Genomic DNA, 144179 nt, shown 5'->3' on the forward strand with positions numbered 1-144179 from the left:
AAAAACTTTCAGCCTTTCCACTCTGGTGAAGAGGCAGGCATGTAGCCAGGATTTCGTTTCGGGGGGGCCTGCCCATGACAAAACGCTGTATGAGGGGCAGGGGGGAGAGGAGGTCCTAGCAAAATGGAAGATTTTGGGGCGGGCCCAGGCCCATGGGCTCCCCCCCTTCCCCCCCCCCCCTGGCTACGTGCCTGTGAAGAGAGAAGAGCAGCGGAGCTGTAGCTTCTGTTCTGGGCGGTGGCTTTACAGACGAGCGATCTGCTCTTCTTTTGCAAGGGAATCTGAAGCGCTCAACACAGTGGAACTTTAGGTGATAGCGGCCTCGCAGCGGTTGTGGAACCATTCGAGCTGTTGCGCACATCGCCTTCATTCCGTTCCCGCTCTTCCTCCAAAGAAATGTTGCCGCCATCTATGAGCGACGGCGACAAATTGACAACCCGCAAACACAACAGCAATGGTGGCAACCAGACAACCGGCAAACGCAGCAGTGAACAGCTACTGCCATCTATGAGCGACGGCGGGAACCTGAGTGTTGTGTCGACATTTGTTTGGTACCAGACACGATCCTGGAAAAACAATCCCTTAACAGTTACTCCGTAAAAAAACTTGCATTAAAAGTATAAATCCTCAACCCTTTTTGGTCCCAGAGCCGAATCTCCTCGAGAATTCTTGTGCTTTTCGTTTATAGGCGTGGAAGGGATCTCCCTTTCTCTCTAACCAGCACACACTCGGACCTCGAGATCCGAATCTACCTCGAGACCCAAATCTACAGCACTGAGCACTCGCGGCCTTCGTGACCGGACACAGCACATCCTGAGTGCGGACGTGAGCAAGCTCGGGTGCTTCACGGCGAGGTAGGCTCACGTGTCCTATACCATGGTAGAATACATGCCCAGACCCAGTTGCATTCAGAGGTCAGCATTTTAGGTGGCCTCACTCACCCTCACTCTCACAGCCACACTCACCCTCATCCTCACAGCTACACTCACCTTCAGCCCCTCACTCACCTCATCCTCACAGTCACACTCGCCTTCAGCCCTTCACTCACCCTCACTGAACCTCACAGCTCTCACGCACTCATGGCCCTCACGCACTCACCGCCCTCATGGCCCTCGCACCCCTTACGCCCTCATGGCCCTCGCACCCCTTACGCCCTCATGGCCCTCACGCCCCTCACTCACTCGTGGCCCTCACGCCCCTGACGCACTCACCGCCCTCACGCCCCTTAAGCGCGATCCAAACCAACGCTTCTTTTTGCGCCTGTAGGTCGTGCGGCTGCGGATGTGACGTATTTTCGTGACGTCGCGCCGCTTCTTCGCTCCTTCCGGGCGCGCACAAGAAAGTTGGTTGATTTCAACTTCTTTCTCAACGCGCACAAAAACGCGCGGTGACGTGTAGGGCGCTCCTGTGTCCCGGCCAATCGGTGGAGGGCAAGCTAGTTCCGGCTCCACGTTTCTCGCCGTCTGGCTGCCCTCTCCTCCCCCCCCCCCCTCTCTTCCAACATGACAACGCGATCTCTCTCTCTCTCTTCCTCTAGCCGTCTGGCCGGCCAGTCTGTCGCAGTTGCACCTTGCTTGTGCGCTCGTGCCTGCGTGCGCGCGTGCCTGCTCGCCCGAAGTTTCGCCCGTCCAAACCAAAGCGCACGGTTCTGACTCAGAAAGCGCGCCCGGAAACAGCAAAAACGCCACGAAATGCGTCACATCCGCAGCCGCACGACCTACAGGCGCAAAAAGAAGCGTTGGTTTGGATCGCGCTTTACGCACTCACCGCCCTCACAGCCCTCACCGTACTCATACCCCTCGCGCCTTTCACGCACTCACGGCACTCGGGCCTGCTTCAGATGGGGCAATTTCGCCCAGAAACTTGACGTCGCAACACCAGCAACAGGGGCCACCCGCATTCACACCACGGTGTAGGAAGGCTCTTCCGTGGTTCACATGCAGCAACCAAATTCTGCAATTCGCCATCATCATCATGAATTTTTATTTTTCTTGCACTATTTAGACACAATTACGCGCTATAAACGTGTTTTTTATGCATTTAAGTCTCGTTGAGAATACTAATGCATCTTTCTGAAACAGTTTATTTCCAAAAACGATCAATTTCAAACCAGAACCAAGTCTTTTGTTGTCATCATCACCGGCACGAGGTATCACGTGAAAACATCGCGTCCCTGATTGGATGCGGCCGCTTCAAACGTCTTCGAATTGCTCCGAGTTGCTCGCTTGTTTCGAGCCGGACCCGATCTCAGCGATTCGTGTCGATCTGGGGAAAGCTAGGGAACAAACCGCCAGCAATACCGAAATTGCTGAGAAAGTCGCTCCATATGAAGGGGGCCTCACGCACTCACCGCCCTCACGCACTCATGGCCCTCACACCCCTCACGCACTCGCCGCCCTCACGGCCCTCACACCCCTCACGCCACTCATGGCCCTCACGCACTCACAGCCCTCACGGCCCTCATACCCCTCACGCCACTCACCACCCTCACGCCCCTCACGCACTCATGGCCCTCACGCCCCTCACGCACTCACCGCCCTCACGGCCCTCACAGCCCTCACTCACCCTCACACATAAATTTTCCTGATTCCAGAAACTCACTCACCCTCACCTCACCTGTGAAGATGAGGGTGAGTGAGGGCCCTAATGAGTGAAGTTTGCCGAGGTATGGGTGCATTACGAGTGCCTTCGTGAGGGGACACCTGTGCCTGATGGCGAGCTGCTTTCAAATATATGATTCCATGTTTTGCGTACCGAAGGTACAAAGAAAAGAAACAGCCAACTGCACTGCTTGTAATACATTACTATGCGAGAGACGTAACATGACACCCCGGGAGAAACTTCCTCGTCCAGATATCCGTAGAGGAGGAGGAGGAAAAACGAGAGCTCGTTCACTTCAAAGGGAAGCTGCCACGAATAAATTAGTACTCTGCGCCCTTCGGCAGAGTAGAAGAAATCACCCATAAAGCGTGCGCAAAGAGCACACAAAAAAAAAAAAAAAATCCTCGAACTTAACAGCATGGAAACATGAATGGTGCCATGTCAGTCGCAGCCAAGGGGTCGGTGTAGAGGGGTACATAGTATTTAAAATAATGAATGCTTTAAAACTAGTTTTACATAACTAAATTTTGATGCAAAAATACTCCAAAAGCAGAGAGATCATAATTAAAATAAGAGCACCGACTTGACAACAGAAAAAAATTCATATCATTGATTTGTAAAAATAAACATATATCAGGAAACTTGCTGAGCTTTATTGAAAACCACTACATCCTAAGCTTTAGAAAAACTTGAAACACCTGAGAAGGGCTGTGGTGTGCAAAAGTTGTCTCCTGCTACAGGCATAATGTGGATGCTTGGGCTAGTTCAGAACGGCTCTGGGCTAGTTTGTAATTCAAGCTTGGGTGAAACAGCGCAGATATAGAGTCGCACTCACAGGCACACAAGAAAGAAAGACTCGCAGCGCTGACTAACAACTCGGTGATATGTTTCTTCATCCTCAAATCATCCTCTTCTCCTTCGCCGTTAAAGAGATTAAATTTTTAAACACCAATTACCAATAAAAAATGATAAAAAAAAATGTAAATGACAACTAAGAATTAAATTAAAAAAGTATATATTTTTAATATTATTAGAAACTAAATAAAAATAAATAAATTAAAAAATAAAACAAAAAATAAATACAAATAATAAAAAAAAATTCCATCACTATTGGTGCTTTGATGTTATCTCGAGATAATCCAATTCCTTCTTTGATAAAGCTAAGGATGGGACATTGACGCATTCCTTGTCCAACCTGGCTTTTTTTCACCTTCGATAAGTTCTCGTGTCAGCTGGTTTCCACTTCTGGCAATAACGGCGCAGTTACTCAAGTCCGGTGAGCACCCGCGGTCCCGGCAATGGATGCCTAGATTCCCTCAGATTACTCTGTTTATGTTATAGTGACGTTGTCGTAACCGGTCATTCAGACACCTCCCGGTTTGCGCATGGAGTTGGTCGAAAATTAGTGATCACTAGGGAGCTGAAGGAACACCGTTCCCATGATTCCCTGACTGTGGGCATGGGGGCTTGGGAATATAGCAAATGGTCTATTAGAGCGCAGCTCTTGAGGAGGAGAAGGGGAGGGTACTGAGGGGAGGGTATCCCCCTCCTCATCCTCTTCTCCCTCCTCATCTCCTCCTCCCTTCCTCCTCCTCTTCCCCTCTTCCTCCCGAGTGGACGTTTCCCATAATGCAACGCGCGGGTCACGAGTGAGAGCCGCACGTTGCATCAAGGGACGTTTCCCATAATTCAACGCGCGGGACCCTCGTGACGTCGCTATGGGAAACGCCCCATAATGCAACGCGCGGGTCACGAGTGAGGCTTGCGCGTTGCATTCTAGGACGTTTCCCATAACGGACCGCGCGGTTACGCCGAAGGCGACACCGACGCCACTCAAGCCGGAAACGGGCGCCTAAGAGCTGCTCTCTAAAAATAAATACTGATAATAAAAATAAAAATTCCCCATCGCTATTGGTGCTTTGATGTTATCTCGAGATAATCCAATTCTTTCTTTGATAAAGCTAAGGATCGGACACTGACGCATTGCTTGTCCAACCTGGCTATTTCTTCACCTTCGATAAGTTCTTGTGTCAGCTGATTACCACTTCTGGCAATGATAGCGCAGTTACTCAAGTCCGCTTAGCACCCGCGGTCCCGGCAATGGATGCCTAGATTCCCTGAGATTACTCTGTTTATGTTATAGTGATGTAACCGGTCATTCAGACACCTCCCGGTTTGCCCAACATATTTACCGCATGAAAGGGGAATTGCATAAACCACCCCTTCAGAGCACGGAACAAAACGGGTGTGATGTTTTTTATACAACCTTATAAGGCTCTGTCGGAGGATGAATTGACTTGTTTACATAAACTAGAGAGCTTGTATGGAGCAAGGAATGCTACGTTGACATTGACGTGGTCGCCTGTCTTTTTAAGACCATGAGAAATATGGTGAATATAAGGCACAACCGCTGGCTTTTGGTTTCGGTTCCTTTTTTTTACATTCGGTAAAATCGGGCTTTTTAATTTTGCCTTCAGATACACAACGTTCACTTTCTGCTTTTGGAGCACGCCTTGACACCTGCCTTACCAAAGGGAGGAGTCCTACCGTCCTACCGGCAGACAAAGGAGGAGGTTTCGTGAATATGCATGAGGCTACGTTTGAAGAAAGAGCCTTAGCTGCGATTGACTCTTTATTCACAAGCCACATTGACGTTTCGTTAGTTATAGTAAAAAGTGAGGCCAAGAAAATATGAAAGGAGCTCGAGAGAATATGAAAGGAGGTCGATCTCAACCATCGACGGAAACAAAAATTTAAGTCTACAAATTATGTTTAGTGCGAAAACGTATAAAATTAATTGTCCCTTAAGAGTAATAGTGTCGGAGATGGGGACCTGGCTGAAGTCTGTCGCCTTATTTTTACAAGAGAAGCTCAATTGGTTAACAGTTGACGACCCTTTCTCGTTAAACAACTCACATGAAGTCGTAAGGTTCTTAAATGAACACAACAACAATTACTTTGAGACCTTCTCCATTGACATTAGGTACTTGTATTAGGCTATACCCCAAGAGCGACTTTTAATGTGCATTGAAACCCGCATTAACTCTTTCGGCATTATCGCTCTCCAAAATGCTTCAGGAATGTCCCAGGGTGGTTTTCTTGAATTGCTTACAGTGTACCTAAAATCTACTTTCACCACGTGAGATGGAAACATCTACCGGCAAACTAAAGGTGTTTGCATTGGATCCTGTATTGCGCCTCGTCTTAGTGACCTGTACTTAACACATCAAGATAAAATCCTACAAACGTTTTGACACTTCAAAAGTTGTAAAAGTGTTCCGCTATGTAAGTGATTTTTTTTTTCTCTGCTCTTGATGGAAACGTCATTTCAGGCGCTGTATCCAATATCCTCTCGATATTTAAGAACTGTTTGGATGCTTTGGACTTAGCCCATGAACTTCCGGTTGAAGAGTCTCTGAGGTTTTTAGAACTCAAGACTGTTTTTTCTTTCTCATCGAACTTGTTGGTCCTACGCTCCGAGGGTGAAAAAGCCACTCATCCACTATTAACCGGCCCATTCCAAATTAGTTGACAAATTAACAAGGGGCACTGAAGTCGATTCTGAGATCCTTCTTTTGTGGTGACAACTCAATCTAGACGCTCTAAGCATCCTAACAAACCCGAAATCACAATCGTGCGTAGCTTTTATTTCCTTGTTAAATGCGTGTTCAAAGATCGCAACACGCCCTTTTTGGGAAAATTTTTCTTCCGAGTGAAGTGGTCGACAAAGGGCGCTTGTCGGCCAGTTGCAAGAGATGGCTTCACCCGCGGAGAAAAACAGGAGCCTTATCCGAATGTGTACATATCAGACTCTCTTTGAAACGAGTTGTAATAAAATCATTCGGAATCTGCGCGTGTTGCAGGGCTTTCATTGGCCCACACAATGTAGTCCGCGAGATGAAAGAGTCCACATGTTTTCTTTCTATTGCCCTGAGATGAATATGCGATTTTGTAATATAGGACGTGGTATGTGTGGGAACTCACATATTTTAAACATTATAAGATCAAAAATGATATTTTTTCAAAAATAACTTCAGTACCCATTTAAGAGTGGCGTAGTGAACCTATGCCTAACAAATTCCATGAAAAAGTCATGTCCGCATACTGTAAAAACTAGCTTTGACGCGGAGATAGCTAGGCTACTATCAGGGGGGTATATCATCTCGCAGAAAAACTCCTTCAGAAAATTAAAAATCCCGAATTAACCCAATGCAAGAAAAGGAACCGAAACCCAAGGCCAGCGGTTGTGCCTTATATTCACCATATTTCTCGTGGTCTTAAAAAGATAGGCAACCGCGTAAATGTCAACCTAGTATTCTCTGTTGCATACCAGCTCTCTAGCTTATGTAAGAAAGTCAATTCATCCTCCGATTGAGCCTTATAAGGTTTTATAAAAAAGCATCACACCCGTTTTGTTCCGCGCTCTGAAGGGGTGGTTCATGCAATTCCCCTATCATGCGGTAAGCAGTATGTCGGGCAAACCGGAAGGGTGTCTGAATGACCGGTTACGAGAACATCACTATAACATAAACAGAGAAATCTCAGACAACCTAGGCAACCATTGCCGGGACTGCGGGTGCTAAGCGGACTTGAGTTACTGCATTGTTATTGCCAGAAGTGGTAATCAGCTGACACGAAAACTTATCCAAGCTGAAAAAATAGCCAGCTTGGACAACCAATGCGTCGGTGTTTCATCCTTAGCTTTATCAAAGAAAAAATTGGATTACCTAGAGATAACACTGGAAAAATTTTATTTTTATTATTTATATTTATTTTTTATTTCATTTTTCTTTAGTTTATTTTTTAATTTATTTTCTCAAAAATTAAAAAAAAATATTTTAGTTGTCATCTTTTATTTATTATTTATTTATTTATGTTTATTGGCTATTTGGTTTCTGGTGTTTAAAAATACAAAAATGTTCTCTTTTCTGTTCCTTTCTTGTGTGCCTGTGAGTGTGACTATATCCGCGCTGTTCTATCCTTACAGGCATACGGCTGGCGGAGCAAAAATGTAGATAACAAGCAAAGGCTGTAAGTGCCTGCTAAATTCCGGTGCATTTTTAGAGACCAGAAAATCAAAGCATACTCTGTAATTTTCCTAAAATTGCTTTTTCATCATCCCCAATAATTTTTCAATTGGGGCTTATATCTCTGTCTTACAAATAAAAAGTTATTCAAAACCAATTAAAAGGCTTAATTATTCTAAGGTAGTCCTCCTTGTAAGGTAATCACTTGACTGTGATTATTAAGCTACCAATCTTTCTATCGGATGCAAACTTTTACTCTTAATATTTCGGCTGATATTCGGTGAAATATTCGGTGAAATATTCGTCAAAATTATGTCCTATAGGCCTTTTATATTTTTGACCAATTTTGCATGATGCAAATCTTTTTTTTTCTTCTCATAAACAGCTTTCTCTTAGTCTATCTTATGAAGTCTTCATGATCTTAGGGGCAACACTTGGCTTTTGCTATTCACTCATTGCATTGGTTTTAATGGCACTAACCTATGAAGGCGATGGAGTGCCAAGAACTCAACATAAGTAAACCTGAGAAACAAGGAGAAACAAGGCGTGTAAAATGGACACACAGGTTTAGAAGTAAAAGCCGCTCACCTGCGCGCTCATTCTTCTGGCCTATACTGTTATTTCTTTTTTTGCAAGTATATACTACAAAGAAAACAAGTGGTTTAACAAAAATTTATTAAAAGGGGCTTGTTGCATGATGGAGTACACTGGGATTGAAAGTCTGAGGGCAAACAAAACACTGGAACCAAAAGTAAAGCATGCCACTCTGGTCTATGAATACTACAGCGACCACAGACTGGCATGTCACGAAGTAAAATTCAACATGGTAAAATGCTTTTTCTTAAACACAGTCTTGTTTTTTACTCTTAAAAGATTTTGGGTAGGGCATAAGTGAGACAGCAAAGTTATGTTATTTTTGTTGTCACTGAAATTTTTACATTTAAGTGTTGTTGAGAAGGAAAATATTAATGTTAATAAAGATACATTCTCACTGGGATCAATATTGTAATATATTCTACCATTCTAGCAAGTATGGAGCAATGGTATAACTCAAAGCCATGACATGCTGAGAGGCATGATGTACGTGTTCTGACTCTAATCGTTCTGAGGGTGCCAGCCCTCCAGGCCTCAACTTCTTTCTAAGTTTTTTTTTTTTTTTTTGAAGTGGGGACAACACTTTAAAAGTACAAATGTGTTGCACAAGACCAACAATTTATTACAAACAAACGCAAGAGTACTCTGAAAAAATTGAACTCAAAAAGTTAATAAAAAAGACATCAGTGAGCATCTTAGTACATTGAAGGGACATAAAACAGTGCTCGATGATTTTCTGGCCAAGATGTGCTGAATAGAGAATGGCGATGTTCGTAAATTTCTCAGTATGTTCCCTTGCAAAGCGATGCTGCCAAAACGTTACATTTCGGCCATGCGATGAAATGGTTTTGCTATACAGAATGCCTCGCACACTGTGCGCTCTGTCTTGCAACTGTTCTTTCCAGACTGCACGTTCCTTGAAGAACCGTGGTTGTGTTGTGAGAGTGCTCGTGCAACCGACGCCACTTGCCGCTGGTTTCACTATTTTGCACCACATTTACTTCTATGGCTACTCCTTGACTATTATCGGTTTGTGACATTATAATATGTATATAAGAAGAAGGAACCTTAGTAGGACTTCCGTCCGCCTATTCATCTTTTGTTTGGGTAGTCAGACACAACCCTCAAAGCCTGCTTCATTGTCCCTTATGTACTCTCCATCCCAACTTTCTCGACGGCTGTCGGCAGTTGACAGACATTTCTTGAAGAAGCAACGGCCGGTACACATTCGACGAACACCTCGGGGGCTTAAGGGGAACCGAACAGTGCGTGGCGCAGCTTCAGCGTCCAGTTTGGGGGCTCAGTACACTTCTAACCGCGTGATGCTGTTCCATAGCCGCATGAGTCCGTAGCCTTGCTTCTTGTCCTTCTTGACCCGCTTGCTCTCGTCGACACCCATGAGGTCGTGGGACATCAGCAGGTCCCGCAACTCCTCCAGCTTCTTGATCCAGGCATCTGTCAACCAGTCGGCCAGTCAGAACATTTACAACGCGACACTCCTCTCCCCATTTCCAAGGGCAGACCGCGTGTGAAGTGATATACGCTGAAGAGAAATTAAGTGCGTAAACGGGCTGTTTTAATTGGAAAATAATTATGAAAAAGCGCTAAGACTGAAGTAAATAAGGGACAGGACATACATAGTCTCAAGACTTCGTGTTTGTCCTGTCTTTTAGTTTACTTTAGTAGTCGCGGGGTTTTACATTATTATGTCTCTTGAACCCGCGCGACACTGGATAGAGCCGATAGGGTATTCGCGACTCCAACTAACTATAGGTGGATAAATCTTCAACTTTGAATCTCTAACCAAGCTTTATTAAAAAGCAAAAATCCCGACGTTTCGGAACCAACTCGGTCCCTTGATCACGGGTGACTGTTTTTGTCCCGCGGAACGGCCTGCCTTCGAGAGAGCACTCTCGAAGGCAGATTCTTCACGAACTTCACTGTCTTCGAGAGTGCTCTCTGAGACCGAGACGCGTGTTCTGGCAAAGGGAAAGAAGTTCAACCTAACCACAACAACGCCGCCTATTGCTTCGATGGCAGCTGCTGTCGAATATGGCCTGCGTGAGTTAGACCCCTGCATCCGTAAAGAAGCTCGCCTCATGGCCATCGGCGTGCTGTCCAAGGCGCACCGACGGGAGCAGTTAAATTACACGCCGGAAGAGAAAGCAGCCATTCAGAACTTGAGAGAGGACAAGAGCATCGTCGTCCTCCCTGCCGACAAGGGGAACGCAACCGTGCTACTCGACCGCGCGGACTACGATGAGAAGGCGCTTCAGCTTCTCAACACCGACGCATACATGATTCTGCCAAAGGACCCGACTGCCAAGATTCAGGCAAGTCTAAACAAAATGCTCTCTACGATTTTTGATGGGTATCCCGAGTCCCGAGGCCTTTACTTGGGTCTCATTTGCCGGAACGGTTCAGCGCCGGCCTTTTATGGCCTGCCGAAGGTGCACAAGCCAGATGTCCCCCTCCGACCCATAGTGGATTTCACCACGTCTCCGTTACGTGCATTGTCCAACCATCTCCACCGACTGCTGTCGCCTTTAACCGGGAAGACCGACACGTGCGTCCAAAATTCTGGACACTTCATCGAGCTCACATCGGGCCTCGAACTGCGGGACGACGAGAGCCTTGTCTCCTTCGACGTCGTGTCGCTTTTCACAAGTGTGCCTGTGCCTCTCGCAGTGTCTGTGACGCGGGAGGCCCTCTCGTCTGACACGAGACTCTCCGAAAGAACGTGCCTTGAGGTGGACGAGATTTGCCGTCTACTGGAATTCTGCCTATCCAGCACTTATTTTTCGTTTGCTGGCCGCTTATACAGACAAACCATGCAGTGGTACGGCTATGGGTGCTGCGGTCTCCGTCACTATGGCAAACCTCGTAATGGAGGCGATCGAGAGAAAAGCCCTGGACACTTTCTCCCCAGGACCCGTGTGTTTCCTGCGGTATGTCGATGACTGCTTTTGTGTTGTGAAGACCAGTGAGATCGACCGTCTCCACACACATCTAAACTCCATCGAGCCAGCGATTCAATTCACGATTGAGCACGAATCAGATGGTTGTCTTTCTTTCCTAGACGTCTGTGCAGTGAGAAAGTCCGGCCTCCTGGACTTCCGTGTGTATAGGAAGCCGACACACACAGGCCGATACCTGGACTTTTCCTCAAGCCACCCTAGGACACATAAGTCTTCCGTGGCTTCGGCACTCGTCAGACGGGCGATCACGGTCTGCACATCAGAGGAGACCCTTCGAAAAGAGATCGAAACGATCAAACAAGACCTGCGGAAGAATGGCTACCCAGCTAGATTTGTAAAAAGCACGATCAAAAAAATTCGACGCACCCCCTCAACCCAAGACGCCCCCCCCCCCCCCCCCCCCTCCCTCCACCCGCGTGTGTGTACCCTACATCAAGGGCACAAGCGAGGTTCTCGCCCGAGTACTGCGAAAGTACGGCATAGCGGTATCACACAAGCCAGTCTCGACCATCGGCGGCCTTCTCCCCCTGCCAAAGGATCGCCCCCCGAGGGAGAGGGCGCAGGACTGGTTTATAAAATTCCCTGCGGTGACTGCCCCGCGTTGTACGTTGGGGAAACGAAAAACTATCCAGAGCGCCTGCGGCGCCACCGCTACGACATCGCGAAGAAAAATGTGGAGGGAAGCGCGCTGGCCGAACACGTCGAGAAGACGAACCACTCCATCGACCTTGACAACAGCTCCATCCTCGGAACGGAGAAAAACTGGCGGAGGCGCCTTCTGTTGGAGTCGTGGCATATTCAATGCACACGTGGCAACATAAACCGGTCGACGGGGACCCTTCCCAGCAGCTACGTTTCGGGGTTAAGAGGTCGCGGTACCTCTATTTATTCGTCCGTTTCAGCCACCAGATGGCGCGCGGCTCGAAACGTGGTTGAACGCGCAACTTCTAGATGGCGCCAGTATCGAGGTGTGAAAAGGCCCGCGTTATCCGCTGCGTGAAATAGATCCCGAAATGTGCCGTGTTCTCCCGGCGGAGGAAGTTTCTCCCTCCCTCGCGCGCGCTTGGTATGTACGCGCGGTGGCCGAGTCCGGCCTCTGCGCTGTGTGATGCAGTGGGTGGCGCTCGTTTCTGTTCGAAGGTAGGAATAAAAATGCCGGTCCCCTTTTTTACGACGCTCGTTTCTATAGCTTGTTTTTCTTTTTTCTTTTTTATCTCAAGTGACGTACAGTACCGCCTGTTCGAAATCGTCCTTTGCAGTGAGCGATTGAGAGTCAGGTTAGCATTTTATTTGGGTCAGCACTACACGTTCAATGGAGACCTCGGGCGGCGATGTAAATATGCATTGCTCCCCAAAGTGTGTCCAAGGCGCGCAATGACAATTGGAAAGGGTATTGAAGGCGCGCGACCGTCGGTTGGTAAAATACGTGCGTTAGATTCACTTATTCAGTCTAATCATTTTTGCCAAGGTCTTTTATCTGTTTCGACAAATGACATGGTCGAGTCTATTGATAACCTTAGCTAGATTGGACGTACGGAGTGTCCGGGCTTTGAATAAATTTGCTTCGTTTATGTGAATGAATAACTGTTTTCTCTTTTCCGTGCTCGGTGCTACGCAAAAATCGCTGAAATGTTATGGTAGCTCAGTGTGGCGGCGTTTTGCACGCTGACTCGCTATTGCATTCGCTGTGCACAATATGTGTTCAGATGGAATGTGCCAAATCGTGTTTCCGATCGATATGATAGATTTACTTTGCTACAGTGTTAATTATATTTTCCTTATTTAAACTGGTTCGTCCCTGATCTGAGCCTAAGTTCAAATTCGAAGGGCAGACAGACTTAGCGTCGTAACAGCCGTAATGCGCAGAAAGAAATTAGTACCATGAAAGAAAAACAAAAGGATACGAAGTGGCTCAGTGTTATAGAAGTAATGAGTGTGCAAAGGATGCCATCGTACGTGTTTTTTTGTTTTGTTTTGTTTTAACTCTCCGCATCGTTGGGAAACGCTCACGGTACCAGCAAAGACAGCGAGCTGGCGTGAAATTTCCATCGAGCGGAAAACGAGTGTCATTTTTATTTCATCATGCGCTTTCATTTTGATATGGCTCAAAATGGGCGCGAAATAGTAACAGGTAAGGCAACAAAATTTAGATGTTAGGCCTGGAGAACCGCCGTACTCAGCCGTGTTGGGGGCATCTCTCGCGAGTCAATACGGCAAAAGTATTGCGCGTCGAACTGTACGTGAGAGTTATCCATTTCAGCGAAACCTTGATTTCGCAAAACTATTGTGGCTCGAGTATTGGCTTCCAGTACTTGGAAGCCACGAGCGAGAAATAAATGACAGTTGATTTTGAAGGACAATCGCGACGTGGAAACCCATAAAAGAGAGTTCCAATAAGACGAAAGCTTCCCCTTCTCTTCAAGTGCGTGGGTTACGCTCTGAATCCTGCACCTGTGGTAACACTGCAGGCTCCTAAAATCGCCTTGAAAACGTTCCTGCTCGCAACAACTTTTTTTTTTTTTTTTTTTTTTTGTCGAGGCGCTATTTTATTTTTTTTTCTTTTTGTCTACCTTGATACCCCATCAGCGCAAAAACTACCATAAACCAAAAAAAAAAAAAAAATAGTGGCATACAACGACAGCGCACCAACTGGGACCCGAGTCAAGGCAAGAACGACCAACTACTACAAGGGGAAAAAAATCATGTTCGCATACACAGACAGAACGCCTCCATCGAAAGAAATGAATCATGCGCTTGTCCTGCCAGTCTCGTTGTGCGTCTGTCAAAAGCCACAAAGGAGGAAGACAATCAGCGCCTACACCACTCCCCTCCCCTCCCCCCCCCCCCCCCCCCCCCCCCCACCACCACCCCTAAAGAGAAGAAAAAAAAGGTTTCTTGGGCGCGCGCGCGGTCGCCCAAGCGATGACCTTGGAAGGGTATGCGATTGTAGCACGTTTGTCCCCCGGTTGTGCCCCTGTCTCAAATGCCACGGTCCGTTTCTCCCAAGTGCCCGTCTTATCTTCCCGAGTATCAACTCCGCAGTGATTCTGAATCATTCCGATGCTTTCCAACGTTGCAAAACTGTTAGACGAATATTTGCACAGAAGTATACACTGTTCGCAGAACTATCTCCGGCGCTAAAATTCAAAAGCGCCGTGTTGGATTCGGGAACTCGTGTAGGTTTAGCTCATTGTTGGAACATTCTTATTCGCTCGATGAACTCCACAAAACGTGTAAATATTAGAATGAACTTTCCAGAGAACGATAGTTGTTGTCGGGGTTCCAGGCGACCGGACAGGTCGCAAGTATTGGCTGATTAAAAATTTTATTTCATAATCACAATCGTATCATCAAGGGCACGCCATTTCCTCATCACTTCTTCTACGAAAAGAGTTGCTGTATTCGTAGCACACACAGACGGAAACGGTTGAGACTGTGCCCAAATAATATCATCTTTTGGCAGGTACTGCGCAGCGATTACACACAATGCCTCTAACATAAACATGCTGCTCCAAATGTCTATTCACAAGATGCAATACATTGTTCTCCCAACTTTGTTGAAATGGGCATGAAAGCGCGTAACCGTCACTTTTTTAAAGTTCTACTTAGAGGTGAAGTGTTTACCGTAAAAAGCGGTTAATTATTTTTTTTTTTTCCGTTCCACTACAAAGCTCGATTCACTTAAATTTTTGTTTTTATATCGTCTCTACAGCGCTTTTACGTCGGTACTTTCGTGTTAAAGGACATCACATAATGTGCGAAAAAAAAAACAAAAAAAAAAAAAAAAACGGTAGGATTGCCCTACCGAAAAATCCGGTTAACTTTTTCCTATCCGGATTATGGAACCGGAAATTTGTTTCTGGAAACCCGAAATCCAGATTGCAGACAAAGGAATAATTTTTGAAAACCTAAATTCCAGATAAAATCCAGATAAAATCCAGATAAATTTCCGGTTCCATAATCCGGATAGCAAAAAGTTATACCGGATTTTTCGGTAGGGTGATGCTGCATAGCCTTTTTTTTGTGGACATCAAGAAAAAAAAAAGATAGTAGTTGTCTTCACTTCGCACTGCATGTTTTAGCACGGAAGTTCCTATTTGGTTATGATGTCTTTATTTTCTTAAAAATTGTATACAGTAATTTAAATTACCGAATTACAAAAACGTCGTGTTGGGACGCCATGACGACAGCGACACTCGTGTTCTCTCGTGGTTTTCGACAGCATTTCTACGATGAATTGACAGGATCGCGAGATGCAACAGCGTGACACTCTGTCTTCTGTGACGTCATTTGTTGCACTTCGGGACCACTTTTGATGTATGGCCAGCATAAGACGCTAAACACACCGGTCGGAGACGCGCTGCAGGTGCCATAGTACTGGTCCTAAAAGTATGGGACCGGACATTTCATCGAACGCCGTTTTGTCGAACGCCGTTTCATCGAAGCCGTTTTATCGAATGCCGTGTCATCGAACGCCGTTTCATCGAACACCGCTTCATCGAAGCCGTTTTATCGAACGCCGTCTTATCAAACGCCAGGGTGGCATTCCCGCTTCTTGAAGCTGGTCGGAGGTGCCCATCCCGGGTTATGGAAGTTTTTTACTTGCATCGCCGCAGAACATCAACTGATGGAAGACAAGCTGGAGGCGATGCTGAGTTCCCAAGAGCCTCCTCGCCAGAAGGTCATAGCGGCAAGAAAAGGGAAGGTCCGCCTTTTTTAAAAGAACCGACGGAGCATGGCTGTGGGGGACTTTTTGAGACCAATTTTGAAACGGTGAATGGCTGTCACACGAACATATGAGCCCCCGAAAGTTTTCAAATAACATTTGAAGTGACGTACTTACTTTTGACTTCATTGAGTCTTAGAACTAAAAAAAAAAAAAATGCTTCGTTGTAGTTTCATAAATAGCACCTCAGCTTTAGCTGCTGCAAGCTTCGGGCAGTAAAAAAGTATCAATATAAAGACATGAGAGGCTAGGAGGCTCACATAACTAAAGTTGTTGCGCCTGCGCAAAACCTAAGTCGCTTCCGGCCTCCATGAGTTGGAGTGCGCTCTTACCGAGAGTGCGACTTTTTATTTATTTGTTACAATACCCTCAAGGCTCATCGGGTAGTACAGAGGGGGTGAACAGATAAGCACAATATGCGAAACAACCATAAAAATCGGTAAAAATGTCCCCATGGGTTACTTGCATGAAAATAAATTGTAACAGCTACGAGTTTGGACAATAAAAAAACCTGACGATGAAATGGGTGAATGGCACAAAAAATGCACTCGATCCGTGCATAAAAGAGTATCTTTCACACTTTTTATATAAAAAAACATTCGATGAAACGGCCGTCAGCGATTCGACGAAACGGCGTTCGATGAAACGGCATTCGATGAAACGTTCATTTTTTCGATGAAACGGCGTTCGACGAAACGGCGTTCGATGAAATGTCCGGGAACCCTAAAAGTAGCTGTCACGTGCTTTGCTCCGCGACTGTGATTCCCTCACAGCAGCTCTGACTGAGGGTTGCCAAATTATGGTGAAACGGAGTATAGACAAAACCGACCGGAAACGAGCTGCCAGCATACGATAGTCGAACTCCAACAAAAAGGATTAGTTTCTTCCCAAGCTGGACGACATTTACCGGGCATCTTTAGAGCTGCGAAGCTCAAAATCACGCGTACTCATAAGATTTTTTTTTCTCGCGTGTTTGTGATTTTTATGATGTCCTGCAAGCAAGAAAAAAATATATATGGTGAAGTCACTCCGAGGGGGTACTGATAACTGCGAGCCACGAACATGAAGGATTCGCTAACATCCGTCAGGGGTGTGAACGGTAAATCGTCACGCAAACATATTCTCACAAGCTGCAAATATTTATTTGGCTTAGCAAGTAGAATATACTAACGACATGTGATTATTGTATACAAGATACCATTTCTCGGTTCTTCAAAACCATTTCCCTAGTCTGAACGGTCGCGCTACGGGCCGCGGCTAGCCGTGCCCTCGATAGACTACGGAGCTGCGTTGTGTCGTCTGCTACTGTACCGCCAACAGGAGAGCGATAGCTCTGTGTGCTCCACAGATGCGTGTTGCGGTATAACTCTGTACGTCTGTCCTAGAGGAAGACAAAAAGATAGGCTCTGTGACCCCCTCCTAAGCTAACAAAAACAAACAAAAGTATACTCGTTTGGACTGAAAGGTTTACAAAATAGTGACCAGACATTGGAAAAGCATATGTCACAGAACTTGGTTTATGAAATGGCATCATTGTTTCGAGCAAGAAATCACCTGCTCATCACTGGGACGATGAAATCGTCACTATTTATTGCGTCAGGTATATTTGCGCTCATGAAGAAAAATCTGAACACATCCTTCTCCCAAAGTGCTATGTCGAATAATAAACACTTTTTTAAACATCTATGCACATATAACTCATGTTTTTCTACACTTGTATATACACGTTAATTAAACGACGTCAAACCGCATTTTTGATTAGATCTTGATGTCTACACCAACTACATTCATATTTTTAGGGCTTTATTGAATGATAACTTCAACTATAGTTAATGGAACACGATGGCTCGATCTCACCAAAAACCTCAACGTGCGAAGCTTCCACAGACGGTCGCTTGCGAGTATTCTCAATGTGAGACTTCAGAAGCTTTCGCTTGCCATAGGGAGCTTGATTTCGACTACAGCACTGCACGGGCCCGGAAAGCGCTGCTGTGGGGAGAGGTTGACTTACAAGATGACGTGATACGTGGTCACGTAAGATGGCGTCATTTCGTGCAGCGTGATCACGTAAGATGACGTCATTTCGTGTAACGAGATCATGTAAGATGACGTGTTTGTGTCACGTGATCACGCAAGATGACGTCAGTTCGTATGAACTGACGTCATCTTACGACAACGCCAACTACATTAGTGCCGTCCGGAACCATTGACCTTAGAAACGCGCCTCTTCGCTTGAAGAGCTGATATGCGTTGATTGTTATTTGTTTCTTTTGCCTACTACAGACCATTCAAAAACTCGCCTTCTGGGTGACACCAACTTCGTCTACTGGGCTGTGAAGCGCGTTCGAGCGTGCGCAATACCTCTCTAGGCCGAAAGATTGTACACTGAGTATGCGTTCACAGCTCAATGACTTAGGCATTTTTCGTCAGGATGGATGCTCCCACGAGAAGAGCGTAATGGATATGTGAATAGAATTGGAAATTTGAAATGTTCTTGTCCAATCGCATTTTTCTTTGGTTATCAACGCTTTTTAGCGTCATCACAAGACGTTCAACCCATAATACACTGGTGATTAAAAAATAAGCACCGAAAAACATGCACCGATTTTCGCTCAAAAATAAACACCGGAAAAAACATACCGTAATCATTACCCATGTTACCTTTTTGGGTGATATGTGAATTTCCAGAAGAACAGCCCCTAGGAATACCCTGACTACAGAGCAGGCGACCCGTTTTTCCACGCGTTAGATTGCGGTGACCACGAATCGTACGGAGGTCACAGGACGTCCGTGAAAAATAAAAAGGACGCAAACAACGATCTACTCTGTGCACGCTTCATCCCCGATTTCCACGACCCCAAGTCCTAAGGACGTTTGTGTGAAGGATAACGATAAAATAAAACTTTGCGTCAAAAAAAAAAAAAAAAGAGCCCGTTTTTAAAAGAAAAAAAAAAGTAGAAACAAGCACAACGCGTTGACGGACCGCGAGGTTGTGGAACACCTCGCGGTCCGCTTGCCACAGGACGGTTGTCTTCGACCCATAGCTCCAAGGTGAATTTGCCACTTGCGAAAACACGGAGACCTACCCAGCGAGAACCACGAAAGCAAGACACGCACACTGATGCCTCGGCGTGCAGAATGAAACAGGATACGGGCGCGGAATACGGCCGCGGAAGAACACCTCGCACAGTGCCGATCCGGCCGATCTCCGAACGGACGATTTCGCATTTCGTGGACAGCGAGCGCCACCGCACGGGAGAGAGAGGTACCTTAAAAACGACGAAAACAAGCACCGACACCTTAGTTCTTTATATTTGCTGTAGTTACGGAACAAATCGACTTACATGAATATTTTGAATATTATTCGATTCCGTAATAAATTTAGAAGACATTAAACGCAATACTTCTTATGTTTGAATTTAGATAATTTTGTAAATTCGCTCCGAACGCAAGAGTGCCAAATTAGCCGATTTTGACCATTTTCATGATTTTTTAAAGAATATAATTAAATTTATGATGAAACATTTGTTGCGTTTAGTGACTCGATAATGACTCAATGTCTTTAAAGCCGAAATTTTCAAGAAGATCCGCGCAGCCGTTATTATCTGAGAATTTTTTTAATTTGGTGAAAAACCTCATGTATTCTCTATGGGGCTCTGAGGTGCGCCCCCTCTTAAGAGGGATAATCCGGAAAACACCCGGGGGTAGGGTGCCTACATGTTTCGCCGCTCCGCTGCGGAAACATGTAGGCACCCTACCCGGGGGTGTTCGGGTTCGCGGGCAGGCCGTTCCGCGGGACAAAAACAGTCACCCGTGATCAAGGGACCGAGTTGGTTACGAAACGTCGGGATTTTTGCTTTTTAATAAAGCTTGGTTAGAGTTTCAAAGTTGAAGATTTATTAATCATTCCTAACCAGACGGATGTCCGTCGAAAATGTTTACTTTTAACTATAGGTGGCGCCACTCATTTTTCAAAATGGCGGTTTTAGTGAGGGTCGGAGATGCGTGCCGCTGTTGAGCCTGTCTAGTGTGCTGGCTTCACTGAGCGACACACATTTTTTCTGGTAATACGAGGAAGCTAGGGTGTTATGAGCGTCGGTCAACTTTTTAGCCTGAAAACAAGAACGGTATTTAGTGTAATATTTGCGCAAGGATGCGCGTTTTAATTATAGAGTGAAACCGAAACAAACCTCTATTTTGGATTCAATTTCTCGATACAGGTTTTAATTTCGGATTCTTTCATAACTCAAGATATGTCTCACATCCTAATTATTTAGCTAGAGAAGTTGTTCGCGGACACTTTAATATGTGACATACATATTCGATCTAGGCTGATATTTGTAGTTGCTGAAAAAATCAGTGCTGATATTTGTGTGTTCACGCTGCCTTTTCGTGCTCAGACAATTGTCATGGGAAATAATAAACTGCCGGTCTTTTATTGGGCTTTTGGGTATTTAGATGTTTAATTGGTTTAACATTATTCCCAGCACAAGAATAAGACAATAATTTAAATTTTTACAATATTTTCACAAAACGTATAAATTAATAAACGCTGTTCTCACTGCAACAATCCAAAGACGGAATCCGAGTCACATAGCTGAAGTGAGTGCGCGTTTTTTATCGCAACGCTTGACGCATAGGACTTTATACTGCATCCAGTGTTTGGCTGTTTGTCTATCTTGATAACGATGTCAGAGTTTTTCCCCCATATCCTAAAAGGAAACAAAATTAACCTCTCTGGAAAGACTGTTATGGTTAAATGGCATATTTTCGTGATCTTGGCGTAAATTGGGGGCATACATTACCGCGATTTGTGTTAGTAATAATAATATTAAAATTAAGATATTTTAATACGTAATTTTTCAAGCTCTAATATACTTCGTTGCTTATGATCCAATTTTAAACGCGCGAACAAATATGACATTCAAAAGTGTGCTAATTGTCATCACTGGTGCCAATTGCAGCATTTTTAATTACCAAATAATAAAATATAAACAAATAGTCTAAAATCAATGAGAACATTATAGCTAATGTGAGAAATCCATGTAAAATTACATTTATTGTGGGTAAAGTATAATTTGCTATCAAAGTCACGATTTTTGACAATCGGCAAAACGTCCGAAATCGCCGCCAATATATCCTTCTCACCAGACCAAATCCCCAAAAGTAAAAAAAATGAATAATATTTTTTATTATTACGTAATATTTTTTATAACATATAGTTACTTCCATTTTTACGCTCCGTCGTTCTGCCAATCTCAGCCTTTCCAGTTCGAAGGAACGCCAACCTGCTTGCACGTCAGCTCACTGCAGCACGTTTCGTTGGCGTTGGAAGACGGTGTAAAATAGTGAGTTTTAGTATTGTGTATACGAGCGAATGCAAGCGCTGTGTGTTTGCGTTAGCTTTGCGTGTTCCACACTGCGCGTCCGCGGAGCCCAAAATTGCGGCCTTGGATGGCGCATGGCGATGAGGCGCACGCACAACGTAGGGCACACAACTCTAACACAAACGCACAGCGCTTGCGTTTGTTTCTATGCGCAATACTAAAACTCTCCAGTAAGGTGCAATCCATACGGCTGCAGCCCTACGTCAAGACAGTGAAGAGTGTTGTGTGCATTCGGAAATGACATTTTGCGAGCCATGATCGCGAGCAGTTTCGCCGTGCCCGCTGAGCTGGAGAATCGGGGGACCCTCACTAGAGCGCTTCCGTTTCCGCCACGGGAGGGCGAGCGTCGAGCTGGAGACGCGGTCGCTCGCTCGCCTCTGACCGCTCGACGTCACCACCAAGGTCGCCTCTTATCTGCTACAACCGGTTGTACCTTAATTCCGGTTACTCCTCTCGGCGCCACGGATGGCGCTGCACGCTCTACAAAAGGTATATTGCTGCAGTGAGCAAACCTGCCCCTCCTCCGTTACTTCGGTCATCTTAGAAATATGACTCGCCGAGTGATAGAGCTCAATACGGTGAAATGCATGACACTGGAAGAGTTGCATGTATTCCTCCATTGCTGACGGTGAAGGGAGCAAAAATGACTGGACTACTCCTGTCACCACCCGCAGAAAAAAAAAAAGTTATTGATGTGATAATTAAATTTGATCCCCTCCAGCGTTTGCTCTGTTAAAGTAGAAAAAGGTGGGAGGAGCTTCCACTTCAAACTTAACCTGTCCCTGGCAGTTTCCATGTCGAAATATGGCGTAGTTGTGTTGGGCTACAAAAAATAATGGGGAGAGTTTCAGCAAAACTACAATGAAAAATATAACCAATAAAGAAGGTAGAACTAACAGCACGGATGCCTTGAATTCTAGCGCCTTCCAATCCAACGTCAGAATTCAACATGGCAGCCGCAACGAAAATCGTTCTCTAGGTCAGTTCGTTTGTGCGGTGTATTTCGGCTCCCACTTTATCGGAAATATTAATTTAAAAATAAAACGAGGGAACATTAAAAGAAAAAAAAAAACCTTTCTGATTTGAGAAATCGGTGGCAAAAATTACAGATGATGAACCTAAAAAAATTGCCGTGACATTTAATTTTAAAGTTTTCGTACATGGAATGTAATATTTAGTTAAGGAGCGATTGATTACATTTGTTGCGAGGAAATAAAAAAACTAATTTATAATTTTATTATTTCCCCCCTAAATTTAGTAAGGAAATAAACGTCACGTGACATCGTATCTACTGTCACCAGGACGTGACACCGTGACGTCACTTTGCTCGCTAAATTTGGTGAGGAAATGCACGGATGGACAACGTTCTTGGGATGAGGAGTTTTTCTTAAAACGTTCCATGCTTTAAAATGCCCGATGGCTAATTGCTCCTACCTGCCATCACTGCGACGGGGATGGTTCCCCCAAACTCCTTGGGCAGGATTTCTGGAGCTATGTGTTCGTGCAGGCTGGACACTTCGAAGTGGACGAACATCTGCAAGAGAGCGGAGGTGTGAGTGTGATACGCCCCCCAGGTGGCGCTCCCCTGAGTTCCCGCGTCTTGGGCTCACCCTGCTCTGCAGCTTGCGGCTGAACATGCTCAAGGCCAGGTCGTAGATGGCGGATATGTACCTGGGCACGTTGACCCAGTGGATGTTCTTGTGGCGCATGGGCCATCCCTTCTGCTCAGATCGTGGGGGAAAAGAAAAGCATCAAAGCATTCTGGTAATCTATTTGCACCAATTCAAATACTGAGAAAATTCTATCATCCCGAACTAGTGTTGGGAAGTACCCACGGTGTTTTCTTTATGGTACCCGATTTATCTGAACATTTCCTAAACACACCGTCACACATAGCTGAAATAGTATATCCCAAATATTAGTCAAAAATAAGTTTTTCTCGTAAAGTTACCAAATTACTTAACGATTTTTGTCATCATATCTTTTTTTAACAGAATGTTTTTATTTAGAACAACAAAAAAGGGACGTTAGCGGTACGCAGGGGTTGACCCTTTGAACAGTTTCATGGTGGTGTGGTGTCAAATGAACGTTAATAAAGCTTGGACTTGGGTTTGGGCTAGTTGGTTGAACATTGATAGACGTGCTGCGCTGCGAAGTTCTACAGAACAAACGCGTGACTAAAAATTGAAAGGAAAAGTATGAGTTTACATTGAGATGAGGAGAAACACAACGAACACGAATGGGCGCAGACTAACAACTGTTTATTCTTTTCTTTTTTTTCCTTTTCAATGCATGAGTTTCCCAATGCGTGAGTTTGGAAAGGAGCGAACGCTATGAAATACTGATAAATCTCTTCATGAAGATGTGTGGATGCTCTGATGCCGGCATAGCTGCCGGCATCAGAGCAGTTTCCAGCAAATTAAAAACAGCCAGGCAACCAGGCGTGAATACCAACCACACGGTACGTTCGATTAGAAGAAACAACTGCAGCCTCCTGCTAGCTGACAAGACAGGAGAGTTCGTCATCTTAGAACAGGAAATGTACAAAAACAAAGCCAAAGAATCCACGCTAAAAAACTTCGAGGAACGAAAAGTCATCAGCGAAAGGTGTATGAAAAACACCAGAGCACAAATGGCCAGACAGTGTGAAGAACTAGGCATCACCAAGATACCGAAGGAAGTAAAAGGCAGCCGTCAACTATTGCGTTCGTGCATAGCACCATCCATCTGCATTTACACTAATAGCAAAGTCAACTCGTGTTTATAGAAATGTTTTATTTGGGTATTTTTCTGTTTCATCAGCTGTTTTTCCCTAAAAATGTTTTAAGTGTGTGTTTTTTGTTTGTTTTTTTTTTCTTCTGTTTTTGCTGCTTTATATAACAATGTTTTCCAGCATGTAACCCACTTTTTTGTTTGTTCTTTTATATGTTTCTTCAGCAGTTACACCCACCTTGTGTAATGCCAGCAATGGCCTTCAAGGTTTTAATAAATGATGATGATGATGATGATGATGATGATGTCTAAACCCATTCTTTGCAGTCAAAACGCACAAAGAAAACAGTCCATTCCGGATAATAGTAGAAGACAGAGGCACATGGCAGCATGTGATTGCAAGAGAACTAGAGAAATTCTTGTCACTTCTACAAATCGATTATCCGTTCCTGGTATTCAACTCAGATGAGGTGGTGGAATTCCTGAATGGAACACAACCCATCATTGCTTTCTCGGTTGATGTCAAAGACATGTTCTACAACGTGCCACAGCAAGGAGCCTTAGAGGCAGTGGAAGAGTGCATCGACATCTACGGAAGCGTCAAATTCCAAAACCAGAGTGGGATCAGCACATCAGATTTCCTTGATCACCTCCGCACATACTTAAGCTCCCTGCACGTCATGTATGAAGGAAGTGTTTACACGCAAAAAGAGGGCATTTGCATAGGTTCGTGCACAGCACCAGCCTTATGCGACATATACCTTGCAAGAGGAAACAGAAGTCTAGCGCCATTTTTCCAGGAGATCGGAGTTACAAGGAGCTTTAGATAAGCGGACGATTTTCTGGTATGTTTCCCGATGAACAAAATGACAGACCACGTGTGCGAAAAGGTCAAGCAGTGGTTCAAGCAAGTGCACATAGGCCTATAATTCACATTTGAACCACCGGAGAGAAGCAGGCTGCAATTCTTAGACATCGAATTGGCATTTGGAGAAAAGCATACATGCTGGATGCACTACAAGACAAGAGGGGCAAAAGGCATACTGCCGTTCGACTCGGGGCACACCAAGTTGGTGAAGAGGAGCATCGCCTCTGGGTGCGTATGGCAGGCCATAAACAAATCTTGCCACCACAGAATGTCAGAAGGCCTACAAAGGCAAATCACCCGACTACAAGCAAGCGGCTATCCAAAGCCCCTGCTAGTAGCTGTGGCAGAAAAATGCATAGCAACACTCAGAGGCAATCACAAAACCAAAGAAAAGGATCCGGTCAAAAAACCACTGGTAGTGATACCATACATTCATAAATTTTCGCACCAACTGAAAAAGATTGCCGAAACGCACGAGGTCAAAGTGGCCCTATCCGCCCCATTTAAGCTAAAAGGACTGTGCAAAAAGGTTAACGAAGAGGAAGGCGACACAACGGGTCAATCGTCGTGTCGGGTAAAGCAAAAAAACAAGTTCGTCGAATGCGTAGAAGGGGTCGTCTACAAAATAGCATTGACGTGCGGAAACTCAGAGTTGCCAGGCATAAATATGCCTGGCAACTTAGCAGCGCATTGCGCGAGATGCAGCTGCGAACCGCTATTTGGAAATACATCAGTCATGGACAGATCAAAAAATAGAAACAAGCGAGAAATCATAGAAGCCTTCCCCATGGCATCAGGGAAGCACGGCACGTGTGTCAGTGATCCTTCCATTGCACTGAACGAAAAGGAAATTGAACTGCTGAGACACTACATAGCATAACGAGGCGGACACCAGCACCAGCTTCAAGGTCCCATCTCACACCACAAAAACCGAACGTTTATCAGAAAAGGGAAAAACGCCACAAAATTCGAAAGTCCACACATCTTCATGAAGACATTTATCATTTTTTTCATAGCCGTTCGCTCCTTTCCAAACTCACGCATTGGGAAACTCATGCATTGAAAAGGAGAAAAAAGGAAAGAATAAACAGTTGTTAGTCTGCGCCCATTCGTGTTCGTTATGTTTCTCCTCATCTCAATGTAAACTCATCCTTTTCCTTTCAATTTTTTGTCACGGGCTTGTTCTGTAGAACTTCGCAGCGCAGCACGTCTATCAAATGACCGCTTTGGAAGCTCGCCCCAGCACCGTAGCATGAAAGAAATGCTCGCCGTGGCCCATCCTTAAATGCCTGCTCAACTGGCAAGCCTACCTGCCACTGACGTCATGACACTGAAAGGCGCGGGTGTATCTGAATTCCGCTTTTGGCATCATTTTCATTTGCAGATTTCACGATATCGATTCTGAATTCCGCGATACTAAATAGCATACTCGAACGGGTAAAGGATGGGGATTCAGAAAATATAAAATGTTAGTTGAATAGCTAAACAAAATCGCCTTAAAAAACAAACAAAAAACTTTTTGTTTTTTATTAGTTAGGGCAGGCATGTCCCAAAATAATTGTTCGTTGAAAAAAAAAAATTGTACCCTTGTGGGATGATGATGATAGCGTTTGTACCCAACTATACCTGTTTTCACCTCAAGAACCGTAGGAAAAAAAGCCAGACCCTTCGCGGAGCATTACTAATTTCCCCCTTTATGTAGATAACTAAGGTATATGTAAAGGCAATCTAGATTAGATATATGTTGCCGTATGAAGTTGCATTTGAAACATCAAAAGCATCGCTTCTTCCCCTCAGAACCATATCTTGTAGGAGCTATACTTCGCTCGGCGTATGAACGATGCGAAAACCTCCTTTTTTTCTTGAATTTCCTGGACCTCAGAACGCACACTAGTTGGGTACAAATGCTGTCATCATCATCCCATAGGGGTGCAATTTCGGTTTCGCCCGAAAACCGAAAAATTCGTATTGTAGCAGAAATATTGGGCAAAAAAAATATTTCGAGACATGCCTGTCTTAACCAGGCAGAAAAAGAATTTCCTAGGTTCAGTGTGTCTTTAAAGTACTACTGCAAGTAGGTTTAGAAAACGTGTACTTTACTTGAAGTACATTCCCTGAGTACGTACTTCTACTTTAGTTAAAGATTTTTCGACGGTATGTTCCCAGCAAAGTATAACCCTCAAATACAAAGTACATTCCCCAAATTTGATCCTGTTAAATTTGTATCGCAAAACGATGGTTTGTCAGGTCTGAAGCAACACTGGGAGGGATATTCTGATGATGCTTAGATATGGGCTAGTTGGTTAGACATTGTGATGGTTTGCTGCGCTGCGTAGATGCAAGAAAAACGCACTTGATGAAATTAAAACTAGAAGAGAGGATAGAAGAAAAACAACATACAAGAATGACGCAAACTAAACACTGTAAATTTTCTTTCACCCCCCCCCCCCCCCCCCTTCCCGTATTGTGAAAAATTATTGTGTCTTGAAAACCCCCATTGTTTGGTGAACTTTATGATATCAATAAATAAAACAAAATAGAACAAAAACAAATTTTGCAATATTTTCTAAAAAAGCAAACTTTTTTACTTAAAACTTTTTTTACTTTGCGGGAAAAAGATAAAGTGGCCAGAACAAACCCACGACGAAATTGAAGTTTTTAATCGACTCCTAAATATAAAAAGTCATTTATACGCGTAATTCTATTCAAAATAACCCAGCAAGCGAGATTTGTCCACTTAAAACTATCTTTTTTGTTTGAGAACGTAGTGCTACCGGATATTAAACGGATATTAAATGATGTCAATAGGAATGGGGCAAAGGAAAGTTGGAAGTATTTTTTTTATCAACAAACTGGAAACGATTTTGTATTTTGTCTTTTTATTGACGCAGTGCATGGTAACGTTAAAGAGCGTCACGACGGAATGAACTCACCTCTCCGTTGATCATGACTTTCTGGACATCCCTGAGGTTGACGTGTGCCAGGTGACTGATCCGGAATCCGCTCTCGTCCAAGATGTAGGTGACCCCGTTCTTCTGGTTGTCCTCGTCCTCCAGAAGCGCTTCGAAGCTCATCGAGAACGCTCTGTAGATATCTATGGTCTTATGGATCCGTGGATCCAGAGCACCTTGCGCAGGAAACAGAATGGGTTCAGATAAGGCGCATCATGTAGGTGACACTCTTTGTTGACATAACCTGAGACGGGGAGCAAGAAGGAATTCTCACAAAAGGAAGGCACGAAAGACAATGTTGTACGTTGTCCCTTCCTTTTATGTGTCTTTCTTTTCCTTCCCTCTCTCAGGTTACGTAAAATTTTCACTAGCTCGTAACTGCGCCCTCACCCTTCTTTCGCCACGCTTTGCGCATAGTCATTGGGAGGACAGAAAGCGAGAGCGCTGTTGCACACACAAGAAGATATTAATGGGCTTGAAAAAAGGGGCCCCCAACGCTTAGGGTCGCCCTAAAAAGATTTTTCAACTGCTCGATCGGGGGTCACGTGGGTTGTGGGCCGCGTCTGCGATACGAGCTGCGAGGAACGTTGGTTATCTGCGAACCGAACGTCCCCGCCTTTCCGCCCGCTTTATTCCTCGCCACGTGAAAACGCAGCGCGTGCGCAGTTGCGACCAATCTCCCTCAAGAGGCGTCCGCCGTTAAATTGCAAACGCTCCCCATGGTTAGAGATGGACCTTCTGTACCACCTTCTAGGGGTCGTCCAAAGCAGCTTGGGGCGCTGTGCTGCGCATGCCCAGAGGGTCTGCGCATGCTCTGTACGACACTCAAGCTTCTCGGAACCCCCGAGCTTTGGGGCACACTATAAAAAAACTCCTTATTGTTATTAACAATAAAGCACTCCAAAACCGTTCCAAATTTACAAAGAGAATTCCTTATAAGTTTTTCATTATGGACTTTTTCTAAATCGTTCGGAAGAGCTTCGCGTGGCTAGCGGGAGGTCGCGTTGTCACGTTCAGCACGGATTAAGCACCCGCCCGCAGAGGCCTGCCGTACGATCTACGCCCATTCGGCCAGATTCCCGCTCTTCATACTTCCAGATGCCATTTTAGTTATTTGGACCGAGAGTCTCTATTGCACGTGCTCCGGAACAACGAGAAAAAGAAATTATTGTTGTGGGATTGAATAGCCACACTTTAGCATCTTAAGAGAGACACGTCCACATTCAAGGGACACTAAACTCCTCAAAACGTTTTTGTTTTTGTGTGTGTTTTGACAGGGGCAGGTATAAAATAAAATTAACTTTTTCGAGAAAATAAATTAGCGCAAAATGTAGTAGCATACCCTAGTTAAACGTCGTTAGATATGCTCGTAAATCGCGGCCTCAATTTCAGAGTTAATTTTAATTGCTTACTGCTACGCACAGACCAAGCCACCGATAACTTAAAACCCTAATAGGCGTACGCGTTTTAAATAGACGGTACACGTTGACGCTTTTTGATAGCTGCAGGAAGGAGTGATTTATGAAAGTAGTACTTTCATTCCAAGTAAGTACAGTTTTCAGCTGAACACCAGCGAGTGTAGGACTTACCGGTGTTTAGTAATTACTATGACCTTAGTTAGAGATTTCGCGAACGTCTTCTCCTGTTGGACTATTACTGTTGGGGCGTTTGACAAGTGTGGTACCGGAATAGACCCTTTTCAAAAGTGTGCGGTGCAGTAGCTACTATAGTAGATACTGCACCGATCATCTGGGTCGTTCATTGTTCGATCACGTACTGTGAGCATGTGTTAAACACGAGGGGACGTTCGGCGTGAACTCGGCTCAGCAAGTATCGAGAACGAGTCCTGCGTCTGCTTTCGCCGATGAACCGGTCGCACGCTTCTTGCCCACGAAATGGTGACCGCCAATGTTGCTCGATTGGGCTTCAAAATGGGGTTTTCGTGACAGTTGCCGCAGGCCGTCGCGCGTACGTACCAGCGACTCCGAGCACAACGGTGCGTCCCTCGCTGTCCTTCTCGAAGAGCGGGAAGAAATACCTGCAGGGCAAAACCAAACGGGCCTACATCACTGTCAAAGTAGTACCTAAACCACTCGGCTAAATAAATCCATCTCGTACATTTAAGATAGACTGGTTATTAAGGATTTCGTACATACAACAAAGCGATAGGTCGGCGCTGTTAGCCAGCACTAGAAATGGCGCTGACCTTGCTGATACAGCTTTGACTTTGCGGTATACCGTCGAGACCTGTTGTAACGAAGTTGGTTATAACGAAATAGCGAATATAGCGAAGTGATTTCTGATTCCTGTTGACTGCGCTGATACGGCGCTGTGTCAGTTCTGAGCTAGGTTGATGTCAACGTTGCATCAACAATGTTCTTAGCGTCGACTAAAGGCTCATTCACACATATGCAACCGAGTAAGACCGAGAAAGACCAGACCGGTTTTTACGCCTCTTGGGACTGCTGAGGACCAGCTCCGCTGCAGCGCATCCGGTCCTAAGACGTCGCAAAAGGCTTAAAAACCGATCTGGTCTCTCTCGGTATTACTCGGTTGCATATGTGTGAACGGCGCTTCAGACCTGCGCTGTAGGTGTGAACCGGCATTTACTGCAATCGGAAGGCAGCAAAAATGATTCGATTAAATTCATTATCACTTTAGAGAAGTAACATCCTTATTGAGCAATTTCGTTAACCTTACACACAACAAGACTCGTATAATCTAAATATCATATTCTCTTAAAAAAAAAAACTGTCCTTACAAAGTTCGTGCCAAAACTGTAACGCGGCAATAGCAAAAAAAAAAAAAAAAAAAATCTTATGGAAGTATGTAATTTAAGTATTCTTGCGCATTATAGGATATCCAATTTATTCAACAGAGTGCAAGCCTGGCAAGATAAATCGAGGCGAACTACATCGGCAAGCATTTCGAAAAGTGCTATAGAAATTGCTTTCTATCATCTATACGCGTGTCCGTGGCTCTTGGGGCCGCCATAGCCGCTTACAGAGTACAGTAAAATGCGATGCCATTGGTGGCAGAGTGTGTTCAAGCACCACAGCTCGGGGCACGTGGAGCGAAAGCACGCGCTGCAGAACACAGGTATCTTGGGCTCAATCCCCAACCCTGCTCGTTTCGATCGTGATGAGTGCATGCCGCGTACCGGCGCGTATGGTTGTGTGTATCTACTGTCAGATGAGCGTTAGAGACCACAGACATGGTCGCACTGCACTGGCCGAATTTCTCATCTACGGCGACGGAGACCCCAGACGCCCATTGCTGCTGACTGTGCTGAGGTGCGTGGTGAGAAGAGCACTCAACGGAGCTAACTATGTGCAATGTTAGCTCCGTTGATGTTCAATGTTCAAAAAAGAAGCGAATTTTCCGCATTGTTTAAATGCCACGGAAAGGTTTGGTGATCGGAGAAAGAATCGATGTTTTTGGCTTTTCAAACGCGTACGTCTTGAGAAGATAACATATGTTTAACCGAAAATGCACCTACATATATCTTTATTCTACGCACAAAGGAGGAAATTTGTAATGCTCCGCGAGAAGACGGACTTATTTTTTTTTTTTTTTCAGCGGCTCTTAAGGTGAAAACGAGTGTATAGGCTTCCTGAACAGATCAATAACTATTAGAAATATTACGGAACGTGTTCAATACGAGACTAAAATCGAATAGTACGTTATTCGAAGCAATATTTTCCAAATATAGAGACAAGCCTATCACAGCTATCCGGCAGTGTAGCGGCGAGCTCGAGAAAGTGAACTTGCCATTTGGCGAGTTCACTTTCTGACATTTCGGTGCAATATAGCAGGATCTAGCAGGGTAAGCACTTTGGCGCAGCTTGAAACGAATGGAGCATGCAGCAATCACATAACTGTATACTATACAATACAATGCAGAAGAATCGTCGACGCTTGCTGGCTGCGAGATTTTTGAGAGCGATGGGGAACTTGGCTCTCGCTATTTTACGCCACTTTGTTATCAAGGCGAGCGCGACGCGAAAGCGAAGTTCCCTTCCCTCTCTCTCTCAAAAATTTTGCAACCAGCTAGTGCCAACGATATTAAGAGCGCCGCTGCCCTCTCCGGTCACGCGCGCGGTGGGCTCAAAAATTTTGAAAAAGACTGTAAGTGATGGTGTCCGTGCGTAGCCCATTTAAATTCAGGGATCATTTTAAGGCCTCGGATTAAACGTCTCCATCCAACAAATTTAACTCTTCGATAAGCTTGACTCGTATAAAACAACGAAACCGATGCAGCCGTACGAACAAAGAACGAAAAAGTGAGCATGAGCAACACTCTATGATTGTCAAGAAACGAAATGTTTATGTAGATGCCATTTATATGGTTTTATCGCAAGAAATCGAGGGAAAATTCGCAGTGTAGATCGGATGTTTATAGCTGGAGTATCATGCAAAGAGAGCGACGTTGGTTCACTTGCCCCTTAGCATGCAGGTCGCGAAGAGATTCCTCCATGATGTCGGGGCACTTGAAGAAGGTCGGGTGCTGCGTCCTCACGGTCAGGTAGCGGTCAAAGGTCTCCTGGGCAGAGCTCATGCAGTACTTGCGCGAGCGCAAGAACCTCAGCAGGAACTTGTCGTCTGCGCGAGTCGGAAACAGAGAAAGCACTCCGCGTTAAGACCAGTAAAGACCCGGACGGATTTCTGCGCGAATGAAAGCAGCTGTTTATTTGACACAGTCACTGACGGAGGAAGGAACGCAGGCCGTCTCTCTTAGATTCCTAGCTCCTGCACGCACACTTTGCCCTCCGAGGTGCTTCTGCTGCACGTGCGCACTCGAAGCGCACGCCGAAGTATTATATCATGGCCTTACCAAGCCTGGCGGGTCGCCAAGAGCGAGCGAACAAATGTGTTTTGGGTCCTCGCCGCTGCAAAAGCTGTGCGCTTACGTCCAGGTTTCCCGAGAAATGGCTCTTTGATGCTCTGTGCCGCCGAAATGAAAAAGGTGGAGCGGCAGACAACGGATGAGAGGAGAGCCATGTGTCTGGCGCCCCGCTGCGGCGAGACGCCGAAACACACTTCTCCCGAGCGAACAAGTGTGTTTTGGGTCCTCGCCGCTGCAAAAGCTATACGCTGGGTCCAGGTTCCCCGAAAAATGGCTCTGTGATGCTCTGTGCTACCAGATCCTGGCGCTCCAAATCTTCGAGCGGGCACTCTATGGCTCCGTCGTCGAACTGCCAGGCTTTGTGAGTATAGAGGAGGCTATGGTTATATCAATGGCAGGAAGGTCGCGCTGGAGACGCGGGAAAACTTAAATACCTCCTCAGCGTTCTAACCAACACTTACACAAAAAATTTCAGTCTATAAAAATTCACATTTTAACGACCCTTTCAACGTCCTATCGAGTCATGTCGTGTCGACGATTTTCGATAGATTTTTTATTAATTTTTTTTCAACCGAAGTCTATAGAACACAGATAGAAATTCTGTAGGATTTCTATCTGTATTCATGTATTCATGGCGTATCGTGATAAATGTTTATAGAAAGGGGATAAAAATGCTGTTGAAATATTTGTTTTTTATGCGATTCATCCCCACTTTCTATTCAATCTCTATACACTATGCCGATTGAATGTCTAAAAAAAAAAAAAAAAAAACTCAATGGATAAGCTATAGGGAGTGGAGGAAAGAGAGGGTGCATTTTCTTTAAATACCTATAGCCTCTATACACTATTTCCTATAGAAATTCTGTAGAACATGGATAAATATTTTTGTAAAGGAAGGTTCTTAGATCTATCAGTTAACGAGCTCCACGGAACAGCATCGTTCGAGAACGGTTCTTCTCTGTTGCCTGCACGCCGGCCACGTACGGACGGATAACGTTCCTAATCCCACCAGCGCCAACGCCTGCACGGGCGACGTAGAAAAATCGTTATTGAACGACGCTTTTTTTTCCGCAATCTTTTGCGCAAACCTTATGTTTACCATAGACATCATAATAGAATCACTCTACATTGCAGGCAATGTGCAATCAACGTTCCACCGGTTCCACCGCTTCTCTTCAGACATGTACGCGTTACCCCCCCCCCCCCCCCCCAAATGATTAAATACCTTTACTCGTTACTCATTGAAAAAGTAACTAGGTAAGTTACTCGTTACTGATTCTCAAAAGGAACGCGTTATTTTACCTGAAAAGTAGCGGGTTACTTTTCTCGTTACTTTGACAACACAACCGATTTTGTTTCTTGGTTTATTATTTTCTTTTCGGTAGTAGTCGTTGTATTTAAGCGAGTAGCTGCCTCTCGGAGTTTTCATGGGTTATGTTTCTCCGCTTCCTTTAGAATACATCTCTGGCGACGCTGAAGAGTCGTTCTACTGACGCGCTCGAAGGAACGGAGGCTGGTTCTCGAAGGAACGGAGCTTTTGACTCTGCTTGATTGGTCCCTTTAGCTGGTAACATCGGCAGCGTCTGGACTTAGCCGAAACGAACGCTGGTTCTAACCCTTGCAATAACCGAGTATAAAGGTTTCATTTATTTATTTTCTTTATTTTACCCTCATGGCGTGAGCATTACAGAGGGGGAAGTGGTTGCATGAGATATTGAAAAAAACACAGACACAGATATATTCAAGCTTTGATCGTACAAGGGTTTTATAAAGAATTAGCTTCAAAGTCTGGGGTGCTAAAGAAAAAATCCTTTTAAGAAAATCTAGCATGCGATTAGCGTTGTTAATGATATAAAGGTTTTATTTATTTATTTATTTTATTTTACCCTCAGGGCGTTAGCATTACAGAGGGAAAAGTGGTTGCATAAAATATTGAAAAAAAAAAGAAAAAAAAAAAGAGACAGATACACAGGAAATACAATCAGTGTAAATTAGAAAAAAATACGTTCCAATGCTTTTTGAAAAAGGTCGTGATCTATGATCGAGACTACGGGTGCAGCCAGGTGTGTAAAGGATGTAGACGGTATGAAGGAATGGTGAAAGACGTTGGTCCGAGCATATGGAATGCCAACTTTGTGTTGACGGTCAAGTCTAGGTGAAACGTAAAGAAGAGGTGTAATTAGCTTATTACGCAGCGTCTCATTAGTGAAATAAATTTTATGAAACAAGCTTAAACGGGCTACTTTTCTACGAGTTCATAGTTCAGGGAGAGAAAGATTAAACTTCATAGTGCTTACGCTGGCTGTCCGATGGTAATTCGAAAATATAAATCTCACAGAACGGTTTTGGACGGCTTCAATCAAATCAATTAGTAGAGACTGACCAGGGTCCCAAACAGAAGATGCATATTCAAGCTTTGATCGTACAAGGGTTTTATAAATAATTAGCTTCAAAGACTGGGGTGCTAAAGAAAAATATTTTTAAAGAAAACCTAGCATGCGATTAGCGTTGTTAATGATGTAGTCAATGTGAGTCCTTCATGATAAATCAGATGTAATATGAACTCCTAAATACTTATAGGCCGGAACTAATTCAAGGGGATGGTTATTTAGTGTATAATGGGCCTGAGGTGAAGTACAACAGGACAATCTCATAACCTTACATTTGCTAGAATTTAGTACCATGGACCACGAGTCGCACCAGTTGGAAACAGAGTTAAAATTGTTTTGTAGTAGGTTAGAATCAGAATCATGAGTAATTTCTCGATAAATAACACAGTCAACAGAAAATAAAGACCTTTTTGAGGATACATGAGAGGGTAGATCGTTGATGTATGTAAGGAATAATAACGGATCGAGCACAGCACCTCGAGGAACGCCTGATGTTACTGATACCATAGTAGAGCTTGTGTTATTCACGTTGACAAATTGTTTACGGTTCGTTAGATATGAATGTATCCACGTGAGTACCGCCGGATCAATATTTACTTTACTAAGCTTGGACAAGAGCAAGGTATGGGGAACTTTATCAAAGGCTTTTGAGAAGTCTACAAATACGCAATCTACTTTGAGCAAACGTCAACGATAGAATGAAGGTCATGCATGAATGATACAAGTTTTGTTTCGCATGAGAATGTCTTTCGAAAGCCGTGTTGAAAGGGACAAAAAAGTAATTCGATTCTAGAAAATTGACTCTGTTAGAGTAAATGATATATGCTCTAAAATTTTGCTTGGGACACTGGTCAATGAAATTGGGCGAAAGTTTCGAGGGTTGAATTTATCACCTACTTTGTGAAACGGGACTACCTTGGCTACCGTCCAGTCGTCTGGCAAAATACCTTGTTCTAATTATTGAGAAAATATACTCGCAAGAAGAGTAGAGGAGTACATTTTAGTATTCTTTAAAAACTTGGAGTTTACACAAGCTATACCACATGATGAGGATAGTTTAAGGAAATCGATTATGTTCACAATGCCTTCAGGACTGATTGATATGGGGTACATGGGGAGGTAGTCATACGTCATGTATGTTTGATCCTTACTTATAGGGAAATAAAAAAAAACAGCTGACAAAAATAGCATTGAGTTCATTGGCACACTCTTCACAAGAAATGGGGCAACCATCATCGGCTCTGAGCTCTACAATTGTATTACTTTTCTTTTTCGTGGTGTTCTAGAACTGTCGGCGGTTATTAGTTAGCATAGATGGTAATGTACAATTAAAGTAAGTACTTTTCGCACTACACACAGCTGTCATGTACACATCAGCAGAGACATGGTATGTGTCCAATCGGTGAGCTGTGGGATCACGCTTAGCGGCACGAAAAAAAAAAACACGCTTTTTCTTGTTCCTAAGTTCCCCGATTCTTCTAGTAAACCATGGTGCATTTGAGTTCGAGTAAATTCTTTTGAGTGGGATGTGCGACTCAAGGAGCTCATTTATTTTTAGTTTGAATATATTCTAATTTTCGTTAACAGAACGCCTAAAAAAACCACTCAGGAAAGCGTCTAAAGGAATGCCAATTCACTATTAATATCATTGAAGTCTGCTTTACTATAATCCCGAATTGTTTTAATAGCATTTGTAGTAGCTTGCAAAGGTATATTTAAATCAATATGTAGCAAGCAGTGGTCGCTCAAGTCAGGCAGGTACAAAATAGATGATACTAAGTCTGGACATGTCGTCAACACAAGATCTAAAATATTTGCGGAGGTAGAAGTAATTCGTGGTTGATCAACTAGCTGAGAAAGATTGAACTCAGAACATAAATTAATGAAGTCGTTCCCTTCTGATGAAAATGGGTGTACAGTAGGTGGCGTAGTAGACCACGTAAGGCTAGGAAAATGAAAATCACCGAGGAGAACAATTTGTCACGTAGGAAACCGACTAACGATTGCATTAACCGAATCATGCAATTGTTCACGAAGGGAAGACGAAGCGTTGGGTGGCCGATAGCGCACACGCAAAATTAATTGCTTGTAGTTTACAGTTACGCTGACCCAAAACATTTCTCAGTCAGTTAAAACAACGTTTGAGACGTTTGACAACATTTGAGACTATACCATCGGCCACAGCAATAAGAACTCCACCACCCATTCTTTCACCTCGATCCTGCCGACATACGTTAAATTTCTTACTGCACGTAAATATTTCACTGCTCCAAACTCTACTAGACAGCCATGTCTTAGTTAACAGAATAATTTCGCAATCAGTGGACTTAATAATTGAACTGAGATCATCCCGGCAGCGCATGACGCTTCGAATGTTGCAAAAGAGTAAAGGAACATTACGTCCCTTGAGGCAGCGTCTTGAACCAATCCCCCCAAAATCCTATCTGGACGGCGCCCCGGTCGATGCCGAAGCCCCGCTGTTTTCAGCTTCGTCATTAACTGGCCACACAGCGCCAGTGGTAACGACCTCGTAAACGCTGTCCTTAATGAACTCGTATGCGTATATCTTTTTGTTGATGTGCAGTTTAATATATTTTTGTTTAAACGCAGCATTTTTTGATTTTCCAAAATCGATTAGTTTAGGTCTAGCTTGGCGTGTCGCCGGTGAAAAATCTTCACTGACCGATAAACCGCTACCTTCGATAGCAGCTCTCGACTGAAGGACACCATCTTTTGTTTTGAATGACTCAAATTTGACGATAACAAGCCGAGATTTTTTTTGACAAAAAGAGCCTAATCTGTGGGCGCGGGCAATGTGTTCGCAAGGAATTCCCAGATCGGAAAGAAGATTGACGACCTTTCTTTCAGTGTGTGACCAAGTTTCAGCGGGAGAATCGGCAATGGCATGAAATATCAAGTTTTCACGACGTGACCGGTCGGTCGAGAGCGAAAAACAACAACTTATCCTGAAGGCGCTCGATGTTTTGACGCGTGGCGCTTAGCTCCTTTGAACTTCGTTAATCGTCAGTACTCCAGACTCGACTGCCGCTAGTCTTTCGTCAATAGAGCTTAGTCTAGTTTTAATCTTTGCCTGGTTTTCCTTTAATTCGTTCACTGTACTTATTATGCCGGCCTGTCCTTCCTCAAATTTGATTGAACGAGTGTTTAGCTCTTGTAACAAACATAACATTTCATTGAACTGCCTAGCATGGGCATCCGACATAGGACCCGGATTCATTTCCACATCCCCAGATAGCAACAATAGTTTCAGAACATCAAAACACTGACATGCTAGGAGCAGTAACGCTTGTGCGCGTGGGAACAGAATAAGTGACACGTCGTCTGACTTCTTAGAATATAAATGTAATTTGTGAATCTAATTTATGCTGCGGAAACCAAAAGAAGCAGAGACGATGGAGGCTGGTAGGTATAGATCTATATAGCATCGATGAGCGCGGTAGTATGATACAAATTACAAAGACAAATCACAATGAGACAAAAACTGGGGATACACCCTTTCATTCTTGACACGTAGACGGGACTCTCGATAAAGAGGGCTAATATTTTTGAGGGTGTTGTTGCGTTAAAAATGTACCTGGGTTATCTTTCTGAAGCAAGGCCGTGCAGCGTTCACACATTCTTTCGCAAAAACTTCTCCTTCAAAGTGCAACAAAATACTAGCAGCGGAGCGCCCAGGTATAGGTGACAGCCATATATACGTCTCTCCAGCTCTTATTATACAAGAGAAGAATTCCCAGTCACTGGGGCCGTGGACGCATGTGCGGTATCGGATATTTCGGAGAAGACACAATCTCGTTCCACAGCCCTGAACACAAAGAAGCAGTGCGCAGAATGCGATAATTGGAAAGGTCTATACACCAGGAATATGCTTTGCAATGCATTCGCTGAAGATACTGCGGTACCATTCGGGATTTTATAATGCGCATCCCGCAGATACCGATAACATGTTTGATATCGCGCAATTTCGTTGGCTAATTAAGCTGTATTTATTAAGAGAAGAAAAAACAACGTACAATCTCGAGACACAATATTGGTGCAATTGAAATTCGGGACGTAATTAATTTTTCTGCCTATCCAAACCCCGAAGTAAAACTACAAAAAAAAAAAAGAAACACGTTTACACTTTTTTTTTGTTGACATTCCAATGAGAATCTGCCAGATAATTAATCCAAACTATGAATCTCTGCAGAAACTTAAATAGTGCAACATCCTTAAACTTTTTATTTTTAAACAAGTGTTTTTTACCAACAGCGGAGCATGTCTGTGGGAGAGTTCGACCAACTCTGGTTTCTGAGCCTCAAATGCGGTTTATAACAATCATCGCCTTGCACCGAGGCTGACCAACAATGCGCACGACGCCCAGCGAGCTCCAGGTCCTTACCGTCCACCCGACGACTATTTGAGGCGCGCACCGGTTCGATCGTGCATGATCTATCTTCATCACACGCTTCCTGTGTGCGCCGACTTATTCGAGAAGCCCGGACGGTTGGTTCTTCCTCCAAAACTTCACACACGGACGTGCAGACGCGACGGCCCCGAAAACGAGCTATTGTTCTTGGCCCGCGTCCGTTCCTCCCCTGGCTCAGTCATTAATCCGCGAACACATTAAGCAAGAGTGCTTCTATTTGCGGAAGGCTCGCACGATAGACTAAGGTCGAACCAGGTGGCCTGACCCTGTGGGCAAAGATGCAGCTCAGGCAGCTGTCAAGGAAAAAGAAAAACCCTTAATGAGACCACGAGAGTCTATACTTTGAGGTCACGGATGAAGAAACAAAAGTGTAATATTTCTGATGTTCAAGTGACTATAATGTTTATGTCTGCAGTGTGATCTCAGGGGTTATTGGTGAACATTTTTAGAGATACTTGATATTTTTATGCATAATCAATGAGCGAATTCAAAATTATTCTTCGTAGGAAAAAACAAACAAAAACCTCTCGGAACACCAATATATGTAGATTATGAAGAGCTAGAATTTACGCGCACTGTCGATGGTGTCATGTTTGGTAGCAAAATACCTTGAGCAATATCATCAGGCTAAGTCAATTAAGCCTTAAAATCAACCTATAGGTCCTAAATAATGTTATTTGTTAATTTCGTTTAAGTGTATTTTACAAGAGCTCTCAAATATGATACCCCGAGCGATTGTCTGCGTCATTTGCCCGGCTGCATCTTAGGAGTTCTTTATATTTAATGCGATAGCCTTTTGTATTTCTATAGAGTTGTATATTATAAATGAATCTGTATAGTTTTTGTCAGCGTTGCACTGATCAATTTGTCTAGCTAATGTAGTATAAGCATGAATGAATAAATAAATTGTGTTGTGTGTTTGTTTATACAGCCTAGAACTTAGTCTGCCTCAACGGGCGACGAGTCTCCCAGCTGTAGATGAGCAATTCAGCCAGTGCAGTACCAACCGCTAGCCTGGGGTCTTTAACGTGCACCACGCAGTAGTGATACACGACCACATGCCGGTACGATGTTCATCCAGATCGAAGCGGGCAGGGGTGGGTATTGAACCCAGGATCCCTGGGTTCTGCAGCGCGAGCTTTTGCTCCACGTGCTCTGAGCTGGTGTGCGCTAGACCACTCGGCCACCGATCCCCCGATAAGCTTCCCCACATATAGATCGGTCTCAGCAGCAAAATTTGCTACGCCACCGCTCCCGGGATGCATCGAGGGAAGTGTAGTCTTTCTGCACGTGCGACAACCATGCTTCTGGTCTGTGCGAGCGGAGCACGAAACAGCACGAGACGTCTCGTGCACTGCCTCCTGTCTCCTTTAGACTGAAGTTAAGGCGGCGTCACGCATGCGCCGAACGCTCGATGAGATCGGCCTATTGGCATCGCAAATAAAAATTTACTGCCCTCAAATTGCAGATTAAGATTGTCACGAAACCTAAAATTACTCAAATTAAGACTAGGGTCGGGAACATTCTTTTGATATATTAAAATATATTATAATTTATTTTTAGTTGAGTTTGCACACATAAAAGTCCTAGTTAAAATATCAGGGCATGACCACAGAATACAGGAACTTTGACATTTCCGCTACTGGTAGTATCTACGACGCGATAGTATATGACCAAAGAAAATATAAATCTACAGAGTTGAAACTTTGGATTGGTCTAGTTGGTTCATTGTGATCTAAAAAACCTAAAGTGCAAAAAAAAAAACACACAAAAAAAAAAACACACGCCAGTATGTTTTCATGTTTCTTTTCTTGGTGTTTTTAGCGCTTTTAAGTCCTCTAGATAAAAACATACAGGCATGCTTGTGTACGACTTTCACAATTACCCAGTGGGGTAGCCAGGTTTTTGTTTCGGGGAGGGGGGTCCAATAACATAAATATCCCCCCCCCCCCCCCCCCCCCCCCCCCCAATGACGAAGCGGGGTGAGCTCGGCGATATGGACGCTCACGAAAAGATTAGGGAGGCTCTGTTAGGATAAAACGGGGAAAGCTGCATTGTTATTTTTCGAAACGGAGCAGGCTTCATTTATAGAAATACGGGCGTGGTGGCTCACTATTCTACTGTCGTCGTAGTTGCGGCCAACCAACTTTAACAGCTTCCTTACAGCATACAACTCCCTCCGCTTTTGAGGTACCACTGCATTACTAACGCGTGCCGGCCACACAGAACAAAAGGATAGCTGTAGACCAGTGTCTGCTCTGCTCCATGGGCACTGCCATATTTTTTTATGCTGATGCAATGACACACTAAAGGAGGGGGTGGGGGAGGCTGCGTTTTTTGCGAGACTCGTTTTTTTTTCTAGAAACCTTCTCACATATCGTAGTGCAAGAACGTCGGAAAGGTATAGTCACCAAGCTCCAAGAACAACACCAATGACAAGAGTGCTGCAAAGAGCAAAAACCTTGTTTTATGCGCAGCCCCTCTCTTCACAAGAGCCTGCGCTTGAGATTATTATTTCACTATTTTATCTCTGGGGGCTACGATTTCGGACACTAGTCTATTGGACACCTGCAATGCTGTTTGGTTTGGCGCTATCTAGCGACTGAATCAAGAAATACTGAGTAGGCCAGGAAGCCGTGATCGCATAACATGCGAATACGGCGGAAGCTGCGGCCTGGATGGCCAATCGGAACGTGACCACGTATCGCCGGCGTGCGCTTTTACTGCGAAGTGTCAGGCTTTTCGCTGCGTCATGCTCCATTACGTGTGCGTTGCGCTCGGATATCGAAGCCGTCGGCACGCAATGGGGGGCTTATCTTTCACCCTTTGCCAAATTACACCGAGGCAGTGTATAACCTTGAGCTCTCACTCTACTGGCGCCGCCTGGCTGTTGCCGGCTGGCGCTGCGGAGTGCAAGTTTGTCTGCATCTTGCACAAGGGTTGCGATGAGATGCCAGAACGCCGAGCTCTTCTTGGCTGATCGAAAAAAAAACACGTTTACTGGAGCTCGTGCTTGCTTACGGAGTGATGTGGGTCGGAGATTTAGTATTATCGTTCGCAGCTGATTGGCATAGGTCATAGGATCAGGAGCTGCCTCTTGCATACCAGATGTGAAAAATTCTCCGGGTAGGCATAGGGTAGAGCCGTATGCCAACCTGGCTGGACTGCATGTAGCCGAGGTCTCGCTTCAAAGCAGCCCGAAGTCCAAAGAGGACGATCGGCAAGCTTGTGTTCCAGCTATTTGGGTTGGATTGTGCCATCAGCGCCGCTTTCAATGAGCGATGAAGACGTTCCACGAGATCATTTGCGGAAGGGTGGTAGGCGGTCATTCGTATTCGTTTTGTTCCCAAGAGTTTTAGAAGTTGTCATAAGAGCGCGGATTCGAATTGACGTCCCCGGTTCGTTGTGAGAGTGGTTGGGATGCCGAATCGGGACACCCATCCTTGAACGAAAGTCCGTGCTACGGTGTCTGCTCGGATATCCTGAATGAGAAATGCCTTTGTCCAGCGGGTGAACCGATCCACGCGTGTGAGAAGATATCGGTAGCCCTCAGATGGTGGTAGGGGTCCCACGATATCGATGTGGATGTGGTCGAAGCGCTCTTTTGTGGTTGGAAATGCCTGTAGCGTGCAGAAGTGTGACGTTGGACCTTCGAGTTTTGGCATTGAATGCAGGTTCGAGTACAGCTTCGGACATCTTTATTGATTCCGGGCCAGAGGAAGCGTTCAGTCATTAGATGTTGAGTGGTATGAATACCGGGATGAGATAAACCGTGTACGGAGTCAAAAACTTGCCTTCTAAAGTTAGCAGGCATGAATGGTCTTGGTGTACCGGTCGAGACGTCGCAGACTACTCTTGTGGTGGATGAAGGTAGAGTAATCTCCTCGAAGGCAAGCTGACCAGGAATTTCGCGTAGATGTTTAAGTTCTTGGTCCTGTTTCTGTGCAACGCTTATTGCATCATAGTCGAGACAGCAGGAGGGAAACCAAGTCCGCACGAAATTGGAGAGCTCCGGGACAAAGCGTCAGCAACAAGATTGTCGATGCCTCTGACATGGCGGATGTCGGTCGTATATTCGGCAATATAAGCCAAGTGCCGTGTTTCGCGAGGTGAGTGTGTGTCTGTGCCATTTTGTAGAACATACGTGAGGGTCTTGTGGTCTGTCAGGACGAAGAACTCTGTTCCTTGAAGAAAATATTGAAAATGACGGATTGCAGTGTATATTGCTAACAGCTCACGTCCGAAAGTGCTGTAACGTTGTTGAAAAGAAAGCAATTGGCTTCCAGACAGTGCCAATTAGTTTTTGTAAGACCTCTCCTGCGGTTGTAAGACTGCTCCTGTGGTTGTAAGACTGCTCCTGGGGTGTGCTCCTGCGTTGTGTTGGGGATGTGACAGAAGCGTCACATTTGCTAGTTCCAGCTTCGCTCGGCTGAAAGCTTGTTCTGCGATCGGTGTCCACTGCACAGAAGACGAGGGTGTCTTGATCCCTTTCAGCAGAGAAGTGAGGGGCAACAGAATCTTAGCGCTCTGGGCAACAAATCGCCGATAAAAGTTCAACAGTCCAAGGAACTCGCGAAGTTGGCGGATGGCTGTGGGTGTTGGGAATTTGCTGATCGCCAGCACTTTACTTGGAAGGGGCCCTATGCCGTGTTGATCTAATTTGTGGCCTAGAAATTCTAGGTGTGATGCCCCGAGTAAGCATTTTTCTTTGTTGGTGTTAACACCATAATCGGCGAGCCGCTGGAAAAGTAGTCGCAGATGTTGAATGTGTTCAGTCTCGTTTCGACTGAAGATTAGGAGATCATCGACATAGGCAAAGCAGAAAGGCAATCCTCCGAGGACGGTGTCGATATACCTTTGGAAGGTTTGGGCGGCATTTCTAAGTCCGAAGGGCATTTGAAGGTACTCAAACAGCCCAAATGGTGTCGTGATGGCCGTCTTAGCAACATCAGCCGGCGTCTGGTGGTAGGCCTTAACGAGATCTATTTTCGAAAAAAAAAAATGGTTGAGTCGGGAAGATAGCGAAAAGTCCTGGATGTATGGTATCGGATACCTGGACTTTTCGCTATCCCTTCACGGCTCAATGCTAGAGGCACTGCGGTCTGCCCACAATTCTTTAAATCCAAGCCAATCAGAGCTCGGCGTCCTTCTGACGTCACAGCAACTCCTGCGCAAGAAGCAGACGACTTGCTCTCCGCACAAGGACTGAAAGGGAGGGAGAGGAGACGGAGTGCAGGCGGGGACGTCGGAGCACTGAGCTCTAATTGGAAGGATAGTGGGTAGACGCAAAGGCTGGTTTGCTCTTGCTTCGGCATTTCGGAGGGGGGGGGGGGGGGGGTTGAACCCCCCAACCCCCCCCCTCTCCTCCCCTCTGCCTACGCCACTGCAATTACCCCATAACTGTCGATAAGAGTGGGAATAACTTGGTGAAGATCAGATGTGCATCTGGTACTGATGTAGACAGTTTACTACTTAAGATTCACTGTTGTGGAGCAAGAGGAACTACTTGTCATTCAATCTGACGGGACATTTATTGGATCCCCTATCGAATCAATTATGTATGAGATTTATTTAAAAATGTTGGTTATTCGTTTTGTCGACTTGGGTCCGTGACGGAGGCAAATATTGTTATCCGCCGGTAGGCTTAGTGCGTGTTCGTGTGTGGGGTATAAAAATTCGTTAAATAAACCAATGAACGGAGTACAGCACATTGAGACTTTTTACAAAAGTGGCATTAGGCGGTACCTTTATCATGCTGAGATTTTATGAATGTAGGTTTTAAGCAGCAAAACTAAGCTTAAACAAAGACGTGCTTTTCTTATATGCACTGGGACTGATCTGCTTCTGGCCACTGTTCTCAAAGAAGCTTTTAAGTTTTGGCTTTACGTTGTGCCATATCCGAGTAACAGCGTCAACGAGACTGTTTTTGCTCTGTGCATATATATAAAAAAAAGTTAAGCTTAATTTTTTTTACCTGAAACATGTACTTGTAAAATGTGACTATAATAAATGCACCACCCAAAAGATACATTTTTTAAAAGTTCAAATGCACTGACTATATTGGTTTATTTATAGGAACAGCGCTCGGTGAAAAAACTTATGATTTGTATTAAATTAAATGTATTCGATTTAATTCATATTTTTTTATTTAAATCAGATTTGTTTGATCTTAATGAGAATTCGTTTGTTTAGATCACTGCAGCTAGAAAATGCTGATTTTTTATCACTGGATGAGTTATTAAACATGGAAGATTCATTGATCAATCCGCCCGATAATTGCGAAAAATGCGGAACAGGGTTACTGTAACCCAAAATGCTCGTTATTTAGCAACTTTTTATTGATGTAAACACAGCTATACTAAAACAGAAACAGCTTGATTTTGTAGCGAGTTAAAAAGCTTTATTTTCTTTTTATTTCGCGTTCTATTAGCTTGCAATAAGGATGTTGCGTAACTGACGAACAAAGTGCAATCCAGAACTCAAGCTCAACGTTCTGATTCGCTCGGAAGAGCACTGCTTTTTTTCTCGTGTTCAGCCCCATATAAATCTCTGTTCGATGATTCTTCGATTTAAACATAAAACAATTGTACAAAGAACACATCAAATATTACACAAAACGCAAGTAAGAAATATTTTCAGGATTTTTTTTTTGCAGAAACGTTTTGATGTAAATCATCATTGTAAACCTGGTTTGATTTAAACCGTGTTGATTTTTATTATCCGCCCTGCCTGTGTCTGACACGTTGATTTGGAAATTTGAGGGAGAATCGGTACTGCTATTTAAGCGGCGTTTCATTAAAACACCTCCTGAACTGACACTTGCGGAGGTGAAGTCCCTTCAGGGCGAATAGTCTGTATACAAGTGCAATGGTTTCGCTGGAGGTACGGAAAGGAATGAGTAAAATATAGCTGTTCGGGACAGACTGTCACAAATCTAAAATATTTAAAAGAAGCTTAGTTGGACCTGCGTTGAGCAACGTCTCTCAACTTCTGGCACACATTTGATTGAAATGGGAGTTGGTTTGCATGTGTCAGATATTTCGGAGGCAGAGCACGAACAGGTAGATATCTCCGGTGTGATGGCGAAGTTGTTAGGCAAGGTCCAGTTCTGCTCCTCCTGAGAGACCGGTATTAAGAAGTATAGCATATGCTCTATATTGCCATAAAATCCCGATTAACGCCAAGGCAGTGGCGACCAAGTTCAATGTAACTCTATTGTTTCATATAGAAACTCGGGAAATTAGTGCCCTTTTAGTGAGTTTTTGATCCTTAAAAGCAGCGTTGCGGTTCAGCTGTATCTTGTCAAGAAGGGAATAGGTTCAACAAGGATTCAGCATGAACTTGTGCACTCTAAGCAAAATGTTTTCGTCAGAATAGCATAGTTAGTTAATTAAAGTTTCAATATGTTGTGTTTATAATCTTTTTTTGTGTGTGTCATGAGTAATGTTTTTCGCATGTGTTCTTAAGGTTTCTGCCTACGTAATGAAATCGATACCCTATTAAACTGATCGTCAACAGCTTTTTGTGTGTGAATCCCTTCAGTGTACCCGAAAAATGAGTCATTTGAAGTGAAGTGAATTCCTATGTATTGTGGCTTGCACAGTACATAGGAATTTGTGCAAATGCACAAAATTCGGAGATTGCCAAGCGTGTCGAAAAGCGCAACTGCGAACAAGACGATAATATAAATAATGGTAAGAACACAAAACCGGAACGGGCAAGAGGATGGGAAATCGTCTTGTCCGTCCTTGTGATTTGCGTTCTTCCCATTATCTGTATCATCCTTACCAGCATGCTTTATATTCAAAGTAAGAACTAGAGGAGGCGCGCGTTGAGTTCTTACATAAGAAAAAAAAAAGAGTAATGCAGAGAGAAACCCAGGCAGATTAGGAGATGAAAGCGTGAGTAGGCGCTAGAGCGGCGAGCTCTGACTGGAAGGCAGTCTTGTACAGGCTACTCGGCAAAAGTAATAAATTACAATTATGATGACTCTCGCTTAAAAAGTACTCAATTGAGATCACTCGAATACTTGAGAAGAAAAGTAATGGGGCGTTAGTTAAAAATTAAACGTTCCGATTACAACAGACTTTCAAAACGACAGATTTTCCTGCCGGTTTGAAAACGGTTATTTCCTAATGTGCACTGTTGGATTCGGATCACCAAATTATAACTACTTATCTTCATAATCCACCAATCTCGGTAAACCAACCGGCTGCCGGAGACCTGGTTGGACTTTTCTTTGGTACGAAACTTGCAGAAACGAAGGATGCCATTAAAATGGAAGGGAAAAGTAGTAATGGATTACAAGTAATTTGACTATATATCTTGTGGTGAGTATACCATGCGAGTCTGCTGGAACGATAGACGCGGTGGCGAGCTGCTTTGGTCTCTCCTGACTGTTCAAACGCGTTTTAACGCGAGACACTGCGCGAGGACCAGTCGGCGCTCTTGTTTGCTCTCATTGGTGTAGAAACAAACCAGCCTTTGCGTCTACCCACTATCCTTCCAATCAGAGCTCAGTGCTCCGACGTCCCCGCGCACTCGTCTCCTCTTCCTCACTTTCACTGCTTATGCGGAGAGCAAGTCGTCTGCTTTTTGCGCAGGATTTGCGGTGACATCAGAATGACGCCGAGCTCTGATTGCCTTGGATTGAAAGAGTAGTGGGCAGACCACAATGGGCGGGGGGGGGGGGGGGTCTAGATGCCTTGATGTCTACCCACAATTTTTTTTTTTCAATCGGCCAACAAGAGCTTGGCGTTCTGACATCTCATCACAACCCTTGTGCAAGAAGCAGGCGAACTTGTGCTCCGAATAGCCAGCCGGCAACGGCCAGGCGGCGCCAGCGGAGTGGGAGCCCATGGTTGTAGACTGTCTCGTTATAACTTGGCAAAGGAATGAGCGATACGCCCCACATTGCGAGCCGACGGCGTCGGTATGCGCTACGTATACGAGCGCAACGCGCACGTATTGGAGCATGACGCAGCAAAAAGACTGTCACTTCCTCGCAGTAAAAGCTCACTCCGGTGATACGTAGGAACGTTTCGATTGGCCAGCCAGGACCGTAGCTTCCGCTGTACTGGCATGTTATGCAATCTCGGCTTCCTGGCCTACCCAGCATTTCTTGCTTCAGACACTAGGCTAAGCGGCGCCACCAGAGTAATGGCTCACGGTTGAGCAGCGCAGCCGCCGCTCCAAGGCATACCGAATGATTTTGCTTCACTCCCTAGATAGCCAAAAACCAAACAGCATTGCAGGTTGCCAATAGGAGAGATAAAAAAGTTGATTATCAGTTGAGAAAAGTTTATCATCTAGTCATTTTTGCTTTTTCAAGGCGAATTGAAAGGCTATCTGGGATTGTAAAATGGATGTCATTGAACGCAGTCCCGTCAAAGGGCGGTTCAACGATTTTTTGTACTTTGCGTAAATATGCCTGATTCGCTCTTTCTCGCGTGAGTTGAAACGTGGTTGCGCCAGTGTGCAAGGGTGGTTCCCGTTTCCCCAACCTGTTCCCGTTTCAACCTTCCCATTTGTACCTTCCCGTTTTGACCCGGTTCAAAACGACCTTCTCGTTTTATTTTTTCCCATTTCGCCCTATCCCGAAAAGACCTTCCCGTTTCGACCATTGTTTGTTATCAGTTAGGTTGATCCAAGCGTCCAATGTCTGTCCTCCTTGGTGACGTCATTGCTCCCGCTCCCGAAATAACCTTGGAGATTTGATTACCAGCAGTTACTTTCTGCACGTTTTTCTGGTGTCTGTGGTGCCTACAGTGCTGCAAACGAGCGTAGCAGTTCTCGCTGTCACGCCGGCGCGGGATGACTTCGTTCGTGCTAGACTATTTTAATGGCACCCAGACGAATGGCCGTTTTTCCATTCAATAGTTGAGCCACCACGATAACCGAGGACCACAGACCAACAACGAGAACGATAACCGAGGACCACGGACCAACAACGATAACCGTAAGATATAAACGCGGTGTCAACTGGAGGGCTCACCCGAATATTTACAGCTTCATCGATCTGATCAAACGGGATGAGGCCTTGACAAGTGCATCCTTGCAGCAGCTTGCAAATGGTGGTGCCGTGCGGGCCAGAGGGCATAAGTGGGTCAACAAGGACTGCAAACTATCAGAATTGGAGTGTCGCCTTTTTGATGGCACGATTTCTCTGTTGAACTTCCTAAAAAAAGGCGAAGGCATTTTCCGGTCTATGATTTTTTCCTGTGTGAGTGAGGGTTCAGTGTTTGAAATTGTAAACAAAATAAAGTCGCAAATATATGCTTGTCAACCTGTCTGAGTAAGGACATTGAGGCACCCTAGTCCGAGTTATCGCTCTCAAAATGATCTAGTTCACTATTAGGGAGTTTAAGAAAAACGTACGCAAGCACTTTGGGTAGCCTAAAAATAGCCTCGCGATGCAAAACCTAGTGCGACGCTAACTTTCGAATCTCCAAAGTGCTTGCGTATGTTATTCTAAGGCTCCCTTTTTGTACAAAGTGCGACACTATCAGCGCGAACAAGCGATCCTAAAAAAGCTGCCATCAAAACTATTAGCGTCTTTGGAAGTGCTCATCTGTACCACAAACCTAAGCGGTAAAAGTTTGTACGTACTAATACCCTTTGTTACCGCGAACAACGTCGTGCTCGCGGTAACAGTGTCGCGCAGCGTAAACAGTCCGTTTCGCGCTTAAACGTTTTGAGGACCATCTTGAAAAAAAAACGAAAAAAAAAACGTTTAAAGTGGTTGAAGTAGGAATATATTACGTTTAAGCTTGTGTGAAAGGGTTGTATATTTTAAGAATAAGTTGACATGCAAACCTATTTCAGAACATGGTTTTAAGCAGAAAAGGTGCGCTGACCAGGGTTAGAATGATGGAGGCTTTTCGCGAAGAGGTTGCGATGTGCAGGGCCTTATACAAATGGGTTGAAAGGGAACGCGTTCAAACGCGAAGGGTGTTTCGGGTACGGGTTCAAAAAAGAAGGGCGTTTCGGAAACGGGCTGAAACGGGACGGGTTCAAATGAAAAGGGCGTTTCGGGAATGGGTCGAAACGGTTCAAATGGGAAGGTCGTTTCGGGAATGGGTCGTAATGGGACGGGTTCAAACGGGAATGGGTTGTCTCGGGCTAAACCCATGTGCAAATAGCACCAACCACTTTCGGTTTCGAACTAGACGGCGGGCTGGGCAGTATTGGCGAAATCAAATATATATGCTATCTTCTGGAAATGACCACTTATAACACTGTCAGATTTAATTCACTCTTATGATAAAAACATTATGAATAAACAATTAGGAAATATACGTAATAGGAAATATACGTTTGTTTGGCAACAAACTAAGTATACTTAGTTTGTTGCGAAACAAAAAGGGGCGAATAATCAACAAGGTAAAGGACCTTAGAGCGATAAACTGGCAGCTGAAAGTGACCCCAAATTGGCCGCCGCCATGTTGAACATTTTTGACCACTAGACACGTGACCTTATAGTTTTACGTCTAGATTTGAACGAAGTACCGCGCACAAATAATTGCTTATTGATCTTTAATAACCGTACCGACGAGATAAGTTATGTTTCGTTCAAGTCAAAAATGTGCTTTTACGACAAAAACTCGCGCAGCTCCGCAATGCCTTCGCTAGATGCCGTCAGCCGCGGTGTTAAATTTTTGTTTTTTTCGGAGCTGGACACTGATCTCTGAGGCGAACAGTATTGGAAAAATAGTTTATCCTGTTTTTTTACATGATCGCAATAGAAATCTCGGCTCAGTTTTGCGTAAAAGCCTCAGGATTTGGTACGGTCACGTGTCTAGTGGTAAAAATTGTACAACGTGGCGGCAGCCAAGGGGGGGGGGGGGGGGGGGATCACCTTTGCCTGGTGAACGGGATACCAGTTTATTACTCTAAACCCCTCTACCTTGTTCCCAGTAATGAATCCCGGATGTTTATAACATATGAAACACGCGTTAGTTTTTTCTCCTCACAAAATAAACATCTTAAAAAAAAAAACAAAAAAAAACGATCAGCGATTTTTTTTTTTTATCTTGAAGTTAGAACAACCGGCCACGTGACCTCGAGCCGATTATATGTCGCCTACGTTTTCCTTCGCCATGCGCTGGGGTTGGCAGAGCACAGGACACGCTCTGAGTTCCAGATATGGCCAGGGTTCGGCTGTTGTCGCCGCTGAAGCGATCTGGCACGAGCGACTACCGGAATGCTTGTCGAGCTCTTCATTATCGCGAGCCCAAGTCGAATGCTCCCGCAATGCTCAGGTCCAATATATGAGCCACATTCAAATATAGTCACTGGGGGACCCTGCGACCTCCAAACTACGTCATTAAGTTCTGCGAAGTTGAGATTGAAAGAGAACTCTCGCTTTTATCCTTGAAACTATACCGCAACAAAAGGTTTCTTGGCTAATGGTGTTCCGTGCGAGTATACTTGGTTCCACTAGTGCCAGTAAGCTCGTGTAAAGGGAAAAGCTTTCCAGTCGAATATCCTTGCATAACCCCTTTAGGGTCAGTAAAGAATTTCACGAGTCATTAAATTTTGAAGTCAGGACGAGCCCGTTGATAGGAGGAATCCCGCATTCAGAAAGGCAACAGAAAGAGGGCGGGTAGACACACAGCAAAAGGTCTGCTGCCATTAGTCTGGGAATCGTTCTCTTCTTATTTATTTTATTTATTTTGTTTTACGTGCCCCAAAACAACCATGCAGGTCTCCTTTTTGATGCACAAATATATAAATATGAAAAAAAAAAGTAGAAAAACACAATTGCAGGTTTCAAGCACAAAGCAAAAAACACACAATATTTTAAGTTCGGCAACAAGCACTTTCACTTGGTGTCAGAACACCTTAATGTCACTGTATATCATGTTCGGCATTTTCAATATTGATAAACAGAGATTGTATCCGAAACAGAGGAGATGGTCTACAGATGGTGTGAATTCTGAAAGTACTGCGGGTCCTAGTGGAACGAGGAGGGACATGGATGTTTATACCACGTAAAAGCGAAGCACTGTCAAATACGCTATTTACAATTTTGTGAAGAACAGCTAAGGTGCGCTCTGCGTTTCTAATGGTCAGTGGTATCGACGAAATTTTATTAAGCAAAACCGTTTAGTCAAAATAGAAACGGTGTTGGAAGTAGCGATCATAAGCAATACGTATTAGTTTGTGTTGCACATTTTCGATGGTCATTGCTTGTGTTCTTGATAACGAATTCCAGGCCGCAGAACCGAACTCAAGCCTAGACCTAACTAGGGCAAAAAATAAACGAATAATGGAGGCCGGGTTCTTGAATGGCTGAGTAATGTGCCATAGTCTGAGTAATGCGACATTGGCTGAAAGGCTGAGTAATGCGACATTCTCGTCGCCCTACCAACAATAAACGACGTGTGACTATAGTTTCTTAAAGAAACTATAGTTACTGACAGGGTGAGAACTAGGGAGAGGTCGTTCGGGTGCCCCACTTCCGCCGCGAGCTTCTTACCTTGGATAATGCTTCGGCGTCCCGTGAGCTGCGAGCGTGCAGGCGCAGCTAAAGCACAACGGAAGGCAATGATCGTGTGCTGGAGTTTGAGTATTTGAAGAAAAAAAAAAACGCTCTGCCTTTTTATTAAAAAAACCAAAAAAAACCTGGTCGTAAAATTATTCTTAGGGGTTCTTTGGCTTGTCCATATTTTGCACCATTAAAAGTTCTTTTGCGCACCTCCTAAAAGGGTTCTTTGTAAAAAAGAAACTATAAGGGGTTCTTTTAAGCTCCTTTTTGATGCGAAGGAGATCGTCATCGTCCAGTGGCCTTTCTAGTGCGCCATGGTGCGATAGTGCTTGTCGCGAAACCGTTCTTCACGAGCTGAAGGAGTTCTTGGGGCGTAAAAACTTTTCAAGTACGGAATTTTTTTAGAGTGTGTCAGTGTTCATGACATAATTTTCATTTTAGAGTAAATAATTTCTAGTATTTTATAAATATAATTCACGATCTCGCCCATTATACTGAAGGTCTTTCTAAACTTTAGCAGCACGCTGTAATTTCATTCTGAAAGTTCAAATTTGTTTTATATATGGGTGTTTTCATCCCAATTCACGCACCGGTTGGCGGTCTTGACCATTGAAGTGACCGAGGCGAAAGCTGACGTTGATCTCACGAATCGGGGATCGCCATGTGTGAGCACTCTTAGCTTTTTCATTTCTCAACATAAGGCACAAATACTTTTATGTGAAACTCTCAAAGTAGATTTCACTAGGCTTAAGGACCTAAAATATCGTATAGTATTTGAAAATAAAAAAAAAGAAAGAAGAAAACGTCGAATTGTGTTTTTTCACAATTTTTGAGTGAAGTTTAGCAAGTTCTTTCGGTGACCTATTTGAGATATTTTAACGACCTTGACATCACCATAAAACTAAAACCTAGCTCTTTTCTATGAATTTAAGTTCAATATTATATGTACAAAATACAACTTGTTACATACATTTGAATGAATGAACGTTTCGAAGATCTAGCAAGTTCGAAATCGATATTCTCAAAAACATTATTTTTTATTTACATTATTTCTTATATTAACAAGGTATAATTTTTATACCTTGCTTTTATGATTATTAGAAAATGTAAATATATTATATAGTGTTTTGTTTATATAAGGGCAATTGAAGCTTGAACCTTTTCAAATGTGCTTTGAAGTCGGCAAGCTTTGTTGCAGAGTAAAATAACGTCTTACTTCGAATAACAATTTCACTTATTTTTAAGGTTACGTGTGAATTAATGTATTAACTAGGTAATTAACTATACCACGCTACGATCTTGGCCAGGATAGCACCTATGCGAGGACGCAGTCACAGGGAACAATTAACTGACAAGATTCAAGCTTTAATTGGGTCATACAGACAAAATACAATATTTTTGTTTATGTTTGCAGATAAACCACAATTATACCTTGCTACCAATAAACCACGAAGCACATACAATATATTTTGTTTTAGAAAATAGCCCTCGATTTTTTTTTAATTTTATAAACTTTACTGTATGTAACATTTTATTTTAAATATATCATATTGAACTTATATTAAAAAATAGCTAAGCTGGAGTTTCGCTGTGCTGTCAAAGTCATTAAACTATATTAAATAGGACACGCCTAAAAACTTGCAAAAGTTGCCAAACGTCAACAAAAGGATTCTCACGTGTTTTCTGCCACCTGCCAGGAATCGCATGTCTGACCATTCGCTATTTTGTTAGTTCACAAAATACTGCACTAGGACTCTTGTGTGACACTAAATATATATATTTATTACGTTTAATGGATTAATAAATGCTATTTTTAAAATATATCCTGAATATAATATTGAACTTTTTTGAAGATTTTGGCAACATTTCGAAATCTTTGATGTATCAGCTATTTAAGAAATGTCAATGACTTTGGCATCAACGGAAAGCTCGAACTTAGTTATATCTATTGAATACAGACTAAATATATGTTTAAAATAAGATATGTTACACATATTTGAACAAACAAATGCTAATGAATTCCAAAACACTTTGGAGCGATTTGACAGTTTTTTTTAAAATTTGATTTGTGTCTTTATGGTAGCAAGATTGTCAGCTAATATAAATAGCATTTTGTTTTATGACCGCAATTAAAGCTTGAATCTTGTCAGTTGTTCGTTGTGACTGCATTCTCGCATAGTTTCTATCATGGCCAACATTGTGGCGTAGATGTATGAATTACCTCATATTAATATTTTATTCAGCATGTAAGCTTACAAAAAAAAAGAACTGAAATTGCGTGTAATGCTGAGTAAAAGTTATTTATCTACGCAACAAGGCTTGTCATTTTACAACGCGTCTGAGAAAGATTCAAGCTTTAATTACGGTTGCACTAACAAAACACTCTATATTATGCTTATATTTTCTAATAAACCAGAGTGATACATTGCTACTAATAAAAAAAATAAGTTGAATAAAAATTGGGCTTTCAAGAAAATTGATTCTGAGTCCGCTTGATTTTTGAAACAGTCGTTCATTCAATTGTATTTAACGGATTGTATTTTGTACATATATTATTAAAGTTGTCTTCAATAAAAAAGACAACTAGGTTTGAGCTTACTGGTGATGCCAAAGCCAATAAATTTTCTTAAATAGGTCACACGTAATAACTTGCCAAACTTTGCGAACAATCATCACGGAAGGTAAACAGTTGGATATTTTTTTCCATATATTTTTCAAGATATACGATTTTTTTGAATTTATTAGGCATAACGAAAGCTTTTTCGAGAATGTCACAAAAAGAATCCTGAGCAGTATTTTGAGAAGTGACAAAATAGCTAGCGGTCCAACATCCAATATCCAACAAGTCGGAGAAACGTCACTTTTCGCCTCGGACGCTTCAATGATCAATAACAAAGATCCACTAAGCTTGCCGTTCGCGCTCTATTTCATTTCAAGAATACGCCCAATGAGTATAGATTTTTTGGTCAAAAATAATATTTCTGAACCTATAACCGAGCCTGAAATGAGATGAAGAGAGTCATATGGACGTTTATAGACAATGGCAGGTTGGTCTGCCATAAAATATGACATCTCATATCGCCCCTATAAATAGCGCAGGACGCATGTTGGCGCCACTTGCAATTAATTTGGCTGGCTCTGGTTCATACACGTACATGAAATGGAAATACAGATATATATATAATACACATATCTAAGTTAGAAGTGCCTTGGGATTAAACTTGTAACCTAAGAACAGCACCCTGTCCCGCCGACGATTCCTCACCAGTCCTGGGGTTGACGAAGTGAGGCTGCTGCAGCACCCACTCCCGGAAAGCCTGGATGGCCTTGTTGCGCAACTCCTCGTTTTCTTCTTCCTCGGGCTGCATGAACTCCTTGATGGGGTCGGCCAGGTCCTCGGCGACTGAGTTCCGTTGCTGCTGTTCCTTCAGTTGCTGCTTCTCAGCCTTCTTCTGGGTCTTCTTGTCCTTGTTGCTCTTCTTACCGCTCGACTTGCACTGCTCGTCCGAGTTCATGTCGCTGGTGTCACTCATGGCGAGGCCTGGAGAGCAAGCAGGAAACAGCGTAAGAGCGATTCATTAAACGAATGGGTTCGTGCTTTCTGAATGTAAAAGCGCACGAAAAGACGACGCAGTGGCAGTCATAGATTCAGAGTAATATACTGTTGAGTGCATTTATTATTATTTTGATTCTTTTTGTTTTTATCTGCCCCAACATCATTGTAGGGAACACTAGAGCCACTAACAAGCTACGCTTGGAGTATCGGCACTCAATTCCCAGATTTTCTCGTGGACGCCGCCATTTTTGTGCTTAGTGTAAAGCGAACGCTACCGACAATAGTCAAATTAAAAAAAAAAAAAGCGACTTCCTGGGGAATTGTGTATAGCATTGTATTAGTATCCTCCTGTGTCTCCACTGAGTAGCCCCATCCTCCTCCCTCACTTTTTTCAATCATGCACTACGAACTATGTAACTTGTATTTTACCTTGTAACCACCCTGCTAAAGTTTTCAATGGAAGCTGGTAGTATTTATAAATAAAAAAAAAAAAGGATCGACGTCATGAAGTTCCGGAGATACCGTCTTGCTTTGTCGCGGAGTGTTCTAATTTTTCTGACGGACAGAAAGCCGTTACTGCGATTTCAGATAAAGTTTCAAACAAGTGTAAACAATTATTTAAAGTACCAAGATGGCTAAAGAGGAGTTACTTTAAAGCATATACCTTATTGAATGGCTCTAGTGAGAACAACAGCCGTTGAAAATTGTTTTGCTCGTTGTCACAATAAAAAAAAAAAAATTTGCTGGTAACTTCTAGCAGAAAGAATAAAACAGAGAGAAGGCGACACACGAACAGCCCTAGGCCTTTCCAATGTAAGCAACTAATAAGGAACACTTTTGAGGAAAACATATTGCGTCATTGAAAACTGATAATTAATAAACCACGAACGCCACTGTCGGCAAGCAACGTTCGTAAAATGGCGAGGCTTTCAAACTGCTCTAAGGACGTCCGCTTGATGGCAGTGCTACCGGGCACTTAAGGGTGGCATTTTGTTTAACGGCACTGAAACAATGGGGAGATAAAGCAAGAAGTGTTTATGTTGTGCTCGCTAGAGTTGTAACTTGACAGACTCTACATCTCGTGACACTGGTACGATGTTACCGGCCATTAGGAACAATAGAAACTTGGATCTCGGCAAAATTTAAAGACGCCGAATTGTTCCTTGGCAAAAAATAAAAAAAAGGAACTCCAAAACGTGTCGGCAGGACAGGAAACAACGCAGTAGCGGTGGCGTGCTTATCGCCATTAGAGAGTATCCCGTCTTTCTTTGTAAATATCAGTTGTCCTCTTGAAGCCATTTCTGCGTGTATCAACCATTCAGCATCTTTGACTAATCCTGGGATGCTGTCATCGTCCACCTTCAAGCAATGTTGTCTTTGCTGATAAACTGTGTGACGTACTGAATACCATTTTAATTTGTTTTCCTAATACACCACTTCTGTTAATGGGTCATTTCGACTACTTTAATATAGTGTGGCGCTCGAGTCCCCCTTTCCTGATCCATCCTCAGCAGAAAGCACAAACCTTTTGCGTGTGCTTGCCGAATTTCATTTATCACAGTTAGTTGTTTCACCGACCAGAATCAACTCTACTACATTAAACATTTTAGATCTTATTTTAACTACTGCTCCTGATCTGATTGGTTCCCTCACTCACCTTCCTGTTTTCAGTGATCACTCCTTACTGTAATTCTCACTGAGCGTTCCTTTGACCTCTTCTAATAATCGGAAAAAGTTCGTCGCAACTATGCCCAGGGCCAACTTTGAAGCGATTAATACTGAATTGGGTGCTCTCCTCGATCCATATTTCGAAAATGTCTGGGACTGATCCGTCGAGATCAATTGAACACTTTTTAGAGATAAAATCATATTACTTACAAAAATATGCATTCCTTCGAAGATAATAATTCCAGATTTTCAGTCCCCGTGGTTCAACAGGGCACTTAAGATTATCTAATAAAAAGAAACGCCTATCTAGAGCCGCCAGGGGAACGTTATGTGATTTCGCTGGCAGAAATACTCTTCTGCTGCCAAAGACTGCGAAAAACAGCAGAAAATGAAAAAAAAAAATCTTCAACTAAACTATTTATAATGTTAGAATGCAACCGCGACCATTTTGGACTATGGTATCTTGCCACGACAAGCCACCTCTTATTTCACTTCTAACAGATAATGAAAGTCAGATGGACAGCTCACTGTGTGCTTCCGTTATTAATGAAGTATTCATAAAATAGTTCTCAAACTCCTTCAACACTACAGAGCCGCCTTATCTGGTTAACGGTATTCCATTGATGAACCATATCGTTATTAGACGGCATTTAAAAAAAAAATCATAAGCTGTCTTAAGTTGACTTCTGAAACTGGTGTCGATGAAATTAACTTTAAATGAAATATTACGAACAAACCAATGCTCCTTTTTCATTTCTGCACGTATATTTTAACAGACGTTTATACGTCTTCTCTTCCTGGCGACTGGAAAATTGTAAAGCTGGTGGAGGACTTTCCTCTCAACTACAGACCCATCTCACTAACCAGCATTCCTTGTAGAATTTTAGAACATATCATCTATTCACAACCTTTTGGGTTTCTGAAATCTAACCTTTTTCTTTCTTCTGCTCAACGTGGGTCTATAAAACATTTTCATGCGAAACGCAGCTCCTCTCCACTACTAAGGATTTTCATGCAGCTTTTTGATAAAATAACTCCAAATGGACTGCATTTTTAAAGGTCGCAAAAGCTCTTTATAAGGTATCACGTAAGCTCCTTTTACATACGCTAAATAAGATTAACATTAATCGTAGCGTGTTTAGTTGAATAAAAGCTTTTTTTTGACTAATCGTTCCAAATTCGTACGTCTCCACTTTCACACCTGTTTCCTCCAGAGTACCCAAAGGTTCCACCTAGGTCCTCTACTCTCTCCATTCGTTATTAATGACTTATCAAGTATTGTTTCCTCCAAGATCAGATTGTTTGCTGACAGCTGTGTCATTTACCAAATATTGTCTAAATAACATATAATATCTATCCCAACAGCTGCTGCATTATCAGGATTCTATTTGTCAATGGTGTAAACTCTGGTCTATGGAACTAAACATTAACAAATGCAAACTAATGCGAGTGACCCGAAAGTCTGTATTTATTGCCACTTATAGCCTTACAACGCTGCATTAGAACTTGTAAAATCTTACAAGAACCTCGGTGTAATCCTAAGCTGCGATCCTTCCTGGAACCTTCATGCTTCTCACATAATTAACAGTGCTAACCAGATGCTCAGTTATTTTAAAAATAACATATCTAATACCTTCATCTATGAAACCACTTCTATATAAAACATTAGTCAGATCAAAGCTCATATAGGGCCTCCATCTGGAGTCCTGGAACAAATGACCTTACTGAATCATTTGAGGCTGTACAAAATAGATCAGTGCGTTTCATTCTGGCAAATTATCATCGTACCGCTAGTGTTACTTCAATGAGAAAGTCTTTACTCCTACATGGTTTCGAATATCACCGCAGCATCTCTAGCGTCTGCCTTTTTCACAAAATATTAATCACCAACCCGTACTAAAAGATCAGCTAATAACCCCACAATTTTTTTCTTCTTCTCGCCTCGATCATTTTTACAAGGTTGGCGTCCCATTTTGTCGCTATAACATATTTTACGCATCTTTCATCCTAAAAGTGTCAAACGACTGGAAGCATTTACCTTCATCATTGGCATCAGTTTTTGATAGTGCTTTTTTGCTGAAGTGTTAGTAAACACATGTTTCCAAATGTTTAATGTTTGTTAATGTGTTTTTTATTGTTTTATATTTTACCACTTCCCTCTGTAGTGCCTTTGGCCCTGAGGGTACAATAAATAAATGAATACATACGCCACAAGGCCCTCAAGATGTTATTCAACTGACTACAAATGAGAGATACTGGGAGAAGTAATATCGCCTTATATCTAGGTGCCTTCGTTTCCGAGTAAAACCTGATATTTCATGGTATTTACACCCCGAACAGGTTTCTTGAAATTTGAGCTAAACCTAATTTTTTCACAATTTATAAAATTGCATTTTACCATTTTCCAATTTGATCTCCTTCGAAAATATCTTCTAGGAACCAAAGGGCCGGTCGGAACACGTGCGCTAGCTTCAGGCCTCGGGAACGAACCTAGATTCTTTTAGCTTCAGTGAACTGCAGTGACATAAATCAATCCCCAAAATTTAGCTTTTATATATATATATATATATATATATATACATATATTTATATATATGAGAAATTACTTTTAAAATTTTGTTTCGAAAGATACAGGAGATACTTTGTTTATGTCGAACTGAATTGATATTGTGCATTGAAAAAGTGCCCGTAAGCGGTGATGTTGAGATATTGTTTTTCCAATTCAGATATGTCCAAAAGTCAGATGGGACTGGGATGAAAACCGAGATTCTGCTCATGCAGAAAATGATGTAAGCAACAAGGATCATGAAAAATCGAAAAGCCTAAATGAGCTCTAATCCCAGGTTACAATTCAATCTTGTGTATCTTAATGACTTGATTGTGAAAATGTCAAAAATAAATATTATATTAAAACGGATCCTTGTTTTCATACTGTTAATTATACTTATAAATTTCTAAATATGGTAAATAAAAACCTTGATTCCAGAATAAATGTTTTACCAACCTGATTTTTTTCCCGACTATCAGCTTGAAACAAAGCGTCCGATTTTCATCTCCCAATTTTTCAAAAAATACAAAACCCGAAAACAAAGGAGCCTATTTATATTCAAAACGTAAAGCGCGCCTTTAGGTTATTTGAGACCTTTGTGTTTTGTTTATGTACGGCAATTGGAATTATGTTCGCTGTCGCTTATGCCTAGTAGAAACTGATATCTTCGTCTCATTATGGCTGGTGGAGCCCCTGCTGTTGGTATCGCGAGAATTCTGTTGATCTTTGAAGTAAAAGAGGCTTACCGTGAATCAACTTTCGCACTCTAATTTAAATGTTACATAATTAGTTTCTTCGTTTTGACGCAGAAAATAGAACATATTATAGCTGTTAAGGTACGCTGCTGACAAAGAACTGAAAAGTTCGCCCTTAAGCACAATAACTCAAAATTTGTTTACATGGAATCAGCCATTTGAAATGAACTGTGAATGGGAACGTCGAGTTAATCATTACGTCTGAGGTACAATATTATTCGGTTGGAAAGAAATCGTCCTTCTTTGCTGGGAGGGTAACTCAATATGTGATGAGCTCTCTTTCGCGGAGTGCGAATGATCAAGAGGATATGTAAAAAAAAAATCTGATCTCCAAAAGAACCTTGAAAGAGTACTTTCTAATTCAATTTAGGCAGCACATCAACTGAAAAGCTTCAACAAAAATAGGTAGATATGTGGGAGGTAGATTATGGGAGGTAAATGTCACAAATAAATTTCTGGATCAATGCCACTTTTTTATCGTTTTTTTTGTTAGGGTTTGGATCTCCAAAACCCACGTTAACTGTGTTTAAAAAAAACAACAATGCTTTTAGCGTAATGCTTTTGTAGTGCTCGTCGTTCTTACCTTCCATCGTTTTAGCGCTTTTATTCTCTGCTTTATAACATGACGTTCCGATTGATCACAACTGTAGGTAAAAGTGAGAGTCGGCTTTTGCATACACTTAAAACTGGAGATATGCATTAAAATATGATACGATCCCAAGTACATTTTCTAGAAACCAATGCATTAAGAGTGGAGTGAGGTTTGATTATATGCCTTTCGTGTTAAATATTTTTTGTACTATAAATATTGAACAGTGTCCTAAAGCACTTGGTGCTACTATAAATGGCTTAAAACGGTAAACAAAAACATTGCTGTGGCACTCAAATTGAAACATACGGCTTTCTTCGTCAGTTTCTTTTTTCCTGAATAACACAACGTATACATACTCAATGATTATTTCAATCGAAAAGAGCTCATAAACCAAGTGGTGATGTGCCTATCAGCGTTCAGAAGACGCGAAGCTTTCAGCATATCACGTCACGCACTCGGAAAAGCAAATGCTGAGCGATTTCTAAACAGTTCCGCTGCCACTTACGAACTCTTAAACACAAATTTAGAAATTGCGTTTAAAACATGATTTTTTTATTGACTGCCTTGTTTGCATTTGATTATTACTGCTGCTTGGAATTATAGGTGAACTTTTTCTGATTTATAATTTATTGATGGAGTGCATAACTTGTGAAGCTTTGCATAAAGCTTCTTGTACATAAAATTGTGTGGCCAGGGTTATTTTTTTTTTTTTAGAATATTACCGAATGCACCCAGTTTGGGCTCACGATAGTAGTGAACATAATGGTGTGTTTGAGTGTGCTCATAATAAGTGAATACATGCACCATTCAATTCCTGGTTATCGAACCTCGAAAAAAACGTTTTAATTCCTGTCACGCACCCACGCGATGACATGCGGAAATTAACTTACTACGGGGAAGGCAGCGCAATGTCTATCGCCGAACATTGCAGAAAAACAGACTCTTCTTGAAACAAACAGCGAGTCAATAACGACTGGTGCTCCGGTGTACGGCGGATTTAGTCTCCTCACTGAACAAACCGGGAAGTCACCGAGAGGGCACCCCGTGAATTAGTGGTAGTACAGCACTCCGGAATAGTTAACGTGCAACAAAGACAGGCGTACGCCTAGACGCGTGAGCGAAGCTAGACAAAGCCGCTGATCAGGTCAACGAGGGGCTCACGCCTATTCGCGGATGCGGCGCGTGTGCGGCCCGAGAAAGGGCTTCGACATCGCGTAGTGCACTTCCTTCCTTCGAATTACTACCGGATTCCAGGTAGTGCACTCGATGTACTAGAGTCATGACGTCCGTCCAGGAAATGCTGCCATAATTATTGTCCCTTAACGTTTGCCATTCTAACAATTTTAACGCAGTGTGTGTAACGAGTGCATTTCACGCGAAGAGCGTTACGCTCAAGTGTAACGCACAAAATATTACACACGGGCCATGGCATCATAAAGCACACATAGACTACAGTGTACAATGTGTAAGCACAAAAAAAAAAAGCTTACGCACAAGGCGTACTTAATTGCGCTGAAATATAATTATCATTGTTCATTTTAACTAGCTAAATTTACTAAGCGGCGCGGCGGATATTGAAGCCCAGCCCCTGCGAGCCGCAGCCCCTCACCTTTACTCGGCACGACGTGCAGGAGGCGAATGGGGGGAGCGCAAGCAGACGGACTAATGGAACTCAAGGCAGCCTGCGGTTGTAGGCGACCGTGGGCGCGCGCTCGGACAACACCAGCTATAGAATGACCACAACCTCTGAACAGTCTCCCGCACTTCCGCGTAACATCATCACACTCAAATAGCGTCAACAATTAGGCCGAAGTTTGGCGCCGTACGTCCTTCGATACAGTGATTGAACGTGAGGCCCACGCGAATCCTTTTCTGACGCAGTTCTAGGTAGGCCTCTAAATTTGTCAGACACAAGGTTGGGGCCGAAGTAGGAGGAGCGCATCGATTGGCTTATCGCGACGATGCATTCGCGCTATTTCCGCCGACGTCCACTCAGCGCGCTCCACGAACTATCGGCTCCAACTTTGTGTTTGACGTGTTCAGAGCCTCTAGTGCCGAGTTTATCCCTGGCATCGACCTTACTGTGATTATGTTGAAATTGCTAGGGCACGGAATTTGGTTGTCCTAGTCGGAGTTGGCTCAGCTTACTCTTGAATGACAAGGCGTAGCTCCCCACATGATGTCACGACGCCACTAGGCCAATCATAACCAACGCTACTAGAAGAGTTCAGTCACGGAACTCTCCATTGACGCTGCTTCCACGAATAGTAGCCCATTCTCCCGCCCCCCACACACGCACACAAACAGCCCTTCTCCCGTCGCTCGACGCGCCACCGTGCTGCTATGATAAGTCTAGTGCATTCTATGGAATACATATGTTTCTTGAAGCACAGCGTCTAGATGGCGTTTCATCGTACCCTGTATGCTGTATGCAAGAGAGTTTGAAAACGAAAATCTAGATGGCGCTTCAAACGATGGAAGACGTACTGAAAAAGGGGGGGGGGGGGGGAGGTGGGAGGGGGTACCTTTTTCGCGGGAGTTCCACAACTGAGCTCATCTATAGTCGGTGACATGTTAAGAATTCGGGGAAGCTCCTCCCATACCTTTCGACTTTAGCAGAGCGAACGCTGGACAGGAGGCAACCTTCACTCCAGCGTTCACTCCGCTAAAGTGGAAAAAGGTGGGAGGAGTTTCCTCTGAACTTTTAAGCTGTCAACAGCTATAGTAACGTTTATCGTTGCACGCGAACCGATGCATGCATTTCTCGTGACGTCACCCGAGGGAAGGACAGGGTCCCGCACCATGCTGGTGGTTGATCTCACACAGCGCGGATGCACTTACCAAGGCTTTGGATGCCGCTAACTGCCCGGACGTACGCTGACGTGCAACATATTTCCAACAAACGTACCTAGTTTTTTACACGTGAACCTGGAAAAACGAGCCAAGCTTACGATGATGACGTTCAGCCAGTACGTGCGGAATGTTTTGACGTTAGTGCGATTGCGCTACGAGAAAAAAGTTACGGGATGCCGCCGACGAAGTTCTGACGCGAAGGGTTGTCGTGGCAAAAATATCTTCAATGCGCACCCCAAAATTTGACGAGCGGCTCCAGGAATCGCTTGTAGTAAAATAGTTACGATTTTGCGATGTACTGGTAAACAACAGCATGTTACCGTCATAATCTAAACCCCAAGACAAGGAGAAATAAAATAACAGACAAGACGACTCTCATTGTGTTAGGATTTAGATTATAATATTTCCTAACCATCTCGCCTGCATACTTTCGCTTCTTGCGAAGGTTACCGTCTCGCGGACGGCACAAGCCGATCGATGTCACGACAGCGGCGTATCGGAGAGCTTGCACACGGGGGCCGCCGCCGACCGATCGCCATTTGGCCGGGCTCGCGGCGCGACACTCTCGCCCGTACTCGGCAGGGAGCCCCGAAGGTGTGCTCGAAGCTGTGAAACCTCGTGATTAAACGAAAGACAAATAACATCGACATCACGAACGGGCAAGGCCGAATGCAGAGGCGTGCACGAACGTAAACAACGGGAGAAAAGTGCCGCCGCTCGCCGCTATGAAATGCGTCCCGCAAACTCAGTAAGGCACGGCTACGTCCCTTCCCGGCCAGTCGTATGCTTTTTCTTACATGGCGGTTACTCTGTCGCGGGGCATGCTGACGAAACTGTCGTCGGGATACGTAAACATTTCTACAGCCGAGCGCCGCGCAGTTTACCATGGCTGTCGCTGCGAATGGCTTTCGACTCAACCACCAGCATGGAGGCTACCTGCCTTCGACGTCATCATGTGACGTATAGGTGCAAGACATGTAGAGCACAGCGGGCTTCTGACGTCACGACTTCGAACGGCAACCAATATATAACGCAGCGGGCGCAATGAAGGCATCACGAGACCTCCGTGACGTCACCAACCCTAGCGCGAGACACCGTCGGGTGAAGTTTCGCGTAATGGTGCAACGGATCCGAAATCAAAAAATTTTCTCGATAGCAAAAATAAGAAATCATAACACACGCATAATGCACGGTCGCCACATTTTATGCTCCCCAGGATTTTTTTTTTAAATATGAAAACGCGTTCAATTTGCTTGCTATACGCAGGCTGCCTCCGTGGAGTTCATCATCGCCAGTTTTATTAGCTGCATTGCGTGAGAACGCGAGAATGGCGGTAATGGTGGGTCTGGTTTAAGGCCGCTTAGAGCGCCATATATATATATAGGGTGTTTCGGTGTAGGACGTTTCGGTGTAGGGTGTTTCTGTGCGATCTTTTCGGTGCACGGACTTTTCGGTGCACGGACATTTCGGTGCACGGACATTTCGCTGCGCGGACATTCCGGTGCACAGACTTTTCGGCGTGGGACTTTTCGGTGTGCAGACATTTCGGTGCACGGACTTTTTGGTGCACGGACTTTTCGGTGCACGGACATTTCGGTGCACGGACTTTTCGGTGCACGGACATTTCGGTGCACGGAAAATCAAAATCACGAGTTTTTTTAGTTTTGTCTAAACGCAATAAGCACTATTTTAGCTAGAAATTGATTTTTTCGAACTTTATAAATTTGTAGACATTGTCATCCATTTACGGTCACTTACATATATAAGCGACTTTGTTAGGCGCAGCACCATCCTGCGGGAGGACTGGATACGTTGGACGTTATGTTTAGTTTCACGGTGTCTCTTTTCCCACGTACGCACTAGAAGCATCACATCGTGTTTGCGGGTTGTGTCAATAAGGCGTTCTCGGCACCTTCTGTAAAGGTGTGGGCTTTATTATTGGTGATCTGTGTAGAAAAGGCTCCAACAGCAAGAAACTTGAGATTGTTGAAAATTACCCTAGACATGTGATGCGACTAGTGCAAACGTTGGAAAAGAGACACCAACAAACGAACCATAACGTCCAACGTCTCCAATCCGCACGCAGGATGGTAGAACACCCAACAAAGTCACTTAGGTCGTATATGAGTAAGGGACCGTAAATGGATGACCAAGTCTACAAATTCATAAAGTGCGAAAAAATAAATTTCTAGATAAAATAATGCGTATTACGTTTAAACAAAAAAAAAAAAAAGAAAACCAGCAACAACGTGATTTTGATTTCCCGTGCACTTAAATGTCCGTGCACCGAAAAGTCTGCACACCGAAAAGTCTGCACACCGAAAAGTCCCACACCGAAAAGTCCGTGCACCGAAATGTCCGTGCATCGAAAAGTCCGTGCACCGAAAATTCCGTGCACCGCAAAGCCCGTACACCGAAAAGACCGCACCGAAACGCCCCACACCGAAACGTCCTACACCGAAAAGTCCTAGACCGAAATGCCCTAGACCCGTTCCAAGTCACCAGGCTCGATCTAAAATTGACCGTAATTAAAAATTGACGCCTGCACGTAGCAATTTAAACTTTTCTTCAAAAATGTATTTTACAAGTCTTTTTTTTTTTTTGTAAAAGTACAAAGCGTACTTTTTTTTCTGTAAAACATAGGACCAAAAACTTGCCTGGGTCAACAGCGGACGGCGACGCAGATGACCGAGTCGAGTTGTGAGGTGCGTTTGGCGCGCGCATTGATAGATGGCGTCGGTGGTGTAGCCGACCAGCGAAAGAAAGCAGACGACACGCAGACGAAATCCGTTGGCAGCAAAAGCGCCGTCGTTATGTAAACGCGTTCTTTTCCTCTAAGCTTTGCTATTATTGTCCGCATTTAGTTTTTAACGAAAGGTACATTACAAAAAGATTATGTTCATTTTAATAAACCCCGGTGGTCGCGAGCTGTCTTGACAAGGACGTAGCGCCATCTATCAATTTTTGCCAAGAGCAACGGACCCGTGTGCGTACATCTAAATATTGTTACTTTAATGCCGCGATGCACAACTTTCTCATAGAAAATCAAAGAAAGTTCTGGGCTCATTTGATGAAAAAAGTGTGATGATTAAGGAGCTTATAATTAGCGGGTAGACATTTGCCATTGAAGCGAGCATAGCAAGTGAGCTTAATTATTTTTTCTCTTCTGTCTTCACCGTTGATAACTCTATGCTGCCTTCATTTAATCGTGATAGTTGTGGAATCAGTGACTTGGTTGTTTCTAGAGAAGGTATTTTTAACAGTCTTTTGCAATTAGACATTAGAAAGTCGAGTGGCCCAGATGGAATTCCTAACGCTTTCTTACGAGGCACACTGGATCGTGTTCCAAGTTTCTTTACGTGATTTACTATTGCAGTTTAAAAACCTGTGACGTGCCTCAAGATTGAAAAGTAGCCAAAGTTGTCCCTATATAAAAAATGTGAAGTGAAAAAAAGTGTTTGCAATTACAGACCAGTGTCATTGTTGAGTACATATAGCAATGTTCTCGAATACTTCATATTTAAGCACATCGTAACTTTCCTAGAATCTGAAACTTTCTTAGTAGATTATCAACACGGGTTCCGACGAGGCTTTTCGGCAGTGACCCAGCTGCTTCATACGGCCCACAATTTTGGTTCAGTGATTGATAACAATGGTCAAGTCGACGCCGTCTTCTTAGATTTTGCAAAGGCGTTGGACAGGGTTTCGTATCACAAGTTACTGCATAAATTGAAGCAAGTGTTGGGCAATGATCGCCTACTGAGGTGGATAGACTCGTGCCTTACGAATCGTGAACATTTTGTGTGTGTAGACAATGCTGAATCAATAGAGTTACCTTTTTTTTCTGGAGTGTCCCAGGGCTCGGTACTCGGACCGTTGCTCTTTTTGGTTTTTATCAATGACCTGCGAGTTGGTAAACCCTCGATACAGTGCCGTTTTTTTGTTGATGATTATGTATTGTTTTCAAACATATCTTGTGTATCTAACCAAAATTGCTTAGAGGAGAGTATTCAAATGATTTCATTGCGGTGTCAAAAATGGAAAATGGATCTGAATGCCAAGAAATGTGTGTAGATGTCAGTTACACTGAAGAAGATGCCTATCTCTTTTTCTTATTTTATTCATTCAAATGCCTTAGAAGTAGTTAATGAATACAAGTATCTGGGTGTTACTATCATGTCCAACTTAAGCTGCGCTAGTCATATTGAGCAGACTGTAACAATAGCGTCAAGTAAATTGTGGTCGCTACGTAGGAAAATCTGTCACTGTACTCCTGCGACAAAGCTGACGGCCTATAAATTACCGATTCATCCTTTGCTGGAACATGCTGACGCCGTATGGGACCCGCACTCTCAATCGCTCATTGACCAATTGGAAGGCCTTCAAAAATCGTTTAGGTTTATTTACAACTCATACGGCAAAGATTCACATGTGTCACCGTTGTGTACCGCCTCTGAAGTGTCTGTATTATCATGTCGAAGGAAAGTAAAGCGTTTGAAACTTTTGCATAATATATTTTATAATAAAGCTGGTTTAAATTTTGATGATTATTTGCAGTATAACACAAGTCGTGATACAAGGCAGAAGCACGAGAATTTGCTCCTTGAGTTCCGCTGCAGAAAAGATGTTTTTAAATACTCCTTTTTTTCTTGTTCTGTTTTTGAGTGGAATGAGTTGCCCCCAAGTGGTGACGGCGATTACTTCTACCGCTTTATTTGTGAGTGCAGTTGATGAATTGTTTTTTGTCACCAATGACTACTTGTTAGTTGTTGTTAATTCATTCAACTCATTGATGGTTTCTGATGTTGTCTATCATGCCTTGGCCCTCAAAGATTGCCCGGCAGTATTCTAAAAAAATATATATATATATATGAGCGCGAACCCGCCCGCTACTTGACTTCGTCGCCGCCCGCCGTTGACCCTGGCAAGTTTCTTGGTTCTATTTCTTACAGAAAGAAAGCTACGCTTTGCAATTTTAGAAGAAAAAAAAGAACGATTTCTGAAGTACGCGCCTTTGACAAAAAGTTTTGATTGTTACGTGCAGCCGTCGATTTTTACTGTCTATTTTAGATCAAGCCTGTTGACTTGGGACACACTATATATGTAATCCAGAAAAATGGGCAGAGATCGAATTGCTTCTGTATTCTTTATTTTTAGAACTGCTTGGACACGATTTTTTAAGTGTTGTTTCCGAGTTGTTTAGTGTCTAAAGCGAGTTTTACAATGAGAAACCTCATACGCAATTCAAGGTTCCTAAAACAGGCTGCGTGTTTGTTCACTCCCGGTTGTAACGTGTATTACCGGTCGTGTTGTGAACAACGGTGTTCCATCATTTTAAGAAAATTCGCGGCTGCTAACTGTGTGCTATGAATGTGACTGCAGTACAAACGCGGGCGTCCGCCACGTCTATGAGCACGTTCCTGCCTTGGTTTCATTTCTCTGAACCGTATAAAACAATATATAAAAATAAAACTCGCAATAAAGACAGCGTATAAGATCTATCACGTGGCTTCCATGCCCTTTCCTTCTATACTTCCTTCTTCCGGCTTCATGTAGCTAGGAAAGAAATAGGCGCAAATGACCCGTCTTCTTGTAATTACCTTGCACGGGTTGCAGACCGTACGTTAAGTTAGGTAGCTAACCTTCACGGCAACGTGCCAAGACAAGGCGACTCTGTTATTTGAAAGCGCAAATGCTTCTTTGAGGTTACCTCTATCTACCACTCGTTATACCAACATGCAAACATTTCAGCGTACGCCCGACCCTACCGATGTTCATTCCGCCTAGCTGGCCAACCGGAAGAATCGGAGCTGCACTCGATTACTTCCCGAGCTTCTCGCTTTTCGCGGAAGCGGACAAGGCATCGCCGCGATCCCGCATGCAAATGATGACCGAGCTGCGGAGACAAGGACGGGAAACATTTTGCTGGTCAGGTTCAAGGTTCACACTACCGGCGACCTCTGAGGGGGCAACGAAAGTATATGCAAATGTAATCTCGGAAAACTCGACCACAGCTGACCCTTCACTTGTATAGAGGGGTCAGCAGGGTACACACATAGTTGGGTCGTTCCTAAATTGGAACGGGCTCTTCAGCACGCACGACCGTGCTGGCGGCCTTCATTTCCCCTTTCACAAAATCTTGCGCGTATGCTTGTCTGCGACGCATATCAGGGGGCTTATGCTTTTGAAGTTTATTAAAGATACTTATTCATTGACGTGCAGGGTATAGGTAGTTTTTTTATGCAAAGATGGGAGAAGGTTAGTCGGAAATTCTGTAGAATATTGCGCTGTATATTCCTGCCCACCTAAAATATTTTGTTCTAAACGTGACCTGCACAGATTCGTTTATTACTTCAACCGATTGTGGCGACGAAGCCTTTGGAACAGTCATCAACTACAACATACCATATATATATTGCGAAGAACTCTGGACTATCTTTGACGTTGCTTGACGCTAAATCAATTAACAGCTTCTATAGGCCCCCCCTTCCCCCAATGATCATGCTTCGTGCGGCCATCTTTGCCTGCGGGGCTACGAGATGCGTTGTGACTCGTGAACATGCGCAGCAGCTCTCTTCCGCGGAACATCAGACGCCGTGCATGCGCCAGGAACTAGACATTTTTCGTCGGGATGATAACCGCTGAAAAAGGTAACTATGTCGCAGGAAAAATTAAATGGCGGGAAAAAATCACCAGTGCACTCACTTAACTTCAACAGCACAGCATATTGCGGGAGATTAATACTTATATTTCCATACTAATCGGCGGTTCAAAACAAACCATACTTTTTCAAACTGCTTCAGTTCAGGAAACTAACGCGCTTAGGTATGGGTGAACTTTATTTCTGCTTCAAAAATGGTAACTTTGGAATGGTAGCCCAGCAGTTTTGTTACGAGTCACGACGCTAAAATACCTTCCGGGATGGTGAAACTTAGGTCCAACACACGACCGGCAGACTCAACAGTGTATCGTTTGATGCGGTAATCCTAAAAGACTTTTTCCAATATATATTTGAACGAGATATGGCATTGTTCTTGATCTCAGTTTTGTGAATTCGTTTAAATTAGAAAACTATAATACCCGGAGATCGTTCCTTGCTAATCATTTTATGTTCCGTCCATTCAGAGCGAAGCCTTCATTCCTGCAAAGCTCTGCAAGTGCTCAGAATAAATAAAGGCATATTGCCACGCTCGTCAGCGAGCGACCGCGCGCGTGGCCTAGTGGTTACCGTGCTTTACTGTCGTGCAAAAAGTCTGGGTTCGATTCCAGTCAGTGGAATGCTCTTTTATTTGTTCTTTCATTGCGTTCTCGTGAGTTCGAGAACATTCTCGTCAGATCGAGTTCTGAATGTTCCAGTCGCCGAACAATCTAGGCCGATTGTTCCAGAACCCAACGCGCGTACATAAGGGACTCCGCGTGCTGATCTGCAGTCAGTTTTCGCTCAGCGTTCGACTCTGCTGCTTCGCCGACTTCGACGCCCGCGACGCTCTGTTATTATCTTTTGTACCCCTTTTATTTTTGGCACAAGTTCGCCACATTAAACGTTTATTTCTCCCTGTTTATTTCCTGTTTTCTTTTGGTCACCACCCGTGACATCTTGGTGGAGGTGCGGGGTACCGCATGCCCGTACAGCGTTCCCCTCCCAAGGCCCGCAGTGCAAGCCCGATTCCAAGCCCTGTGACAAGACCACTCAACGCGGAACCTGAAACTCGGACCAGTCGCCGCACCCAAGGTCTACACCCGGAATACGAACTTCTGCCACCCAGGACCAGGCAGCCTACGAGGCCGACGATGGACGACCAGCAATCGCAGTCCCCGACCGCCGCCGCCATCGTCTACCTGCCTGTTGCTCAGCGAACCCCGACGACCTTCCACGGCGAGACCCACGAAGACGTAGAGGACTGGCTCCTGCACTACGAACGTGTAGCACGCCATAATGGATGGACCACTGAGCAGCGCCTCCAAAACCTCTACTTCTCCTTGGAGGGTACCGCGAGGCAGTGGTTCGAGAACCACGAGGCGTCGCTTACGTCGTGGGACACCTGTATCGCTGGCCTGAAGGAGACATTCACGAACCAGACACGACGACAGCGAGCGGAAGACCTCCTTCAAGTACGAACTCAAGGGCCCAACGAAACGGTAACCAGCTTCGTTGAAGACGTCCTCCGCCTGAGCAGCCGCGCCGACCCTCAGTCCACCGAGGAAAAGAAGCTGCGTATCCTGATGCGCGGCGTGAAGGACGACATTTTCGGTGGCCTCGTACGCAACCCACCGACGACGATTCAAGAATTTGTAACCAAGGCGACAAACATTGAGCGTGCACTGCAAGCCCGAGCCAGCCACTACCAGAGGCTACCCGGCATCAGCGCGGTTCCGCCGTCCGCTTGCGACCTTGGCTCCAGCATCTCCAGCATTCGCGAGATCATCCGGGAAGTCGTCCGGGAGGAAATTAAGAAGCTCCTGCCTGCTACCCACCAGCCGGCTTCGGTGTCAATAGCCGAAGTTGTCCGCGACGAGGTTCAGCGGGCAATTCAACTGTAGGCTCCAGCCAACGTAGCTGCACCCGAGGAGCCCACCGTGACCTACGCCGCAGTGGCCCGACGGCCACCGCCTCCTCCTCGCGCCTATGTCGCGCCGCCCCGACGCCAGTCTCCTGCGCCGCAGCACGACCGACGCCGCGACGACCAGCCCCAGTACGCCAGCCAGGAGACCCGTGCACCCCGGAAGACCGATGTGTGGCGAACGGCCGACCGACGCCCGGCATGCTACCACTGCGGGGACGCCGACCATGTGTACCGCCGATGCCCATACCGACGACTCGGGCTGCGCGGATTCCACCCAAACGACCCGCGCCCCCGGTATGGTGAACGCCCTCGGGAGATCGACGAGTACCTGCGACGACCCCAGTCCCCCGAGCCTGCGTCCCGCCGAGAGTTCCGGTCGCCATCGCCCCGACGTCCAGCTTCGCCGATGCACCGACCCCGACGTGAAAGCCTGTCACCCCTCGCTCCTCACCGGGGAAACTAGGCGCGGCAACCCCTGGAGGTGGAGTTGCCGAAGACAACCGACGTAAAGAGCCTCCAAGAACGACGGAGCGCTCCCACTCTCCCGACCCCACGCATCACAACGACGCTCCTGCATCGGTGTCCAACAACCTGAACGTTGTGATCGACGGCCTCGACGCATCGGCACTCGTGGACACCGGAGCAGACTACTCAGTCTTGAGTGGGAGGCTCTCCCGCCGCCTTCGAAAAGTCATGACGCCGTGGGAAGGACCCCAAACACGAACCGCCGGAGGACATCTCATCACACCAGTCGGGAGATGCACTGCTCGCGTCCAGATCCACGGTGAAACGTGCCCTGTCAAGTTCGTCGTTCTGCAAGACTGTTCGAGGGACGTTATCCTCGGAATGGACTTTCTCTGCGAGTATGGCGCCGTCATCGACCTCGGAACAAACCGGCCGACGCTACGAAAACCTGCTCCACCAGCGGAGGAACCCCAAGCGACGTCACCTACGGTCCGAGTCCTCGCAAACCACGTAAACCTACCACCGCGGTCGAGTGTTTTCGTACTTGTCGGGATCGATGAAGCTTCCTGTGGCGAAGTTCTTCTCGAGGGAAGCCTCCAATTGCTCCTGGGAAGAGGCATAGGCGTCGCAAGGGGAGTAGCTGAACTTCAGGATGGGCGGACTGTGGCCCTCGTGACGAACTTCCGAAACGAAACGCAACACCTAACGAAAGGTGCAGCCGTGGGCCACGTCGAGAAACTGCGAAACCCCGCCGAAATCACCGCGATTACTGACGAATCCTCGCCGCCCCAGCAAGACAGTACGTCGCCAGCGCAGCTCGACATTGACCCTAAGCTTCCGGACCCTAAACGGCGTCAGCTGGCTAACCTCCTCGCCGAATACCGCGACTGCTTTGCGACGTCGTCGAAGATGCGCCAGACCGCGGTTGCCAAGCACCGCATCGTTACCGAGGACGACGCGCGCCCTGTGCATCGATCGCCGTACAGAGTCTCCGCTAAGGAAAGGGAGGTGATCCATCAGCAAGTTCAAGAGATGCTGAATGACGACATAATCCAACCTTCAAGCAGTCCATGGGCCTCTCCAGTCGTGCTGGTTAAGAAGAAGGACGGAACTCTTCGGTTTTGCGTGGACTACCGGCAGCTCAACACGGTTACGAAGAAAGACGTCTACCCACTCCCCCGCATCGACGACACTCTAGACCGGCTGCGCCACTCTCGATACTTTTCATCGATGGATCTGAAGAGCGGCTACTGGCAAATCGAGGTCGACGAACGGGACCGAGAGAAGACAGCCTTCGTCACGCCGGATGGACTGTACGAGTTCAAGGTGATGCCCTTCGGACTATGCACGGCGCCAGCGACTTTCCAGCGTGTCATGGACACCGTACTGGCAGGGCTGAAGTGGCAGAGTTGTCTCGTCTACCTTGACGACGTCGTAGTATTTTCAGCTGACTTCGACGAGCACTTGAGACGACTCCGAGCTGTTCTTCAAGCCATTCAGACCGCCGGACTCACACTCAAGCCGTCAAAGTGCCGGTTCGCCTATGACGAACTGAAGTTCCTTGGCCACGTGGTTAGTAACGAAGGCGTCCGCCCAGACCCCGAGAAGACTCGCGCCGTCGCGGCATTTCCAGCGCCGACAGATAAGAAGGCCGTGCGAAGATTCCTTGGACTTTGTGCCTATTATCGACGCTTCGTTCGGGATTTCGCAAGGATTTCCGCACCACTTACGAATCTCACGAAGGACGCCGAGAAGTTCGAATGGGCCGAGGAGCAACAGCAGGCATTCGACGAACTGAAACAACGACTCCAGACTCCTCCTGTGCTTGGACATTTCGACCAGGATGCGGAAACAGAAATTCACACGGACGCAAGTAACGCGGGACTTGGCGCAGTACTAGTCCAAGTGCAAGAAGGCATCGAGCGAGTCATCGCCTACGCAAGTCGGACATTGTCCAAGGCGGAGAAAAATTACTCCACGACTGAGAAAGAATGCCTTGCGGTCGTCTGGGCAATAACGAAGTTTCGTCCGTACTTGTACGGGAGCCCGTTCCGTGTAGTCACGGACCACCACTCGCTCTGCTGGCTTGCGAACCTGAAGGACCCGTCAGGACGCCTCGCTCGATGGAGTCTTCGACTACAAGAGTTCAACATGACAGTGGTCTATAAGTCAGGCCGCAAGCACAGCGACGCCGACTGCCTGTCCAGAGCCCCCGTCGAGACCCCTTCCGGCTGCAGCGACGACAATGACGACGAGTGCTTCCTAGGAGCAGTGAACACCGACGATATGGCACGACGTCAACGGGACGATCCTGAGCTGCGCGCATTAATCGAGCACCTGGAAGGGGGCAGGAGTACCGTGCCACGTGTCTTCTCACGAGTACTGCCGACCTTCGCCATCCGACAAGGTGTACTCTACAAAGAGAACTTCGGCGACAACAACACACCGTGGTTGCTGGTAATCCCTAGTGACCTTCGAGAAGAGATCTTCCAAGCCTGTCACGACGACCCGACGTCCGGACACCTTGGTTACAGCCGTCCGCTGGCCCGAATTCGTGAAAGGTATTACTGGCCGAAGCTGCCGAAGACCGTTCACTTCTACACACGGTCCTGCCACGAGTGCCAGCGACGCAAGAAACCGCCGACGAAGCCGGCAGGTCTCCTGCATCCGATTGCTCCCCCGACCGCACCGTTCCAGCAGATTGGAATGAATCTACTTGGTCCCTTTCCGCCATCGACGCAAGGAAACAGATGGATTATCGTCGCCACCGATTATCTCACACGGTACGCCGAAACGAAAGCCCTTCCTGCAGGGACTGCTGTGGAAGTCGCCAAGTTCTTTATCCAATCCATCGTTCTCCGGCACGGCGCTCCCGAAGTTTTGATCTCTGACCGTGGATCATCGTTCATGGCCCAGCTGACGCAAGAAATCCTTCGTCTCAGCCACACCAGCCATCGGCGCACAACGGCGTACCACCCGCAGACCAACGGGCTGACGGAGAGACTCAACAAAACCATCGCCGACATGATCTCCATGTACGTCGACGTGGAGCACAAGGCATGGGACGAGGTGTTGCCGTACGTCACATTTGCCTACAACACGGCCGTGCAAGAGACCACCGGGGTGACACCCTTCCAACTGGTTCATGGTCGTAAAGTAACGACAATGCTGGACTCGATGTTACCCCACGAACCGGCTCTCGACGGAAGCGACGACGCCCAGGTGGTTGCCCAACGGGCAGAAGAAGTCCGTCAGCTCGCCAGACTCCGGATTAAGGCGCAACAACGTGTCGACACTGGCCGCTACAACCTTCGTCGTCGGGACGTCCACTTCCAGCCCGGAGACAGGGTGTGGGTGTGGACACCGATCCGCCGCCGTGGTCTCAGTGAGAAACTCCTAAAGCGCTACTTCGGACCCTACAAAGTACTTCGTCGACTCGGGGATCTGAACTACGAGGTGATGCCCGACGGAACACGGACTTCATCACGCCGCGCTCCACGACCAGAAGTCGTCCACGTCGTGCGCCTCAAGCCGTACTACGCGCGATAAGACTGCGAACTGTGATCTTGTGCACCGCTTGATAGGATTGTGTTTTGCGAGCCTCCGTAGGTTCCCATTTTTTTTTGTTTGTTTCGCTCTGCTTTGTTGCCTTTTACGTGGCATCGAGACGATGCCTTTTTAAAGGGGGGAGTAATGCCACGTTCGTCAGCGAGCGACCGCGCGCGTGGCCTAGTGGTTACCGTGCTTTACTGTCGTGCAAAAAGTCTGGGTTCGATTCCAGTCAGTGGAATGCTCTTTTATTTGTTCTTTCATTGCGTTCTCGTGCGTTCGAGAACATTCTCGTCAGATCGAGTTCTGAATGTTCCAGTCGCCGAACAATCTAGGCCGATTGTTCCAGAACCCAACGCGCGTACATAAGGGACTCCGCGTGCTGATCTGCAGTCAGTTTTCGCTCAGCGTTCGACTCTGCTGCTTCGCCGACTTCGAAGCCCGCGACGCTCTGTTATTATCTTTTGTACCCCTTTTATTTTTGGCACAAGTTCGCCACATTAAACGTTTATTTCTCCCTGTTTATTTTCTGTTTTCTTTTGGTCACCACCCGTGACAATATAAGTAGTCCAAATCTGGTTGACTTTTACAACGGTTATCCAATGATGCCCACCGTGACAATACGTGCGGACAAAGTATTCGTCTCAAAACTGCGAGCTCGTGTCTGTCTTTTTCTCAGAATTTCGCCAAACGTATTTTTTCATGTTTCAATTGTGAAGAAAGCTTTCATCCATGTAAAATTACTAGGGCATTTGGTACCCGTCTCAAATGCATTACTGCATTGGAACCTTTGGTAAGGCAAATTAACAAATATTTATTGCCAAATACTACCAAACATTAAGCTCAATGTCCCTTTAGGGACTTTACGTTTAAAGAAGAAAAAAATAACTGTGGATCAAAACAATAGCCGAGGCTATTGGGATTGTTTCGTCCAACGATCCAAAGTTTTGTATAAATGTCAAACCGTCTCTTTTTGATATTTGCGCTGCGATCATTGTAATGTCCGATTCTGTGACAGACCCGGCAGAAAAGACTTCCCTCGTGTCAACCGCTTTTAAAAGAATGTCGTCAATGGTGGAATCGTCGTACAAGTCTGAGGCCAAAACTTTTAAACAGATAACGAGTGTTAAGAAGCAGTTGGAGGAAAAAAGGTCAAGCGTGTTGAAGCAGACAAATATGACTTTTTTTCTGTACTGCCCCGCACTAAGTTTCAAGAGAAATGTGACGTTGCAGTACAGGGATTATTTAAGCCTTTCGGTGAAGATTTGAACCGTTTTAAGAAAAAAGGTAGTGAAAACGGTTAAAGACGGTGATTGGACGTCCTTGGCTACCAAACTGAACAACAACCAAAAATGCCTTTTTTCTACAAAATTATTTGTGACGGATCATCGGGAAGATTTTCCCCACATATTTGTCAACGAAGATGGCATGTGGTAAAAGAGTGTTTCTGCCTTCCTACAGAAAGGTCCGTCCCGTTTGGAGGTCAAAAGTTTCTTGTAATTGAGTTCTTGCAGTAACCTGATTTCAGATTTGGAGCCATATTATGAGAAGTCATGCAGGATGTTTTCTTTAGACAACAATGGCTTGGATTACTCTCTTACACCAGACATTTCGCTTTCGACGGTCAGCAACCTTTTGGAAGATAATTTGGTTAGCATCCAGTCTCAGTCGGGGATGCACGTGTCTGATTTTGTTAAGGTCCTTGAGTTGTACGCTCGGTCGACAGTTGTGGCTCATGGTAATCCAAAGTTTATCCAACGGTGGGTAGTGTGCATAGGTTCGGCGGTGGCTCCTCCTCTCTCAGAAATATATCTCGGGTTCTTAGTTTTAAAGTTGCATGATTTGGTCAATGATTCTAATCCTGGTTCTGGTCTGATGAGGATATACGTGGACGATATTTTAGTGTGTACCCTCGATTCAACTTTAGCAACATCAATTAAAAACGCTGCATAGGAAGGCCAGAGAAAAACTCTCTCGAGTATTTTTATATTCAGTTAAAACTAAAGTCGGTTTTGTGATGGTCGTTTGGCAAGGCAACGGCAAAACCAATCCTTCGTTCACCAGCTGCCATTCAAAAACTGTCAAGTCGGATTTGGTTCGCAATCTGATAGATAAGTAACGCCGTTCAAATATCCTGTGCTCACCCTATAGCGGAGTCTATTCATAATCTGCTCAGTTCACTCAAAAAAATAAAAATACCCTCAGGAGCTTCTGGCCAAACAGCGTTCTCAGATATTTTCCTCCAAAATGAAGACTCAAAAAAGTTCCGGGCAGGAAATGTATGTTGCCTTCCCTCTTCTTTTTCGGAATATCCCATAACCTCACGTTTATGGTTGATAAGTTTGGGCTCCGTACGGCATTTAGCACAGACTATAGCTTGAAAAGGTTGTCTCTCTTCACTTGGGCTCAAAACGGTTGCCTTAAAAAAACAAAAAGAGAAAAGTGTCGCGTGTGTTTCAGGGATTGTCGGCAAAATACCCTTTGACTTTGCTTTGTGCTATATCGGTCAGACCAAGCGCTGTATCAATGGCCGTTTGACCGAACATATACGATGTGTTCAAAATAAGGATCCGTATTCGAAGGTTTCAAAGCACGTCCAAGAACGCAACTATTGTGTCTCTTTGTGAAATTTGACATCTGTAATTTCAAAATAAACAAAATGGCCCCAAACGTCTGATAAAAGAGTCAGTTTTAATAGGAAACAACGGAAACACAGTAAATAAGCCCTCCATCTGTGTGGAGGCAAAGTGGAAAAGTTTTCTTGACCTCTAGCTTCTTTGTGTGGGGTTTGGGGGGGGGGGGGGGGGGGGGGTATCTGTAACAAAAATTGTGTCGCTTTTATTATTTTTTTGTTATCTGGTTTATTTTTGTGAAGATTACTGTTTTGTATACATGTATGTCTTTTACAACGCACACCTTTGAAGTCACCTTTTTTGTATGTGTTTGTTTGTATACTGTGAACTATCGGTCAGAGAATCCGGCTTCACAGTCGTTTTGACCTCAAACTGACAGAAACAGTCGGTGTTCGTACCGTGTGTTTTGTTGTTGAGAGTGTGTCATTTGCGGGTTTTTCCCTTTTCCTTGGTGTCCCCTTTCCCCCTTTCTTGTTCAAACCTTATATAAATGAATTCTGTTACAATACCATTTCAGCTGTGTTTGAGACTTGTTTCCTTCTTCCTGTCGTTTTTGTGTCGTCACCGCAGTCTCGGGTAATTCTACAATTACGTACGTTACTCGTAGTAACCGCCCACCTTGGTCATTAGGATTCTCTACTGTTATATCCCAATTCTGGACGCAGTAAGAATAATAGTTTAATTTGTTAAATTTCTTAAGTCATTTACAATATATTTTTGTATACTAGTCACTGCAATATCTCGCACAAAATATAAGTAATGTTTGTAGAAGGCATTTAGAAAGATCGTGATTAGCATAAACTAGGTTCGCATTCTCGTGGTGTGTTTTCAAAGCACGCAAAGTATTGTTTTAGCAGTATCGCATTTCACATGCTGAGGCGCAAGCGGAAGGATTACAAGTGGCTGTAAATATCACACATGCAGAGAAGAATGAAACGAAGCTTTCAAAGGCCAATGTATATTAAGCACTTCTTTTTTTTTTTTCCGAATCAGCGGCGTTCTTTGGCGATCTTTCGAAAAGCCTGCACCCGGAAGGGCAGGTCTGCGAAGTACAATGGACAATTTGGGAACGCGCTTTGACCCGTAGCCTTGGCACTGTCAAGTCTAGCTTGAGGATGTGTTTTTGTTGTTTTATAATTGGGGGGGCTCCGAATTTCCCAAACCCTGTGCATGCGCGGAAGAGAGGTCGCTGGGCCAAAACGGCGAACGGCGAGAATAATTTAGTGTTACGTACGTGTTCTCTTCTTTTTTTTATATATATTGTTGCGTGCGGAAGTTACGCGGAAGGAAGGATCAACCGACTTTATTCATTTTGACTGCCACAAAAGCACTCAAATAAAGAAGAAAAAAAAAAAACAAAAAACGGGGTTTTGGGGGGGGGGGGGGGGGGTGCTGCTGCTGACCGCCGTTATTTTTTTGGGCGGCACTTTAGATAGATTTATTGAACGGGGTTTTGGGAGCAGGTGCCGTTGATTACGCTTGGGAGGTGTTCGTGGGATTTCCTGCGGTACCCGTGCACCAACAAAGGCATGCATATTTCATGAACACACGCGGTCCCTGAGAGCAAGGTTTCGAGTCATGGCTGCTTCTAGAAGTGGCGTTGCAACGCATCACTCGCACATCTTGATGAACCACGGAAGTGATTTGGATAGCAAACATTGCACTGGCAACCAAGGGCTTCGTCAGCGAAAGTGTCGTCAATCATAACCTCGTATGTAGTGTTTGACGGAGTGCGACTTTGTTACGTTACTTAAAGGCGAATCGCACTTGCAAAATGTATGAACACTGCAATGCGACTGTGCACTGAAAACCGCAGGAAAGTTATCGTTTGACGCAAATTGTATACAGGAACACACAGGAATCGGTGGCCGAGTGTGTTTGCGCACCGCTGCTCGGAGCGTGTGCCAAAAGTTGGCGCTGCAAAACCCAGTAATCCTGGGTTCAATCTCCACCCCTGCCCGTTTCGATCTGAGTATGCATCGTATCGGCGTGCGGTCATGTATCACTCCTGCGTGGAACACGTTAAAGAGGGGATCCGGCCAACTGGTCGACGGCCAATTAGTAGAATGCGCCAATTTGTAATAGCGCAATTTGTCGAAGTGCAACTTGTCGGAGGGGTTGAATGACGGCCCGAGGTCCAAGTTCGATGTTTCTCGTCATCTTTTCACTTAATTCTTTATTTGTGTTTGAACTAGGGACAGCGCCCTTGTCAGGTTACAAAACTGAAAGAAAAATCACAAGAGAGCAAAAACAGGACAGACATTGAGACAAGTTGAGACATCCGTCATCTCGGGATCATTCTTTTGTTAATTTTCTATATTACTTTTTGTAATCAGCCGCCGCAGACTGCCGCCGACGTAATGACCGTCCCCCACTGCACCGGGAAAGCGGCGAAGGCGGCAAGTTGTTAGTTTTGATAAGAAAGAGCACACTGGAAGTCAATTACCGTGCGATAATTTTACGCATTACTATAGGGCAGCATTTTCTTTAAAGTTTTAGAGAGAAAATTATATATTTCGACTTTGAAAAAGCGGCGGCCAGTTTGCCTTTTCGTCGAGTTGCCCTATGACGAATTGGCCTATTCGATGAATGGGCCGCTGACGAGTTGGCCGTCGACGAGTTGGCTTAGGCCCGCTAAAGACCCTACAGGTTAGCGGTTGTACTGCACTGTCTAAATTGGTCATCTACAACTGAAACACCAGCCGCCCATTGAGGCTAACTTCAGAACACAATTAGTTAATTAACTACTACTCAACTGCCCTGGTGCCACAAGAAGACGGCGTCATGGCTCCAGATCCGGCGGCTAAATGCAATCAGACGACATCAATGACGGTTGCGATAGCGTAAGTCTCTTCCTTAGGCTTGGCCCATACCACTAAGCGAACAAACAACAGACGTTTGTGGGCATGCGAAATACACAGCATTCTTCATTACTCTTGAACGTGAGCCGCCGGGGACAAGCGGACATCTTTGTGAACAAAATGTACAGCCCAAAATTTCCCAGGTCGCCAAAGCCTGCTTTAGCAAAGTCTGCCGACAGCGTTGATGTCATCTGACTAGTGGGACGAAGTCGGGAACAAACGTAAACTCCTATGATACAAATTTCGAAAGAAAAACTGTATCTTCTGGGGGCGCCCTATGTCAGAAATTAAGTCAGGAAGAAGTTAACCGTGGGACCTCAACAGTATAATTTATGAGGGTAGATGAAAAAGAAGAATTTCAGTAAATGGTTGATAGGCCAGCAGTGTGTGTCTCTTTTTCTCCGCTCCTTCGTTTTTTTCCTCTACGTTCAGCTGGAAACCTTCAGAAGCATGTCATACCAACCAGCTCAGCTCCAGGCAGTCACAAATTATATTTCTAGTTCTCTGAGCACATCTTCTCTTTATTTTCACTTCCTTTACTCGCAGGGTCTTTGTCATCTCATTGCAACCAACATATGCCGGGCAAGGCTGCTTGCCCGCAGCATCAGAAAGAAGATTCTTTTTGACGAGGTACGATATTTCTTTGGCTTCATCGAACCATCACAGGGCCATGCCCAACGAGTTTCTAAGATTTTGAAATCTGAGACATGGCTAGTTCCAATGCTCACTGGTTTTCTGAGGGTGAAATCTCTCAGCCCCAACGCTTTTTCAAACCACATGACCACGACAAGATACACCGCGGGGTACCTTTGGAAAATGTGGTTTCTCCCAACATGGAAACAACATCTAGCACGAAGAGTCACGACGGGACCCAAAAGCTCACCGCTCCAGTTCATCGGGGATGCGTCTCTTTCGCCACCGGCTTGACGCATGCTCGAACAAGGACCTAAGTTCTGCCTCCCATCAAGGCAAGACGCCATCGATAAGGTCCTAATGGTATGGGAAACCGCATCCAAAGCACCTCATGAAGCATATCGCAAATCATCAATGAGGGACTTGAATGCCTTCCCGAGTTAGCAAACTCGGACACTCCAAATATGACCTTTGCCTCAACGGTGCACGGTTTACGTCGCACATACCTAAGGCTATGCCTTTCAGACAAAGAGGGAGGATTTGTAGTCCTGGATTCGGGGTCGTATGGAGAAGAAGCCCAACAAGCCATAGCGAACAACTTCAAACAAGTAGATCCGAAACAAACTCAATTAGCAAAAAAAGCCATCCTACAACTACTCGAAAAGGAACAATGCAGAGTCCTCGTCAAAAAAATCAGAGGATTGCAACAAGGTGAATTGTGTGTCTTTTCCTCGGCAAAAAACACACAAAAATGGAGTTCCTTTTCGCACCATTGTATCAGAGAGACACACATGGCAAAGTCATGTGTCACAGGTTTTGGCGAACATTCTACCACAGGCTAAAGTAAACGGCCCCTTCAGGAGGGCACCAAACTCGGACCGAGTGATTTCCTTTCTTCAGAAAAAAGGATGTGAAATTGTTTCGGGTTTCTCCTTAGATACCCAGGACATGTACTATTCGATTCCCCATGCCCCTCTCCTGATGATCCTCCGAACAACTCCTCCGAACAACCATCGAGGAGCAGGGCCTTTAATGCTTCCAAAATGCAGCTGGTATGAGCCTCGATAGCTTCTTGGAGCTTCTAGGAATCTACCTCACATCAACAGTGGTATCACACCAGGCGCTACACTATGGACAGAAAAGTCGAGTCTGCAAAGAATCCCGAGTAACCCCATACTTGTGCGATTTGAACCTAGCAGCATGCGGTGAGAATGTACAAGACAATCTCAAAGACCAACGCACCGAGACCATCTTTCGGTATGTAGATGACTTTCTCATACTGTGTGATTCCGATGCAGACGAGCCGAGGAACGGGTGTTTAGGTGGTGTAATACGCACCTTTAAACACAGCTGTCCAGGACTATCTTTCACCCAGGAACTTCTGGTAAACCAGTCCATACCGTTTCTAGATCTCTCCTTGGAGTTCAGAACTACGTGTGGTGGATGTATAAAGCCCGCCCATGTAAAAGCTTCCTTCCAAGCAACTCAGAACACTCAAAAACTGTAAAACGAGGGTTGGCCACCAAAGCTCTCGTCTCGGCATTACACAATCTTGCTTCCATAGAGTCAGGCGCAGCTTGCAAAAACAGCTCTGTAGGCTTCAGGACTCGTGTTACACAAGCACACTCCTAATACCGGTATGCGAGAGCCTCTGCAAGCAAGTGTGACAAAAACAGGAAAAGATGCACAACCAACGAAAACGAAGCACCCCAAACCTCTAGTGGCGATGCCATACATCCACGGGATAACGCATCGCCTAAAAAAGATCGCCGGCCGACAAGGCGTACAGGTCGTATCCTCAGCCCCCAGCAAGGCATATGCCATGTGCCGCAAGGTGAATTGTAGGAGTGACCAAAATCAGAAGTCCGCGTTCGGCATCGCGCACAGAACACCTTCCGCTCCATGCGAGAAAGGAGTTGTTTACAGTATTCCGTTCTCATGTGGCAAATGCTACATTGAACAAACTGGGTGATGTATTAATGACCGCACCAGGGAGCGGGCAGCTTCCGTTGGCGCACTACTGGCCATCTTCCGGCGCATGGTCGAGTATGCCATTGTGCTCCTGATTTCGCAAACTTTACCATCGTCGGAAGACACAAAAACCAGCTTGCAAGGGAAACCTTTGAGTCTCAGGCTATTGAGGCGAAGGGGGACGACTGTGTGAGTGCCGCCTCCATTACGCTATTTTCGAAATAAAAACTGTATATTCTGAGAGCGCCTCATGTGAGAAATTAAATCAGGAATATGTGAACACTAGCCCCTAAATATCATACCGAAGAAGAAGTTACCCCTGGGAAATCAGATGAAAAAAAAAAAAGAATTTCAGTAAATGGTTCATAGTCCAGCAGTGTGTTTCTCTTTCTCCGCTCCTTCGTTTTTCCCCTCTACGTTCAGCTGGAAACCTTCAGAAGCATGTCATACCAACCAGTTCAGCTCCAGGCAGTCACAGGTACAAAGCCCGTTTAGAACTTTGTGCCAAAACGTTTAGGACGGTTTGAAATCGAAGATTGGGCTCTCAAACTACGTTCCTGCACACGTTCTGACGTTTTTCAAGTTCTCAGTTTGATATCGTGACCGCCGGGTCCTACTATTTTGTTCCGCGCTCTCAAATAAAGCCCCTAAGTAAAATTAAATAGCCGACTGTCGCTAGAAAAAACGAATATGCCGCGAAGAAGGGACCAATTCCACCCGACGCCGGTCAGTTTGCGCGTGGTGCCCGATGTTGTGGAATGCGTCGGCTGTTCGCCACATATTCGATCCCACATATACTCAGCCTTCATCGTGTTTTTGGTGGCGTAATTTCGTCCACCATTCATCGTTAAAAAGCTGTCTGGAGGATGCTGGAGGCGACCAATGCAATGATTAATCCGACGCTGAAGCGCCGAAGCTTTCTACGCAGTTTCCATCGCGCTGAACTCTAAAGTCCCTGACAGCGTAAGGAACGCAGGGTATGGCCTACTATGATAACGCCTTGTGATTGGCTCTTCGGCGTATCTTATCCACGGACGCCACAGTCGCATTGGCTGCCACAATAAGATGCTCGGGGCTCGCCACGCCCTGCCTTTCTTGACTGTGACTATAGCAACAAAATGGTGGGCTGACGTCATGCCTGAATCACGTGCTTTCAAAATATTGTTACTGCATCCGCATCGGCATCGCTGTTGAGAAAGAAAGGTAATAAGAAGATATAGGGAAGCTTAGGCGAGCCAACGACGCGTAGGGCAATGTGTCGGAGCCGTCCGACCAGGTATCGTAAGAATCATAATCGAAGCCTCGCGCGCGGGAATGACCTCGACATGTGGGAGGAGCCTCGCATTCGACGTTGATGACCTGACAGAGCCGCCGAAGATGACACAAGCGATTGTGGGACGCCCCGCTGACTCTTGACCCCTTTCCTTCCGGCACTCTTGGACTGAAGCCACGCGTCGAGGTGTTGCGCGAGGACCTGCTTTTTGTGACCTTCTTTGATGGGCGTTCATTTCGTGGAGGCGTTGAGGGCAGTGGGAGAACTAGAGCTACCGGATAAGCTGTGCTTTAGACTTAAAGACGCGTTAGCCATTTCAGAGCTTAAAATTATTCTTGCCTGTTACTCGAAGCTTTACAGGAAATCACGGGAAACACTTTTCCGTCCTCCAGTATCTTAGAACATTCCGCGATTGACAGAGAAAAAAGTCGGGGCTCCAATCCATGTTGTGGCGGTGGTTGGCCAGCGCACCTGCAACGATTGCTCAAATGATTTACGAAAGAAAAGTAAATTGACTGTACCAAATCTTTCTATATATAAAAGACTCTAGTAACGGTCATTCCCCACGTCGCAAGCTTTCGTCGCCGCGGCAGCTTGCACAACAGTAGTCTTTACCGTGAAACGTGTGCGGCGAGCGCTAAGTGCTTCAGATTTTTATCAGGAGCTCCTTATCATAAATTTTGTAGTTCGGATGCTTGTTTTGTGCTTGTGTTTTATTGAAACAAATGCTGTCCTATATGCTGCATACGTGATATGTACTTTTCGATTCAATCGCTGTAGGTTGTTTTTTTCCCGTGAGGACGCAAACACGAAGAAATTCGACCTACGAGCCATATACAGCTTCGCTGTGATAAAAACATGGCATCAACAGCTATTTTATGCTACGTTGTCGAGGCGTTGATTCCACAGTGCTCCAGCATGCGCGTGCGCGCGTGCGAATAATGGTGAATTCCACTCGTAGATCCGGAGCGCTTTCCAAAATCCGCGAGGGAGGCAAAATCCCGGTCCGTGGGACCCGCTCCGAATCGACGAGGGGAAGATAAACTCGCATTTTTGGAGCGACATCCCCCCCCCCCCCCCCCCCGCTTCCCCCTCCGCCGTTCAAAATGGCCGCTGCTCGAACTTGACAAGCCCACCAACGCCTCAGCCGACTGATCTTTCCGACGACCAGTGACAACTGTCACTGCTTAGCTGCAGAAATAACACGCGACACAGACCGGGCGAAATTATACTTACAACTGCGCCCACGTCACAAATAACGAAGACGTCCGCGTTCGGCACCCTCACATACCTTTCGGCCGCCTCGAAGCGGCGGGGCACGGACAGCGATTGCCAGCGGTGGAGTTCAGATTTCTAGCACGACTTTAATAAACACATAGGTAACAAACCATCACTTGCACGGTCGTTACCTAATCTCTTCTCGCTTTATTGTGGGGGAAAACGCCGACGGAATGCAGTGTAAAAAGGTAAACAATGGGCCTTTTCCGAGAAGCGTTCTGCGCACGCGCGAGCGCCCGATGCCAAGCGGCGGAAGTCGGAACGAAAAATCGAGGAAATTCGGAAGGAGGCTGTGTATCAGCGAGTAGAACACGTAACTGCAGCATATATATAATTGTGTTACACAAAAAAAGAACGTCGACGGAAAGGAAAACACGAGGTTTGGGTAGACGCCACGGATGCCCCTCTTTCAAGTCGCGTTGGGCAGGCGCCGCTGCTCAGAGAGCGAAGAAACTGGTAGCGTAGCTCTCATTATCGATTGGTAGCGCAGGTAGGTCACTTCCTCGATTTTTAGTTTGTGCAGCCACCGCCTGTTGCCGTCGGTATGTGGAAAAGGTCCATTATTGGCTGCAGAATGAACAAGCCTAACCTTGCGTCTGCCTCCGGCTTTTCTGCCGTTCTTTTTCTCGTTCTTCCTCTCACGATCACACATGTCAGCGCTTACGATTTACCACGCTCCACAGTCCCGGCTTTGTATCCCTGATCTACGCGAGGTAGAAGCGTTCGACCCGTCACAATCCCGCGTAAACAACCGACGCACCCGAATAGATCCAACTCGACGACCCGACCGTGGCACGACCGGCCCACCGACCTCTCCAACCTCGCCGCGCATGCGCACTGCCGATTTAGACTGAAATCACGTGGGCCGCTCTGTCAACTTCCGGAAAGATCTGTGAAATCCCGCAGAGCAAGTTCGGCGGGTTTGAGGCGCTCCGTGGAGCGGGCGCTGCCAGAGATCTACGACCGGAAGATGACCGACTCAAGCCAGATCTGCGAGCGGAATATGCGCGCTCCAAATGGAGCACTTTTGGAGCGCTCGAGACCTGCGAGCGGAATTCGTACAACCTCGGTTTTCTGCGAGGAAGATAATCCTCTTAGTGCTTCCCTCTCCTAAGCTGCAAGGGAAGCCAAGTTGGGGGAAACTAAAAAGTAAAGGGAATATTGGAGAGGAGGAGGCGGGCAAAAATGGAAAGCGCGAAGTCAGCTACTGCACAGCAGTTTGGTGCTGTGCTGTGCCACACTAGCAAGTCCGCTAGGCTTGACAACGTAGCACGACGCAATAGTGATCAAACTATTTGGTTAGAAAACTTGTCGCGTTCTGTCTGCCTCTTCAAGCTGGATGCCCTGTCACGCTCAGTGGCCCATCGCAAACTCTTGAGCCTAAACAGAACAGTGGACTCGTCATTAACTCATCTCTCTCCGTAGATCGCAGTGATTGGCTCTCCAAGTGCTCTGCGGGAAAGTAGACGCGCGGGATGCTTCAGAATCCCGATGCGCGGTTATTACGACGTGCAGGAAGGAACGGCGGCTCCGTCAGACAACTGGCGGCCGTCCACGGGAGACCCGGACGGAAGGTTGTTGTGTCGGAGGCGAAGCAGCACGAGAAAGCGGAAAGTGCGGGGGCGCCACTGACCGCTGTCGAGGCGAGGGCACGCTCTCTTTCGCATCAGTGTCACGACGTCGAAGGACCGGACGCCGCCGGCGTCGTTGTTACAGCACCTCTTACGCCCGCTTTCGGCTCGGCTGAGACGCAGACAGATTATATCGCGCCGGGTGGCACCGGATCTTTTCCTCGAATCGACGTCTGGAGCTCAGCTGAGCTCAGTCGCTGTCCGCGTTTGGAGGAACTAAATCGGGACTAATTGCGTTATGCCATCGCGTTCCCTTTTTCCTCGTGATTAAAATGACAATAAAAATATATATCGGAAGTGCTTTTTTTGCTTTGTTTTCACGTTTTCTCGAGGTTCTTCCGCAGGTATCAGTGCGATGCGCCAGGACTCGTAAATGCATTAGACTCGTTTAGCCCTCAGTGTTTAGAACAAAAGCAGGCTCTTCGAACACGTTCGATGGCTTTTCTACTTGGGCTAGTTGATGGTTCATTGTATAAGAAAAAACAAAGTGCGAGAAAGACGACGGACAAGTTAAAAGTCGACGCTCTGCTGTGTCGTCCTTTAACTTGTGCGTCGTCTTTTTAGCGCTTCCATCCTATTCTCTGAACACGCTTGCTGCTGAACCCGAAAAGATTCATCAGTCCATCTATAAATCGACGTCACGTGACGTAAGGTGATGTGACGTCGATTTTCCCCACTATATCTAGCGGGGAAAGTGATTTAGTGTCTAAGTCACAAGACACAAATTTTCCCCCCAAATTTAGCGGAAAACTGAATTGGTGTATAGGTCACGTGCCGTCGATCTCTTGCTAAATTTAGCTGGGAACTCAATTGATGCTTTGGCCACAAAACGGGCATTTTCCCGCTAAATTTAGCGGGGAAACTGAGTTGAAGTATTTGTCACATGCCTTCAATTTTCCCAATGTGTGTCGGTCAGGTGACGCCACTTTCCCGCCAAATTTAGCTGGGAAACTGAATTCGTGATATCGATTTTTGCGCTATATTCATAGGGAAATACCCCGACGGAAGGACGAACGGAGAAAATTTTGGGTTTGGGGGAGGGGGCGGGGGGCGGCAAAAAAGAAAACGAGCGCCATGGCGGTGCAGTTTTGCGCTGCGTGACTGGTTCCATCAGATCGTAGAGTCGTCTGCGGTCTTACTTAAAGTAAAACGGAGAAGACATTTGAGGCAAATATCACTTTCTACCATTCAGACTTGCAACAAATTTCTCTTTTATACCTATTAACTAGACATTCTGCGGATGCATTTCTGGTGTCTCTCGGTGCACTAAACTTCGCGTCAACGTAATTTAAAAAAAGGCGAAGTATTTTAAACCAACAAATAAATACGACCGCGCTCAACCCCTGAAAAAAAAAAAAAAAAGCGAGATAAAACGAACTGAACTATACTCGCTATTTAGAAGAAAAAACAAACAAACAAACAGAAAACGATCAATAATACTATTTAGCAGGACGGATACACATCGTGCCCGTATTAACGTATTGGCATCGAAGATAAAAAAAAAAAAATTTAAATAGAAATTAGTAATTTCCTGTTAATTTTTTTCTCATTACCGAACTATCGTGATGGCCGTTTTTGTTTAGAAAGCGCTACGCTTTGTAAAGACACTGACCTTGTGGGCCGATTTTTCAATCTCATAACACGCTCAGTGAACATAAAAGTATATAGGTATACAATGGGAGGTTCTTTCAGCAGGAGGATTCCCTGTATGCAGAGGTATACAAGGAAGGTTCGGTCATCAGGAGGATTGAGGGTGTGGCCACGGCAGCGATGGCGTGGCCACCAAAATGCCATATTTCTACGCGATTATAGAGCGCATTACATGTATTCGAAACATTCAATTGTTTGCATTCGTGAAAAAGAAAGAAGAAGCAAACACACGAAAATGTAGCACCAGAAAACCACGGCGAGTAGACGATGTACTCTTTTGTGTGTTCGCTGAGCTTATCGGGAAATATAGTGCCACAAGTTTCAATCGTCGCCAATTGGATCGCCTGCGAACACGTACGCCGTTGATCCTGGAAAGTTTGTTGGTCTACTCTTTGGCAGGAAGGAAGCTACGCCTTAAAACTGCACCCCCTAGAATGCTCTACCTAAATGGACATCCAGTAAATGTTTGAGCTTTCTACGTGCAGGCACCGATTTTTCTGGCTCGTTCTACAGCGACAAGAAACTTTGCAGACACCCTACAAAAACACCGGACGCTCCGCACTGGGCCCCAGGACTGTTTTTGAGTGGACGTCGGTGTCGACATCGAGCAGTTACGTCCGAGAGCAGCGCAGCTCTCTGTACCTAAGGGGCCTCTCCGCCCCGGTCTCAGGGCCGCGCTAAGAGGACCAGTTCTCGAGCCAGATGGTGCGGTGTGCCCCGAACTGGTGCCCCAGAGAGCGAACACTTTCCCTGGCCGGGGCGGCTCAAGGCCAGAAGGGGCGATCGACTCCTCCGACGACTCCGCCGGCTGAGTCAACAACCGAACAAGGTTGCCGTCTCGTTCGATGACCCGGGTCGTTCCAGTCTCTTGCATTCGGCCCCACAGTAGGTTTGTCCTTGGGAATTGCGAAATAGGGACCTCTGTAGTCAAAACCGAATGTGAGTTCTGTAATTCTCATGATTCCCGACTTAACTCGGACTGCTTCCTTAAGTTTCAAAAATAGGTATGTGAATTACTACTGATTTGTTTTTAAACCAATATATCTTTCGGAGATTCGTGGACATCGCGTGTCATAAGAAAATATGTATATTTTTATTCTAATCTTTTGCGGAGTAAAAGAGTCGAAAGGAATATAAAAGAAGCCACGTTAGAACGTAAGCAATAAGGTTGTACAGCCTTATTAGAACCGAATCAGGGGCATTGAAGTTGGCTCTATTAAGATTTTAGTGACGCGCATTACAACACTGAAGTAACCTTTGCACTACATCGGATGGGTAATGTGTTTTAGCAGAGTCCTAACTGTCTACACGGAAGTTCAGGCTAAACTTGATAAAGGCAGCTAGAAACATTTAGCGAGTTTAATTAATTTACATTTGAAATATTTCTAAGGGCCGCTATACGATTAAATGTTTGAATCCTCAATATAACAAGTAGTATACCAAGCTTCAGAATATTGTGATGTCAGCTTCCATTTTTCAAAGGTGACTTACTTCAACATCCTAGTAATACATATCAATAATTCCTGGATGCACGTACTCAACTTAGTGTCTGGTTAATATATCTTAAAGACATTGTGTTGCGCATCGCATGCACAGGTCAGTCTACCCTCCAAATACCTTTGAGCATTGAGAAATGCCCGTTCGACCGGACGGCCTAACCCATAGACCTGAATTAAATAGAGAACCTGAAATGACGAAAACGCTGGTCACTTTCTTGGCGTATGCTTCGTGCCACGAATAGTGTCCCTCCAAAACGCAGTTTCAGAATGACATTATAGAAGAGTACTCTTCACTGCCTTTGGGGTGTCGGAATGTATTTATATATATACTTATGATGCAATTTAATGACATCAACACGAAGATAGTGTCACAATACTCGAGGTGGAAGCGGTCAACAACCATTGCATGGCACATTTAGGCTAATGAAGGTGGATCTACAGAAATCAAATTGTACACTACCTTGAACCTCTTACGGCACCTTCGTCCGGAAGGGCTTCCATCTTGTAGAAAGTCAAGGAAGACCCACACTTTTATGCTGCGTTGATGACCGTCCTCCAACGCTTGCTTTGTCGTGAAATGACGGGCGTCTACTTTCATCTTTTCTGAAGGCGTCGTCGACCTTGTACCGTCGCGAGCCGTCATTAGCCTTGACACTCCACGATGTTCTCCCGGGTGTATATCTGCGGTGTCTTACATAACTCTTGCGGCAGTTGTTACATAACAAAGTGGGTTTTATGAGTACTGAATTTTAAAAAAATAGGACGCCTCTTCATTAGTCTTGGGGCGCCGCCTCCGCCTTGAACTCGCACGGTATTCTCTTTGTCTAATTGATGTTGTTCTAAATCCTAATCACTAGTAAAAAAAAGTTGCACATTTTGTAGTGTTTTTTTATTTTAATTTTACTTTTAATTCGCGCTTACACGCACAATTCGCAAATCAGCATCTGGTCAGTTTATATGATTAAAGTGCGTCTCTGAAATCATCAGTGTTAGATAGAGCAACAGTGCTCTCTGACAGCATGTTCCACGAAACGGTCGACTGTTGCAATGCTTAATACTTGTACAGATTCAAGAAAATTAATTAAGAATGTCTGATGAGGCTGTCGCACTGACGATGCGAATTCCGGCTGCACTTAAAAATGATCTTATAGGCAATTACCTTTGTATCGTGTGCATTCGTGAAACCATCGATCGATTATGTAAAAAATAGGAAGGCACAGCAACAAATAAAATTCACTAACGGGGAATGGATTTTTTACTCCTAGCAGAGCGAAGCGGTCATGTTGAAATAGTAGAGATGAAGCCTAGCGATGGTAATGTTTTTTTCTTTTCTCTGGAAGAGTAGCACTAATATGCTTTGGTGTAATCACTGGTGCATGATAGACAGTAGAAAACAAAATTGACCAGTGCTGTTTAATTTATTTACTTTGCCCAGTCTTCCGCGGCGTGGATATGGCCGCAGCTCGAGTTTAATTGTACATTTGATCGCAGTAGTGTATTTGATTTGCGAATTATTGAGTTGGCAAATTCAAAGTTGAGCACTGTTGCGTTTTGCTATTTCAGCCTTTCCGTTTAGTCAATCGTGGCTCAATCGAAATTTAGGAAACGATGCCAAACGTGTCATTATCTGGTCCAATCACGACTCATCATACCCGAAATATGGGCACCTCATTTATGTTGATTGTACTAGCCTGAGAGTGAGTCAAGTAACCCAGCTCAACAAGTAGCCGAAGCTGTGTTCACTCTTTGGCTACTGGAACGAGCCTTTGACTGGTGTCTATAGTGCCCCGTCCCCGCAAAAAGGGAAACCAGTCACGTCACAGACATCCACGAGGAAATGTCCCATATTCGAGCTTAGCAGGTGGTGTATCGTGGTGAGCAGCTGCGCAGTGTACAAGCAACCAGACCTCGATGCTCTTGAGGTGTTCAGACAGTAACTGCGGAGTCTCCACTAAACGGCTGCCCCGCAGGCAAAGCTACAACGATACTGTGCTTCTCCACACTTGCCCTGCCGGAGTTGTCAAGAACCACCAGTATTGTTGCACGATGTTATGCAACACATTTCCGGGATGTCACGAGGCAGTTATTCAGCGGGCAAGACGAAAACGCGCTGACCGGATCCTTCAGAAACTCAATCGTTTCGGGTACCTTGAAACGCGCAATTCTTCCGGACCGCGACAGAGTTCTTCGCTGTAAGAGGGATGATTAATATCCTCAGTAACCCTGATTCCACTATGTTCGGTGTTAATCAGTGAATACCTGCGGGGCTTTAGTTTCCTCACGTCAGAAGAGAAAATGCACCTGTTCCTAGGCATTTCAATTATTTTACGCTACAACCGGCGTCTTTAGCATTGAGTTTTCTTATTATATCCTTGTTGTTCCTGCGTTTTTCCTCTTACCGTAGCTAATTTTGCTTCCCCGTCCTCTTATGCTCGTACGACGACCAGGCGGGGAAGCTTACGCAAGAGAACTCGAAACAAAAGGAAAATCCGACAAAAAACCGGCGCAGCCTGTCTGCTCTCGCGTGCGTACATAATTGGGAGCGGGCTCGCGTGTTATTTTCCGGGCAAAGGCTGCAGTGCTCGCTTCCATTGGGGGAAACATTTCTTCCGGAAGACTAGGAAAAGGGGTTGTTCTCGTTTTCCCCTTGTTCTTGCGTTGCTGTTGTGGAAAACCTGTGCTAATATATAAAACTGTACAAACACCCACAACCCTCCTCCCCCTCCCCCTCATGTAATAAGGTGGAGGGGGAAGGAGGGATCTTAAATAGAGAAATATGTATGCAGCAACAGCTAGATATTGAATCTCAATTAAATGCGATTTTTCTTTTAGAAGAGAATGACATTGAACGTAGCGTAGTAATTAAAAAGATTGAGTAGCTCTGTTTGAGTCGTTTTGTGTTTCTTCCGTCTTTGTTGCCTCCATGTTCGGTTTATAAATGTTTAGAATGAAATAATCTGGTTCAGGGCTACTCATTACAAAGAACGTATAAACATCATATTGTAAGGGGAAAAAATAACTCAAAAGAGCTGGTGTGTATAAAACTGAAAATAAACATTTAATGAGGTGACCTTGTGCCTGTAACTAAAACAAGGCAAGTAGCGAGCATCCTACGATGGCCGGGAAGAGGTTACTGACCGAAAGCAGCGCGGTATGGCTGCTTTTAAATAAGCGGTACATTAAAATAAAAACAAACAAACACTAGAACTTTAACCTAGAACACGGGATTATTGCGGAGAATGCACTGGAGCTTTCCAGAAGTGCAACGTTTGATAAAATAAAGAACTGAGCCGGCAGGATTCGAACCTTGTACCTCCGCGTGTCAGCTGCGTGCGCTACCAACTCCGCCATGCACGCGGTAATAGCACAACTATAATAAAAAAAAAATGAGAGTAATTAGCTGTGGCGTAGGGGGGGGGGGGTAGGTTATGAAGCTTCAGCCCCCCCCCCCCTTCCCCCCCCCCCCCCCAAAAAAAAAAATGATATACAGCCGACCCTATAATATACACATACATATTGAACCACCTTTTCCCCCCTAGGCACCCCAACTCATAGATATCCCCCCCACTTCCGGGCCGCCGACAAAACTTCCTGGCTACGCCACTGGTAACGAGTGGTGCGTGGAACTACGCTATGGACTTGCATCTCAAAATTATACGAAAAGAAGAATGAAAGCTATTATTACACGGTAATGGCAAATATATAATTAGTTACGTCAACATAAAAACTCATGGATGAAGAAAGAATAAACAATTAAAACAGGGACAACACAACCACTTCTTTCATTGTCCCTGTTTTAATTGTTTATTCTTTCTTCATCCATGACTTAAACCAACACGCTCTTCTACCAAGCATAAAAACTCAATAAAACATTCGGGGCTGGAGCACAGTGGTTATACCTTGATACGAAATATAAATGTACAGAATGCAGCCATATGTTCTCGAGCACGCTATAGCTACGATTGGCATATTTATGGTGAAACGGTTACTCTAAGAGCAACATTCCGCGTTCTGCTGGAATTATTTTGTTGTTATTGTACATAATTCGTTTTTTTCTTAAGCCTAATTTTTGCGAGAAATATCAATTTCCTGGGATAAAAAAAAGTTCAACGATTAAAAAAGTTGAGCGGTTTACGTGCCCACCGACAAAGGGAATCTGGCATGCTCTAGCAAAATAGTGGGGATAAATTTAGAACGTAGGGGCGCCTTTTGACGTGCGACTGAAAGCTGAGTTACGCGGCGTCCTCTCTTCAAAACGCCTCTGTCGGAATCGGGTACTTTGAGTGGAACCCGAGACCGCAAAGTGGGTACCCGAAGACCGGCGGTTTTTCTCGGAGCAATCGATGCGGCAATTAAAACGACGTTATGGCACATAGTGCTCACTTTGTCGAAATTGCATGCTTGCTATACATTGTCCTTCAAAATAATTCCTCGGTTGTAAGGACATACAAGTTTTATTGGCCGTCTTCGTTAAATACACTTTAAGCAATTTGAGAGCGGCAGTTCTGACAAGTATTGCTCCAATGTTTTGATTTATACGTACGTCTTGGCGCTTTTCTTTTTTTGACAAATGCGATGACTTTCTCAAAAGGCGAGGATGACACTTACTGGCCTAATCTTAGAGAGAAAAATTATCTGGTCGGTCATTAAAAATAACAATTATCTAATTTAATTTCTACGTCAAAATTAATCCGATTACGTTTCAATTAAACAAGGTACTCCGAATAACAAAACAAACTAATTAGTCCCTTTTGATTGCTACTGTACACAATGGTACTTATAAGAATCAAAAGAAAGGAGTTTCGAAAAGTAACGGAACAGCGATATAGGCATTTTCGGAGGAAATACCCGTCCGTCAATGACCGCCAACTCACCGCGGGAACGAAGACTGAAGCCGAAAATCACGCTCAGCTGTGGCCGAGAAAGGCACCTCCTTGGCAGAGCGAAGCCCGGACACTGAACCAACTCTCGCTCGTGTTCGCGCAGGGGCAGACCGAACGGCACTCGAGACATTCCGCGGGGGGCCCGGAAGGGCTGATCTTCTCTTCCCAAACATCTTCCTTCTCCTCCTCTCACTCTCGGCAGAAAATAGATAAAAGGAAGCCCAAGACAGCGTTTTCTCCCGTGTTTAGTTGGCTGGGCGCATCGCCCCAACAAGCGGAGAACAAATCACACACTATGATCTAGAAACGTGGCTCATTAATGCTCGTCACCCTGTACTCCGTTTCAGTAGTCGCGTGCATTACAGGCCAAGGCAACGCCAGGCGAAGACGAGGCGGTAGAAGTGGGCAAAGGAGGGGGAGGGGAGAAAGGTAGAGCACTGGGAACGTTAGAGAGGAGAGTAGGTTTCTCTCCTCCTCCCCAACCTTTCTGGTGCTTGCCCTTTCTCCCCTCGTCTGTCGTTGCCTTCGCGTGTAGTGCGCGCAACTAGTGACACGGAGTATAGGCACACGAAGATTAAATAAGTCTGAATGTCCGAATAATCTACGTGCTCATTGAAGAAAATATTTAGACGTAACATTTAGATCGAACATGGAGTTCGATCTAAAGGTCATCTTTAGAATACTCTCGCAAAAAAAAAAAAAAAAGGTCCTTCTTGAATGTACACTTCACCAAAGCCCCTCAAGCAACATTGGCGGTCACCCTATTTTGGGCACCGCTTTCAGCGCGAAGCTCCGGTTGGACCCGGGTCTAGCCAAACGTCGACATTGCACTCGTGCTTAATGAATGTAAACCAGCGTTCAGATGCACCCTGACGCAACCCTCGTGTCAAATACATGCCCAGAGAACATGGCCAAAATGGGTGAAGTCAGATCGTTTACCCAGTAGCTACGAGATAGCACGGAATTGTCAAGAGTGTCTGTCTATTGCTTACAGCTTGGTTCGGCATCGTGTCTACATGAATGATCTGCGGCGTTAACTTTAAATGCAGTTCAACACGGTAAAGTGACCATGACGTAGAGGGCACTTCATAGTGTGTTTTTTCCATAGTACAACAAAATTCCGCTCCAGTTCATGAATGCTCACTGAAACACCACTTCAGAATAGCGATGTGCAAGTCCCAGCCCGTGGACCGAACTCGCCCATCTGAAAAATAATTTTAATCGAAAGAAACTTCGCTGTACCGTGTTGTCGTTGCTCTTTTCAATATTCCCCCTTTAAATGGACGCTAAAGCGAGCATCACGTCGAATTTTATGATAGCAAGATGTAGCTGGAGCGTCCTTGCTACTCCTAACATTTGTTAGGTTGCCAAAATGATTATTAATTGGCCGACGAAATGAGTATAAGGCGGCAGTTTCACGGCAACGAACTTAGTCGTGGATGAATTCGTTTTACTTGCATCTTTCCCTAGTGCTTAATGATAATTTTTTTTTTTGGTTTGTTGGTTGGGCTAGTTGGTTGCACGTTCTTGTCCTGTTGACATGTATTTTCTACTGTCCCTGTCTTTAGTGCTTTTACTCCAGGAACAAAGTAGAACGGTGTGGAAGAAAGTCTTAGAACTAATTGAATATTTTAAGTGATTCGCAAGTTTAAGTGGTTACGAAAATGTTTCATAAAAAGCTTTCTATATCAAAATAAAATTTGTTTATGTACAATGTGAGTCAGATTAGTGTCAAAGACGATGAACTAATTCGCAAGCTCAACTAGTGCGGATGACCGTCGACCTCATTCTTCCAACTTTATTGTAATCTAGAAACTCGATATAACTTTTCAAACACAGCTTGGCATTCACGGTTTAGCAATCGTGGGTTTAAGCACGAGCATCTCCTAAGGAGAAAACATGCGCTAACAATAAAGTAATCTTGAACATAACTGTAAAATATATGGAACTTGAACAACCCAAGCCCATGCAGCCTCTCCAAAATAGGCGAGTCATTCAACGACAATGAATACTGCGATATTCTGCTCTTGTCAGCCGTGCAAAAATGCGGCCAAGACTGGCAGTCAGCGCTCATTAGGCTCTAAACCGGACGCTTTAAATCTTCAACGAAAGGTTACTGTATTTCCAGGTAACAGAAATATTTTGTTTTCAATGCAGACTTCGCGTGGGTTTTCAGAGAGTCGGCAAATCTTTCTGAGAGCCCGGAATTTCGGCGTTGGCGACTCCATTTCAAAGCGTACTGCAAGTGCTAACTATATCGTGCAGAAAATACATTTAAATGGCGGTGTTTTCTGCTCGCACATGTTCATTCAGGTCCCGATCACTCGTGGGGCGATAGATATTAATGAAATTCCCCCTGCAGAAAAAAAAGCACCCTAAAAGAAAAATGTTCCAGTGTGCTGAACGAGGTTGCCTATGCTCGAGCACACGGTAGGTCGGAGATGTGGCGAAAACTCCGGGCAGCAGATCTCCAAGATCGTTAGTACAAGCCACGTCCGTCTCGACTCCAGCCATTTGAAATGGATACCAATCGATAGCGCGTAGGGACCGGCAGTCACTAACTACTACGTGGGGCATGTTATAAATCCCAGTTCATACTCCATCTCCTCTTGCAATGGACCGAAGCAGAGCCTACAGGTGAATGTGTCGCGCGACTATGCACCCTGCGCGTCGCGGCGCCTCTCCCTAATGTCACGTGCTGCTCACACGGCATGGGATTGGCTTCGATGGCGTTTAGCCTTCTCCATGGTCCATCCTGAGGTAAAACATGTAACAGATGGAAAACGCTGGCCTCATTATCCCTTTACTGTTGAGACCCGCTATAATGAAGTCGGTTGGAATGGAATAGCGGCCACAATGAAGCGATCACGATTTCCCATTCCCTTCTGCACTTCGCTATAACTGAAGTCGGTTATAACAAAATAGCGACTACAGTGAAGCGATCACGATTTCCTATTCCCCTTTGCACTTCGTTATCACTGAAGTCGGTTATAATAAAATAGCGGCCACAGTGAAGCGATCACGATTTCCCATTCCCGTTTGCACTTTGTTAACCGAAGTCGGTTATAACGAAATAGCGGATATAGCGAAGTGATTTCCGATTCCCGTTGACTGCATTATTACCTGTCTTGACAGTACATCAAGGGCCTCTGAACACCGGCACGCGGGCCAAATCCGGCCGGCTGAAGCGTTCCTGCCGTGCCGCGAATGGCGTGGTCTTTCCAGTAACGCTCGGCCCGCGGCCCGCTGCTATGAACGCCAAAATAAGAGCGAACAGGAAACAAAAATGACGCCGCGACACGCAGAAAAAGCGCGAACGAAGATATCGGAAAGAATGAGAAAAATTATATAGCATCGAAACATGGATCTTTCGCCATAATATTTATTGTACAGTGTCATCCCCAGCTTTACAATTCGTAGTTCCCTGCTTCATGTTTGTGTAACTTAGGTAACATTGATCGGCATTCCCATGTATATCGTGTTTAATGTCCCGAGTCATAACTCACGCATGTTGTTATCATCAGATGTACCAGCCTCGTGTCTTTTGCCCCGCTTTGATTTATTATTTGGAATTATTTGCAATATTGCATTTTAAGATAAAATATATGTACTAACACCCCAGATTTATTTTTTTCTTCTTCCTCCAGTTTAAATTTCGTAGTATTTAAGCGCGCATTAATGCTTATTTATTTAGTATTTGCTCATTCATATTGGAATATTTATTTTCCAACCCTCGAGACTGCGACTGGTCTCACATCACTGAACAGGTACCGGTACACCTTAGCTGACCAACCTCTTTGATCACAAAACTCAAATTGTTTATTTTCACGTGCAATAAACGACATCTTTTTCTAAACCCCCCAGAACCACCTTTTTCCTTCCCTTTTAAACTCTCAGCAATAATTAGTAATTGGTTTCTCAAACGATGGCAGATAACCTAACTGGCGAATCGTGGCTTTGGAGCCTTAGCTTAATGATTTAGATAGCTTATGGTGTGACGCACGCAGCAAATTAGAATCTTGGCCGTAAGTTCCGACGCACCCATTGAAAAAAAAAAAAGGAAAAAGAAACAGACAAAAACGATTTTTCACTGGAGAGGCGATCAAGGGGGAATTAAATGGCAAAACGTGTCTCCGGAAGTAGCACATTTCCGGAAGACGCATTTCCGGACCGACATTGGATTCGCGTTCTCCCGTTCAACTCCTAACGGTATATGAAAGAAAAAAAAAAAGGAAAATAAAGCGAGAGTTGAGCCTGGGGCGGTTCCGAGAGGAAAACGGCGTCCGACGAGGAAGTAACTTGGCATGCGTGTTTTTGTTTTGGGGTGGAGAGTTTTTGTGGGACGTTTGTAGGTTAGCTCACGCTCACGTGGTCGCTGGGAAACGACGGACGGATGGATTGCGTTCCGCCTTTTGTGTGCAGACGCCGTTGCTGTGAAGGCCCTCGGTCCTTCACACAGTGCCGTATTTGATGCCCCGTCGCTCCAGCACGTGAACTGAATGGCGATGAATGGGGTCGCGATGCGCCAGCAATAAAACGAGAGAACCCTGTGCCGCTGGAATCTATTCTATGCGTCTCTCTGGTTGCTATGTTTTAGCGAAAAGAATGCGTTAGTGCTACGAACAAATTCTTTTAAAGCATATATTTCGTCCATCCATCCGTTCGTCCCTTTGCGCATTTCCCGCTAAATATAGCGGGGCAAATTAACGTCGCATGACACCTGATGTCACCTGACGTATCACCAGTGTAGTTTGCCTGCTAAATTTAGTGGCAAAATGGATGCACCGTCAGTTTACCCCCTAAATGTAGGACGAATTAATAAAACAAATATGGGCTTTCCTTCTCTCTTTGAAAACGGAGTATAATGTCTTCTAGTCAAATGTAAACAATCCCTCCTAAAATACCGCATTTCATGCATAATAAGAAATAAAGGTAACTGCAATTTGTTTTTTTTGTTTCGCGGACATTTGTGGAAGGGGTGGAGAATAAGTGATAGTGTCTCAGCCCCGCTTGAGCGCAAGAGCGCAAGAGTAAAGATGTAGCAAAATACAATAGAGCAACCCGGTACAATTAATATTAATCGATAGTGACGCATCAATAAGAGTGAACAATCCACACAAACACGGACATTCCAAGTGCATTCGACTATCAAAATGCGAAGTAACAGATAACATACACCATTTTGCACTTTTTGGCGTGAAAACGCCAGTAAAAAATTAATATTAAACTCTAAATAATCGGGCCAAAGCAAAACAGAGCGAACGACACGAACAATTTGCTTCATTCGCGGACCCCTTGTCTTTACCCACCCCGTGAGGCGGCCATTTTTGAGATGGCTCCTTATGTAATCAACCAGTGGCTCTGCTTAGAATGAATACTGGGTTTACCGAAAGCCATGCGAAGTGCAAATTCGTCTGCTTCTTTTGCAGGGGTTGTGGTGACGTCAGAACGCCGTGCTCTGATTGGCTCTGATTGGAAGGATAGTGGGTAGACCTCGAGGCAGCTTGCTTTAAGGTCCACCCACTATCCTTCAATCGGAGCCAATCAGAGCTCGTCGTTCTGACGTCACCACAACCCCCGCGCAAGAAGCAGACGACTTGATCTCCGCACACTCGCTACAAGGTAATGGGACCGATCAGGCAGCTTTAAAAGAGCGAGTCACTAGGCCTTTTTTTTTTGTTTATGATTGTTTCAGGGACGATATAAGACGTACAGAAACGTGACGAACTCCACGATGGTGCACTCTTGACCCTGTCTGATTGTTTCATCAGCTCGTAGCGTCGGCTGCGTCGAGACTTGAGGTGAAACCAAGTATGGTTGCCTTTGTCTCCCTTACACACGCCGGCGTTCTACATTCTAGCGCGCTCGACGAGTGCAGTAGAGACAAAGGCAGCTGGCTTTATATGTACCCACTAATCCTTCGAATCAGAGCTTGGCGTTCTGAAGTCCCCTCTTGTCGTTTCCTCTCCCATCAGTTTCTCGGTGCATTATCTTCGCGCTGTTTATACTTGGTGATTCGTTCTCCTGCTTCTTGGCTGATGCTGCAACCTGATTGCTTCACAGCGGTGATCTGTGGAATCAGCACGCCCTGCGTGTTTTAAGCAGTCCATGACTATAGCGAGGAATGGACGTGAATTTGAGAAGGAGTGCATGCCTTCTCGATAGTAGGGACGTTGCTCTAAACGTTCGGCGTGACCTGCGAGAGGCCAACGCGGATCACAGACCGGACTCGAAAACTGTGTTTGCGTTCGATATGTACTCGTGTTCTGACTAATTAAAAGCTAGTTTCAGCTAAACGCTGACGTAGCATTTGTGTCCTTTAGGTCTGTAGCTCTTAAGTTTGGCCAGCGCCGCTGGCGAGCAAAATTGAATACTTCTCGGTCGCCTTTCGTTCGCGCGTCATTGCGTTTTTGTTTTGGTTTTTTTTCTTTTAACTTTGCTCGCGGACGCTAAGTTGACAGAAATTCATTGGCGGATAAACATTTGGGAAAGAAACTCACAAGAACAAGGCTACAAGAACAGCACTCTTATCGTCTTAATAGGGCAGCGTGAGCTGCATTCTTAATATTTATTTAAGCTTGTTTTGTTCTTTTTAGAAGCTTGAAGCGATCATGGCTCGTGCATGATCAAACGCTGAAGTGATGTTTTATGGCTCGATGCAAGCATTACATGGACGCGTCTTACGGCTGCGTTCGCGCCCCCTGACCGAGAGAAACAAACCTTTATGTACGCGACGTACCCTTCCTCTACCATACGCTAGAGGGAGAGTACTGAGTGCACCGCACGAGTGGGCTCGAGATAGGTTTTATCGGATTACGTCAGGGTTATATCACGGTTGCGGAATAATCAGATGGGCAAAGATAAATTGACTTCCACCTGAAATGGATCGAAACTCTCGCCCTCTGGGTGCCTGCTAACCGCTGAAGAAATTCCACCTGGTCTGGGAACCGATACCGAGAGCTCTCCAAGTCTATCGGAGCGCTGAACCAACTAAGCTAACCAGGATCTAGACCTCAGTAGAGCATTAAAACTTGGGTTGGGCTAGTTGGTCCATTACTGAATAAAAGGTTAAAAAGCGCGAACAAACGAGGACAATAAAGAAACACGGACTGCAAAGCAGAAATATTTACACCTCGTAGACTTTTCCTTAATCATTACATCTAACCAGCGCGGAAACTCTACGTGTACTATATATCACGAGCTTTAGGGTTCGAGTTCATCTTATGGGCCTTTGCCTATTTCGCTGGAGCAAGCCCGTGTCCGAGAGCTCCTGAGTGGTTGTCCTTTTATATAAGTTGTCATGCTGGGAGTGGTATTAATGTAATCGCGCTAGACAAAACTTTTTTGAACCGTGTTCTAATGTAATTTACTTAGACTTGTCACATTCTTTTGAGGAATGCCTAAGCGGGCAGGTACAAAAACGTCCGTGTTTAAATCTCAACTTGTCGCATATTTACGTGCATATCTGACAGCCCACATGAGAAGAAGTTCTAATACACAAAAAGCCTAAGCTTCATACATTTTCCGTGTTGCAGACGAAGATAAAGAAGGCCATTCGAAGAAGAAAGATAAAAGAAAGAAGGCACGGTGTGAGGCAAGATAGTTTTGAAAGTAAACATATTCGGCATAATTCTGCCTGGTTGGCAGGCAAGATAGTTGTAACACGCATATCGATGCTCATCACCAGGAACAGCATTCAACGAATAGAGGGCACACGACCGTGTCTTCGAACGGCTCGGTGATCAGCAACTTCCGGCAGGACGAGCGCGTGCGGCCCTATTGCGCCCACTCACACAAAATACCGCTGCCCCTGACAGCTCAGGTTGAGCGGACGGGCCAGCGTCCCAGGCCAAGTGCGCTGGCAGCCACGTCCGACAAGAGCCGCAATGCCGGTTCTTCGGGGAAAATGAGAGAACTTCGAGTGTTGGGCGGGAACATAAAACATGCCACGCAACATGTCGTCATACTGGACGCCCGAAAACTTGAAAATCAAGAAGTGTGACGTCGCACCTGCGCTTTAGCTCAATCTTTGAATAGGCATGGTGCGCGTGAGCAGCGGTACGCCAAAGAAAAATGTTAAACAGATAATTTTTTTTTTATGTTTAATGCTTTATGCATGAGTGCAACGAAGAGCCGTTATACGAAGGCAAGAGCAACATAAAAAGAAGCGTATTTAGTGATAAATAATTATATTTAATCATAATTAGCGAAATTTACCAAGCGCCGCAGAGGGAATGAAACCCTGGAGCGTCGAAACCGCTACCCGATGCCTTTGCTCGCGGACGAGGCAAACAGGTTAGTAAGCGGCTGGACTAAATATGACTCGATGAATCCTGCTGCAGTAGGTGTCCATCAGGCTTCCGGACAAAATATGGCTTCCAAAGTGATCACACGACACCACGAGTCGTGAATACATTTTAACTTCCACGAGTGTTTCGTGCGCGTCTGAAATCATTTAGCTCTGCAGGCTCGTACTGATCCTGCAGAGCCCTAATTGAACATCAAAATAAAATCATTCAAAACTGATCAAGTTTTTCTCAACGGATATAAATTCTGAAATAAATAAATAAATAATCAAAGAAATGGTGCCGCAGCGATGATATCATCTCTCCTGATATAACACCCGGCTTAGTCGTGCGTTAAAGCGTCTCGAGGAAACGCACGCCTGACTTGGTTTCTAAAATTGTGTCTCCTCTACAGAACCGGACGTATAATCTCCGCTTAACAATAGAAGTACCTGGCAGAAAAAAGCCGGTGAAACCTGTCTGGTGTCTTGTTATTTAAATAGAGCTATCGCCCTGATAGATGGCAAAACAAAAATAGAAAGACCAAGCAGGGGATGTGTCGATGTATTTTGGTATTAACGCAGGGTGCACTATAAAAAGAAAGTAAATGAAGATTGTGGTGATAGAATGTGTCATAGAGCTTACTCCCGGGAGATTAGCACAACGTTACGCAAGAGCGCCAGGAAAAGCCGTGACACGCGCACCAAATTTAGCGGGCTTATGTCCCGTTCAATTCAGGTGTATTTAGTGAACACCCAGTGCAGCTCAAAACACCCTGTAACGAACAACGTAACGAACAAAACATCCTCTCCCTTTTTCATTTCTTTTTGGCTTCCGGGCACCTGTGTCCTATAAAACCACGATCTTCTGTCCAATAAACTTCAGCTGTGTTTGAGACTTTGTGTTGTGTTGTCTTTTCTCCCCCCCAGTCTGGGGTTTTCGTCCAAAATGTTACACCCTGTAAGTTCCCTGTTTCCCAAGTGTATCGGTAAGATTAGGATACCCTTATTCTTGTCGGTATTGTGAGCACTGTGTTGTAGCGTCTACGATGGTTTGACGTCGACGTCGTCTATGGTAATGCACACAATCACTAGAAGCTGAACAAAAACGAGTGCTCCGTGAATGTTTTGGTTGCAAAACAGGATGTGACATTTTCAAGTTTATTTAAGTTCTAAAACATGCAGATATATATATTTTTTTTGTAATATTTAGGGTTTTTCATTTTGAATCGAACCAAACTAAAAAGGTCGTGAGAGCTAGACGCGTACGCAGTCTTTACCATGCAGTTATCAGCCTCACCGGATATTAGATGATTGAAGAACCATATCATGGTACGTTGGCTAATTAAGCAAAATATTTTTTTCAATTATCTTCGTGATTACTGGTTTTATGTCTAACGTTGGAATTGAATTGTATTGACGGCAAGTACTATTAGAAGCCAAACCATTCTAGAGAAATTGCAAAAAGTTATATCAATTAACTTTCGCGTTTTTTTGCTCGATTAAAACAAATATGCTTAAAAAAAGCACTGCTAGCCCTGACCACAATGATGCTTGCAAGAGTGACGTAATCTCTTCAAGCATTCCGTCACTATCTCGGCAGCGTGCTATTTGGCTGCTCCGACGACACCGCAGAAGATGCGACTAAAACGACTACGCCACTCTCCTAAGCGTTCTTGTAGGCATGGCGCAAAGCGCTGTTTTGGTGCGCGATTCTTAAATTGGGTGGAAGAATGCGAAAATTGGTAGATTCATATATAAACAAAATATTATTTCCTTGCAGATTATTTAAATTGCTCTGGCCCCAAATGGTAATTATCGTCAATATTGCAATCGCCACATTCCCCCTAAAACCAATAATGAAAACGTTAATTAAGATATTTTTTTAGTTATTTAGCCCACTCACTTTAAAGAACCACCGAAAAGAAAAAAAAATATTTTTTTCTAAACAGTCCGGTGGGGACACGCGTGTAAAGAAATTAATTTTATTTGAACAAAAAAAAAAAAAAAAGCTTTCTAGAGCAATATTGATGGCGCGAGACGCATTTCAGTCGGTAGTCACCTTCCTTTCACGTGTTTTCTTTCTCAGCATTTCAGGTGCGTGGAGGAGAGAAACGCTATGGCAATGAGAAGCTATGGCAATCACGTGGAAGGGGAGAGAGTGTATGACCATTCTGTGACGTCATGGACTTCGCGCGCATAATTCAGGCGCATCTCAAATAAATCTCGCGCCGTCAATGTTGCTCTAAAAATGTTTTCTTTGTTGTTGTTTTCGCGTAAAATTAATTTCTCAACGCGCGTGTCCCAACAAGACTGTATAATTTTTTTTTTCAGTGGCCTTTTTGCGATTATTTTTTTATGAAATGTCCGCCTAGCGAGCTAAATTCATGTCGAAGGCAGCACTCGTTTAACCCCTTCTGTTTAAATCTGTTGGGATCAAACACCTTGTATATTTTCAATATTCCTTTTATCTTGCGTAAAGATGAAATTAAACGATTCGTAAGCTCTTGTCCTTTCGCCTGATCGTCTTCGTATTCCATGCTGCAAGCTATGTGCAGGTTGTCAAAGTCTCATACGCGATGGTGTAATTTTGGAAAATGCTTTATTGCTTTATCTTCACGCGTTCTTCTATATGGAATAGAATAGAAATTTACGCTCTCGTGCTTCTTTCTCACGCGTCATATCGCTTGCACTAAAGTGTAATGTGAAATAAAAAAAAAATTAAGTGCGTAACGTTTTTATGGAGTTATCTGTAGATAGCGATTTGATATTGTCATCGTTCCGCACCCTAGAACTTTGTAATCGCGACAGTATTGCACCCCCAAACTTTATCTGCATACTAAGAACTAATACATCCATTTTAGTCGCTATGTAGAATGCTGTGCATTCATATTGCGACCTTTGAAGGATGTAAAGAGTGTGTGGAAAAGGATGCTGCAACGAAAAATGATGTCAATGACCTTTCACCCTCTTCAAAATGATTGAGGGGGGAAATTTTAGCGACAATATAGTATAAATATTGTCTTGGATATGCTTGAGAAATTATTCTTTATGTGAGATATAAACGAGAACGAAACAAGCTACATCTAACTTGTAATTGCAGAGACGTACACTTAGGAATGTGTATCTTCGAGCGTATATGCCTATGCGGCAGTTAAGAGAGTCGTAATTTGGTTCTAGTGCGTGTTTCATTTCGTTTGTATTTATGATTTCTGCACATGTGCAGCTCTGTGTAGCTCGGGCTGCTTGTAAACATATTGCGAATACAAGAACATCTCTTGGCTGCTGCTAAGATTGCCAGAACGTTATATCTAGGCTGTTGGCCAGCGTCTTAAGCCTTTATCACCATTAGGGAGTAAGCCTTACGACAAGCTGATTTACACGCTTAAGGGTGTAAAACGTTTATTGCCTCTGGTTGTATTTGAATCCGAAACGTAATAAATTTTTGCTTTGGCGTTTTATTCTTGAAGAACACCCTTGGTCCAGGTATGAATTTAAAGTCAGCGTTTTAAAAATAGCAAGGCATTACGTGCCTTTACCCGTCACGTCACTGTACGACAGTATTTACGGCGAGCTTTATATGTTGTCAAAGGTCAGGCTAACGTGCTGACAAAAGGTTTTATAAATGCCTGAAAGACTTGTCGCCCAAGAAGAGCAAACTATATTTGGAAGCAAATTTTATAACAATAGTTTATTTTGTCGGTCGAAACATTCCGTAGCACTTTAAGGACTTGAAAGCTATTGAAGAAAAGCAATTAAAGTAAAAACTGTTTACTCTAGGCATGGGAAACACGCTTCTGTTGCTTAACGAAATGGTGAACCTAATGTTTCCAGAACATTGCACTCATTGTCTCAGTAACTGCTACATCGCGTGTTTAAGGTTTCCCATACCCCTCTATCAGGTGCGCGAAGTAAGATTAAGACATCCAGCCTGCGCCCGCGAAAAATCAGATCCAAATTCTAGCTGCTATCCGTAAAAATTAATATTTATTCGCATTTTCTGGGTTTTGCTACAAACAATCACGAATATTCTGGAATAAAACATGAATGTGAAGTGCGTCCGGGATAACATAAGCGAATATTGAAATACACACACAACCACACACACCATAGTTGAGATTAGCAATTGGGGTCGTGTCTGAATGAAATTGTTTAACGTTCGGAGTGGTCAAGAGCTTCGGGTTTTGGCAGGAGCTCTAGTAAGACGCTGAAAACCTCCGAGAGCATTTCTGATAGATGTTGCCTGTAGACATTACACCGTACTTGTGTTTAACTAACTATCGATGGCATGGTCGGCGAAGGACACGAGTGGAAACTTTCCGTTCAGACGCACTTTACTACAAAGTCACATTCCCATTCCGTGGAGGTGCAGGAATGTCAGAACGCCAAGAAAACGGACGGTTCGTATTTTTATTTCCCCCTCCCGGCAATGCTTACAAGGAAGAAGGAAGGAAACAGGCGCCGAGCTCACAAACAGACCGCTACTTCCTCGGAAACGGTGCAGCTTCGTGACTCGCAATTATTGGGACAGATCTTGCCGCTTCTTATTTCTTTTTCAGTACTTCTCGGGGAGATATCCCTCGTGTTTTCCATTCGCTCGAATAGATACTGTCTGCCGCGCGATTTCTATTGATAGGTGATGCAACGGCGAGTAGCGCTTCCGTTTCTGTTGCGTAAGCAGCTTGGCGGGAGCCAATTACAAGGAAAGGTGAACAGGTGCTTTCCACGCGGACGTCTGCTGCGCCTTAGTCTGCTTCATTTTTCTTCGGTAGTAATAAACGATCAAGCAAAGCGTGTGTACGCGCAGACCGCGAAGCGGAAAGGACTATAAATGTGATGGTGCATTCAGGAATTTCAGTTATTTGCACCCACCTAAAATTAATTGCCGTGTATACACGTGGTGATGATGCAAGTTCAGTCATGCTTCTCTGGTGCGAGAATAATAGAAACAAGTATTTGCCATTTCAGCCTGCGCGTAGTTTATAACACGGTCGCTGAGTATACTTAACTGAACTCCTCTTCATTCGAAGCGTAATTGGTGACGAGGATGGCACCGACAATCCGTGGGACCACCTTGTCTGTGCACTAATGCTTAGAGAGTTATACTGTGTATTTTATCTGCTAGTACAATGTCAAAATGGAAAAAAAAAATACAAATTTATAACCGTAATTTACTTTCAGTTAAAAGTAATAATAAAATATTTGACAAAATTTTCTAAATATTAAGGAAGTGAGTTGGCGCCTGATATTCTTAGACAAAGAAGTAATTTTCTTCCACCGCTGCCCGGTCGAAAGACGTGGCACTGCACAGGGAGCAGCGCAGCGTACACAATGACGGCCCACCTGCAATCCACGGCTGCGGACCCTGCATCCTTAGTGGCGGTAATTGCCGGCCTAAGCTGCTACAGCTGTACGCGCGCGCGGAGTTGAGAAAAGGGGCCGTGCTCACGTATCCCGGATGTAACCGCGAGAACGGATCCCCAGCGGTCGAGCCCTCAAGAGCAGGACCCACGCCAATGCTAATTTTAACCCCGCCGAGAGGTTTTCGGCGCTCTCCTCCTCTTCGTACGTTTTGACGGGTCACACCGAACGGGGTGTACGCGCTCGAGTCAACGGGGCGGGCAACATTACCGAGGTCGGTCCTTTCGGCTGGAAAACCGGAGACGCTCCCAGGCTCCTCACGTTGAGTCCATACGCTATTGTTCGTTTCATCCCTAAGCCGATAGTACGGTTGAAGGTACACGCTCGCCGATCCAATCGGCAGCCGTCCTTTCGTCAATCGATTCCACTCCCTGAGCACCGGTCATGGATGGGAGCGTGGTCACGTGGCTAAAAAGATAACCGTATGACTGGTATACGGATCACGTAGCTTCTACCGCACCGTCGAGCGGAGTACAGCCTGTCCGTCCTGGTTCTGCGACGTTCGCTCCTTCCTTGGTTTCTTTTCTGTCTCTGAGTGTCTTCGATGACGAGGCACGAGCAAACAAACGAGAGAAAGTAGGAGTCATTTATGTTTTTTCTTTTTTTTTTTCTCTCGTCCGTCGTGTGTGTGTACGGGATACGGGTATTTCCAGTCTACGGACCGTGGAACTGGGTCAGCGGTCTGCTCAAGAGGATCTCCCCAGCGAGGAGCGGCGCATTGTAAAGAGTGCCGGGTAATGAGAAAAACGCTTATTCTTTAAAAAAAAGGAACGTAAAAAAGGGAAAAAAGTATGTCCGACGAGGAAGGCCGAGGTGAGGTTCTGTCAGAGCTGACCCGAGCAATGGTTGACTTCGGCCAGACAAGATGTCTGTGTAGATCCTTCAGTTGCGTGTGCAGGACGCCATAAGCAGGGGTCACTCCCTCTGGTACATTCGTTAGCTAAAGCACTGGAAGAGCTCATGCGAGGACAGATAGAATTTATCAGCGTAACTCACTGACGTTGTTGTTCTTTTGTTTTTTTTCCCGATCAAGCGGATATCCGAAATAATCTACCTCTTTTTGTTCACGTGTTTCCTATTTTTCCTATTTTTTCCATTGGAAAGCGTTCGCTGCAACTTGAAAATCGACAGGGTCTAGTAACGTTAGCATGACGCTTTTATGTTTGAGCCTTCAGCCAGAATTTCAAAGGTCTCGAGAAACGCCCGTCTCCGACGTCATGCCGCTGTAGTGGCGCTGCTGTCGGCATGGCGTTTCAGCTCACGCGAATCTGGTTTCTTTGCATGCGCTTTGCCCACACCTGGTATGGGTAAGCGTGGGCTTGTTTGTGTATAGCGTGTTGGTGTATACTTTTCAAGTCAGTAGCGCAAAGAACCGTATCACTATGCGCAGCACGTCTCGCAATCAGCGCGGCTTCTGTGATGAGTGCGCGATGAATCCACGAATTGACGAATCCACCTCGCTAAACATTCAGGAGCCTAAGCTGAAAGTTACCAGCGGTCGCATGGTACAAGAAGCAACACATTTGTCGTTTGCGTTTATTAGGCAGTGTGATGTTGGTCTGCCTTTCTGGTATAGCGACACTGGTTTACGCTGCAGGTGATAAATGTAACCAGTGCAGCAGAACTGCCGGCCTGGGATCTTTAACGTGCGTCACGTGGTAGTGATACACGAACGCACGCCTGTACGATTGCTCATCCAGATTGAAAAGGGTAGGGGTGAGGTTTGAACCAAGAATGTCGTACGGCACTCAAAGGCGAATGGATGCTGCGCATTTATACGAAAAAAGTAATGCTGTAACTTATTTTTGTTGTTGTTGTTGCATGTATTAATGTGTCTTTAATTGTAAGTAAGGCTTCCTTAAGGATGAAGTCGTCTTCGCTGTAGGGGAGCCGCTTAGTCGGAGAACCTTTGTTAACAATGGTCGCTATTTTGTGGCTGTAGGTAAGTCGGTGGGGACGCTCATGTTTTATTTGTTCGCGGTACGTTAGGGCACGCACAACGCACGACCGTTTCAAACATATTTTTGAGACCCGGAACGAAGTCACGCCCAACGTGGAAGTTTGCGTTGACGTTATTCAAAGGAGCTCTTTTACCCACAAAAATGAAAACACAAACAGTAAAACAGTTGCTTCCTCGTGGCCGTAGCGTTGCAAATTTCCATTCCTGCGAAAGTGCCGATTACCGCTGCCGCTAAAAATAGCAGCACCTTTGAATGAATGAAGATTAACTAGAAATAAAAGGAAGAAAAAGGCAAAAAAAAAAAAAAAAGGATATACGGAGTTTCTCAGCGGCAAAAATTCTTGGAGAATTTTTTTTCTTCTCGCGTTTGCGTTAAAGAGAGCACCTGGTTGGTATGTTTTGAGGACTTTCTTGTTTTCTGTTTTCTGAACTGAGAAGACGGAAACGTGGTTGCTTTCCGTCCATCAAGTCTGCAGTGGTTGGAAAGGATGTCTGTCCTGGTTCTGTATCAAAGGCGTCACAGTTATATGTTCGTCAAGCTTTACTCAAGTGCCTGCCTGATATACTAAATATGAAAAAAAAATTAAATGAAAGTCTTGCTTTTGCCGTATGTTTCCTTCCCACTTCATAAAAGGGTACTTTCTCACCTTTTGCTGGGGAATATTAATCATTTTCGGGGATACATCTATGTAGTCTATTGGCAATGCAAAATTTAAGCCAATATGCACTGTCCCTACCGTTTTGCAAGACTGACGTCAAGGATCCTTCATTGCCGGTTTTGTAGTGCATCGCATAAAAGTTGGTGGTGATGTTGTGGACAAAATGCTTCATCAGAGTCCGATAGGGACGACGTATGAACACCGATTGGGGCTCCGTATTTTCGAAGTACGCTCGCTTTATCGTGCAACCTACGAATTATAAATATCCGAATGCGATATTCCGTATTCGTGTGATAAATATATAAATAATCACCAACATAAATACCGAATAATAAGAAAAGCACGACAATCTTGACATTATTGCAAAGATAAATCAACAAAAGTTCACGTGCACAAACAACACTGAACGTGCTGATAGCCATGGACCGCAGAATATATACTACTGCCATTAATACTTACAACTCAATACAGGCGTTGTAGTTACAGCAACTGGGTAGATTATACAACTGAAAAATTGTTTCATACTCCCTGGGTTTGGTATGTGGTAAATATCAGATTGACTTGCCGCCTAGTTTAGGTGATGGGGAGCGCGCCCTAAAAGAAAATGTAACCATGAAGAAAATTTTAATTATTTTTGACTTTGTTAAGTTAAAATAGAAAGGTTTACATTATTAACAAACTTTATTATTTATGAGAGTGGTACCAGAAAAACTTTGCGTATAAGGTTATTTCTGCTCACTCTTAAGTATTGTGATATCCAACGTTGCCATAGATACAACATATTAAATTCAAGTATATCCTTTTTTGAAAAAAAGTTGAAAGAATGACCACTAAATCTATATCCGAAAGTCTATTTGGTGCTAAAAAAAACCGTGCCGCAAAAGAGACAGATATCAGGGTTTTGTAAGCTTTCCAACTACTTCCACGTCTCCATTGTGACAGGATGCAGAAACTCCAAAGCCTCAATTGCAAAGTGATGTCTTGGAAAATTAAATAGGAAATTGAAACACCGCTTCCAGCAAAATAAACAAACAAAGAAAAACTGGGTACTGGAGAGCTCCACTGAAATTGGTGATGGCAACAAAATCTCAGATACAGAAGTATTTACACAATTGACGCAATGACAAATCTTTCTCCTACATTTATGAAAGCATCGTATACAAGTGGGGTTGTACGAGGTGCTTCTCTAAATGGGGAAGTACTCTTCGCGCATGTGTCACGAAAGGGTACGAACTTCTGTCACATCCTTACGACATTTTGTGGGACTAAATTTGTTGGCGATTTGTGCTGGGCATTAATCACGCTAAAGTCATTAAAAGGCCCCACCGACTCTGAAACCCAGTTTGTAATTGGAATTCTATGACCATGCAAGTCATATAAGATCCATTGATACATTTCTGAATGTTATAAACTTAACACAATGAGCGAAATAATGGCGGGGAGACGGGTTTTAATGTTTAAAATAGGGCTACAAAGCATTCGTGATGCATGATGGGCGGACTAATAGTCGAGCTCTGCCCACGTACAAATGGGCGAAGGAAATATAATAACAAATGATCGTGAAACGACGCTCTATAACTTTCTTACTTACAACACATGCCCCTTAAGTTTCTAAATTACTACTGGTGATCTTTTTTTCCTTTGGAGAACACTTTGGTAGTATAAGCTGTTCTCACGATGAATGTCCAGTATGTTCTTCCAAGACTAAGCCGGCAAATTCCTATAAGGAAGGTATCCCAAACTTATAACACGATATACAAATGCCCTAAGATAAAATCGAATGGCATCGAATGATAGGATAATATATTCACAACTCATAAAAAACATTTCAGACATACTGTCGTATTAGTTTCTTATTTCAGGACAAAACATTTCTTCTCCTGGACTCGCCATACATTTGCTGTTTTTGCACATAGGGTATGTGCTAAGCCAATCACGGTGAACATGATATATTTTTCAGAAACTTTCGAATAAAAGTTAACAAAACTGTTTCGGGAAAAAAAGAATTTTCAATGCTTTGTTTCAATGCATGGTGCTGCGTTTGTACTCCTATTACTAACATGGACAAATGGGCTAGTTGTTATATCTTCGAGATAAAAGACAGCGCGAAAAACAAGGACACAGAGGTATGCAATCTCTCCTTTGGGTCCTTGCGTTTTTCGAAGTGTTTCGTCGTGGATGTACTCATATTATCAAAAGATATACATCCAGTGCTTTGTTATGACTTTGTAAGAAAAATATTGAAGTCAAGAAGGTATTGCAGTTGGTATGGTTCAAACAAAAAGAAAAAAAGAAAAAAAAGGAGATATTGAGTTGGATTGTATGTTTTGAAGCGCAATGTATACAAGCTATTCTTATTTTAAGATAAACATGTAAACCAAGTTTTCCAGTTTTCTAACGTCAATTCTTACAGACCCTTAAAAACAATTATAAGCATAAACCTTTTTTTTTATTAATCTTAGAATAGTTAGTTCTCGGCAAGATAAATACTGTTTGATTAGCCCACAGAGGATTTACAATGAAAGTTAATATTAATTTTCATTTCATGCGTTTTTACTGTTTCCTTCCAAATCATATGACAAATGCATCGCAGGGAAAAGTAATTTTGTATTGTAGTGATTATGTGTATCCGGGTTCGAGAAGCAGAGGCATGACAATAATTAACTGGACTAAAAAAAAAGTCATTTAGGGTCAAAGACAAATGCGTTGACTTCTTTAACATAAATCCCCTCCCAAAAATATCTCCCGAATCGTTACACTCACCTGCGGCGGTTTCTAGAGGCGGTCCAACAACCGGCAGAGTTCTAGGGTTCCACTAGAATCCTCACGTCAAGAAGTTGTCTTGAAATCCGTTTGCACAGGCCTTCGGTCGAAGCACACTCAAAGATTCCCTTTTGCCCACTCTAATCCAATCCAATCTCCAAACCGAATACTCTGGTAGATGGTGTACTGGGGAGGCGGTTACGCAAAACGAAGCAGCGGATACTACGATGACCCGATCGCCAACGACGACGTGAAGGCGGATGTTCGTAGGGCGCCGACCGACCGACCGAGAAATTACCGAGGACAGACAACACAAGCGCTGGAGCGAGAGGGTCGGGAGACCAGGCAGGGGGGTGCACACAACAACGGTTCCGCTCACCGGAGTAGGCACGAAGGCGGCCGACAGTCTTCCGATCTAGGGCCGACTGGAAGTACTGCTCGCCGAGTGTGCCGGAAAAACGGGGGGGGGGGGGGGGGGGGTCAGAATGACTCTCCCTGCTGACCCAGATCAGATCCGCACCTGCTGGCGCTTCGCTTTCGCCCTTTCCGTGCTCCGGAGACCGCCCACCTTGCACACGGCACTTTCCTACGCGGTGTTGAGTGCCTGGTTACGACGTCATTCTTACCCAAGCATGTCGTCACTCTGAAGCTTCAGTAGTTTGTTGTTGGAGGAGAACTAAAAGGTTTCCTGGCTTGTGAACCAGTACCTCTTGAATGATGGAACGACAGTATTGAATACAAGATGACGGGACACATCTGTTCAATTCGAGCACCGCGATTGTGTGATGTTGCCTCGGCGTTGTGAACAGTATCAAGCGTCCAGGGGAGTATTGTTTCACCAGGGAGGAGTAACCAAAACCATGCTTCGTTTCACCAGGCTTCGTTTAACCAAGAGTCGTAAGGCAGTTAAGGGTGCTAGTCGATGGAGTCAATCAAGCAGAACCAAAAGCGCAACGTCACCGTGTTCGTCGGTTTTCGTGCGTGTTCTATCAACTGACTCAACCAGACGAGTGGTGTGAATGCGCCACAACCTAGCGTTTTGGTCTGTGTGCCTTCTAGTTTTTTTTTACTGTGCTCTGGCTTATTATGAAACTAAGTATAGATTGTTGCTGAATTATTGCTTCGGTGTACACATTTACATTCTGCAGATGTGAACACCAGGATTGAAGGCGTGAATGTAAAGCGGTGGAAGTTTGTTTATCTCTTGCAAATTCATAGGCCCTCGAAGCCTGCCTCTACCGCTACAAAGCGCAGGCGCAGATAACCTACTTATCTCGCATTTGGTCAGTACGCCTAATGGGTTATTTCCAGTGGTCAGTGTAACAAGTCTTTCGTGGTTGTACTGATTTCACTGATGGCGGCGCATTTTAATACGCACGGCACGATTACTGTTTATTTTATTAAAAAAAAACCGTTTGAACTCAACTTTTCTTTTATATCACACATGAACGCTTTCTTCGGTTTTTAGATGTGGCGCTTTTTGTTTTTAAGTCCCGACTTGTGGCTTATACTTTCATAAAACATAAAAACTGTCAACATACGTTATTGACACAATTTTATAAACACTATTAACGCATTTTCGTATCATATCTAAGATTCTCTCAACGATGATTCGCCGATTTGCTTAATTTGAAACCTTCGGTGAGCCGGCGTATTGCCCACAAATGTAAGCAGGTACTAAATTTCTCCAAAGCTGCGATGACCTCGGTCTCATTCGATTCCCTTTCAGGCATGAATGAAATTTTCGGTCTTTTAATTTGATGCTGTATTGCGGAGGTAGAGGCAGTATTCAAGACCGACTAAGCGTCGCAATCATCTGCTTATCGATAAAATATGTAATACGATGCATTGTATCCTATTACGTTGGAAAAACTTGCCTTTCGCGGCAGGAGCCAGAACACGACAATGTTTAGGAGCAGGTTGGCGCACCATCCGGGAAGCAAATCTAGGACTCGACTAACGAGCTGCGTGTTAATTACTGGGGCGTATTTACCTCCTCCCCCTTCCTCTCTGCCTCTGTAAACAGGTGATGTTACGTTCATAAAAAAGCGCCATTCAAAGTGCCGAAACTGACCCTGTTGACTGAGTCCATATGCTCTTCCGAATACTAACCCAGGAACGGGTCACTCTGCGGAGTTTGACGGCCAAGGAGATTGCCGGCAGCATATTGTACCGACGTTATCGACCTTCATATCGCGCAGATTTGGGCGTGTACAGTGTTTGCGTTCAACGGGGTCGCGCGTGGCAAATGGTGTCGAGCGGCCTTGGCGCCCATTGAGCAATGGTTACAACACTGAGTTGGCGCAAGAGGCGGAACGCCTCAATGCGACTAAGGTGGGTCGGGGAGATGTTACGCCACGTCGGCATAAAGAGGGCGGCCTCTTCAATTGGTATATTGCCAATCGAAGCGCTGCGAAGTCAATAAACTCTGCGGCGTGAATCGCTGGCATAGTTGCAACGGTGCGCTGCGTTCTGTGCAAATCTTCTTAGATATCGGTAGGAAGACGGCAATGTAGACTGGCGAAGCCTTATAGAACGCAGCATATCGGTGCGTTTCACTGAGACGCCATGTGTTTTGATTAATACATTGATTAGTATCCTGGTGTCCAATAACGTTTCTGAATTTAACTACTATTGTGGGAAGAACCGAATGCATGCATGGCGTTATCTAAACCGCAGCTGATTGCAAATATGCTTACTACTATTCTTTGTGTTGAAAGCATTAATTCCAGCAGGAAAACAGTCAGCACAAGCATCTGTTTCCTTTTTTTTTTTTGAATTCAGATGGACCTTAAGATGTTTTATTGATAGGGCGATCTGAACAAACGCAGGAAGGTGGTAGCATCGAGAAACCTTTTACAAAATTTGGGGATCAATCTCGTCAATATATTTCGCAACCAAAAGTAAGCGTACATCCGATTTTATCTGCAAAAAAGTTAACGCTCTTGTTTAGGAGGTTGTGTTTAGGAGGGTTAGTACATCACAACTTGTGATGTACTAAAGGAAAAGGGAATTTAATATTTATGCGTACCATCATTCTCCTTCTAAGGATGCTCAGCTTGCAAGCAGACACATCGCAGTTCACGATTCGCATATGACGTTATGCGGATCAGAAGGCAGCTATCGTGATATGGTTTCTTTCTTTGAAAACAAAAATAACTGTGGCGAACCATAACATAATGGGAACGTTACGCTGAACCACATGGTGAAAAGGAGACTAATATAGTTACGAGTGCGAAGGAAGTCGTGTGTACTAAATAAAGGGGCGTGTAAGAAGAACACGCGATAACCGGGGTGACAACAAGGAATGCGTTAGAACGTTATTCGGATCTTGCTATTCGCATGCACCCTGACGCTGGGCGGAGAGCCAGGTAGGTTTTGCATTGAATGGTCAACTCTCGGTATGTATTTCAGAGCCTTTCGCTTATTAACTTGTTTTTGGGCGCAACGTCAAGCTGCAGCATATCCAAGTGCTGACCTCTTGCTTATACGCCTGTATTAAAAATGAATATTGTAAATCGCAAGGGCAGCTCAGATTTACATTCTCTGATTGATGGAAAGGATTAATGGTTATAGTGATAAGTGTGTCAATTCTGCTCTTGCTTTTTGAAATAGCGTAAAATACAGTCTGTTTGAGGCATTTTATTATTGTTCTTGAGTACACCAGTTAAAAAAAAATATCAGTGAAACTTTGAAAGATCCAGCCTTACAGACTTCCGCATGAGGTGATATTCTATTGAATACAATTGATCGATTCCTAGTGTTGAGAAGTTAATGACATCAGATGAGTTCCACTTGGTTAATTTTAAGACTTGCAGCTTTTTATAAGGTACGATTTGAGGGGCATGATCACCTTTCAACGTATCTCTTATAAACGCGTCTGCCTGAAAGGAGAAAACGGCGGAGTAAAAAAAAAGGAAAGCCGTTTACAACTCCCTGTAACGCCGAAGTAGAGCGCAGCTCTTGAGGAGGAGGAGGAGGGGAGGGTATTGAGGGGAGGGTAGACCCCTCCATCCTCCTCCTCACCTCCTCATCCTGCCATCTACTCCTCCCTCCGAGCGGCGTCGGCGTAACCGTGAGGTCACGTGACCTTCGTGACGTCGCGTGATCCTCGTGACCTCACGGGGTTACGTGACCTCACTAGAGTGACGTGACCTCACGAGGGTCATGTGACCTCACGGGGGTCACTTGGCGATGACGATGACATCATCACGATGACGTCATCTTCATCGTCATCGGAATGGCGTCATCAGTGCCGTCACGTGTGACGTCATCGTCATCGTCACTAATGACGTCACACGTGACGTCACGAGTGACGCCACTAATGGCGTTACTGATGACGTCATTGTGACGACGTCATCGTGAGGTCGTCGTCGTCATCGTCACCGATGACGTCATCAGTGATGTCCCCAGTGACGTTACGCGTCCCATAAAACACCGCGCGGTTACACCGATGGCGACGGCGACGCCGCTCAAGCCGGAAACGGGCGCCTAAGAGCTGCGCTCTAAAATTGGATGCAAGATCGAATATTGGATTTTACACGCACCCCCGTGTATTCTAATCCCTTTAGTCGCTCAAATTTAAACCGTTTCTTCGCAACTAGTCAATACGGGTTTTGTAAACATCATTCAAATACGTAATTTACTAATTACATATTTTTGAATTATTGGTTTACCCTTTGTGACCTGCATGTTTAGTTGACTTCGTAAGAGCGTTCGATATAGTTTCGTTTCAAGTATTGTACTTTCCGAGCTTAGTGGACATAACTTCATCCCAGGGTTTTGGAATCAATTTAGAGTTTTTGCAATGTAGCATAAATTAGCTATCAGTCAATTATCATGACTTATTTTCTAAGCGTTAAGGGCTGTTCAAACAGGACACAGCGGATGAAGTGGATGGCATTTTCTGTGCCGTAAGTGGAATTTTTCCTCTGGTTCCGGTCTGCCTCGGGACGTTGGTTTTTTCTGGGCGGAAAGCCACCCTTTGTTTCCGTGTCCAGGGAGGGAATCTGTCCTGGGATAGAAGCTTGGAGCACGCTTATCACGTGGGTCCGGACAGTCACTCGCATGCTCTGCAGTCTGTCGTCGAGGCCTCCGCTGTTGTTGTCAGTCCCCAACTTTACGAAAACATGAAAGGGGAAGAGACACGAAAGGGAGGAGACAAGGAGGAAATCCTTGCTGTTGGCGTGGTTGATGTCCTCACTTGAAGCGTACGGGCGCGCCGGAACTTTCATACTTTCAGTTCGCTGCATGTGCTGCGTCGAGTATGGACAGCCCTTCACCCGGTGTCCCCTCAAGGACGAGTACGGAGACCTACCGTTTTAATCCTCTGCAACAACTCTCATCCCTATTTGCTTTCGTCATCTGTAAGAATTTTTACTGCTAATAGCGTATCATGCGGACAACGTTTTGACTAGTCTGATACATATACTATTCATCATGATCATAATAACATTTCTGGTTAGGGCGACACTTTGCTCGCATGATTTCAAGTTAGTAAATATATATAAATGACAGTCACGAGATCAACTTATCAATCTAATTTATATTTATATTTTCTTATTTGTTTCCTCCTTATAACGTTCACACGTATTGCTGTACCTTCTCCATAATGCTTACTGCTGGACGTATAAAGATAGCAGTGACAAACGTCTTCTTGGCTTCCATTTTATGCGGAGAGCAAAAGTCGTCTGCTTCTTGTGCAGAAGTTACGGTGACGTCAAACTGATGCCAAGCTTTGATTGGCTAGGATTGAAATGATAGTGAGTAGACCTTCATGCTAGATTCCTTGAGATCTACCCACTAACGTAGGGCATGGCTTAGTATTTTTACGTTTTATGGTTGGTCCTTCGGCGTTCTAATCGTCCAATCCCGCAACCTCATTGGTTGTGGAGCGCTAATCACATGCTCAGAGCTCGCCCTCTCTTTTCTTAGGCTGTCAGCGTTTGGTAGCTTTACCATAGCTCTGATTGTACGGGAGACTTGGTCACCCTAAGATTGAGTATGCTTCAATCGTATGGGATCTTTTCAATGAGCAGAATCTCTCTGTACTATGTATTCTGCGCAACTATTTCAATTTACCATGTGTGGTTAACACAAACACAACTCTTAAACTTTTTCACAATGTTATCTTATCTTATTTTTTTAAATATAATATATGACAACAATTAGAGCCTACAACAATCCCTATTAGAGCGCAGCTCTTAGGCGCCTGTTTCCGGCTTGAGCAGCGTCAACGTCGGCGTCGCCGTCGCCGTCGCCTTCGACGTCGGCGTAACCGCGCGGTGCATTATGGGTAAATTTTCCCGCTAAACAGCGCAAAATTTTCCCCGCCAAATTTAGCAGAAAATTTTCCCCGCTAAGTTTAGCGGAAAAATTTCCCCACTAAATTTAGCAGAAAAAATATCTCGCCAAATTTAGCGGATAAAACTTCCACGCTAAATTTAGCAGAAAAATTTCCCCGCTCAATTTGCCGGAAAAAATTTCCCCCCTAAATTTAGCGCGAAAATTCCCCGCTAAATTTAGCGGAAAAATTTCCCCGCTAAATTTAGCGGAAAATGTTCCCCTAAATGGGAGGCGAGCAGGAGAGGAGGAGGGGCATAACCTCCTTTCCCTTCCTTCCCCTTCTCCTCCTCTAGAGCTGCGCTCTAGTTCGGCGTTACACGGAGTTCTAAACGGCTTTCATTTTTTGTTCCTACATTACCGGCCATCCCGCAACGGCCATTGATTGATGCTCGGTGTCAATTGTGAATTTCGCTTTTACTTCGACGTTTTGTACCAAAGACTAGCTGGAACTGAAATCACCTTCCTGCGTACGTCGTCTCATTAGCCCGTCACCACCAAAAGTGTAATATGCTATCATCTTCTCTCTCTATTGCTCGTGAATACTTTGTTTAAATGTTGAATCACTCACTTCTGTGACATTCCAATGCCAGCGAGAGATTGAGAAAAATAAATAAATAAATAAAATTGACGTATAGATTTTTTAAAACAGCGAATCAATCCACGAGCCTTCGCTGGCAATGGCCAAGTTGACCTGTGAATTACAACTGATAAATACTCGTTTCACTTGTCAGGAGACGAGTCCGTCTTCAATATACTCAACAATTCTGAAGTGTGGCCGGAGCAGCATCCTTCATCAATTTTTTCGGCGACTCGACAGCTCTCATGTTCAATGTGTCAATCCAGTAGATAATGTAGATGGCGAACAAGGTTAAATTGTTTTATCAAAACGCACGGGGGCCTACGTACGAAGACCGACGAGTTCATGTAGAATTTAATTGTTTCCAATCACTATATCACTTGTCTTTCTGAAACTTGGCTCTGTAATGGAATTCTAGATGAACATTATTTTATCCCTAAGTAAAATATATATCACCAAAATAGAGATTACTCCTGTACAGGAAAGAAGCTAGGCGGGGGTGTCCTAATCGCCGCTGAATGTTCCCTTGTCTCTCATCGAAGGTTTGACCTCGAATCCTATTTTGAATGTATTTGGGTAGAAATTAAGGCTAGTGATATTTTCAATTACCCAATAGGTACCTATTGTTTCCCGCCCCTTTCAGACCAGACAGTTTTTATTGAGCATTTTGATGCAATTAGTAAGCAAATTAATTTCGAAAAGTGTCGTGTTGAAATTTATGGCGATTTTAATCTACCAGGTGTTGATTTGTTTGTGGAAACTGTAAACAGCAATACGATCACATACACCAAGGCGCATTCTTTGTTATCTTTTACAAACGTTCGAGTTCCTCAACAACACAATACGATTAAAAATAAGGCTGGAAATCTTCTAGATCTTGCTCTTTACAACATGCCAATTTTACTTCTAAAGCGTGCTGTGAATCCCTTTGTTCAAATTGATGGCTTCCATCCACCTTTTACTATCGAGTTTTCTCTCCCGTACCAACCAAGAGCTCTGTGTAACGCATCAACTTGCTGCTTTTCTACAGGTGATTATTTAAGTGTTTATAAACTTTTAGAACATTTTGACTGGGGTTGCGCTCTTTCTATGTCAAATGTTGATCATGCTACCGACCGAGACGCTTACCACATTAGTAAAAAGTGGCATCGACAAAGTTATTTTTTAATGCTGCAACAAGCCGTCGAAATTCTCTTATTGTTTTTTAAAAATATTAAGGCTTAACCCAAGGAAAAAAATACGATTTTCATCGACTTTGTAAAAATATCAGTTTTGATCTCTGGCACACCAAATTCAGCATATATCGTTCCTTAGTGAACGAACTCTTCAAGCGTGACAAACGTCTACACCACGACAGCATAGAAAACAGTGTAACTCGTCGACCGACAATGTTTTGGAAGTTTGTGAAACAGCATACACGTGAGGCTCGTCGCTCTACCTGCCTGCGTGATGGGTCAGATAATACTCTGTGTCATCAGTCTGCACCCGCTGAAGTTGGAAATATGTTCGTGGATTATCTTAAAAAACTCGTTTTTCTGTCGGTAACCAATCTTTTTAGCCTGATCACGATTTCACATACTGTCATGACCTTTTGTCTTCTGTGCGTGTTGATTCAGCTGAAATCGCCAAAGCGATTAGAAAGCTAAAACCGAAGTTTTCCTGTGGCGCTGATGGAATACCAAGTTCTGTTGTGAAAGGATGCAGTGAAGTGTTCGTTCCGATTCTGAAGCATATCTTCAATCTTTCTCTTAGTTCGAGAACATTTCCGTCTCTTTGGAAGAGATCAGTGGTCGTTCCGGTTCTAAAAAACAGCGATGCGTGCCTTGTTACAAATTATCGCCCAATTTCCTTGCTTTGTGGCTTTTCAAAAATTTTCGAGCTTGTCACCCGTACGAGATCGCTTTTTTGTTTCCGACAGAAAATAACCTCGACGACGCAGCATGGTTTTTTGTGTGGTAGGTCAGTCCTGACTAATCTGTGTACATTTTTAGACTTTTCTGCGCCAATTGTGGCTAATTGGACAAGTTGACTCAATATATTTTGGTATTTTTAAAGCGTCGACAAAGTGAGCCATACATTAGTCTTGCGTAAACTGTCTTCTTATGGAGTGTGTCTTGAATTATGCGGATGGCTTGACAGCTATCAGTCATTGCGCTCAAACAGTGTTCGGGTAAAGGACTAACTCTGAAAATTTTGTTTCGACGTCCGGTATTCCCCAGGTATCAATACTGGGCCCTCTTATGTTCTTGGTCGTCACAAATCGTATACTGTCCTGCGTAAACAGTTCTGAACTACTTCTTTTCACTGACGACCTTAAGTTGTTCAAAAGCGTTAATAGTCTTAAAGATTGCGACGTCCTACAAGGTTACGTTACCAGCGTTCTTCAGTGGTGTAAAAATAATCAATTGCTGCTTAACCCCCAAAAAACAAAAGCGATTTCTTTTTGCCTTCGGCGTTCTTTTTTTTTTTTTTTGAGTCTACATATTACATAGAGGAATCGCGAATACAGCATGTATCAATCTTAAAAGACCTTGGTGTGTGTGTTGACAGAGCTTTATCTTTTAGAAATCATGTGTCGTATGTCGTGGACAATGCTTTTAGAGTGTTAGGGGTAATTTCTCGTTTGACGCGTAATTTTAGAAACCCTCATTCATTGATTCACCTTCTTAAATCTTTAGTGAGGTCACGACTCGAGTTTGCTTGTATCGTATGCAACTCGATATCTAAGACACAGGTTATAAGCATAGAAAATGTTGACAAAAGAGTTGTCCGGCTTGTTTATGATAGATACTTTGAGCGGCGCTTTTATTATGGGTATAAATATATAACGAACATGTTTTCACTTTCACTACTGTCTAAAGGGAGGACTGTCCGAGATTTAAGTTTTCTGCACGAGGTTGCAAATGGCGTAGTTGATTCGACGCGACTCCTTGCGAAAGTGAACTTCCATACTCTATTCCGAGTAACCAGACACCTTGTTTGTTTTGATGTTCGCTCGCCATGTAATACCTAACCTCTCTCACGGATTCAGTCATTATATAATACCATCGCTCCACCCCACCTCGACATATCTGCATTAATTTCTACGTACCGTCACGATTTAATGATATTATTCTAGCCCCTTAGCATTGTGTTAGCGTTAGATGTTTTATCTTTTTATTAAGTGTGTTTCGGGCCTATGTATTTGCTTGCTGATTTTGTTTGTTTGTGTTGATGAACTAATGCGAAGACCAATGTGGTTGTTTTTCGGCACCCAAAAATCAACAATATTATAACTGCTAATCCAAGTCTTTAATGCTGATCACGAGACACGACCATACGCTGGTTTGGTGGACGTCCAGATCGAAGCGGGTTCGGAAAAGAGAACCCAGGGAATTATTTCAGGTCCCACAGCCCAAGCTTTCGCCGCACGTGTCACTCTGGGCATAACAATTTTATTACGAACCAAATAAATACATATTTTAACAGATTAGACTCAAAAGAGGCTACCAATATTAGCCAGATCCTATGCTCTGATTTATATATAATCCCGATCACCAGTCTCATTGTTTGGGACTGAATCATTCTATTTTTATGAAGGAGAAAGAGAACCGTGGTTAAGCGACAGTTGAAGCAAGCGGTTGACTAAAGCGCCTGTTATACCTTTTCAGAAATTTAGAGCACATCCCATTTAACACCTGGAAGGACTTTATTGTGACGTCTCTCCAGTATATAGTTTTTATTTTTATTTCAGAATGAAACTTGCGTGGGTACTGTATATAACCACGTATAACGATAATAATCCATGGAAAAGGTGAACAAGGGGGACAAAGGACAAACAGAAATCTCCAAACATTACTAGGTTATTGGTGCGCGACCTTTGTTTCTCTTGGTCCCTTTCTACAGGGATTTTTTATCGTTATTCTTGCCCAGCTTGCTTGACCTGTGCATTAATTGCATTAATATTATAACCTTAAAATGTAGGCCGTTTTGCTCACCCTTCTTGGTGTTAGACTGGTTAACAGCTGTAAAGACCTGTCTTTTTCTACTGACGGGTTAGCTCAGTCTTCAGTCGCGCACCAGTCACCTAGCTGTGTTAGGAGATTTGTGGTTGTTCGTTGCCTTCGTTGTTACGCTTTTTCAATGATTATTATCGTTATTTTTTCCCAGATCCCTTGCACCTTTGCTTTAACTGAATTAACATCATAAACTTAAAATGTAGGTCATTCCGTTCACCCTTGTTGGTGTTAGACTGGTGGCAGCTGTTAAAACCAGTTTGCTCTACTGACTTCTATATCCCGGTTAGCTCGGTTGGTAGAGCGCTCCAGTGGAAATGGAGAGGTCCCTGGTTTGATTCTAGGACAGGCGGATTGTTTCAATTCCGCACCAGTCACCTAGCTGTGTTTGGAGATTCGTGTTTGACCTTTGTCCTCTTGTTTCCCTCATCCAGGGATTATTATCACTATTCTAGCCCAGCTCGCTCGCACCATTGCTTAATGGCATTAACACTGTATATAACCGTCAGTTGCGGGGACTTGATTTGTGAAAGCTTCGCCAACCATAATGTTTAACCAATGAGCAAATTTAGGAAATAAAAAACTCCAGATCCTTTCTTTATAGTAAAAAACATTTTTTTTGTTGTTCTATGCTGTTTTCCAAATTAAATCAGGGCTTAAGATTGGTTTTTATTAAATTATATTTGATGAGTGATAGTCAAATAGTTCTTTTCTTTGTAATTTTTTCACTCACTGGCAAATATTTTATGGTGCTCTTAATAAACTTAGCTTTCGCTCGTTGCCGGATCAAAAATGTCTAGTTAATGATCAATTCGGCATCTGATTTTTAAATACGGTCAATATGTTTAGGGCCACAAGACCATACGGTAGTGTGAGCCTGTACGTAAGCTATATAGTCAACAGCTCGATAGTCACTATGAACGTCACTCCAGTGGGCAAGTAGGCAGCAGGGCGGCTAGAACGACTAATTTATTTATTTATTTACAATGCTATCAGTCCCATGTGCCGTTATAAAGAGGAGTGAGCGAGTGTTAGATCACAATATTTAAAATGGCTTCGCGAAATGTGATGGGGTCCCCGATGCTAGCGATTTCTTTGAGAAGGACATTCCACTTCACAATTGCGTCGGGGGAAAAACAGTTTGGATGTGCTGTGGAAAAACATCGCCACAAGCTGTTGCTCCTCTTCCTGTCACAAGCTGTTCCTTTATGTACAGGTATGTCTTAAGGTTCACTAACGAAGGCTATTGTTATTGCTCGGACGACCATTTGTTACTACTGCTGCCCTTCCCATTCTTAAGAAGCCCTGTGTTGAGTCATGTTTTTTTTTTCATTTTGATCATTTCTCTGTTGTGACGACATAGAGTCCAATCCTGGTCCCATGAGTGTGGAGCAGTTGTCTCAGTTTACAACTTTACACAAATGTTACAACTTCTGCAGGAGCTTAATTCTAGATCACATAGGTTCTAGACAGGTCAAACAAGGTTCATGAGTTCCACTGACGAAATTAATAATAATAATAATAATAAGTTTATTTCGACATGCATATGTCTGGGAGGCTGCAGCAAAAGAAGACGGGAAGTCCTCTGACGTGGCCACAAGCCCCCATTACAGCACTCGGCACGTACGTCTAAGGATACCGAAAAAAAATGAACATCAATTACCTAATTCACATCAAAATAAGTTTATTTTGATGTGAATTATATTATTAATTATATTATATTTTTATATTATATTAAATATTATATTATATTATATTATTAATTATATTATATTTTTGACTAATTTTCAATTAGTCAAAACACCAAAAAAAGATACCCGGCTACTACCTTATAACTACTATGTCAAGTCTAACTAGTCTAATTACTGATCTTGAGAACTTCCCTGAGCACTCCGTCCAGAAAAACTGGGTCCCTGTTATAGAAAATTTACGTTCGCTTACTGAATAGTATATATACACTTGAAAATTATAATTCTGAATTCTAATTCGCAAACAAAACTTTCGAGCAAAAAAAGAAACAAACAACAGCAACATGTATTTAAAGCTGCCAAAGGTACAGCCAAAGGTACAATTATTGAAATTAAATTTGTATCGCCACATTTAAGTAATTTTTAATCAATCCTTGCCATTTTTACTACAAAACAATCCGGCAGTTTTGGAATGTTATGACAACTTATGATAGGTCATGCATTATTTCACTTCAAACCCAAGGTAATACTAAGATTGACCAATCAATGCGTGATTAAATTTTTAATGAAGTCTTCATTAAATGTTTTTTTTCAACCCATACAGAAACACCGTTCCAAATGATAATGTTAACACTTTTTCATTTATGAACCATGTTGTTAACCCCAATGGTGTTTCAAAAGTTGCAAATAGTCTGAAACTATCTTGATGCACTGGTATAGCCGAAATAAATTTAAAATTTCTTTAGACGTCAATTTAAGGAGGAGGTATAAATTTTTTTTGAAAGGGTTAGAAACTTGGCCTGTTTGAGGAAGGGAGGGTAAAGGTGTGGGGTAGGTGACACTTCAATATTTTTCTCTAATACTTCCGAGTCTATAGGCTCGTTTACACACTCTCAACCGAGTAATTACCGGCTGAAAGGAGACCGGTTTTTAAGCTTCTTGCGACGGCTTAGGACCTACTCCGTTGCAGCACATCTGGACTTATGCGCCGTTCACACTCTTGCGACCAAGTAAAACCGAGAGAGACCATACCGGTTTTTAAGCCTTTTGCGACTACTTTGGACCGGATGCACTGCAGCGGAGCTGGTCCTAAGAGATCGCAAGAGGCTTAAAAACCGGTCTTGTCTCTCTCGGTCGTACTCGGTTGCAAGTGTGTGAACGGGCCTTATCACCACAGTCGCTGTACTTTGCTGTCCTACCTAAAAAGTGGAAAATCCGAAGAGTAATTTCTCTTTACAAAGTTGGTATTGAGCACCCCCGTAACAATTACAGGCCTACCTCATTAACTATCATACCTTGTAAGATGTTTGAAAACATCATCTATAAACAAATTTTTGCCTTTATCGAATTCAGCTAATTTATTTGTGGATCTCAAGATTTTAGAGAAATTCTTTTTCTTGTGAAAAACTACTCTCCATCACTAACGACTTTGATGTCGCCCTTGATCAAGGATCCCAGATAAACTACATTTTTTTTCTTTGCAGAGGGATTTGACAATATATCACATAATCTTTTTTATAACCTAAGTACACTGAGAATTTATCGTGATGTGTTTATTTGGACTGTCGCACTTTTAACAGATCGTTCGCAATGCGTAACTTGTAATGCCGTTAACTCTACTGTCACATCTATTTCTTCTGGCGTACCCCAAGAGTGCGGAAAACGAAACGGCATTGCGCTTATGCAGACCAAGAGTGGCCAGTTCGACAGACGTCTACTAGCGCGCTAGAACTGCTGAAGCAATGTGCTCACGAAGAGTCTACTAAGCGAGTTGTTTTTTCCTGAATGCTCTCAGGGTCACGAGGTCATAGCAGAGGAAAGTAAGTTGCAGATATGTCAGACATAAAAGAAAAATCTAAGAATAGAAATATTTATCTTTTAATCATAAAAAAACAGATATTGTTAAGGCAGTTATAAAGGCGACGCCATCAGATGAAATTAACCGAAGACTCGGGAAGGTGGTTCCTTGAAAGCGTGTTTCGGGGTAGGAATAAACTGTGAAAAGTTGTAGTTTTACACGATGGTACTACCTTGTGTTGGAAATCGAGTCGCGATGATATGTAGAACGATAGAAGAGAGTTATTAGTAGTTTTTTTTTTCGTCACGGAGAGTCAACATACAGCGGAATAAATCAATAAATCATCAGGCAAAGGACACTAAATGTTATTGCGTTCATCTCCTTTCACAGAAGCCAGTAAAAAGGTAGTTTTTGTTTTCTTTTCTAGAAGGTTGAAGGACTTCTGTTGTCACGAGTTTAGCGTAAAGCCACGAATGCGTAACTCTCAAAACTCTCACTGAAATGAGGTTCACGGCTCGGAGAGTTTCTTCTCTTGCTACAGTTTTGTTTTTGTTACCTGTCCCGCGTGAACCGCTCACCTTGTTTCCTGCGTACCATTTTCTTTCGGCCATGCGAGGAAAGAAAAATTCATCTCCACTTTTGTTTCTTGCTCTCAATCGTATTCGTGTTTCGTGACTGTTTCTATCCAATCTTTGTCGAAGGGCAGGACACTCTAGCTGCTCCCGGTTAGTGTTCATTTTTCCGGCAGAAGGAAGACGTATCTAAAGCTCGAAATATCCCGGTGACTCAGGGCGTTGCATCTCGTTGCACAAGAACAAGGAAAGTGGGGGTCTGGCCCAGTTTGGGGCTGGCTTTGCGTCATCGGCTCGTCATAATCCGATTGTGCGCAGTGTTCTCCGCCGGGGCCGCGTTAAAAGGCGAGTGAAAGAAATGTTTTCGCGATATGTGGTACGCGGAAAGCCGGTCCGATTGTCTTTGACCGAGAAACACGTGACACGAGCGTCCCTCATTCTTGTTGCGTAGAAAGTGCGCGCCGTATTGTTGAGAAAGCGAAGAGAAAAGCCTTACACGCTGCGACGACGTGGCGAAGGGCTAATTGTTTCCTTTTGCATTTCACGCTTTAATTCCAAATGGCACGCTTACGCGAATCCGCCACAACATGAACTTTGTCACTTCTTAACTTCTTGTGTTTAGTTGTAAATGACAAGGCGACGCGCGCTTGTGCCTAGTTTGGTCGCATTGTTAGCTTGCCTTGTGGTCAGGTTGCTTTGTGTTTAGTTTGACTAGCTGGAAAAACCGCCTCCGGCGGTTTCTTGAGTTATCTAAACTAAACACGTCTTTGGAATACCCCATCTTTATGCCTTTCAGCATGTTATTTATCATTTACAAATTCACAATATGTATTGAGAAAATGGCAAATGAAGTGATGCCAAAACCAACATCCAAAGTTTCCCACGCTTTCCAGCAATATGACGTCACACGTTGCGTAACGTGCGAGTCGAGAAGGCAGCCTAAGAGCGATATTTTGTGCAGTCCTTTCTGTTTTAGAGCACAGCTCTTAGGCGCCCGTTCCGGGCTTGAGCGGCGTCGTCGCCCCCGTCGCCGTTGGCGTCGGCGTAACCGCGCACTGCATTATGGGACGTTTCCCCTAATGATGTCACATGTGACGTCAAGTGTGACGTCACGAGGGTCACTAGGATCACGAGAGATGTCACGAGTAAATTCATGAAGGTCACTCGTGAAAGTCATGACGAAGGTCACGACCTCCACGAGGCCTTTATGTGTGACATCACGAGGGTCACCAGGGGTACAGGGTCACGAATGACGTCACGAGGGAGGAGAGAGGAGGGGAGAGAGAGGAGGAGGAGAGGGAAGAAAAGGGTACGGAGTAGGAGGGGGGGCATACCTTCCTCTCCGTACCCTCCCCCCCCCCCTCCTCCTCCTCAAGAGCTGCGCTATAATTCTGCATTACAGGGAATTGTAAACGTCTCATTTTTATTTCTGGTGTAAAGTTAACCAGCATTCATTGCACACCATTACACTTCATGTAACCCGTAAGGAACAAAATGTACTGAACTTATATTGTCCCATATTGCAATTTGCTACGCCACTTTCCAGGTTTACTCATTAAGAAGGAGTTCCTTTTCGGGCCATTGCCTCGGAACGAACCACTTGGCAGGCCTGTGTGTCCAAGTTTTTGACCCAACTTTCCAATGTACAAATCGATGAGTAAGTTACCTTTCTTGTTACTTGAGAAACACCCTGTGTTAATTTTAACCTCCTTGACCAGTGCGCCTTAGATCTGCTCATTTCTAATTCGACGCCACGTTTTAAAGCCGTAGTTTTATAGGGTTAAACAACCTCAGGAGCCGGGTATGCACGAAATATGTAGGTCGGTCGTTCCGTAACCAACAAACAGTCTTAAAAAAAAAGAAAAGTCAATTGATGTTAGGAATTGATTTATGGTCACCGGCGTGGAATGCGAGTGCAGGGCTGACCGAGACCAAGCTCAGGACCCTTTTTTTCTTCTTTATTACCTGCCGAGCTACGGGCCCAGCACGGAGGAACGGGATGAGCAAAAGCAGGTGGCGTGAGAAAGCGCGCGGAGCGGAGTGGTGGAGAGAGAAATGAAGAGAGGAGCAGAAACAGGTGGTGTAGAAAGAGCGTGCGGAACGAGGAGGAGTGAAAAGGGCAAAAAAGCGCGCTTCCCCTCTCTTGGTGACCAAGAAATTTCGGCGCAAAGGCTTTGCATTTAGGTGGTACTGAAGGGAAGCGCGCGTAGCGTCACAAGGAGACAATGGTGTGGCGTAATCTGTTTCCCCTCAAGAACCTGGACTAGGCACCAACTAAACTGAGAGTGCTACTCACCTCAGGTGCTGGAGAATAAGAATCACTCTGCCCTAGTGTCACATGAAACGGAAAGGATAATCTACGAATGTCGTTGAAGGAATATCTAACGACATGGGCTGCCGCTTGTTTTCCTGGAGTCCTCCGCCATCTTCGAATTCCCTGACGCGTGCGTGAAGTGCTTCTCGGCACCTCGCTCCCTCCCGTCAGGTCTATCTGCCATCCGACAAGTCCCTTACCCTGGAGCAGGCCCATAGTGGGTGCCAACTGCAGACGGGCACTTTTCCCCACCCCGCTACCCTACCCACATCTTCCCCTCAATGTACCCCACCTCGGAATGCCCCCTACGTGGAGACGAAGCCACTCTGCCCCACATAATATTGTCCCGTGGCGAAGTCACTCGGACAACTTGAAGGAACATAAACGAAGGGTTTAATGGGCGAACTTGTGCCCTCCGAAAGGAAAGACCGGCGGGAGGCGAGTGTGGGCGGTAGCCGGCGAAGAGAATAATAAGGGTAGCGGTCGGCCGGCTGCTATCTTTTTACCCGCTCATCGAACTTTCTAGAATCTTCGGATAACAACGTGCTGTTTCGAGAGCAGCGTCTCGATTAGCGTATGAAGGAAAGGCGTGCACTCATGTCGCGCGCGTAAAGGAGGATAGATAAGATTACGCAGCTCGCGGCTTGACACAGCACGACGCGTGGCAATATGGGCTTGCCCACAAGACCCCTGTTCCTGAATCCAATCCCATGATGATTGGGAGACACGCTCCGAAGCTCTGACCCTGAGGTGCAGAGCGCCTTGATGGAAAAGGCTAAGGAGGCCACAACGAGGACCGCACTCTAAGGAATTCTCATATTCCGTCAATAAAAGATTTTTCTCTGTCTCTCTCGGAGGCTCCCTTCCCTTCCCCCACCTCACACGCCCGGGCTCATTAGGGGAACGCGTGTAGCTCCGAGTTACTCCCGAAGCCATGGGTGGCAGACGGCCGCGTCTGTCGTGGCCACAGTCGTAAATTCTGCGAGACACACAGTCCTGTAACTCTGCCCAAGGAGAGATAAGGCACAAAGATATGCCAAGAGGTATTTAAACCTAGCAGGGTTGTTTCACGAGAAACGGCGGGGAATATTTTGGGTTTTTAGAGTCAACTGTTTTCAGGGCCAAAGAGCACACCCGTGGAGCAATGACCGTCGGGGAGAGGACAGTTTCCACGCTTGGTGTGCGAACCTGGGTTTAAGTGCGAAAAACAAAGGTCAGTGCGAGAAGAGACTCTGAGGCGAACGGATGCATCGCGTCGTCGAGCGGGTCGAAGAGACCACTGTCGACTGCCCCACGCCAATGACAGAACGGGGTTCCATCGAGTGGATACGCGCCATCTCAAGAAGTGGGTGCGAGGCCAGGGGGCCCCGCCCGTAGTGGGCCAGCAAACCTCCGGAGTTTCTTCACCTTGGATGGGCCGCGCAAGGAGACGTCGTCAACCATCGACACGCTAGATGAGACCTTTTGCACTCGCTGCTACGTTTTGGAATTAGCATATTTTGATTCGGTTAATCGTAGTAGCTTTATTAGTGATTGCATAAACTGCGTGAACATAAATTGTGAACCACGTTCTTTGTAAGCCTTATACTTAATATTACAGAAGCGATTTGTACAGAGTGTATGTATCGTAATTAGCATTCTGACTGCAGCCAAATTAATTTTTCTTGGTGCTTTCTGTCATATGACTTCGTCTCTCTTCATTGGTCAGACTCTCTACCATAGCGCGGACCCATCGCTCAGTCAGCTTTCCACCCTTTAAAGGGACGGTGAACCGAAATTTGGATTTAAAAAAAACAAAAAAAACAACAAGGCAGGAGATGTAGGCGGGACGCTACAATCCCTACAACACTACCTACTCGAAAGGCGATATCTGGAATGGACGGCCATATTTTCGGAAAAGGAGGTCGAGGATGAAGCAGGCCGCCGAGGCGCGTGACGTAGAGATATCTCGTTTCCTCCTCTCTTCGCTTTGCTCCCTCAAGGCGGCGAGGCGGAGAAGACGCGAGGCCGTTCCCTCTCCTTCTCGGAGAAACATGACGTGAACATTTCTGTCAAATGCGCCTCCTTTCTTTGAAAAGTACGGTCATCCGTTCGCGATATCGCTATATGAGTGATGTTTTGGTGTTTGCACGCTTTTGCCGCGTGTTTTGTGGAATCCTGATTTCGGTTCAGCATCCCTTTAACAACATCACGCCCGGAGAACTCTCTCCCGATCTTTTTTATGTGACACCTAGGTACCAAGCGAGCTAAAACTACTCCCACCCTAACAAGACTACCGCATTTAAACACGTTTGGGAAAATGACCAAGCATGCAGCCAATTATTTAGTGTTGCCAATCGAACCTCTCAACTTGTCAGGCGAATCCGGAAACTTCAATAACGTTACGAAAGAAACTATTGTGACAGGTATTTTAGGTCACTAGTTTAGATATGTCTATTATGAGTTCAACCAATTTTGTGTCAAAGCAGTGACTGTCAAATGTTACCGGAGCTCCCCTTTAATCACAAGTAACGATATCGCTCAAAAGGTTTACACTTTCGCTTAAACGCCATCTGACGCTGACCAATATCGTATTTTTTGAAAATGCTCCATAAAATAGGCCAGAACTTTGATGTCAAGCGTGGTTTCTTTTACTTATCATCTTGGTACAAAAAACGAGAAATGAGCCCCGACGTCTTGCAAAGTTCTCACATGTACAAGATCGTGTACTTACCTTGGAATATGCTAGAAATATGTAATAAACCCGTACTTAAATAGAGCGACGTACTACGTGTCATAGAGATGTCTAGAACTAGAAATCTGTAGAGCTGATCGAACTGGAAAACGATTGAAGTCGGGTATTTAAAAAGAGAGCCGCATTTATAGCCTAATATTTTCTATTTCAAGTCCAGTTTATTAACACTGTTTCTATAAAAAAAGAATTAGGTAAATAAAAACTACGTCATACCACACTGACTACTTAAATAGAATATTAAAACCTATGTTTCTAGAAAATTTGTCCAAAGTAAAGACTCAAGGTTATTTCGAGCTTATAGCTTCTACCCAAACAAATACATTTTGCAACAGAAGCGGGACAAAAATATTAAATCTATTTATTAATAATACCGGAACAAAAAAAAAGTAAAATGTTTTAGGGAAGCATTGATTATGTGCTGAAACCAGTTGTAAAGCCTCATACTTATAAGATGACACAATGGGACCATTCTGCGTGGCTTACAAGTGTCTAATATTTTCAGTATTTATTTGTCTACTTTGGTCGTAACTTCACATGCTATCGCAGATACGCCAGTAAAAACTTACCACTTCCCCGTGCTATTGCGACATAGGAACACAGAATACATTGTCAGTTGGTTCGCGGTGATGTTGGACAAATCAACTTGTTACGTGTTTTATTGCTCGACGGTGCGATAATTGTTCGTAGCGCTTCTGAAAGGAAGCCATGTCAATGCTAAGGCTGTTGCAGGTGTGGAAAGCGAAGTTCGCGCACCTTGCGGTCGTACACTCCAGCGTTGACCCTGCCCTTTTTCGACTTCCCGTTTCCTCCTAAGCATGTGCTTGTCCTCTTCGCCTACTAAACACTAACCGCATGTGCAAACGTGTTGCTGAGGAACTCCTCTATAACGATACCGAGCATTTTCTACATCCAGAAGCCAGTGCTGGCACGGGCTCGAGTACGGCGTTTGGCTGGGTTCTACCAACACGAGTTTTGGGTGGACCCCAACGCAGCGCGGTTTTGTCCTTCTTCCGTTGCACGTGTTAGTTATGGCAACCACGAAGAACCGCGACACGCCCGTGTTGCGATCGAACGCCGCGACACGCCCGTGTCGCGACGTTCGGTCGCGTTTTTAAAAGAAAACTAGAGCGGTTCTGTATTTGAGGAAAAACACTCGAATCGTCTTCATTTAGCCTCCAAGATCACGAATATCGAGAGAATGTTTCAATTCGGTGCACGGAGGCTGCAAAAGATAATTTACAATGTACCGCGCTAAAGCCCCTCCTTCTCGGAGCCTCATTTCGTATGAGGAGTTTACGGAATCTCCGCTCTCGCGCATTTACAGCGCCTATCAAAGCTATGCACGCGCACTTTCGCTGTTCTCAAAAAAAGACGTCACGACTGGTGTCAGTGCGGGGGATACACCTTAGAAGTTCGCAATTGCACGCGCTGCCCACACCACCGACACGGGCTTGGCGATCCAAAGACCCTAGTATAGCGTTACGACTGGTCGGAAAGTTTTCGTGTTTTCTCGCGTTTGTTACATCTTCGGTGAAAACGAAAGGAACATTTAGATTCACCAGATAAAAATACGTCAGAAGTCACCACTAACTCGTTTCTCCCAAAAAATGTTTCAGCCTTCCTAAAAAAAAAAAGAAAAAAAAAAACTTTAGACGTGATTGCAACTTCCGATGATTTAGGACGGTTAGGGCGCATAGATTCGGTTATCGTCATGAAAATAACTTAACATTTACTTCTAGTGCCTGCGTGAAATCGCGACTGTGTTTTATTTCCTCGAACACAAAATGAATTAGTTAACATGTTCACGAACCTTAGACGTTAGGTCATTGCTAATGATCGGATTCAAATATGTAATTACTATCATCGCGAATAAAAATAGGAGACGTTTGTGAGAGTGAAAATAAACGTTTAACGAGGCGAACTTGTGCCTAGAAACTTAAACAGGACAGTACAACGAACCTTGCGTGGCCGAAATATGGGTGACTACCCCGAAGAAGCGCGTTACCGATGCTTTTACGCATAAGGCGGGTTCAGGAATGCTCTGAACCGGAACACTCGAGGGCAGCCGAAAATAGGCTGGGACTTTCCAGGCCAGTACAGAATTACAAAAGAGAGATCCGGGTCGAGTGAGGTTTGAACCCCGCCCTTCCGCGTGGCTGTCGCGTGCGTTGCCAACTTCGCCACAAACGCGGTAACATAATGTAGAGAAAAGAAAAAGAAAAACTGCTTTCCAACGCAAGAATGGCGATACAATCTCAATAACCATAAGAAATGTTAATATTAGTGAAATTTCAATTCACCTTTAAAAGTAATGAACGTAAGGCTTACAAGCGCTGGTAATAGTACGCATGATATTTTTAGTGAATAATATTTAGGTTTTTGTAGATAAATGTCTAAAAAAGTGTTTTGTTTACTGACAAAGAGCCTACCTTCTACGCCCTCCAGACAAACAGAGTTCTTGATTAGAATATTTAATAACCTTAATAACGCTCTTAATCACCTAAACTATAAAAAAATACTTTATAGTCAGGGTTAGAGATATGCAGACGTACTAATCCAGTCTTATTCAGAGCCTCGGTCTCATTTTGTTTCATTATTTCGACGTTTTCTTCGCTTCAAAATATTACAAAGGTCACCAGGGAAGCCTTTTTGAACTTCTTTACTTTATAAATTACATTATTAATGTTTTTTGAAATAGCGCAGAAGTAAAATTACTTGCAAAGTGCTACCCGAAACTAGAGCCACCAGTCGGTTGCGGAAGTATTGATTTATTGTCCACCTGAAATTAAAGAGAACCTGCCCCCCCCCCCCCCCCCCCCCCCCAAGAAAAAGAAAAATCTTTGAGTAGATGAGAAAAGCAATTTTGTTTTTCATGGGCCGCATAAAAAAAAAACTACAGAATTTCGAATCCGCTGAAAGTATTAAAAATGAGCAAATTGATAAGAAATAATTTATGAACAACCTTACTGCACATTTTAGGGTTCATATAAATACACGAAGATCACGGGAATACTATAACATGATGCAAAATAGGGTAGTCATGGGGATTTTAAAACAATCGTACCTCTCCTCTGTTTAATATTAATGGTTTATTTTAATGCTTGACGAAAGAAAAAGTTATAGATTCAGCGTATGTGAAAATTTTCAATACACTTTCGGAGAGAATGAAAATGAGTAATGTTTCTCGTTTAGGTTATTGACGGGAAGCTTTATACGTCGGAATAATGGTATTTAATGGTTTTAGGAATAGCAAAGTCGGGGAACCTACACTATGGAAATACAGTTTTTGTTATTTTATTTCCGGTATGTCCTGCCCGCGAGTGCTCTCCGAGGAAGTATTCAGGCCCGTATAACTGTTACACATAACCCTTAGAGGTGGAAAACTCAACAGAACATCTGAGCTTTCATAAACCCTCTTATTAAATTAAATTAAATTAAAGTGAATTAAACGCTTATGCTTAAGAAAGGACAAATCTGAACAAATATGATTGAAGTTGCCAACTTGTTCTTCAAAGCATGTTGAATTCGTGATGCTAGTGACAAATTGTGATGAATGTCTGGGTTGAATACTCCACAATTACTAGAGCTTGTGCTATTGGGAATACAGAAGTGTAGAGAAGTGAGGACGTTAGAACTCTCTGTTGATCCATGAATTAACTTAATACTACAACGTTACCCCTCGTGTACTTTGAATGTTAGGGGTGGTGAAATACCTGATTACCTCAGAACTGTTCTTTTAATTAATTATTGACCAACTGTCATCTTGGTGTTTGGGCCTCGTCCAGCTGCATTTGCCGCAGCTTTTTTCCCCAGCCACCATATTTCTTATGTCAAAAAAATAAGCGATTGATTGAGTGATTGACTTGTAGATAGAACATTGATTGATTGAACGACATTAATTTTTCGATACGTTTAGATACAATGTAAGTTTCGAAATTTGTCGTGTTGTTCTTGAATATAATCAAGCAGGAAAACGTGCCCCGACTTGATGTTTAATTAAAAAAGGCGTAGCAGCATCAATATTACAAAGGTGATTGTAGCAAAATTGTAAATATAAAAGTAACTAAACTTGAGCATGTTTCTTTTGAAATCTAAATACCTATCTCATCAGTGGACACAATACGTACGCAAAACTAACGAGAAGCTTCAATAGAAGTCGGACTTAAATCCACCCTAGTCACATTAACCAGAACTGGTGCTGACTGATGCGCAAACGTTTTAATACCTTTATCGGGTACCAGTTTGTTTCGCTCTAAAAGAGAACAACGGAAGCTGCCTTTCAGCGTACGTAGTTTACTGCTACATATGCGTTCTGCGAAAATAATTCAGGGAGGATCGTCCCACGCATGTCAACTTTATTTTGGAACAAAAAGCCTGGCTTGGTTTTCACGATAACACACACCACAAGTGAACAGGGGGGTCACCAAAAATACAGAAATACAACCCATCGTGGAATATAACTTAAAGATACAGAATGAATTGGCACGGCCGATTAAGTCACAGTAATTTGCTCAGGATTCTCATTATCTGTTGAGTTAATATACATTTGCTCCATTTTACAGTTACAGAGTACTTTGAAAAATATCGATTATCTCACTCGGATATATATCACCTTAACTTCTCTAAAATAATAATAATACTTCATTTACTGAAAAGAAATATTTTACACAAGATAGCGTACTGACCCACGAAAGCAGAAATGCTTGTGTGTGGGTCCAGTTAGCCAACAAAACACTGCATACATCATTACACATAAGGAAAAACTGTGCACTATGCAAATGATTACAACTTTTTATCCAGAGGTAACAGCAGCGAGCGTTTGACACCATTCTTTGACTTTTAGTTTTACCGCGCGAATGGATGTTAAATTACTTAAAGTTTCAGGCAACGCGTTAAATAATGCAGGGATGTAATATTTCCTTTCTTTTTTACCATAATTTGTTAGAACTTTCGGCAACAGAAATTTCGCTGTACGCCTTAGATTTCTTTTCTTAACCTCGTATTTGAAATCATTTTTATAATAATTACTTGTTATTGCTACATATTTATGAAATTGATCGAATGAGAGTATGCCTAGTGCCTTCATTTTTACTTCCAGTTCTAAGCCATCATGGACTGAACCACATGAAACGTTATTCGCATTATGCTTTATGACCCTATCAATTCCCTTTCTTTGGTACCCTGAACAATTCCCGTACATTGTTATTCCATACTGTAAGATTGACTCCCCTTGAGCTCTGAAAATAGACTGCCGTAATTTTACACAGCATGCACTTTTTAGTTTGTATATATACGCGGATACTAAACGGAGCCTTCTAGTAATATGTTCTAACTGCTGTTTCCAAAGTACGTGCTTATCAAAAAATATACCTAAATATTTGACTGAAGACTCATATGGTAATGGCTTACATCTGCAGATTGACTGATCTTGCTCACGAAGGTGGAGATATACGTTTGTCTTAAGTTCAATGCGCTTATGAGGGTTACGGAAACATACTAGCTTAGTTTTTTTGGTATTTAGAAAAATTTCGGTACTTGAGAACCAATTTATTAATAAGTTTATTTCACTCTGAAAAAGAGGAACCGCTTGCTCGTAGTCATAATGTGGTAATAATAAAACGGTATCGTCGGCATACTGAAACATTCTAGACTCCAACGGTATTGATCCTAGGTCGTTTACATAAATATTAAAAAGCAAGGGGCCTAAGGTGCTGCCCTGCGGCACCCCACATTCGATTCTTACTTTTTCACTTGTGTTGTGACTAATTTTGACCATTTAAAATCTGCCTGTAAAGTAGTTTATAAAAAACCTGTTAAAAGGACCTCTGAATCCGTGCTTTTCGAGTTTGCGTATTAGAATTTTGTGGTCGAGTGTGTCGAATGCTTTAGATAAATCCACAAACAAGGCAAGCGCTATCTTATTATTTTCAAGTGTCTCATATATACAGTCGGAGAAATCTTCTAGTAGTGAAATCGTACTTCTTTGTTTTCGGAAGCCATACTGCGCGTCATTTAATAACGAAAAATAAAAACAACAGTTTTTTAGGTCATCCAAAGATTTTAGGAAGTTCTACTACACCTCTAGCTTGAATGCCATTACTTATCGAGTTAGTTATCGATCATCCGTAAATTTCCCTGTAGTCATTTACAAAGAAAACCTGCAGATATGTTTATTTTGTTTTTCTAAATAGGTGTATTTCTACAATTTCTTTTGTACTGACTATCGGTGAAAAAGCTACGGAAAAACAGAACAATTAAGTTTAATCTACAATTTTATAAATCTTATGATGTTTCAACCTTATCATTTCGCCTTATAAGGCACTTCATTTGTTTCGACGTTCGTTCATTATGATAATGATCATCTTTGTTTGGACTCCTTGAGTCTGGTGTGAAGGGGCAAAAGGTAAACAAATTTACCTGACGAGGCCCCACCACCCTATACACTTCTCACCGGGGAACCAAAAGAGACTAGAAATTAACAAGGGAACACAAGTAAACGCGACAAAAATCTTATTAAATATTGGTTCACTGTGCCAAGAAGGCATGAAACAAGCCTTCTACGGAATAGTGAATTAAAAAAACCACACCAGGAGCAAAGTACAACTTGGCAGGAGCTAGGAGCTTTCAAGCGAATAATAATACGAATAACTGCGGTCAGAGCTGATTACATATACGCTATTCAACCCAATGCTTAACCAAAACGCTATAAAGAGCCTATTAACGTTATTAAGGTTACGTTTCATGTTATTTTTGAAGGCAATAATTTAAGTAGCATTCCTCATTAATTCAAAAAAGACTTGGATGACCGTTCAAAAGCTGTGGTGTTTTATACTCTAAAGCTTGGGAGCCATAATTTGTTTTTATTTTGGGCTTTGTGTATATTTCATTTCTTATACTGTGTTGTTTTGGGGTGGTAGATCTCACCAAACTCATTTTGGTCACTGCTGGACTCGCGGTATATTCTCATCGCTAGTTTTAAAGTAAGGAACTGATAGATATCTAAAAATCGATATTTGGCCAAACATGGGGCTGAATGATTGGTATACTAAAAGTTTTCAATGCAACGCACAGGTTTGTGTTTTTGTTTTTTCTAGGTCTAACAGTCTGTTTTGATTTGTTTTCGTCGTGGTTCCCCAAACTAGTAAGTAATAATGTGAATGAGAGTCTGTAAGACTGTAGTAGAGTTTGCACTTAAGCCAACAGGGAAGG

The 144179-nt window shown here is 44.2% G+C and overlaps 1 protein-coding gene across 1 annotated transcript; it reads right to left on the reverse strand.

Moving 5' to 3' along the window:
• Window positions 1-8591: 8591 nt before the first annotated feature.
• On the reverse strand, window positions 8592-117354 carry LOC8026123 (clavesin-2). Its single transcript, XM_029980487.3, has 8 exons — window positions 117327-117354; window positions 56264-56539; window positions 32287-32446; window positions 29821-29882; window positions 27827-28020; window positions 22924-23034; window positions 22748-22847; window positions 8592-9677 (listed from the first exon to the last, which is right to left on the reverse strand). The coding sequence occupies exons 2-8, from the start codon at window positions 56529-56531 to the stop codon at window positions 9523-9525; spliced, it is 1050 nt and encodes a 349-aa protein (XP_029836347.3). The 5' UTR covers window positions 56532-56539; window positions 117327-117354; the 3' UTR covers window positions 8592-9522.
• Window positions 117355-144179: the final 26825 nt, after the last annotated feature.

Source organism: Ixodes scapularis, unplaced genomic scaffold (genome assembly GCF_016920785.2).
Source record: "Ixodes scapularis isolate PalLabHiFi unplaced genomic scaffold, ASM1692078v2 PGA_scaffold5__190_contigs__length_132052651, whole genome shotgun sequence".
Taxonomy (NCBI): domain Eukaryota; kingdom Metazoa; phylum Arthropoda; class Arachnida; order Ixodida; family Ixodidae; genus Ixodes; species Ixodes scapularis.

Bases quoted from the DNA above. Each gene is read 5' to 3' on its own strand.
- LOC8026123 (XM_029980487.3), bottom strand. From the start codon at position 56,531: ATGAGTGACACCAGCGACATGAACTCGGACGAGCAGTGCAAGTCGAGC. The intron at 28,021-29,820 runs GTACGTACGCGC...TTCCTGCGCAAG, and splicing joins CGTTGTGCTCGGAGTCGCTG to GTGCTCTGGATCCACGGATC. The intron at 22,848-22,923 runs GTGAGCCCAAGA...GCTCTCTTGCAG, and splicing joins GCCGCAAGCTGCAGAGCAGG to ATGTTCGTCCACTTCGAAGT.